Below are 144,179 nucleotides of genomic sequence, written 5' to 3' on the forward strand. Positions count from 1 at the left end.
CATTCAGCAATAAGCACATTTATTCTAAAACCATTTGTTGGTATGATACGGGTTATGTATTTCAATATATTTTATGATGGTATGATTCTAAATCATTTGCACTTGATTGACATAATCTTTCAATCAGTTTAATTTAGGTCTGCAGCTGGCATGCAAGTAATTACTAGTAGTCCCAACTAGTATATATATTTGTTTAGGGGGTGGCTTGAGGACGCCTCCGGGTGCAAGAATTTCTTGCTGCATTGACCTGTTGGTGACCTTCTGTTGTTGTCTGTTCTATGGCCGGCTTGTGGTCTCTTTGACACATTCCCCTTTTCCATTCTCAATTTTATCTTTGTTAATTTGTATTTCATTGTCATTTTGCTAGCTTCGTCTGTAACCTTTTCGGATTTGGACTTCTTTCAAACAGAGTTTGAGTGCGCGCATTTTGGTATGCTTGTTTATTCTACATCGGCTAGAGGTAAAGGGGATAAAGATTTGAAAGCCAGGAATGTGTAATAACCTGAACAGTTTTTTCCGATTTATACTATTTTCCGGATTTTTAATATGATAAGGAACACGACGGATGCCACATTTGAATTAGGATCTGCTACCCCTTCCGGAGCACCTGAGATCACCCCAAGGTTTTAGTGGGGTTTGTGTTGCTTAATCTTTTGTTGTGTCTTCTGTTTGTCTGTTTGTCTTTTTATTTTTAGCCATGGCGTTGTCAGTTTATTTTCAATCTATGAGTTTGACTCTCCCTCTGGTATCTGTTAGCCCTCTTTTCTGACTAATTGTACAAATAGTATCCGTAATTGATACAGATCTCTATCTTTCTGGGTTTTATATAATAAAGAAGTCTCATGCATTTTAGACGAAAGCTGTTGCCCGATTATTTTTTACTATTTTCCAAGTCTATTATAAGAGTCTCAATAGCTATTACCCGATTTTTTTGTTATTTAACTGTCAATCTCATTTAAAACTAAACATGCATTTATTATCCGATTTTCTGCATGAAGCAAAAGCAAATGTCACCCTCCTACCTTTAAGTTATAATATTCTGATTAACTGCTGACGTAATTAAAAACAAGAGCTTTCTCACATTTGGACGATAGATGTAAACGAACTTAAAAGGCAACTGTATGATATTACATTCCCACGATAACACTGAGAGACTGTTTTGTCTGGTGAAATGCTCTCTTTTCTTAAATAAAGCTATATTTAAAACTTTTTAAGCATATATAAAAAGACGCATTTAATGTCTGATAATAAAGATAAAATAGTTACACTAACGTCCAATACTATGATTACATGTACAGTAATCAAGGTTATGCACTTTTGAACGGGAATTTGAAAGTAAGCATTTTTAAATGTAAAAGCATTAATATTTGAATGATTTTCTTGAAATACGAGACTGAATTTCACGAAAAAATTCACAGCCTTTTTTTCATGGATACCTATGCCAAAATAAAAAAAATGATAACAAGACACAGTTGTTTCAATGTTAATATCTTTAAACAGACCAATGTTTTCAATTAAATTTGGGAATAAAAAAAGGGATGAAGCGACTTTTGAAATCGCGAAAATCAAATGAGAAACGAAATAAAAATATACACCCTAACGGGAATTAAATGGTGTGTGCCGTAGTTATTCCTATATTAGTGGAGCAGCGGAGAGGACAATTTCAGAAATTTAAATTACCTAAATACCTCATGGGATTTTAATAGCTCATTGGAAAGCTGAAATCCTGTACTTTTCGAAAATATGTGTCGTAAATATAAAATCTGGTACAATAATCATGATAATATCGAAAATCAAGGTCAAAGATCATCACTTAAAAAAAACCTACGTTCATTTAAAGAAACGATACCCATGATATTTTTCAAAATTAATAATCTATTCAATAAATCATGAGTAGTATTATGTAGAAACGCGTTAGTTCATATACAATCTGTTTCATATTTGCACATGACGTCAGAACAACGTTTAATTAACTTTTTTGAAGGTAGTCCGTGGTATCAAATTGTAATGCCTAATGGAAAACAGGAACATTAACCTTGATAATTGACATCGACAAATAGCATTTCTTGAATACTTTAAGAGTTAAAAAGTTTTTTCAATTAAAGAGTATCTGAAATGCATAGTTGATAAATCGAACAAAATATGCAGTCATGAAAAATTTCGTTTCAGTTTTCAAGGATTCGACGTTTCACTGAGTTTTCTTAAAATGAATTCAAACTATCTCAATACAAGATACCTTTTTATATAATATAGTAATTGGAGTGTGATATATTACTCAATAAGTGCAACACGCACGCGTGTTGTAGAACAAATTACTAAAATAGAGACATGACCGTTATGGTATCTATGCATTGATGAGTTTATTTTCATACCAAATGAAACGTCGAAAACAGTATAGCAAATTAAAATAAAGTTACCAAATATTACAACAAGAACTATTTTCATGATATTTCATCTGTGTCATAAGCTATGTTGGCTGATACTGCCTGGACATTGTTACAACTACCTTCATTTTGACAAAAACTTAAATCAGTGCACGGAAGACCCTGTTCCTTGCAAACACATGCTGCCTGGCATGTTTCCCCCTTTCATGAACAAATGAGATCTAGTAGAAAATCTGATGTCATTTGTCCATCAAAGAAAACTGGCTCTAACTTGTCATTTGCGCAGTTTCCCAACAAAAGCACATGGGGAGCCATTATTTCGGTTGGCTAGATTTGCCGACAACCAAACTTTGCTTTGCCACATTGTACGTAGTACGTGTTGCTTAAATACGAATTCACATGCCGAAAGCTTTATAAGACTTTTATCTTCATTGATAGCCAACTGAGGTCTCCACAAATTTAAATCGTTGTGATAATTCTTAAATTTTTATTCCGAGTCGTATAAAGTAGCTTCAAGCACTTTAGCAGCAACTACAGCACTATCAAATTTATCTCGCGTTAAGGCTACAAGATAACCGAAACGGGTTGGTTTTGTCCTAAAGAGGTTGATTACTGAATTTTAACCGATTCCAAAAAAAAACTTGAAGTGGAGTCACACCCATCCAGAGCATGAACGACCGGAAAAACATATAAATGGAGTAATTATGTTATTAAAATTTGACACCAGACACTCTGCGAGAGCAGCACATTTTCTCCGAATGTCATGCGAAATATTCATTGTTACTGACAAAAATGTTTCAAAAGACTTTGTCAAGAAGCCAAGTAACAAAACTTATCAAACAGGTTGGCAACATTGCTTCTGATATTTCCCACGATACACTTGGTTATTTGCAGGATACTAATCCCTAGATATTGTAAACATTTTCCATTTTTTGTCATAATATTGAGGCTGCTTCATAAAGTAAATGCATACCGGTTTGCTCGTTGGTTTTGGTGGAGCTACATGTACTTAAGTCGGCTTTTATCTCAACCATTTCTAATTCTGCTTAGATGTTATTCGCTGTCTTAACAGCCTCTCCAATGGAAATATCGCTAGCAAATACAATGCTAGATTTATATTGTCCTTGTTGAGCAAAAAGGCAATGGCATCCCTGGAGGAATTACAGTTACTTATCTTATCAGGTAAAGACTGATACCTTGTCAAAAGTGATGACAAAACAAGAGACTTTTTGTCGCGAATTAGGTCTCTAGTCTTTAATTTAAACTACAGTACTGCTAAATGCCAAATCATACGCAGTTAGATCAGTGGATTCTGGTCTGTATGCCAAGTATGCGGTCAGACATGCTGCGTGATATACTGCATTATTGAGCAAACTATCGTGCTCTATTCGAATAATAATTTCATCGTCGCATGCTCTTTAAGCAGCATCTTTAAGATTGACTAACCTTTCAGCAGATGAAATTGTATGTAATGTTTTCACCCATTTATGAGATTTGTTTTTGCAAAAAATACACTTTGATGTATTGTGATCCTTTTTTTTCAGGCAGCAAACAATTACTAGTAGATAAATCGGAATCTATATCTGGTGGTTCCTTTCAAGCTGGTATTGTTTTTAAATTTCTGCTTACTTGTGTAGCTTTTATAACATAATCTACGATACTTAAAAACGGGTAATGAACTTGCTGTTTCATTGCAGCATTCGTTCAAATAACTGAACAAATTATCACGTCTCTATGCTGCAGCAGTAATCAGACTTTTTCTTTCAGATTCTGTTCATGTTATTAATATTTCATCAACAACAGAATCGCAGATAATGCATTTGTCAACACAAACTTCCACTTTCCTTTTTTTTTGCATCTAGCGGGACCAGTTTTAACGAGACTGTTAAATTGTCCATTTGATTAAACAAAAAACCCTAAATCAAACACACCTGAAAACCAAACAAACCCTACAATGAAATTCACTTTCTTAGTTGAATTCAACAAAAACGAATATACAACAATACCAAACAACATAAATTAATCACAAGACTTTAGAAATTATAAAATGAACAAGAAATATGCTTGAAAATTACTACAAATGACCTTCGCTAAATCGCAGACTTTGGGACTATAACTAGAAACCACAACAATGTCGGTAAATCTGTGAAAATTATTCGGACTTGAAATCTGGATAAAAAGCAGACATTTAGCCAAATAGTTATCTTATTAGTAATAAACATCAAAAAGTAAATCGGGTCGATTGAAGTATTATACTGGGGCTTCACTGTTGTGCCTTAAAAATACACCTATACTGCACGTTCAAATAATGCTAGACGAAAAACAATGAGTTTTAGAGTGTTACTTTCAACCATATTCAGATGCATTAAGCATAATATTTAGGACTATTTGGAAATGCACTTACATTGTATGAAGTTCATGAATTACTGTATTTACCAATTTCATTCACAAATTTTATTTGTTTTGACTACTGAATCAGCAGTGGAGTATTCGATGCATGTTGGGTAAAGTCAGTAAAGGCTATTTTTAACGTCATTTGTACCACATTTGATATTTACGACAAATATTGTTCTAAAGCTGAATAATCTATAAACAATTTAAGACCTTAAAGTTTCATGAGGTATTTAGGTAATTTAAAATCGTTAACTAAGCGACTTTTTCAACATTCGCCGCTTCACTATATGATGTTCATGGTATATTATGACCTAAAAATATCCTCAGTGAATGATATTTACAAATTTGTTTTTTTGGTCCATTCTTTACAACAAATAAATAGGTTTCAAATCATCTGATAAAAGTCATTGGAATCATGCAGAAACATTTTTGATATATGGACTACGTACCTGATTGTGTTTTTTCGGACAATGGACCGCGGTTCAACAGTCTCAACGTATGTTTTGAAGAAAATGAAGAAAGCTAATACAATCAGTGTCAAGATTAAAGTCGGAAATTCAAACAGATGTCATAGGAAACAAGAGAATTCAACATGATAAGCAGTGTATCATTTACAACCCTATTGCTAAGGGATAAGAGTTAACTATTGGAAGGAGATGTAGTCCTAATAAAACTGTTCAAAATGGAAAAGAATGGACGAAAGAGTATGCTGATGTAAATGTTATATTAGATCGTACAATGTGACAACAAAAGATCAGAGATATCGTAGACATTTGATATTCACAAAAGATCCAATGATTAAACAGTCAGAATTAAATCTATCAATTCAAACAGTCGACGCACTGGCAATGATGCACAGCCGATCTATATCGTTAATCATTGAGAGGACAATGTGCTTGAACACCAAGAAACGAAACCAACTGACCGTATCAATAGTAGACCGAAACATCTGCAGGACTCTGTGTTTGTAGTACGTTAAATGGACTTTGTAAATATGTGCCTGTTTATGTTTTTTTTTTTTTTTAGTTTGAAATAGTGACGGGTTTTGATATTGTCACAATTGCGACTACTTATGATAAGTTATAAGCAAACCTTGAGAACAAGTTTTGGTTTTAAAGATTTTCTTAAGAGAGCGGTTTGGTTTAAAAGAGTTTCTTAAAAGAGCGGTTTTGTAACGATATATATATTTATTTGTTTATATGTTTATGATGCACCCCAAGATTAGCACTGATGACGTGCACACTTTTGTTACGTTATACATATGTATATATAGTGGATTGGAAAACAATTTTCTGCAACTTATATTACTCTTCACCACTTTGCACTTTTGTTGATGTCACAGTTATACGTATGTGCATGAACTAGTCTTAACGCCCTCATATCGTTGAAATAATGATACATATTGATTTGTAATGGAGAACAATGTTGTACTATTAGTTATCTAAATAAATAAACTGAATCAGACGAAAGAACATGTGAGATTCAATGCCAATTTGAAGGAAACAATAAAAACACATCTACAATTAACCTAACACAGCCTTTATTTAGATGTTTGGAGCTAAATATAAAATACATGTCTCTGTCAATGGTTTAATAATGAAATAGTAGGTCAAGGTTTTAATTCAGAATTTGAGCCTATGACTGTATCTGCTAAATAAAAACAAAAGATAGGCTCCACTCCTTAATTCACACTACAACTTTTTTAAATGTTGGATCAACTAATCAAAGAACTTATTTTGTTCATTTCCATACACAATGTTTTCAACAAAACACATTTACAATCGTAAGTAAAGACAATAGTAGCATACTCGTATACAAAAGTCATTAATTGATTGAGAGCAAATAAATCGGACCACTAATCATAACTGAAACCGGAATAAAACGTCAACTATCAGATAAAAACAAAGGAACAACAGATACTCTGAAATGAAATAAAGGCAACTATACATGGAAACGACCTTTTTGATAACAACTTTCATATCCCTTTAATACAGGACATTTTGAAAAGAAAACAATGACGGGCTTAATCTGGTTAAATTGCTAGCCAAACCTCCTATTTTATGACAATTAAAAAAAAACATCGCTGCAATGACAACGCTGCGTGACATAAATACAAAACAAAAACACAAAAGACAATTTGTCACAGAGTAAAACCAAAAACAATCCAATTATCGGCCATATTCCATTCAGACGTTGCTGTGTATTTTTAAAACACCATTACTTTTGAATAAACAGGTATATTGTTTTTGTTTATAGATCTTAAAATTAACAGGTAAAGGGATAGTTTATTTTGATACATAGACAAAATGAATTAAATTCCAACGCTCCAGCTTAGTTACATTTAGTAAAAACCAAAATAAACTGTTATAAAAATAGGGGAAAAATCAACTAATTTAAATGTAGAAATTTAATAAGATTTTATACTCTTCGTAGCTTGAAGACTTATGGAAAGGTTATGAATGATCAAATATAAATAACAAAATTAACGGTACCAATTTTCTTGCACCAGATGCGCATTTCGACAACACATGTCTCTTCAGTGATGCTCGTGGCCAAAATATTTGAAATCCAAAGCTCATATAAAAGATGAAGAGCTTTAATCCAAAAGGTCCAAAAAGTATAGCCAAATCCGTGGAAGGAATCAGAGCTTTGCATGAGGGAGATACATTCCTTAATTTATAATAATTTCCCCTATTTTGTAACAGCAAATTTTAATAACACAACAAATCCGTATTTTCATGCCAGTACCGAAGTACTAGCTACTGGGCTGGTGATACCCTCGGGGACTTATAGTCCACCAGCAGAGACATCGACCCAGTGGTAGAAATAAAATTAACGTTACCAATTTTCCTGCACCAGATGCGCATTTCGACAACACATGTCTCTTCAGTGATGCTCGTGGCCAAAATATTTGAAATCCAAGCTCATATAAAAGATGAAGAGCTTTAATCCAAAAGGTCCAAAAAGTATAGCCAAATCCGTGGAAGGAATCAGAGCTTTGCATGAGGGAGATACATTCCTTAATTTATAATAATTTCCCCTATTTTGTAACAGCAAATTTTAATAACACAACAAATCCGTATTTTCATGCCAGTACCGAAGTACTAGCTACTGGGCTGGTGATACCCTCGGGGACTAATAGTCCACCAGCAGAGACATCGACCCAGTGGTAGGGACAAAATTAATGGTACCAATTTTCTTGCACCAGATGTGCATTTCGACAACACATGTCTCTTCAGTGATGCTCGTGGCCAAAATATTTGAAATCCAAGCTCATATAAAAGATGAAGAGCTTTAATCCAAAAGGTCCAAAAAGTATAGCCAAATCCGTGGAAGGAATCAGAGCTTTGCATGAGGGAGATACATTCCTTAATTTATAATAATTTCCCCTATTTTGTAACAGCAAATTTTAATAACACAACAAATCCGTATTTTCATGCCAGTACCGAAGTACTAGCTACTGGGCTGGTGATACCCTCGGGGACTAATAGTCCACCAGCAGAGACATCGACCCAGTGGTAGAAATAAAATTAACGGTACCAATTTTCCTGCACCAGATGCGCATTTCGACAACACATGTCTCTTCAGTGATGCTCGTGGCCAAAATATTTGAAATCCAAGCTCATATAAAAGATGAAGAGCTTTAATCCAAAAGGTCCAAAAAGTATAGCCAAATCCGTGGAAGGAATCAGAGCTTTGCATGAGGGAGATACATTCCTTAATTTATAATAATTTCCCCTATTTTGTAACAGCAAATTTTAATAACACAACAAATCCGTATTTTCATGCCAGTACCGAAGTACTAGCTACTGGGCTGGTGATACCCTCGGGGACTTATAGTCCACCAGCAGAGACATCGACCCAGTGGTAGAAATAAAATTAACGTTACCAATTTTCCTGCACCAGATGCGCATTTCGACAACACATGTCTCTTCAGTGATGCTCGTGGCCAAAATATTTGAAATCCAAGCTCATATAAAAGATGAAGAGCTTTAATCCAAAAGGTCCAAAAAGTATAGCCAAATCCGTGGAAGGAATCAGAGCTTTGCATGAGGGAGATACATTCCTTAATTTATAATAATTTCCCCTATTTTGTAACAGCAAATTTTAATAACACAACAAATCCGTATTTTCATGCCAGTACCGAAGTACTAGCTACTGGGCTGGTGATACCCTCGGGGACTAATAGTCCACCAGCAGAGACATCGACCCAGTGGTAGGGACAAAATTAATGGTACCAATTTTCTTGCACCAGATGTGCATTTCGACAACACATGTCTCTTCAGTGATGCTCGTGGCCAAAATATTTGAAATCCAAGCTCATATAAAAGATGAAGAGCTTTAATCCAAAAGGTCCAAAAAGTATAGCCAAATCCGTGGAAGGAATCAGAGCTTTGCATGAGGGAGATACATTCCTTAATTTATAATAATTTCCCCTATTTTGTAACAGCAAATTTTAATAACACAACAAATCCGTATTTTCATGCCAGTACCGAAGTACTAGCTACTGGGCTGGTGATACCCTCGGGGACTAATAGTCCACCAGCAGAGACATCGACCCAGTGGTAGAAATAAAATTAACGGTACCAATTTTCCTGCACCAGATGCGCATTTCGACAACACATGTCTCTTCAGTGATGCTCGTGGCCAAAATATTTGAAATCCAAGCTCATATAAAAGATGAAGAGCTTTAATCCAAAAGGTCCAAAAAGTATAGCCAAATCCGTGGAAGGAATCAGAGCTTTGCATGAGGGAGATACATTCCTTAATTTATAATAATTTCCCCTATTTTGTAACAGCAAATTTTAATAACACAACAAATCCGTATTTTCATGCCAGTACCGAAGTACTAGCTACTGGGCTGGTGATACCCTCGGGGACTAATAGTCCACCAGCAGAGACATCGACCCAGTGGTAGAGACAAAATTAATGGTACCAATTTTCTTGCACCAGATGTGCATTTCGACAACACATGTCTCTTCAGTGATGCTCGTGGCCAAAATATTTGAAATCCAAAGCTTATATAAAAGATAAACTTGTCCGTTATCAAATTACAAAATTCTTTAAGGTTCCTTGTTTTGCGATTTGTAAACTCGTCATTTTTTATATTGTTATTGACCTCAGTATGTATTATCTTATAAAATTACTTCATGTCCATTTATCACTTAATCAGATTTATTTCGTTCAATGTTATGCTTCAACAAAATATTGCCAATGGTTGAATGGAACTTATGATTAGCCAATGGGAACATTATCAAGTGATTTATTGCAAACACAGGTGGAGAAGGCTAGTTAGTTTTTTGAAAAACAACTTTCACTATTTGGAAAATAGTGTCATCAAATTTGTAAACACGTCATTTATGATATTATTCGACCTCGGTTTTTATCTTCTCATAAAAAATTATGAACGAATAAAGTTACAAATATAACGAAATTGTCTGGCAAACTCTAATTACTAGATATGAGCTGCTTACTAGAAACAAACATTTTCCTGTAAAAAAACTATTAACCGGTAAATCGTTTAAAAAGCAATAACCGGTCATTAGCCTTTTTACGGGAAATACTCTCCACAACTTCCGGTATCGTTTGAATTAACTCATCTTTCCGGACTTCCAAATGCTCAGATTGTTTATTATATTGCAATTGTTCTTTTTGCGCAGTCAACTTGCATCGTCCGTCTATGTGTTTGTTATATACAAGTGTGACTTAAAATTGAATTGGTTTTTTAGTTAACAAAGCGTTTCCCTATTTTGGAAGTCAATGAAAATTATAACTTTATATAAAGACGAATTTGGAAAGTTAACAAACCCACTACATTTATGATTCGTATTACCACTATTTCCGACATTGAAGGTTTCAGATGGGATGCAGCTCAATGAAATCAGTCTCTTCCTTTAGTAGTATAGATATATCCAAAAATACCAATTGTCAAAATATCAACAACAAAAAAAACTGTTTGAGCTTAAAGTACAATATTGTACTCTCCATTCTAATCAAACTGGTGGAAAACAACGTTAAAACATTCATTTAAAATCTTTTGTAGACGAAACACGCGTCATGGTATATACGATGAGTTTATTTACATCCACAAGATCGATGCCACTGTTGTTGCAGTTTTAATTACCCGAAGGTATGACTGCTTAGGAAGGGCGAGCTTACTATGAATTCATTTATTTTCGTGGATTGCTGAAAACTTGCAGTTTCGTAGATATTTGAGTTCGTGATTTTATCCATCACTGTATACAAAGCCTATTCAAAATATGGTATTCGTTGGACATTTGAATTTGTGGTTCACCAGTACCCACGAAACACACGAAAATTAGTATCCAACGAGTACTAATGAATCCTCAGTATCAAAGATAAGTGGAAAGGTGTATACCCTTTAACTTTCACGGATGATTATTTACAAGATATAATGCTATTTATACTTTTAAAATTTCAAAACCTGAGAGACAAATATTACAGAAAATTTAGCATACGATACGAAATAACATATAACCTATAGCCTAAAAGGTGTTATGCCGATTGTTCTCCCGACAAAAGAAAAATTGTTTGTCAACTTTGATTCAACTTGAAGTGTTGAGGGCCATATTGGTCAGGAGCATTCGACTCAGGTGCAACCACTGGTCGATTTGTACAGTATAAAAAGGTCTAATCATTTGGTTTCTTTTTTTCTTTTATATATTAGAGGAGTCTCGTGTATTATAGAATAGACTTAGAAAATCATTCAAATATGAGGTACACTGCTTACAGAAAGAAAAAGAAATTAGTGTGTACAAGAAATCGATTTTAATTTGTGTGATCTTAGATTTATCAATTCTCACTAACATCTCATCTCATTGTACATCGTCTTTTTTCTCAGCTATCAACATAATGAAATCAACAGATAGCAATGTTGCTAATTACAAATGTAGCCTTCGTCCATGATTTAATATCATCAACCATATTATTCATATATAATTATGTAGCACTCAGAATAATGTTTATTCATTACAAGTATAGGACACGTTCGAGCTTGCGAAAAAGTCAGACACATTTGACTACATATAGAAATGCCTGTACCAAGTCTATGTTTTTTTGATTTTTTAATAAGGGACTTTCCAATATTGATTTTCCTTTGATTATTTTCACTTTTATGAGAAACAAGCATAACGCTTGAGCTAAAATAAATCGGACATGTTTGGCCGAGACATGTGTTTTTGAACATGTTTGGACGAATTGATACATTTTTTGGAATGAAGATCTTTAAGTGTGTTACATTGTACATGTATATACGATATTATAGCTGATGAATCATAATTTTCTTTTGATGCAGAATCTTTATATAACCTTTCAATCATATACGTATTTTCAATTAAGAGTACAAAGCTTTGAGAAAATGCCTGATTAAACAGAACATACTTATGATAATATAGTCATTTGCCTTGATTTCTTTGAAAGCTACAAATGTCGACAGTTTACACCCTTTCATAGTTTCTGTTATAAATGGTATATGATCAATTGCACTTTGTTTTTTATTAAACCATTTTGTCCACTATTGATTATCTCTCTTTCACCTAACCTTTTGACTATTCTTTAATTTAAAATACAACAAAACATGTCGTAAGCAAATGGAGCTAGAGTGATACGCTCACAAAATTAATAATGTCTGGGATATAATGTCGAACAGTTTGGAATTAAGGTTTTTCATTTTTTTACATTAATAAGGCCGTTAGTTTTCTCGTTTGAATTGTTTTACATTGTCTCATTGAGTCCTTTTATAGCTGACTGTGCGGTATGGGCTTTGCTCATTGTTGAAGCCCTTACGTTTACCTATAGTTGTAAATGTCTGTGTCATATTGGTCTTTTGTGGATAGTTGTCTCATTTGCAATCATACCACATCTTCTTTTTATATGATATTTGTTACACAACCATAAATGATACATACATTTTTGTAAGTATGATAATGTTATAAAGGAATAGATTACCTTATTTGGCACAACTTTTTGGAATTTTGGGTCCTCAATGCTATTCAACCTTTTACTTATTTGGCCTCATAACTATTTTGATCTGAGCGCCACGGATGAGTCTTATGTAGACGAAACTCGCGTATGGTGTATTTAATTACAATCCTGGTACTTCATATAACTATTGTGTAAGATAGAAATAATAGAGAAATTCAAGCGTAGATCAGCTTGCGTAAAATTAATACTTTGCATTCACTTTAACTTTATGAACCTTATTAAAGCACTTTTCGAATCTAAATCAATACAAATTATGTAACAATCTGTGTTATCACCATATCACTTATGCGTTGTTTACATAATGTTTCATTAAGTTTAGTAAGGTATTACAAAATTAAATGCATATCGGTATCTACAAAGTGTGGATCCTTACATTTCATAAGGAAACACTAACACCTACATGTAAAATAAGTCTCACGTTTAACTCTTTAAATCGCACGTTTAATGATATGAAGTATTTAAATCAGGACCAAATACGATATTAAAAGTGAAATTTCTAAGATTCGTGAACAACTAAATAATTAAGTTTACCCTCTTTACACTATACATGTTTTATTCGTTAGAGCTATGCATTTGTATTACATAATCTATATCATTATCTGCCATTATCAATAAATGAGAGAAATATTCGGATTGCAATACTCCTAATAAAGGAGTAGGTTCAGTAAGGCCCCATTTTGATCCCTAAAATATAGCAGTTTGGCAACATTGTGAAAATGTATTCCTTTAGCTATTTATTGGAATGTAGAATGCTTCTGCTTCACAAATATGGTCTGTTTTGGACAATACAATGCAAATAAATCGGGTACTAACATTATTAAGTCATGCTAAATTACTGAAATTTTCACAATTTTAGCATTTTAGTTAAATTTTAGACTGTTTCCGTCTCAAATGAAAGTGGTCGCATTCGTGTTCATTCATACAATTGAAATGTAAGTTGCATTTAATGATACTATATGACATAAATAAAGGTTGAGGATGAACACGGATGCGGCCACTTTCATTTTTGACAAAAAAAAACATCTGAAAAGTGACGAATTTTTGCATATTTGGTAGATTTTTCATATTTTGGCTTGAATCGGAGGGTTTTTAATGACTTATTCAGCCACAATCTTTCAAATATTCTAATTGAATCAATTGAAATAGACACTAAGGTGTTGAAAAGATGTTCAAAATATTTCGTTAGATGAACCTGAAATTTGAGGCCAAAATTGGCCCTACAGGACCGGACCTACTCCTTTCAATTATGTTACAATCGCGTAAATATGTTTATATTAGCAGTTTGTACGTTATTCAGTTATTTTTATTTTCTTGATAAGATGGTCGTTGCTTAAATTTAAGCTATTAAAATAGTGTTTAGTATAAAAGTTAAAGTAATCATGTTAGGGGAAATGTTTGGAAACCGTGTTAAAATTTAAAAGATTGAAATGTCTTTTATTTGTAGGTCGACAACTTTTAAAATTAAGTGAATGTTCGCAATTTCGTTTAAACGTTCCCAAAAGGTGTGAAAATCTTTTTTAATAAGGTCAAAGTTCCGTGGAAACTGCCCTATTCAAATAAGAATTAAACAGTCAAGCGAAGAGGTACTTAGTTGATGTTGATACATATTTAGACGCGTATAAAACTTGTTAAGTTGCAAATGACGATGTTTATATAAATAACTTAAGATATATTTGTTTATTTTGTAGCTTGTTTCTGCCAATATAATCATTAAACTTTAATAAGCTCCACATGTCTAATTCCTGTCAAAGTACAAAACAATCCGTCCTAACGCAATTCATTTTTTTTTAGTAAATATGAAATAGTGATACAAAAACACGTACATACTATTTTATCACTTTGATAAATGTGGATTTAAATCTTATATCACACATTTGTATGTTTTTATATTTTAAACACTTCATTCCATACCTTTGTTGCGAGATGGATCTTCGCGCATTAACTGATAAGATAAGCATCTACATCGATTTTTCTGGGAATCCTAAATTTATATTTTCCTCGTAACAATTAATTATTTGTTATGCATTTAATATTGAGAAAAAAAGCATTGAGATAACAGATTTGAAGTATAGTATTTGTAGATCATACCCAGAGAACTATACCAAGTGAACGAAGTGTATGTAAGTAAGATCAGATTGCAGTTCGATACTTTTTTTTAATACATTTTTTTAAATAGTTTAATGATTCTTTATATAGATTTGTAAATTAACTACCTAATAGTAATAGAAATTATGTACGAATCTTTTATATATAAAAAAGAAGATGATGTATGATTGCCAATGAGACAACTCTCCACAAGAGACCACGTGACCCAGAGATTAACAACTAAAGTTCACCGTACGGCCCCGAAATGACAAATGTAAAACAATTGACAACTTTCTAGTTCGAATACGATGAATTTCCGTCAAAAACTCTGGTTTTAATGAACATCATTCGTGCGTTTTGGGGGATCGTTACTTCCGTTCCCAAGTTGCGCGAGTGGTTGGCAAAACTACGATGCTATATTGCACAAATAATTTTGCAAATTGAATTCTTATAATTGATAGTAAGCACTGGTGTCATTAGCGAATTATGATAGAGTACCTACAGAACAAACATTATTTCTAATTCATCCTGCACAATAACGACCACTAAGACGCTTGATGAACGTTAAGAGTGCAGGGATACTACAGGCGATCACGTCTTTCTGGCAAATGACGTCCTAAAGGCGCCCCTTTTTGACGGGTTTCCCCTTCCGGTGAAGGACAAACTCGAAAATGGTCTATTCAAACAAGTAAACTAACTAAATATAATTAGCACTGGTGTCATTAGCGAATTATGATAAAGTACCAACAGAACAAACATAATTTCTAATTTATCCTGCACAATGACGACCACTAAGACGCTTGATGAACGTTATTAGTACAGGGATACTACAGGCGATTACGTCTTTCTGGCAAATGACGTCTTAAAGGTGCCCCTAGTTGACGAGTTTCTTTTCCGGTGAAGGACAAACAGGAAAATGATATATTCAAAGGAGTAAACTAACTAACTATATATTTATAATCTCAAACACATACTTGTCACATCAAAGGTAAAGAAACAAGAGACGTCTGAACCAGTGACAACTCTACAACAAAGTTGTTACTGATTCAGACGTACTTAATTTAATTATGTATGTGACGGTATCTTGGATTAAATTGTAGGATTCTTTACAATACATAATGCAGCTGATTATTATTATGAGTATTAATACCATCTGCATGCCTTATATATCATGTACTGTATTACGACGCTATATTAAAATTGACGAGGAAAGGTAACACGCGGTCTCTAGAAGCCTTATTATTGTGAAACCAATGTGGTCGAGAAGGCTAGCGCATCTCAGTAGCATAAGTTCGAATCCCGGTGAGGGAATAATAAAATTGAGAATGGAAATGGGGAATGTGTCAAAGAGACAACAACCCGACCAAATAAAAAAACAACAGCAGACGGTCACCAACAGGTCTTCAATGTAGCGAGAAATTCCCGCACCCGGAGGCGTCCTTCAGCTGGCCCAAAAACAAATATATACTAGTTCAGTGATAATGAACGCCATACTTATTTCCAAATTGTACACAAGAAACTAAAATAAAAATAATACAAGACTAACAAAGGCCAGAGGCTCCTGACTTGGGACAGGCGCAAAAATGCGGCGGGGTTAAACATGTTTGTGAGATCTCAACCCTCCCCTATACCTCTAACCGATGTAGAAAAGTAAACGCATAACAATACGCACATTAAAATTCAGTTCAAGAGAAGTCCGAGTCTGATGTCAGAAGATGTAACCAAAGAAAATAAACAAAATGACAATAATACCCAAATAACAACAGACTACTAGCAGTTAACTGACATGCCAGCTCCAGACTTCAATTAAACTGACTGAAAGATTATGATTTCATCATATGAACATCATTCACAATCCTTCCCATTAGGGGTTTAGTATCATACCATCATAACATATATGAGAAGAACATAACCCGTGTCATGCCAACAACTGTTTTTAGAATAAATGTGTTTAGTTCCGACGCAAAGACCTTATCATTGACTCAATATTAACGCCAAAATATGCAATCTTTAATGACTTAACAACAGTATCGTAATTATACCCCTTCTTAATAAGTCTATTCAAAGGTTTTGTAAGTTTCTGAGGTGAATACTGACACCTTTGTGCTTTATAAAGAATATTTCCATAAAAAATTGGATGTGAAATACCTGAACGTATAAGAAGTCTGCATGTTGAGCTATATTTACGAATGATGTCTTTATACCGATGATAACATTTAGTAAATGTTTTGACTAGTTTGTGATATCGAAAACCCTGGTGTTACAATTTTTCAGTAATACATAAATTTCTCTCGTTAAAATCTAAAACATTGTTACATACACGAGCGAATCGTACAAGTTGAGATATATAAACACCGTAAGATGGTGACAAGGGAACGTCACCATCTAAAAACGGGTAATTAACGATAGGAAATGAAAAATCATCCCTTTTATCATACGTTTTAGTATTCAGCTGTCCGTTAATGATATAGATATCAAGATCGAGGAAAGGGCAGTGGTCATTGCTAGTATTAGCTTTATTTAAAGTAGGTTCAGCAGGATAAATTTCATTAATATACATACTGAAGTCGTCATTATTGAGAGCCAAAATATCATCCAAATATCTAAAAGTATTATTAAATTTGTTTATCAGATGTTGTTTTGATGGGTCAAACACAATTTTTCGAAAGTAAATTTACAGATCTTACATTGTTGGGTTGATGTTTAGACGAGTTGTATATACAGAATGTACACATCTATTATCACTATCACTGATGGTGATCCGATGGATACATTTGTTGTACAGTTGTTACTGGTTCAGATGTCCTTATAAATATAAATATTTATGTAACTGTATATTGCATTTATTTGTAGGATCCTTTACAATAGATAATGCAGCTGATCTGTATCAATACCATCTTCATGCCTTATATATCATGTACTGTAGTACTTTTATTATATAAATATTTTGTTTTCCTGGGTTTCACCTCTTCATGTATGATTGGTATTCATAGATTGATATTTAACATATGGAATGCTTTCTTTAAGTATATAGAAATGTTCTGCTATTGTTACTTGTGTATTTTTTGGGTTGATCAAATTGTGTGTAAATTTCTTAAAATAGATACTGTTATATGTTTGCATATAATTCGGGTACTGAATTATTAGATAACAAAAACTGGATTAAACGCTGGCACTAGTATTTCTGATCAGGAAAATGTATATTTCAGTTGAATGTTATCTAATTGACCAAATTATAGTGTAGTTAAGACATGTGAATGCTATTTCTGATACATGTCCAAATATATAGTTATTTATTCTATTGCAGTTAATTTTATCAACTTAATATTGAATACATAGTGATACAAAAACTTCTACAAATTCATTGAATAATGTTTTCATTTCGAATGAAAAAGCATATTTAAATTTTCTTTCAAACTGTTGTGCATGTGTGTAAATCATATTTTTAAAAACTTCGTTCGATACCTTTGTTTCGGAACGAATGTTCGCGTTTTTTTTTTGTTAAGACAAGCATTGGTATTGATTTTTCTAGGAATGCTTAATTTACATTTTCCTCGAAACAATGAGTTACCTGATAAGGAATTTGACACCTTCAAAAAACTTTGAGATTAAAGATAATAAGCTGCAGTATTTTTCGATCAATCTCAATATCGAATGTGAGTAAGATTATATTGAAGTTCGATTTTGTTGTAATAAGAACAGTGTCAATACCTTTATCAATACTAATATTGATACACAAAATAAGAGACAACAGTAGTATACCGCTGATCGAAAGTCATCAATCAATTGAGAGAAAACAAACCGCGTTATAAACTAAAACTTAGGGAAACACATTAAATATAAGGGGCAAACAACGAAACAACAGAAACACTGAAGTGAAACATTATACTGACACTGACAAAGGCTATGTGTTTAGTGGAAATGATAAACATCGTGTATGAGCATGACTTATATAGTGTTTTTTCTTATAACGCAATATCGTTTATACTACACGATCAGGTACCTATTTAATTTGCTGGTTGCTCCTTTATATAATTATGTGTGTGTATAAACATACCCACATATCAGTACACCAATCTTAAATCTGCAAATTGCCGTTTAAAACATGGACACGAATATGGGTTTTAATTAATCAGATTTAAAATAATAAAAAAGGGCCTGGCAATTTATTTGTTATATTTTTAGTGCAGAAATTTATACAAAATGAAAGTGAAAATTGTCATGGCATTTTTCTATTCACATTTGAAAAAAGATGAAGGTTTAACCTTAAACACCCCAAACATATAGCTTGATGATGAGAGTATGGTCTTGAGGAAACGATTATAGTCCGTCGGAAGGGGACGACAAATTGCTAACCCGTGTTAAGAGAGAGCCATATCTCTTGCACGTTTAAAACACCCTTGTAGATTTCGAAAAAGAGTAGGATAATGCCGCTATAAGGCAGCACTTGCACCCGCAAAGTGGAAAGGGATTAATATAAGTTGCAAAACTTGTTTCCCAATCCACTATAAATAAATATGTTTAAACTACCGTATAGCGGGTTATTTTCGCGGGGTGTAAATTTTCGCTTATTTTCGCGGATAGAACAAAACCGCCAAAATAAATTCCGCCAATTTAAAAGTGTGTATGCAAAGGTAATGTAAAAAATGTTAAATCCGCCAAAATAATAACAGCCAAAATATTTCGTATACCTTGAAAATCGCGAAATTTTACACCCGCGAAAATAACCCGCTATACGGTATGAGCATGAACCATACCAATGATTATCGTAATGCATCTTTTTATCATGCATTGTATGTACTGAAACATGAATTGACAAGAACAGACACTGATAAGCTTTTCGGTTAACAGTCTAACAAGATATCATTTTGATATCAAGGGTGTGAATCTATGTAATTTTTTATGTAATTCAATTTCAATGAACCTAAAAGGTACTTTTTATTTAATATCACTTATTTTGATGTCGTATTATATATTCATACATACAGTCTATATAACATTAGTAAAATATGTCCTTGATTGAAGTTGCATAATTAACATGTAAATTTGATAAATTTTGAAGGTTATGTCTCTCTTTCTGAAGTTAAGTATATAGTCAAAAAACTTTTTTTTAGCTCCTATTCCATTTTTGTAATCTGATTTGTTTAAAAAAATATCTCCTAAACAAATATACGAATATCTAGCTATTAAGTGTAAACACATGACCTACATAGGAACAAGTAAGTTGCTTTCGAAAAGGAAACAAAAAACATCACCAATTAGGCAATTGATTCTTAGAAATAAATTTAATCAATACTAAAACCATATTTGTTAGATTAAACCCAGCGATCAATGAAATTATTCAACCCTAATAATTCTATGAAAATAGATACATCGTTATGACATATGGCGAAGAATTTTTCATTGAGTAATATATAGCATTTATAGCATTAAAATCCGAATCAAATGGAACATTTGGCAACTATATATGTCAAAGTAAGTAGAAAAGACTTTTTAACAATAAAGACTTTAAATAATAAAATACCTGATAATATTAGTAGAAGTAGAAGACCGATATCTTTGATATTACCTCCTTTGTAAATGTTTTATATTGACTTGTTACTTTTCAGCTTGCCTGTAATGCATCAGACAGACACAGAAATGACAAACACAATTTGTCATGCTAAGAAAAACGGGATACTAAATATAGCTATATCTTGTCAATTTAATTATTACAAGTAGCTTATTTGCATAAATCAATTTTAGCGAGTACAACGTACCAAAGTGATAGTATCGTTCATGTTAATATAAGAAAAGAAGACGTGGTATGATTGCCATTGAGAGAACTGTTTACAAAAGTGACCAAAATGACACAGACATTAACGACTATCGGTCTTCAACAATGATCCATGCCCATACCGCGTAGTCAGCTATAAAAGGCCCTGATATGACAATGTAAAACATAATATTGTTTTCGCGAATTCATGCAGTCACCATCAGTTTGGTGGAATAAGTGTTACTCATTTTTCCTTTATTGATATTGATATTTTCGTTATTTTAGTACTCATGTTTGTCTTTTCGTCGTTAATTTAGATATTGTACATGTCGGTGTTTTGGGGAGCAATGGTATTTGATTGCTCCCTTGGAAACAATTCCTTTCTCTTTAAATGTTTTTTTTTCTTGGTATGGAAACATTAAATTCTTATTTAGTTTAACAGCTTTTTGGGTTTCCTCCTCAACCTTTTTGAATCTCATCACTTCCTTTTTGTTCGTATTTTCAATGGGAATTACAAATAATATAAGATAAACATCATTTTACTTTGTAGTTCAACTGATATATTCAATGGAATTCTGCAGATTGGTTGTGATTTGTTTTTTTAGCTTTAACGTGTTGTTGATTGGTTTGGCTATCGGCACCACTAGTACTGGAGAGATTCATGCTTCCCATGAAAACATAAGTCATACAAATACATTACAAAGTAAGTAATACAGAACATAAATGGCATTAGTAATGTATTCTTAAAAGTATGCTTTTAAGATAAAAGAAATAAAGAGAAGCATACCAAATTTGTGTTTTTTTTAATCAAACGCTCCTGTTCCACTGTTATCTTTCACCCCTCTTTTCTACACATTATACATATAGAGATTTCGTATGCATAAACATATGTTTTCGATCTTATATCTAACACATCATTCTATTCGTAGAACATCTGTACCAAGCCAAGAATACGACAGAAGGATTTTAGTTGATTTGATGGCTAATATAGCATGGAGTTTGAATTTTAAATGTAGTATGAACTTCATCTTTGTATTTACCTATAGTTTAGTACTTTTGATAAGAAAAGTGGCGGTAAGATTGCAAATGAAACATCTCTCCAACAGAAACTATATGACGTAGTAGTTTCCAACTATGGGTTACCGTACGGGTTTTTCAAAAACAACAAGTAAAACAATTACTACATAGTAGATATAATAGCCATAGATGATAAGTGAAAAACAATTCTAACTAGATGTTGATTGATGTACAATACAATAAATGACAAACAAATATAATAAACAGCAAGGAACGACAACTGAAGCTGCATATATGCTATCCCGCTTGGGGTAATTTCTACTGGTTACGATAAGCCATATATTTGTACCTGGATGAATAGGAAAAAGGTCTTATGTATTTTGTGAAAACCAAATATTTTACTTTATTTATTTTCACAAAAAGAAAATGGAATCGGGATTTTGCACGTGGAACATTTCAGTGGCTGTCTGTGGAAATATTCAAACCGCAGTCAATCTAGTAATGATTACGTCCATATGAATTTCTTCAACTTCACCTTCTTAATTTACCTTCAACTAAGGCGCTCAGACGAAACATGTGAAAAGTTCTGTGATTTTTAACAGTAACTTATGAATGAAGATAACAAAACGCCATTTTAATCAGAAAATAAAATAATACAAATAATTTAATGTACTTTATTTTACTTTACAGTTTCTGTCGGAAGATTTAAAATTACCAGCATTTGTAAAAAATATGCACTTGTACAAGAATCAACATTCAACATTATATCCGATGGACATCATATTAACCCTCCCTGCTCACTTAATCTCATTGGTGTGAATTATATACACAACAATTACAGTTTTTCTGGCATGTGCTATAAAATGTCTGATATAACATTACCTTGTGGCAGAAATGATACACTTATTATTAAAGGATGGGCTTTAGAAATTCTCAACACAGACCAGTCAATATTACTGTATGCCAATCAAAGTATGGTGAGTTAATGCTACAATGTATATGTTTCAATTTGTTATTTTAATCTTGGTTATATTTATGAATGTGGAACAAATGTGTAATTATGCGATAAGTAAGTTTTTATTTTCATCAAAAAATAATTTCTTATACTTAAATATAACAAAAATCGGTTATTAAATGATTTTTTTAAAGCCTTAATTTGTTATTCATGTTATTCATTTAGATTTTGCCTCTAATTTATATTCATTTTGTTGTAAAATGAGACATGATATACCCATTGCACAGTATATTATGTATTAATATTTTATATACAATAAGTAATTACCTTTAAGAAAATGTATTTTTTTATTTGAAAAATGATCAAAATTAATTAAAAGTCTTATGGAATATATTTTGCTTTGTCTGTATATGAATAAAATGATATGAATAAATGAGACCTTCAAATATAAAATTTATATGAAATGAAAATACAGATGTTGCAACCGAAGCACATATATAGATTGTCCGAACTTAAATAACATAAAAATTGCGGAGATGTATTTGAAAAGACGAGGCACTTATGAAAAGCCATAAACAATCTGATCACGTGGTTGAGGGAACGACGATATTTTCGTATATCTGATCATCTCTACTAGGGCAATTCAAAATGGTCTTCAACAACTGATGGTGTTCGTTTTGAAGGAACAACTACATCTTTTCTGCTTGCAACTGTTGGTGTAGTAGCTACCTTGCAAATATATGCTTTATTCTTAAAAGTGATACTGAGTGTTTTCTTCAAATAAATAAACATTCAAAATTTGGAAACCTAAATCATTATTCCTTTGACGTACACAATAGTTATTAACCGACCTTCCTGAAAAAAAATCTTTTAGGACGGAATGAGAACCAGACTTAACTGTATTTGGTGTCTTCTTGTATCTTAATAATTTTACTTTAAGAAAATGTTAAAAGCTGAAAATGAACTACATGTAATTAGGAATAATAAGTTCTTGCTTATGTTTTTTTATTCTGAAGTTCTGTGATGTGAATATTTGTATTCGGTTTTATCAACGCTCATGCTTTTTATATTTTCAGTTGGTTACCGAGAAAACTTTAAGGTGCGACAAGAAACAAGATGTCTCAATGAACTATGAATTTTGTTGGGAGAAAGTATCGATGTTAGAGATTTTATTCTACAGTCCAAACAATCCATCTTCAGTTTTACCAAAGATTACTGTTCAGTCGCGTAGTAAGATTTTAAACTTACATACAATAACTTGTTCAATTTCAACGATAATATGAAATTACACTAAATATTAAAAACATAAATCTTTAATGAACAGGGGTCTGTTGTTCAACTTGTGGGTAAACTAACACTATGATTAATTATTAACGAGTCGTTGTCCTGCCCAATGTTTAAAGTAGGTATTCAACCTACGGGAAAAACTGAATGATATTAAATAACTAATAGTGCAGACAGTGAGATAGTTGCAATTAAAAAAAAATGGAATTAGTCATCAACAAAACTTTAAATATCTTAGATATTAATGCTTTTCTACCTCAGGAATGGATTACTTTAATTATATTTAGCAAAATTTTTAGGAATGTTTGGTCCTTAAACATGTTATTTACAATAAGAAATCTGAAGCCACGAAGTTGAAATCTGCTTTTTATGCATCTCTACTCTTACTTGAATGTGTGTTAACTACTGTTGTGTATAATTATGTTATGAAGACTTAAGTACATACGATGTACCATGATTCAAAATTCGTCGAAGTTTATAACAGCAACTTATAATTCGACATGTCAGAAATATTAACTATAAGGAAAATTCAAATTTTTTAAGGAATAAAATCAAAAGTTCAAACAATATCAAACGAATGGAGAACAAATGGCACATTCCTTGCATACTAGTCCTTAAAGCATGCATGGCTAGGAAATCCAGATTTTGCTCGTCAACAAAATACTCTCAATTACAAAGTTCTCCCAGTTTGCAATAAAATCAATTAATATATCCAAAGACCAACATAAAGCATCATAAGAATATTAAGTCCGTGTAAGGAAGTTACCACTTTCCAAATGAATAATCCTTTCTAAGAATCAAAAGGTTAGAACAATTACAGTTATAAATATCAAATATAGTGCTTTCAAAAATTTCTGTCCAAGTATGAAATGTAAGAAAAGATTTTTTTGTAAGAAGTGCCCGGAGAAAACCACCGACCTTCGATTCGAAAACTGACAATCCTAGTGTATTAGATTGGATTCGAGTGCACTCATATTTGTTAAAGGTTATATGTTGAAATGAATAAGCATTGTGTTGGTCTTACCATATTTCAAAAACTATCATTTGAATAAAACTTTACCAGAAATATGTTTTATTTCACATTGTGTACATCAGCAAAAATACATATATATTCTACTTTTAACAGTATTAATTGGGCAAACATATCCTGCACTAAGTTTACATGCCATGGAAAAAATGACGATACAGATGGATGTACACACTAATAAGACATGTAAAGCAAAGGCAAAGCAAGTACATCTTGATTTCCGTGATAGAGATGTTTTAAGTGGCAATAACAACAACACAAATAACAACAAACTCAATAAGGACGAGTACAACATCAAGGAAGAAACAAGTATTGGTGAGTAGATATCATATTGTCCTTTACACAAGAACAAACAAATCCTGTACACAACAATAAACAAATCCAGACTGATTTTTGTCATCTTACTGATAGTAGTGGGGGAAATCCCTGAATAATTTCCATCTTGACGGTATTGATATTTTAAAAGCTTAGCTTCTCAAATGGTATGACACAACTTTTGTTTATGTGATTAACGGAAAATATCAACTGTTTTCTTGATGGAGTCATCGAAAAATCCCTATGTTAATTTGACCTAATGGATACGAGTATATAATCTTGCTAGGAAACCATTGAATATCAGCAAATGCCGATGGTATCTATTTCCAATTTAGACAGATTCGATTCATTTTATTTTCAAAAATTATAAACTGAACTTATCTTAACATTTGAATTATCAGACTTCATATGATGAAAGGTTTGTTTTATTCTCTTATAGTTTTCATGTACAAATAGTTCCATATTTCAAGTGCGTTTTTATTTTATAAGAATTAATCATCCAATTCAAATGACATTTGTCGGGTTTTTCTAGTATGACTGTTTCAATTTCTTAAGCAGATGAATATTGCCAGATTTATACCTTTGTGTTTCGAAAAAAATGTTGATCAACCGGCCTCTGGGTAATTGATTTCACCCTACTGCTAATTTGCGCGCTATATACTTATAATGTTTGCCTTGCATTTCCTTCGATTCACACAATTTGGTATCATAAACGAATCCGCTAATTTTCGAAATCTATTCTTTTACCAATTTAATGTATGTTGTCCGTGATTGGAATAACTCAAAAACGTGAGGTTTAAATAAATCCTCATGAGGTTTATGCCGGATATGTATTTTGCATCACAGTTTAAATCTTATTTTGACTCCTGGAATTGTGGCATGATTATCATTTGAACATAGCAACTTTAAAACTTTTTTTTATGTTTGTAAAACAAACTAGGGTTATCAAAAGAGTGTACCGTAAAGGATTACAGAAAATTGATTATTACTTCATTATATCTATGACCAATAGATTGACAGGAAAAGGATATGCAGTCTGTGTTATTGTCAATAGATTAAATACTTGTAAGCATAAGTTTCCATCTTTTCCCTTTCAGATGTGAATGTTATACTAGCTGCTCTGTTTGGTGCTATCTCAACTGTTGCAGTGGCACTGATAGGAGTCAGATACAACCAAGCACGATATGGTAAGATCGGGGTTTTTTTACTTTAAAAACACATGGTGTTTTTATGACATTAATATAAAAACCGTCTTTATTATAATTCTTTTAGATAATCGTTTGTGTGAAAAGTGAATATAAAGACATAACTTGTTTAGATTCTTTTTAAATATCATTTATATATAGATAGTCTCATCAAAGATTCCAGAATTGGAATTTTGAAAGCCAGATGCGCGTTTCGTCTTTAAGAGACTCCTCAGTGAAATTCGATTCAATAATGTCAATGTAAAATACTGTTAAACAAAAAAAGATGATAGCTTTAGTATGTATTCCACCTGATTTGAGTCCATTACAAATACTCATTAGGATGAAAATATATCATATATGTTGTCGTAACTTGTAATTAAATCCATGATATAGCCTTTTCTCACATGGAAGTGATAATTTTCTTTTCACGATTAAAATTGTTACAAGAATTCAATAACCCTTTTGAGGTTACTCATTGTAGTAATGCATTTCCTAACTGATCCATATGTCCAAAACGAAATCAAATTCATCGTTCAAAAAATAAATAATTGGTATTAATGAAGTTTGATAATGACTCATCAGCAGTTATACATTGTGCTGAAAAGGCAACTGATCATTTTTGAAATCACTTCTTTAATAGTTTTCAAGAAAATAGACAAAAATGGAAGAGAAGTAAAATAGGTATTTTAAAGGATGATAACTTCAGGAAATCGTCTGACAGCTTTGATTAATATAGATAGTTGATTATTGATGGCAATTAATTATATTGTCTCAAAAGTAGCAATTCAGGGGCAGCAACCAAACAACAGGTTGTCTTATTTGTATGAAAATTTCAAAGCAGATAGATCTTGACATTATGATCATTTTACCTTGTCATATTTTATCTAAATGCGTTAATTAAGAAATAATTCATGGGGGCTTGAATATATCGTGATTTTACCACGGGTTGGCCCTTTATGACAAATATTTTACCCTGAGCGATAGCGAGGGGTAAAATATCGGCATAAAGGGACAACCCGTGGTAAAATCTAGATATATTCAAGCCCCCATGAATTATTTCGATTCTAATAGGACAAATATGGCAATTATTTTGGATCGAAGCGCTCTAGGTGATGGCATTATTTGCCGTTCCAATATATAAACGCACTTTTAAATTGACGTAAAATAACGGAGCAAACTGAATAAATGATGATGCTTAAAATATTTATAATAACATATTTAGATAACTTTAGATGAATCTAATTATTATTGTACTTATATGTCTCATATGTATACAAAAACGGCTAATATAACTCATTTTAGCATCATTTGTTAACGTTTCCTTGTTGTGATGATTTTCCGTTTCACAAGCGTGTATTTTCCCGTAAATTGCTTATATTCTGACGTCATTGTTCTATGACGTTGAGTCGCTCATTCATTAAAAAAACATATGATGTGGGGGTACAATGGGAACAGCCCATGAAATATATTCATATTTTACCACGGGTGTGTACTCAAAGCGTTTGAAGGACGTCATGTTAGAATTTCATATAGATATGAGCCAATATCTGCATGTTGTTCGTAGATTCATTTAACACATGACAAAAATCTTTGTTGGCTGGCCTGCCCGTTGGCCTCATTTTTAAAACTCGATTCCCCAATGATGATTTAGACTAAGTTTGGTTAACTTTGGCGCGGTAGTTTCAGAGGAGAAGATTTTTGTAAAAGTTAAAGGAAGACGAACGACGACGAACGAAAACGTACTATGGACGACGACGAACACTGATGCAAAGAGATAAAAAGGGTCACTTGGACCTTTGGATCAGATGAGTAAAATAGAGGGGTCCATATCCGGATTATCTAGCTAATAATTGTAAACACTCGAAAAAGGAAATCTCGAAAAACCGCAGTGTAACGTCGCAAAACATAGCCGTCAACGTAAGCAATGTCATGACCACCCTTGTATCTTTATTGTATGCCATTAATCGTAAAACTTCTTTCAATTGATTGTAGGCTTCCGTTTTCTTACTTATAAGTTTATTCCATTGGCTACTGTGTGGTTTACTTGTCTGAAACATGAAATTCAATCTTGCTACACGATTATGGTATTTGCTACTCTAGATATATATATGCCGTTAAAAGATAGAGGCAAACTGCAATGAATACTACAACTAACGATTTGTTTCCAGGAAATGCAGATAACGTTTTAGAAAAAAACAGCGAACAAAAGAATACAACTGAAGCAAAAGGTATACTTCTTTAAACTAATTACAAAATAAGTTTAAATTAAAACTCCATCAACAGTTGACCCAGTTGAATATCGCTATATCGTTCTCACTCCATATTGAATTTATTGACCCCCATAAATACCGTTTTACGTTGCAATGTACTAGCACACTTTATAGCGAATTTATCTTACCAACTATCTTAAGGTTTATGACCCCTTCTGTAGCCATTTGTGTACGCATGTTTCAAACTTTAATTGTATCGAACCTACAGATGTAATGAATAATAGAAAAGGGCCATTTTGTACATACACCAAGGGGAAACTTGATGCAAAGCACTCTTATTTATTGTTTCATTGCATTTAATAGGAAAAGTGAACTTGGTGACAAATAAACCTAGATTCTTATAGAAAATCCATAGCCTTTAATACAGAACTTTTTGTTATAAAATTTGAAACATAGATTACTCACCTGCTTTTCTATGATGTGCTAGTGGGTTTTTTTTACAAAAAAGTTCTAAGCAACCTGTAAATTCCAAAATACCTCGTGCTGAGTCACTAAAGCCGAGCGCACCCTAAAAGGTGTACTTGATTTGGTCCATATTTTTATTTGTTTAACAAATAACTAAATTAATTCACTCGTTTTATGGAAATCAATGCTAGCACTGCATTCAATAATCTTATAGCTATCAGTCATGAAATTGCCAAGTATGACAGTACAAGGATTAAGGCTGTGGATTTTCTGTAAAATTTCCATATTCTAAGCATTGAATCAAGACAAGGGTACAAAATTCTTAACATGAACTTTCATAGTGACAAAACCGTCAATATCATTAGCACTAAGAAACTAATTCAATTCAGTGGTCATACAAAAACGAATGCCAACAATAACAATTTTATTATATTTAAATGTGTTTTATACATTTATTTCATTCGCTCACCAACAACTCCTTTGTCTGTTGAAACATTTAAGCTTTTTTTTCTTAATACCGTTTTGTTTATACAAAGAGACAATACACCACTTCCAATCATGTATTGAAGTGATCCCCATATTCCTAGAAATGTATAGGAGGTGAGATAAATGTGTATCCATGGATATGAAATGTTTGTGTTTAAAGTTCGTGGTAAAGGTAATTCAAGAAAATCATTTACTGGCTGTGGGGATACCTAAAATATTCAAGTATAACCTATACTAGTCAACAAAAGAAATAATGCAGGGCAAGGAAATTAGTCACATTCTACTGAGGTGAATACTTGCCTCATTGGTCTCAGCTTTATAGAGTGTTTTTTTTTGTCACCAAAACCATTGATTTAAAGGAAAAAGCGATTAAAGAAGGTGGGGGGAGGTGTTATTTAACAAATCGATTTTTGACCTAAAAATTAAAATAAATCGATATATGTACTTAAAACTTTAACAGGGTCTTTATTTCAACTACGAAATAGAGTCCCGAAATTTTTCATCATTTTACCGAAAAAATAAATGTGACCTCTGTGTTCAATGACTCGTATTTTCTTTTTTTCCAACAAAGTTAGAATCTTTTGATCATTTGGATTTGATTTGTAAATGAATGTTTTTTTTCATAGGACTATTCAACAGTTTTTTATGTTTATAACATTTCATGACAAATTTGAGTTCAAACATTTGAAACGTTTCTTTTGTTGACTAGTATAGAATTCAAACCATTTTAAAAACGAGGGTTGAAATAGGATGCTGCAGAAGGAGTATCTCTTGTATTGCTGTGTTCCGTTTTTACATAACTAGACTGCATATCGATAATATGGGAAAACACTTTTGTTAAACCCTACGGTATAAACAAAATTGATTATTTTATAAAGTTAAACTTTTCTATCCCTAAAAAAATAAATATCATTTAGATTAGAAGTGAAAATAAGATACGTTTTAGAACAGAAAAGAACACAACTTTTACTGATAAACATTAAAAAATTAGTTAACAGTAGGATATCAGGACGCATACCACAGTATACTAGAGATAATTAGATTCCTCTTAAAGGAATTAAAAATGATTAATTAAAGGTGATTTGAAAGTTTAACGAGCTTTCAACCGAGTTTACTACATAAGGTATAACCTGCTCAAGGTTAGGAATGTGATTTGATGTGTTCGAGCTTTCGATTTTGCCATTATATAAAGAACTATCCGTTTTGAAAATTCCTTGGAATTTTTGTCTTTTTTGAAAACTTTGTATCGATTTTCAAATATCGTACAGCAATTAGGTAGATGTAATTCAAAGTTTCAAAACAAAAAACATCATATAACCTCAAATGCGTAGAAAACATAAACAGCAGTATCTTCGAGAAAATAGTTATATTGTTGCCTGATAAATGCACACATAATGAAACTGCTAGTAACATTTTTAATCAACCTTGAAGTGAAATTGCGACTATATACATGAATACAAAAACTAAATGTTTTCTTCAACACCGATCGCACGCGTGTTACATATGTCAAGTAAAAATACAATGAGAAGTAATTACAGATGGGTGCGGTCCTAACCTTGACAAAAGTTAACTTAGAGTTAACTTGTTGACTGCTTTCTAAGTTAACTTGAGAATTTTTAAGCAGTCAAGCAAGTTAACTTCGTCGTCGGTGGACCAGACCTACGGTCTGCTTTTTTAGGACTGCTGCAGACCTATCGGCAAGTCTGCTCCAGACCAGACCTGTGGACAAGTCTGCTTTTGACCAGTCCTGAGGACAGGTCTGCCCCAGACCAGACCTGTGGACAAGTCTGCTTTTGACCAGTCCTGAGGACAGGTCTGCCTCAGACCAGACCTGTGGACAGGTCTGCTCCTGACCAGACCTGAGGACAGGTCTGCTTTTGACCAGACCTGTGGACAAGTCTGCTATTGACCAGACCTGAGGACAGGTCTGCTTATGGCAGATTATCGTTATAAGAATTTTCTTATCAGACTTGAGCTTTCATTAAAATATGTAAACAACATTCGCATGGTTTATCCACAGATATCATTTATTATTTACGCGCTAGACTCTACTAGATATTATACAAATGCTCTCTTTTATTTGATATACATGTATTCTTATATAAATAAAAAATGGCTATACGATCACACAGAGTTTTTTTTTATTAGAAGGCGGATAGAAAGGTTATCCGACGCATCGGAACAATATTCTTATATCACGGGATATCGGCAACATTGTCTACGTTACTTCGTTCCCCGTTGTTTACCTGTCCCTTCCTGAATTTTACTTTATGCATAAATTTATACTTGCATGGATATTTCATTGATATTCAACTTGTTTGCATTGGATTTACTATTCTATTTCCCGCAGAATATTCTAACAGAAATTGTACAGTGTCCGTAAGCATGCGGTGTGGTAAACCTATCAACAATCTCGTCAAATTCGTCAGATTTGTCATTGCCGATATTTGTATATGGGACGTCCTAAAATTATACTCAATGCGCATTTTAATGAAATAGTTTCCACTTGTCGTTTAACTATAAACAAAATCAATCAACCGACATAATAGATTCCAAGAAGAGAACCTCGTATACTTTTTACTACGTTGATGGAGTACCCAGGTCGACAACGACCCGTTCAGCGTAAATAGTACAAATGAATTCAGACATGTCAGTGTTGGTACGGATTCGTTGGTACTTTGATGATGTGGCATAATAGTTTTGTTTTACACGTACACCATCATGAACTCCTATATATGATGTGACTGTTATTATGAATAAAGAGATGAAATTCTGACATTCTCAATTTATTCAGAATATTTTTTGCATTAATAGTTTTCCAATATTATTGATTACGTGTACATTTACGGTCCTACTAAAATGTGAACAGGAGCACCAGGAGAAGACATTAAGGCGCTCGGTACAATACTATGCGGGTATATAGATTTGCAAATAAAAGTGCACATATGATCAGTTTTGGTCAAATAGTTTTGTTTTCCAAGTCAGCATGAGGTATTAAAACTACTGAAATTTTGTTACGTATCAATATTTTGAATAAAAGGAGGACACGCTGGTATCCTAAATGTATGCAAACAAAAATTTGTTGTTATCAAATTGCAATATTGCTGTCCATTGTCATGATTATATTATACATTGATTCCTGACATAAACAATATGGCTGATTAATACTATGCAGGTACGTCATGGTGTATATAGATTTACAAATTAATTGCACAAATAGTCAGTTTTGGTAATGCGGTCAAATAATTTTGTTGTAAAAGTCAACTGGAGGTATCAAAACTACTGAAATTTTGTAACGTATCAATATTTTGAATAAAATGAGGACATGATGGTATCCTAAATTTATGCGAACAAAAAATTGTTGTTATTATATTGCAATATTGCTGTCCATTGTCATGATTGTATTATACATTGAATCCTGACATAAAAAATATGGCTGATTTACTATGCTGGTATATAGATTTACAAATTAAAGTGCATATATGGTCAGTTTTGGTGGATGCGGTCAAATAATTTTGTTGTACAAGTCAACTGGAGGCATCAAAACTACTGAAATTTTGTTACATATCAGTATTTTAAGTAAAAAGAGGACATGCTGGCACCCTTAATTTAGGCGAACAAAACTTTGTTGTTATTATATTGCAATATTGCTGTCCATTGTCATGATTGTATTATACATTAAATCCTGACATAAAAAAATGACTGATTTACTGTCTTGGTATATAGATTTTCAAATTGAAGTGCACATATGGTCAGTTTTGGTAATGCGGTCAAATAATGTTGTTGTACAAGTCAACTGGAGGTATCAAAATACTGAAATTTTGTTACGTATCAATATTTTGAATAAAATGAGGACATGCTGGTATCCTAAATTGATGTGAACAAAAATTTGTTGTTATTATATTGCAATATTGCTGTTCATTGTCATGATTGTATTATACATTGATTCTGGCATAAAAAAATATGGCTGATTAACTATGCGGGTATATAGATTTACAAATTAAAGTGCACATATGGTCAGTTTTGGTGGATGCGGTCAAATAATTTTGTTGTACAAGTCAACTGGAGGTATCAAAACTACTGAAATTGTGTTACGTATCAATATTTTGAATAAAATGAGGACATGCTGGTATCCTAAATTTATATGAACAAAAATTTGTTGTTATTATATTGCAATATTGCTGTCCATTGTCATGATTGTATTATACATTGAATCCTGACATAAAAATATGGCTGATTTATGATTGTATTTTACATTGATTCTGGCATAAAAAAAATATGGCTGATTAACTATGCGGGTATATAGATTTACAAATTAAAGTGCACATATGGTCAGTTTTGGTGGATGCGATCAAATAATTTTGTTGTACAAGTCAACTGGAGGTATCAAAACTACTGAAATTGTGTTACGTATCAATATTTTGAATAAAATGAGGACATGCTGGTATCCTAAATTTATACGAACAAAAATTTGTTGTTATTATATTGCAATATTGCTGTCCATTGTCATGATTGTATTATACATTGAATCCTGACATAAAAAATATGGCTGATTTACTATGCGGGTATATAGATTTACAAATTAAAGTGCATATATGGTCAGTTTTGTTGGATACGGTCAAATAATTTTGCTGTACAAGTCAACTGGAGGCACCAAAACTACTGAAATTTTGTTACGTATTAATATTTTGAATAAAATGAGGACATGTTGGTATCCTAAATTTATGCGAACAAAAATTTGTTGTTATTATATTGCAATATTGCTGTCCATTGTCATGATTGTATTATACATTGAATCCTGACATAAAAAATATGGCTGATTTACTATGCGGGTATATAGATTTACAAATTAAAGTGCACATATATGGTCAGTTTTGGTGGATGCGGTCAAATAATTTTGTTGTACAAGTCAACTGGAGGTATCAAAACTACTGTAATTTTGTTACGTATCAATGTTTTGATTAAAAGAGGACATGCTGGTATCCTAAATTTATGCGAACAAAAATTTGTTGTTATTATATTGCAATATTGCTGTCCATTGTCATGATTGTATTATGCATTGAATCCTGACATAAAAAATATGGCTGATTTACTATGCAGGTACAAAATGTATATAGATTTACAAATTAAAGTGCACATATGGTCAGTTTTGGTGGATGCGGTCAAATAATGTTGTTGTACAAGTCAACTGGAGGTATCAAACTACTGAAATTTTGTTACGTATCAATATTTTGAATAAAATGAGGACATGCTGGTATCCTAAATTGATGTGAACAAAAATTTGTTGTTATTATATTGCAATATTGCTGTTCATTGTCATGATTGTATTATACATTGATTCTGGCATAAAAAAATATGGCTGATTAACTATGCGGGTATATAGATTTACAAATTAAAGTGCACATATGGTCAGTTTTGGTAATGCGGTCAAATAATGTTGTTGTACAAGTCAACTGGAGGTATCAAAACTACTGAAATTTTGTTACGTATCAATATTTTGAATAAAATGAGGACATGCTGGTATCCTAAATTGATGTGAACAAAAATTTGTTGTTATTATATTGGAAATTGCTGTCCATTGTCATGATTGTATTATACATTGAATCCTGACATAAAAATAAGGCTGATTTACTATGCGGGTATATATATTTACAAATTAAAGTGCATATATGGTCAGTTTTGGTGGATGCGGTCAAATAATTTTGTTGTACAAGTCAACTGGAGGCATCAAAACTACTGAAATTTTGTTACGTATCAGTATTTTAAGTAAAAAAAAGGACGTGCTGGCACCCTTAATTTAGGCGAACAAAAATTTGTTGTTATTATATTGCAATATTGCTGTCCATTGTCATGATTGTATTATACATTGAATCCTGACATTAAAAATAAGCCTGATTTACTATGCTGGTATATAGATTTACAATTTAAAGTTCACATATGGTCAGTTTTGGTAATGCGGTCAAATAATTTTGTTGTACACGTCAGCTGGAGGTATTAAAACTACTGAAATTTTGTTAGGTATCAGTATTTTATGTAAAAAGAGCATGCTGGTATCCTAAATTTATGCGAACAAAACTTTTTTGTTATTTTATTGCAATATTGCTGTTCATTGTCATGATTGTATTATACATTGAATCCTGACATGAAAAATAAGGCTGATTTACTATGCTGGTATATAGATTTACAATTTAAAGTTCACATATGGTCAGTTTTTGTAATGCGGTCAAATAATTTTGTTGTACACGTCAGCTGGAGGTATCAAAACTACTGAAATTTTGTTATGTATCAATATTTTGAATAAAATGAGGACATGCTGGTATCCTAAATTTATGCGAACAAAAATTTATTGTTATTATATTGCAATTTTGCTGTCCATTGTCATGATTGCATTATACATTGAACCCTGACATAAAAAATATGGCTGATTTACTATGCGGGTATATAGATTTACAAATTAAAGTGCATATATGGTCAGTTTTGGTGGATGCGGTCAAATAATTTGTTGTACAGGTCAACTGGAGGCATCAAAACTACTGAAATTTTGTTAGTATCAATATTTTGAATAAAAAGAGGACATTCTGGCACCCTTAATTTAGGCGAGCAAAAATTTGTAGTCATTATTTAAATGAATTAAACTATTGCTTGTTGTGGCTGCATAGTTCAAGGATGTATAACTAACAAGGACGTATACACCTAACATCACATATACTTCTTTTAAAAAATATACATAATGTGATTGATTTTGATCTCGGAATATATATATATATATTCAGTGCCTGTTATTATTTTAACCGATATCGTTTTTATAATGGATAGATTGTCAGATCACAGATAAATTTGTGTTACGTTCTGTGCGTACTTATTTTCAAATATTTGTATTTAATCCTGTTCATAAAACGGAAGTATTAATTTTCAAATTACTTTATTTTCGATGTTTATACTACGAAAAAAAGATATTATTTTTTTTTTAAATCAACGAAGAGCGGTCCTGGTTACAAGTTAACTTAGTGTAGAGCAGACCAGTCAAAAGTTAACTTGGGAACAGGTCTGGTTTTGATCGGACTTGTCCAAGCAGAAGTTAGCTTTGTGGCAGGACCGGTTTCCAAGTTAACTTATGTTAACTTTATGACAGGACTGGTTCCGAAGTTAACTTATGTTAACTTATGACAGGACTGGTTCGAAGTTAACTTATATCAATAGCGGACCTGTTTCAAAGTTAACTTTTTGGCAGACATAAAAACAGTCCTAGGACCAAGTCCGCTTTTCAAGTTAACTAGATTTTGGTCCTAGGACTGGTCAGAGCAGTCCTATATTTGGTCACAGGTTAACTTTGACCAGTCCAAATGACTGGTTATCAAGTTAACTTGCTGTACAGGTTAGGAGTGCACCCATCTGTACTTTATGTCCATCAAACAAATACATTTAAAAAAAAACCGGTATTGATATTGAGGTTGTAACGTAATGAACAAAAAGGCAAACTGAATTTGTCGTTATTTTGTTTCAGTTAAACAGGGGATATACTTGCAAGAAAACAGTGTTTGGAAGATAACTCTTGCAATGACATAAATGTTTTCGACTTGACAGGGTGAATTGTAAAGGTGCAATAACTGTTCGATATAATGTCCAAAATATTTAACCGACATCTTGCCAAACAATTTTATACCGCGAAAAACAGGTTCGGCATAACGAGAAAATATCAATCAGAAGAAATACAACAGGTCTATGACGTTATGATTTCTTTTTAATGCAATCTTGTTTTGTGAAATTGAAGGAAGAACTTTAAATACAAATTGTATATTCAATATTGATATAATTATTTATCAAAAGAAAAAAGTTCATAGAAATATTCGTGAAAATCGATAAATGATCTGATTATTGAAAGGTATAGGGTAAAATATTAAAAATACTGAACTCCGTCGAAATTTCAAAAAGGAAAGTTCCTACTCCCTTTTACTATGTCAAAATCAAAAGCTCAAACACACCAAACAAATGGAAAACAACTGACATATTTCTGACTATGTACAGGTATTTTTCTAATGCAATAAATATCGGATTTAAACTGGTTTTAAAGCTAGCTTAACCTCTCATTTGTTTGACAGTCCCATCAAATGTCATTAAATTGACAACAACGTGTGAACAAACCAAAGAGAGATGATATGTTAAAATGTCAAAAATAGGGGTACAGCAGTCTACATTGTTTTATAATCTTCATCACTATACAAACAGAAGAATATGTAACAAAATAGACACAAAATGTCATAAAGACAAAGCATATTACATCGGCAAATACACAAAAGGTAATATTGCGTATGGAGGCTGTATATTGTGTCTAACTATTTTATTCTTTTTTTTCCAGACAAGTCGGAAGAACAGAAACAAACACCACATAATCAGAGTGTACAGGTACAGTTTTGTAGACATGAGCAAATTATTCAGACATTGTTAGGTTTGCTAATATCTTAAATATTTATAGCAAAGAATATCAATGATGTTTGCTTGTCATGTTTTGGAATTGTTGTTAGATTTTCGAAATTCTCTGGTTTTATCCATTTGAATGCCTATGGACCCCCATTGTTCTTTCTATAAAAATTATTCATGTGTAATTGTAAGCCATTTGTAAAATTCTTATAAAATTTAATTATTTTTGATAGTTTTTGAGAACTTTAACTTATAAATGATATAACAATGAAAAATAAAGAAAGAACATTTTCCCGCCAAAGTTCCAATGGCTGATATCTAGAAAACAAGCACATTGACCCCTATATTTTTTGGGCTTTTTTATTTCTCAGTTTATACCCTATCAAAAGAGGGACGAAAGATACCAAAGGGACAGTCAAACTCGTAAATCTAAACAATATATACTAGTTTTATGAAAAGTTATGTATTTTGAAACTGAGCAGCAAACTTCCTTAAATGTTCGTTGAATAAACGTGATTTAAAAAAATCAGACCACCACCAAAGTAAGTTTTAGCATACGACTTAATTCCATACGTTTTCTTATTTTTGAAATATATTTATAATTTTTTCAGATTTGTTTTAATTAAAGGTCTTGATTAATTATATCTAGACATAACAGTACACTTAAGCTTCCTATGTCAACAAAATTATTCAGTTGCAGGTATACATACACAAATATTGGTCTGAAAAAAAATTAAACAGGATTGTTAGTGTTTTCATATATCAACCACGTGATCCAAACAATTCAAGCGCATCTGCAATTAACTTCTTCTGTTCATATATTCTACGGTACAATCGAAATAAAACTATACACTGTATTCAAGAGTTAGAGTGATAACATTTAACTTCTACAGGAAATTGACAACCCCGTCTTAGAAAATTATAATTATCACGTTACATTCGATAAGGATTATATCTTGGGAAACCATAAGTTCTGAATGGTCTCATTGAATATTTTAATAAGCATCAAATCTGATTACTTACCTAGTTTTTAGTGGGTAACTTAACATCAATAGTCCCGTACAAACAAAAGTATAATGAAGGCTCATGTGCATCTCTTCCCAGGAAATGTCAATTAAATCAACCAAAATATTGTTCAAAGTGAAAAAGGGAATACATAAATACAGTGATACTTTTATTTTTTTTTATCGATTTAACAATATATGGATTCTTCATTTCTAAGAACTCAAAAGAATGTTCGGACATTTTTCAATCCATGTCGTTCTCTGTGTTATCTCTTTATCAAAACCTTCAATATTTCTAGCCTTTATAACTCCCTGCCAGATGATAAACTGAAACCCCGCCTTAAGGAGATTATCCCAATGTCTGTTTCCATTATAATGGTACAACACGTTCCATTTTTTTGTTGTTTAAGAATATATGATCAGTATGTTTCTCATTGGCAGCATATTTGATGAATTTGGATAAAAGAATTGTTCAGCAGGTTATCGGTATTTATATGGGAACACACCTTGTGCCTCTAAGGACCGAACTTTACGTTCTTCAGACCAGTGTGATTACACAAGAAGATCAAAAACTGTAGATTACTTAGGTATACTGATGATGATCTTTCAATGAAAATTCCATCAATAATCCTCCTTAACTAGATATGAAGGAAACTACAGATACGGCTTCCTCTGTCTCATGTTCAGAAATACACCTCGAATTCTACTACAGCGGCAAATGTCCTATTAACAAAACGTCGAATATTTTGAAAAACTGAGGATTTTCTTATCCCTAGAATAGATTACCTCAGCCGTATTTGGCACCACTTTTTGGAATGTTGGGTCCTCAATGCTCTTCCACTTAAGACTTGTTTAGCTGTATAACTATTTTGATCTGAGCGTCATTGGTGTGTCTTATGTAGACGAAACGCGCGTCTGACAAACTAAACAATTATAAAAATATTCATAAATTATGCGACAAATGTCTTTTTTACATGCACCGTATAGCAGTGTACGATATTTAAATAATAACATGCACACACCTTTTCGTGATACAAATCCAAGGATACAAGCTTACAAATTAAGCTATATTTTTTTTATATAATTTGAATTAATATTTTCTTTATTTCAGTTACCTTTGATACAAAATGGACCGCAGGATTGAGTACATATGTAAAAGGGTGGAAGCTAGGTTACCGTTACAGAAGCATGCTAGGAATTTATTCATCTTCACAGCTTTCATTTTTCGAGTCTGTAGATACAACTATTATTCCGAGAGTGTTTATTATAATTTCATTGTTACAATAATAGCATATAAAAAAGAAGATGTGGTATGATTGCCAATGAGACAACTATCTACAAAAGACCAAAATGACACAAACATAAACAATTATAGGTCACCGTACGGCCTTCAACAATGAGCAAAGCCCATACCGCATAAAGTCAGCTATAAAAGGCCCCGATACGACAATGTAAAACAATTATAACGAGAAAACTAACGGCCTTTTTTTATGTAAAAACATGAACGAAAAACAAATGTGTACCACATAAACAAACGACAACCACTGACTTACAGGCTCCTGACTTGGGACAGGCACATACATAAATAATAGGTTTATCCCGAATAGAAATACTTAATTCATTGTTTGAGTGGTATTTGAAAAAAAAAACAATTCAATAACATTTGCAATAGGCATTTAGATAAGAACTATTTTCTTTTATTATTCAATGTTAAATTTCATCTAGTCCTTACATAGTTACATAGTGTGTAAGTTTTGTACCGGAACAAGTTGTTTTAAGGTGTGATTATGATAGGTCAATCTCTCGATCCACTCGATGCTGCATGGTGAAAACACGATGTATCATTATAATTTTGAAGCTTTTAATGGGCATTTTGGATACATCACCGACATTATTTTAGTTATAATACCAGAAAGCTCTTGTTATGTATGTTTAATTGAATGGAAAACCATCTCATTTGATTTAATGGTGTTTTCATAAGATCTCCCTCAGAAATCAAATTATTGTTTTTTTGTTTTTGAATGTTCACATGTATGAGTATATGCTTAATGATCTTCCGAATGGATTTACACTGATGAAAGTGTTATAAAGTAAGTTTGCATTCACTGCAAGAGTAACGTTCCCATGTGTTAATCTTTTCTCTGTTTCAAACGATTTTTAATGGAGGATTGTCTTGAATACATGTAACTTAGAAATATATTACTCTAGTTATTATAATTTGTTGATTGTTGATAATATAACCTTTTCATGATATTTGATAAGTGTATATTTGTATGAATGTAAGTGTTTGAGTTTCTTGTTGTGTGTTCGTCACATGAATCTAGTTAAGGTGTAGTGGTATAACTTGTAATCGAACATATAACTCATCAAAGATTTCAAGCTTATAATTCTATCAGAGCATGTTGACCAAACAGCTTATTTATAAATACAATGTATAACAATATAAATGATATATTTTGTCAACACCAAAGTGATGACTTTTGGTCTTGTTATTCCAATTGGAGAGGCTTTTTTAATTAGAAGTTGCATTGACTAAGTGATTGTAAATAAAGGCAAATGGAATAATATTCATTCCCTATTTTGTTAATATTTTTCAATTTGTGTAAAGTTGTTCCTCTGGCAGCATCTACGGTGTTTATATATATCAACTTTATCGTAATATCCGGCTTCCTATACCAATAAAAACTGGACGCCATGAAAAAGCGGTACTTAAATGCGGCGTTAAAACACCAAAAATCAAATCAAAATTAAATCGTATGTAGTGATAGTTTGGATTTCACTTCATGCAATTTATGTATTACAGGTAAATAATTAACTCTGTTGAATTAAATACTAATTCATTGCGGTAAAAGTCTCAAAATTTGCTAAAAGGTAAGAAAAGGGAAGTTGCTTAATGCTTGTTTACATTTAAATTATAACCGTATCTACGACCCACAATCTTATTCATAGCAGTGGATCCTCGGATATAAATTTTGTTGCGTTTCAAGTTCATATTTGATATGAGGTGAATAAAAATCGTACCTTTAATTGAATCATCGTTTATGTGGGCTCGCGATGGTTTCTGGTATTCTGTACGCATATTCGTAAGCTGGTTCTGACTATTAGCCTGATAATTTTAAGGTTCCGGTGCAAAAATTAGTTAGCATGCATTTGGTAGATGGATACGCGAGCATAATAACAAATTCTGATTACATGTATTAGTATACTTATTAATAAATAATTCAGTTAAAAGGTTTATTTTTGTATTATTTTTTTTGGTGTTATTTTACCATTGATCGATTTTTTAATTAAAAACGCAATCATTTATACATTTTAGTTCATAATGATCCACCTTCCTAAAGCACAAATTATACTGACATTTACATTGTTTAGGAACTACCTAACATCCATCTAGGACACCAATATTTATTATACTAAACACAAAAGACCTGTGTGACCCTTCTCATCGAACATTTTTACATACGATTGTAGAGCTAATAACCACTTAATAATATCTTTTTCTTGACCCTTCATTACGTCATATCTTCAAATAGAACAGATAAGATATGAACTAGTTTACGATAAGACTTTCGAAAATCCGTGTGTTATAGTAAATAAACTCACCATAGATACCAGGGTTGAAATTTTATATTAACGCCAGACGCGCGTTTCTTCTTGAAAAGACTCATCATTGACGCTCAAATAAAGAAAATAATTTTACTTTGTTGTCAGTTAGGATTTCAATCGTTAAGGTTTATGTACTAACTAATTTTAGCAATGGTCATCTCAAATGATTTATTCTCTGTGATAAGTTTTTCAATCCAACAAGTTACTTGTATAGCTGAGTAGTCATAAACACAGTCACTTATCATATTGTTCAATATATATACTTGTAAGACAAGATATAATATTCATGTTTTTAATATAAAGTATCACAATAGTTAAAACAACAGGTTGATTGAGTAAATTTGAACTCGTATCCTCTGAGTTAGAGTATCACAAATTTTGAATTACTTTATTCATAAATATTTTATAAATAAAAAAAAGTAACAGTACTATACCGCTGTTCAAAAGTCATAAACCGATTAAAGGGCTCCTAACAAAAACTGAGAGAAACACATCAACTATAAGAGCAAATCAACGAAATAAGCGAACACAGAATTGCAAAAAAAAACGAACAACAATGCAACATTGATAGGAACGAAATATTAGATAACAACTGCCATATTTCTGACTTGGTACGAACATTTTAAGAAAGAAAAAAATGATGGGCTAAACATAGTTTTGTGGCTAGCATTCTTCCTTTGTGGCAATGTTAAATATACCGCTTAAATGATAACATTCCATGACGGGAACCAAGTTCAAATAAATGCAGAAACATCAAAAACAAAACAAATACATAAATACATAATATAATAGTACATTTCAAATTGTTACTCACATAATAACTACAGATAACTTAAATAATTAAGGACAGTTCACAAAAACAGCTTAATAGGATTACAAAGTGTGTGTCTGTGACACGAATGGAACAACGTCACAAAACATAACATTAATTTCAAAACAATTGTTATAAATCAAGGTTATTTTTCTAATTAAGTTATTTAATGTATATATCTTATAACAATTACAAGAATGTTGATATAGTATTTTGTTAGTAATAGTGCAATTAACTATGTCAGCCTTTCTAAAAAAATCAAACTGTGTAAACCAAGTACATCATGTGCACATAGTTGCTTTAAACTAAAATCATACAAATGGACTAGGTGATTAATTATCTTCAGTTTTACATACGAACAGAAAATAAAAGGTAAAAACACAACTGCAAACGATAAGACACAATTGAATATCCGATCAGAACAACAAATAAAACTACGTAACTTAATACATAACGCTTGATAAACAATGTGAATTAACCCTCTATAAAACAGACATATTCAGGAATAGGTTACGCTCGGTACCTAAAAGGGCAATACGACGTAACTTACGGTATTTAAAAGACAAGACGACGTAATCCGTACTCTTAAACGTGAAAACATGTCCTTGATTAGTTTAGACACAGACACATCGCATCGTATGAATTAACAAATGCGTATTGTGTCCCTAAAATTTACGGAGTGTCATTTTTAATCCTTCTTCCACACAAAAGAGGGACGAAAGATGCCAGTGGGAGAGTGAATTAAATTTGTTGGAGCAGTTTCTGCGTAAGGAGCACAATAAAAAAAAGTCGTTACAATGTGAACATGTACCAGCATGACGTATCAACAGAGATATGTAGACATAATACCAAGGGGTAAACATCATAAATATCTTATAGTTTATACTGTATACTCGTATATCTTAATCACTATACTTTAGTTAAATCTTATTATTGTCAGTATAAATATAAAACTAGCAGTTCATAAAAAGATGCAGAGTTAAGCACATGTTATTCATTTGACCTCTGATAAAAAGAGAGGAAATATTACAGATTTATTAATGTGTGCAACTTACTTAATTTTAGCAGTTATTAAAAAGCTATTTCACTGATGTAGTTATCTCCCTTTCTCCAGAAAGCGATATTCATAACCCAGAAAAAATAATTATATTGTACTAAATTTGATGGTTTTATTTTGTATCTTATTATGTCTACAATTTAATTATGAATCTGTTTATCTAGTTATGGATGATTGCACTGCTCTATCAAAGGCATGCATTATGAATGAAATAATAAAACAAATATGTCTACAAAGACACTGAATATTGCAGGTGACAAGGTTCGAAATAACTTAACTGTATAGAATTGAATGTGTACTGATTGATCTATCAGTCATAGATATATTGATTTGTTTGAAATTGAAATTGACAATATTTTGGAGACCAACAATTAATCATAATCGTTAACCCTTCTTAATTAATTTGTCTTTAAGCGAATATTAGTATGTCACTTCTTCATGCCAAAAGTTTAAAAAAAAAAATAGAGGCAAAAGATACAGACGGTACCCAGCAGGCACTCAACGTTGAACCAACGTTGAAATTATGTTGAAATTTAGTTGTAACGTTGATCAACGTAAATACAACGTTGTATCAACGTCGACCAAATAAACGATGAAATTAAATCGTTGAATCAACGTTGAATGTAAGTTAATGATTTCAACGTTGTATTGTCAATGAACATTGAATGTAGGTTGGTGTTTCAACGTTTAAATTAAGTTTTCATCCGTGTCATTCACTTTCGGGTATTAATCGAAAGTGGAATTCGAAAATATAAACTGATGCACAGATTGCATATTAAACAGAAAAAATGATCCCAAAAGAGAAACTACAGTACATTCCACATGCAATAACACTAGCAACTTTTATGGCCCATTATAAATTGTTGTTTCGGTGTGAGCCAAGGTTCGTGTTGAAGGCCGTACCTTGGCCTATATATAATGGTTTACTTTTTTAATTTGTTTTTTGGATGGAGAGTAACTGAGTTGTCTCAGACCACATCTTTCTACATGCATTTGTTAGATTTTCTTGCTTCAGCATTAATCTTTTTGAAAATGCATTGTTTCAATAAGCAGTGGAGGCATAGCTCTTTGGTTCTTATGCTATTTTTTTTTACTATATACAGACCATAGAGTATTAAGCGTATTTAAATGTATAAGAAAAACAACAAAAAAAACCTTTTAAAGTCAATTGGTCCGCAAACAGTAAAAAAAGATCTTGAAATACAATGTGTGTGAGTTTTATTGTAGTTTGTCGATGTATAGTGATCATAGTGATACGTGTTCAGTGTTCTAGCTGCAACATTTCAGCAGGGCTCAGCGCCCGCCCTTTTTATTTTTTTACATATTTACTTCCATTTAAGTGCATTAAAGTAATAATTTAAAACATATAGTAATTTCTGTCTTAAACACTCTTAATTGTGATACATTTGTATACAACTAAATATTCACTTTAAGCTTAAATTTAGTTGTAGTTGTGATAGAGGGAGTTAAAACTTTGAAAGTTAAGAAGAAGATAGTGCAAAAAGTTTTGACATATAAAATGATTTTATCTAAAACTTTACTTTAGTGGCTGAGTACTCAGTAGTGGAAAAAAATACTGACAACGGCATGGCAAAAAACAACAAACTTTCAGAAGACAAACAACGATATACAATACACAGGCTGGTCAAAGTGATATTGAATGTGTCTGGTGTTGATAAATCATTCTAGTATTTCAAGAACGTCTTACATACTATTCAAGGTAAATGGATATCAATACAGGTGAATGAGCTGTTTCGTATTTGGTAGAAAGGGAGATAAACGTAGTTTCTAATTTGAAATAGACTTTAACGATCATAAATTAAATATCATTACGGATTGCAATGCGTGTGTGTGTAGGTCATTGTAATATGTTTCGTTATCTTACTTGCTAGCTGAACTGTGGAGTAATTATAATGTAAGGTATTATACAACATATAACAGATAACCTTTATCTACACACTCAATGCAATCGACTGTACTATTTTTGTTTAAATTGTTTCACATTTCAGACATTTGAGTAGTCCAAATAATTATGACGTCTTGAAAGGCTACTGGCGTCAAAGAAAAAAATTATAATAGCCTTTCAAGACGTCATAATTATTTGGACTAAGATTTGAGGTAATTACACAAATGTATGTGTGTCCCCAGCTGTATGTATTTATATAAAAAGGAATATATGGTATGATTGTCAATAAGACAACTCTCCACAAGAGACCAAATGACACAGAAATTAAAAACTTACGGTCATCGGACGGCCTTCAACAATGAGCATAATAAATACCACAGATCAGCTCTAAAAGTTCCCGAAATAACAAATGAAAACAATTCAAATGAGAAAACTAACAGACCAACAAAACATGAACGGTCAACAAATTTCTTACACACCAACCAAAGAACACCACTGAATCAAAGGATCATGACTTTAGACAGGCGCTTGCATGCATTGCTAAATAAAGTAAATAAAAAAGCATTAGTTTTTCTAAAAATCGGCAATCTGATTTTTTTAAGAAGCTAACAAATACCAAATGAAGATAGACACAACACAACATAATATCGATATAAAATAAGGATATATGCTTTTTTTGGCAGATGAGACAACTATTCTTCTGCAACTGAAGGATACATATAGTATATAAACAGGTCATCGTATGGACTTCAATAACAGCAACATTCAATCTACATAGTATGCGATGAAAGGCACGACGTGACACAAAGTAACACAATCAAAAAGAGAAAACTTATAACCTGTTTTTAATTTCATGCTGAATATATAACATTGAATTGTGTGATAGTACTCAATATAAACTTACACGGAGATCTTTACACAACTTGATACCCTAGTTTTTGTGTGATTTTGTAAGATTTAGCGTTTAAACCAGGAAAGGGTCATCCCTGGATATTTAAGGGTGCCCATTTATTGGACAACGATATGGTTATATAAGTGTTTATCTCACTAATCCTTGAGGGATAATCTTCTAGGATAATTTCAAATTATAAATCGGGAACATAAATGTTAAACACAAAAAAGCTTGACAATATGATACATATGTTTGCATGTAGAATTGTCCTTTAAAATAAATGTTAGAGCACTGCAAGTTAAAGGATAAAATGCAATAGTCCTGAATACCCCAAAACATGATATGATGAATTGTTTGTATATATATACGTGCATAATATAAACATCGCGTAATGATTATTTACATTTTTGTTCAGATTTTAATGGTGTTGGTCAAGATCAGATTGTTAACATTATCATATAGTTATAAAAAGGAGAATAACTTGACATGAAATTAGGATTTTGACTGATGACGAATATTCTGAGGTTGAAATAAGAAGATGTGGTATGAGTACCAATTATTGAGACAACTCTTCATTTAAGTCATTTTGTGAAAAAAAAGTATACATATATATTTCAAAGTATGGCCTTCAACACTTATATTAGAAAGCTATAAAAGTCGTCAAAATGACATGTGTTATATAATTTAAACAGGTAAACTAACGGTCGAATCAATTTTAAAACGAGAAACGACATCACATATAAACCACATCAAGAAATGACAATCACTGAACAACTTGTTGCTGAAGTAGGACCGGTGTAAATAAATGCAGGTGGATTAAAAGTTTTAATCGATATCAACTTTCATCCAAACTGAAACAATAGTGTAACATTACAACATAAATGACATAGAAAGACAAACTATAAAATATCAATTAAAATTGCTTTTTAATAAAAAAAAAAAATCATCGAAACAAAATAGAATTAAACTTTTACTGAAATAAATTTGATTTTGACACCATAAACATCAATTCCAATTAAGGGGCTCGTATCGAGATCATAGAAAGTCTAGACATTTTTTTAATTGTTATTTTCAATACTCCAGGATTCAGAAGATACGAATGAGCAGAGCATTGAGATTTGAAGGCTCCCAATGTTAAATTGAAAATTAACTGTGGATCTTTGCTTATAGATCTGTCATTTTCATTCTACTTTTATAAGTTAAATTCCGAACATTTGAATCTTTCTGAACGAATTTTAATAGTCAAAATATGCATAAAATGAGAAATCAAAAGATATATTTTTTATCATTTAAACGCATTCTTTTTTATTCAAATGATATAATTTGCCATTCAAATGCAATATTTTTATTTAATATGTATATTTGTCGTTTTAACTTGACTTTGCATTGTTAAGTAATATTCATATGTATGCAACAATGGTTTTATAAATATTTTGATATGAGCGTCACTGATGAGTCTTATGTAGACGAAACGCTTGTTTGGCGTACTAAATTATAATCCTGATACCTTTGATAACTATTTACACCACTGGGTCGATGCTGCTGGTGGACGTTTCGTCCCTGAGGGTATCACCAGCCCAGTAGTAAACACTTCGGTGTTGACATGAATATCAATAATGAAGTCATTTTTATAGATTTCCTGTTTACAAAACTTTTTGAATTTTCAAAAAACTAAGGATATTCTTATCCCAGGCATAGATTACCTTAGCCATATTTGGCACATCATTTTGGAATTTGGGATCCTCAATGCTCTTCAACTTTGCACTTGTTTGGCTTTATAAATATTTTGATATGAGCGTCACTGATGAGTCTTATGTAGATGAAACGCGCGTCTGGCGTTCTTAATTATATTATGGTACTACAACATATAAAAATTCATGACTCAATATTTGGAGAATGAAGATAAACAGTTCGTTATTCTAATCGAAACAAATTTATGATAGTCAAGAAAAAGACAAAAAAAAAGCAGACAAAAAATGACATGATTATCAGAATCGTACATATTAGAAGCGGAAGTGTCTCGGAACATTTTTTAATGTTAAGAAATTTAACCAAAATTAAAACTCTTTATATGGAAATATTCAGCATTATTAGTATGAATGCTATTTTAAATTCTACATTTGATTCATGTCAAGTATTAAATTTTCTACCCTAATGCAATCCATTTAATGTATTAAATGCACAATACATAGTAAGAATATCTACCAATGCATCTGACCTAACTATTGAACACCTATGTTACGCGGTTTACCAGGTAAGACAAACATCTACATGGATTTTATTGGGAATACTTAATTTAAATTTTCCTCGAAACAACTAACTTATTTTTTGTAAATTTGACTTTGCAATATCATTGAGATTAAAGATATGAAGCTATAGCATTTGTCGATTACACTTCGAGAATTATACAAGCTTAGTGAAGATATAAAATGTAAGTAAGGTTAGTTTCGTATTTGATGAATCTTTTTAAGTCCATTTTTTAAATACTCGTATTTATTGTCAAAATTGTCAATTACGAATGAAAAATATTTGCGATATTTTTCTTATACCTTTGTTCATCGATTATTGAGCTACATGTATAGTCGCCGTCATCTGAAATTCGTAGCGGTTATCGATAAAAATAATCTAAACTATCAGTCGCGTTCACTCGAGATATAGCTTTTTACATTCAATTCATTAATCGTCAAAAGATAAACCCTTACTGACCTACCTTTTAAGTGATTGCACTGTTATATTCCTGACCTTCACTATTCCAGAATGTTTTCCATTGTAAATACGCCATCTTAGTTTCTATAAGGATCCTTTGTTTACATATGACATTCGTCAAGTGCGGAATTTCTTGTAATTGTCTTTTCATTGACGTGATAAATTTTCCAGCGCTTTATGAAAATTTAAAGAACTATAAGAAAACACTTCCGATAAAAACAATGGCAACTTCCATCTTTCAAAATTGTTTTGGAAAATTTATAACGGTCAGGATTATCAGTGCAATTACTTGAAAGGTAGGTCGGTAGTGGTTTACCTTTTTGCGATTTATGAATTGAATGTGAAAAACTATATCACGAGTGAATGTGGTTGATAGTTGATAGTATATATTTTTACCAATAGCCTTTACGAATTCCAGCTGACGGCGACTATATTTCTGGTGTGGCATTGTCATTTACAAAAATATATAAAATAAATAAAATATGAGAAGATAGTTTTGATATTATATTTTAAGAAAATAAAGAGAAAAAATGGTCTCGTTGAACTTGTTTTCTTGCTAGAAGTGAACATTAAATTTTATTACATGTCCAGTATGAATTTTGTACTACAAGAGTTATCTCCCCTTTAATGGCTTATTTGAAAAATAAAGTCATAAAAATTTTATTTGGTGAGGTGTTTGAAAAAACAAACTGTGTAACCAATACATTGCAAATCGATCTACAAATTTGCAGATTTTGGCAAAGAATTAGACCGACTATTAACTGTGATTGTACAATTCATGATGGCGGTAAAACCCTGAACTAACTTTTAATGTTCTTTCAGAATTGAAACTATTCCATCGTGTTTTACAACAGAGGGGAAAATAAAAACCATTTTTGAAAAAATTGTATATCTAATTATTGTTCACGGGAAAGGATTACCGTCTATTGTTGTCTGCATTGAGCACACAGAACTTATAATAACCCGAAGAATGCGTTCAAGTTTCCTTTTATCTGATAAAGTGCATAAATTAAAACAAAAAAACATTTAAAACAAAATTGAAGTAACCTTATTCTATTCACATTTAAAATAGATATATAGCAAGGCGAATGTATACTAGTTTATTGAAGTATTTGGGCAAAATCTTTAAAAGTTTAGCATAAAAGGGATTGGTTTGAACTGAAGAATGGTGATTGAACTTATATAAAAGGTTTTAAACATAATCAAAGACGTCATTAAAATTATATTGGTTAGTTAAAGCATACCGAAGACCTAGACCGATGAAGGTCTTTCTGCACAGTGAAATTAAGTAGACCGATATCTAAATATTTCTTCCCTGCATGTAGTATAATAGATATATTCCGTTTCAGTTTTATAAGTATTCACATTCAAACATTCAAGTTATCATATTGTTTTATCTTAAAAGTAAAATCACAAAAATAGGAGGAAAATTTAAAAATGAAAGTCAATATTCAAATATATATAGTAAGATGTGGTATGAGTGCCAATGAGACGACTCTCAATCCAAGTCACAAATTAGAAAAAGTTAACATTTATAGGTCAAGGTACGGTCTTCAACTCGAAGCATCGATTCACACCAAATGCAAGCAGCAAGCCACAAAGGGCCACGAAAAATACTAGTATAAACCGTTCAAACTGGAAACCAAAGGTCTAATCTATATATATAAAAAAAAACGAGAAACGAGAACACTTATGAACCACACCAACAAACGACAACTAATAAACATCAGATTCCTGATTTCGGACGGGTACAAATAGTTGAAGCGGGTTTACACGTTTAAATGGTACAAAACCTTCACCCTTATCTGAAACCAAAAGTGTAACATCACACCATAGAAAGTCATACTATAGAATATCAATTGGAATGGCTTAACTCAACCAAAAGACGTATAAACACAAATGTACATACACTGAATGAATGAACGTGATTTTTGATACAATATAAATACAAGGTTAATAATTATAAAGGATGATAAATTAAATTGTGTAAATAAACTCATCATAGATATCAGGACTACATTTAGTATATACTCCAGAGGCGCGTTTCGTCTACAATAGACTCATCAGTGAAAGTATTGTACCGCTGTGAAATGCTAAACAATTTCAGAAAAACATCAACTATGAAAACGAATTACGCTTTTTAAAAAAGGTAAATGAAAATAATTTTATTGTGAGGTATGTTACTTTTTTCACAGTATGTGTGTTAAATACATTAAATCCAAACTTTTCCCAATAAACACAATGAGTTATTGATTTCGCACTTTCGGAGGTTTTTGTCTTTTTTACTATCTTCAAAATCGCTGCAACCAAAACATGTGTGAGTCACGAATGCGTAAATATACTGAAACGTTAGAAGTTATATATGAAACAAAATACCTAAACATAATAACCGAATAAATCAACCGTCAACATAAGGGAGCGGCAACAGTAGTTCCGTAATAATTTATGAATTTATGAAAAAAATAGTACGTTATAAATAATATCATAACTGTAGTACTATTGTAATAATTATGAATTCATGAAACAGGAATTTCAATTAGTATACGTTATGAATCATGTCATAACCGTAGTTCTATTGTTGATGAATTGATTTATACCTATCACATAAGGTCAAATAGTACAAAATCACTGCAAATCGTACCACATCTCTTGTTCATACATATTGTGAATTGATGTGTAAAGAAAACGATCACCTGCTCTGTTAACAATCCACTAAAGATAACATTTAAATATCAACAATGATCAAGGGTGTTATTAGGGTCAATTGTCTATTATTCATATTTCAATGAATCGTGCAGGTATAAAATATACATTGTTTCTCTATCGTATTATATTTATTCATCCATATAATTCATATAACATTAGTAAAACTATCCTGCTATATGGTTGCATAACAACTTAACATGTTAGATTGAAATATATATTGACGACTGTATCCCTCCTCATGGTAAATTCGAAATGTTCTATTTGTCGTTTTGTGGGTTATTTCGATCCACAAATTTCTTTTTCAATTAAATATCCTTATCGTGTTGTCTCTAGGTGATGTAGGCACGTCTGTAGATTTTCTTTGTAGTGATAAAGATATTCATTTTATATTGTTTGTTGTCTATTGTCAAATTTACGAAATACTCCTTGACATTGAAGTTAAGTAGTTAAATATTCTTTGTCTATCTTTGACTACCTGCCTTTTTTGTGTTCAGCTACAATACAACGTTTGTGGATGGTTTTTAGTTTTGAAATATTTTCTGTAGCATCATCGAAGAGACACCTATTTCCGAAGTTTGTATCTGGAGCGGTAATAATCATTACAATAAATGTTATTTCATTTTTACAACATAAAATTAAAAGACTACTTTTAAAATGAGACTGAATCAGTCACATAAAATGTATGTATTTAAAAAACGCATATCTCTTTAACAGAAAGAAATTACAAACTAATAAGTTGCTTAGAAAAAGAGAAAAAACATTAGCATTCAGGCGAAAAGTTCTATGAAATTAATTTCATCAACATTTAGTATTAACATCAAATGTGGTATGTTAAACCCTGTTATCTATTATATTTTTCACCCTTTACAATTCCAAGAAGATATCTTCTATTTGATGACATAAGAAAGATAATAATATATGAAGAACGTAGTAGCATTTGAAACGATAACATTCGAAATTAATGAGTATTATTGAACACCAAAGAGAGGAAATCAATATTATAACCTAGTACTGTAAGAATTTGACAATTGATGTAACGGTTGATTCATGTAAGGAAGTACACACTTAAATAATTTTGAACAGAAATAGTTTGACAAGAATCTGCTGACATTTTGAAATAAATAAAGAAGATCATGTTACCGTCACGCTATTTTATATTTCATCTTAATGTTTGTCTGTTTAATTATTTTAATCAGATTTATTTAACGAATACAATATCAACGTTTGTAATTTTATTACTTTAAAGTATATAATAATTTCTACATTTGATTGATAATTATCTATGCAGTCCATTTTAAAAGACTGTTTGACAATTATGTTTCTAAATATTGCATAACTATATACCTGAATCTTATTATCAGAAGTTGATTACCGAAAGTTTTGTAAATGTTTTAAGTTGGTATCTTAATTTTACAACCGCATGAAATACGTGTCACGATAGACTAGAAAAATATCCAATAGGTAAAATGATTATAAAAAATGGAAAACAACACGTTTAATAATTTATTGCGTCCGACGCGCTTTTCTGGATTTACCTTCATCAGGAACGCTCAAAGACAAACATTTGAAATATGAAGATGTATAAGTACCGAAAATCGTTGAAGAGCTATATGTCAAAAATACCTAAAATAAATCTAAAGCCAACTTTGCCTGAGGGAGTTGAAACACTAGATTTATAATAATTTCAAAATTTATAAACGGACAATTTTAGTAAAGTTTGTTAAATCATGTCAGTACCGAAGCACTGACTACTGAGTGTAGTTTTGTTGTATGGTTGGAACAAACAAAAAACATTATAGAATGGATTGGTCAAATTTTATATTTGTTTGTTATGTTTTATAATTATTTGTTTACACCTATGTGGCTTTTCGTCTTTTTCATCTCAGCTTCTGGGTTTGTTTTTTTTTATTACCAAGGATTTTGTATTGGTCCCTCGTAAACGTTTTTCTTTCTTCTGTGTTAAGTCTTCTGAAAAAAAAACCTATTATATTTGGGCTAACAACTACAAATCTCGACGACTTAAGATTTACCTCTTCCGCCATATTTAATTATATTACTTCCTCTTTTATTATTACTTCATCAAAATATGATGTCTTATATTACAGGAAAATAATAATTTGATGGAATACTCAACAATGGTTGTCACAGGCTTTTGTTTAAACGTGTTATTGATTAGTATGGCTATTAGCATCACTGAAGCTATATATTCTACACATAAAAATGGTAAGAAAATTTGTAGAACCCAGTAGAAAATGAAATCACAAAGATACTGAACTCCGTGGAAAATTCTAAACGGAAAGTCCTTAATCAAATGGCAAAATCAATGGAATGGATAACAACTGATATATTCCTGACTTGTACAAAAGTAAAATTGTGCAGGCATTTTCAACATAAAAATATACCTGTACAATGTTACTAAGAACATAGAATGCATTTGTAAATTATTCGTAATAAAAGTATGCTGTTCAGCAAACTTACAAAAGTTACAAAAGTAACATTGTGCAGGCATTTTCAACATAAAATTATACCTGCACAATGTTACTTAGAACATAGAATGCATTTGTAAATTATTCGTAATAAAAGTATGCTGTTCAGCATGAATGAACAAAATACTAGTACATACACGCCAAGTTTGTGTTTTTATATCGAACTATCTAATTAAAAATTAAAAAGACTGTCAAATCGTGATTTAGTTTCATTTACGGTATATCTTACTCTTTTCGAAAAAATGTTTTTGCCATATCAGGATTTGTTCTGTCATTTTTTAGTTTTTTATGAACTTCACATTTTGTTTCTTAAAACTCAGTATTTTTCCGATCCATCTTTTTATGGTTGTTGTCTCTTTGACACATTCCCCATTTCCATTCTCAATTTTATGTAACGAAGCAATGGTTTGATATTATTTGATGATGAAACAAATTTCCGTCAGATAGTCAATGACGTAAAAATTATAAACTATATGTCACCGTACCACCTCCAAAATAAACATTGATCCAATACCGCATATAGTACTCGAAAGATACCAGAGGGAATGTCATTCTCTTAAGATTTAAAATACACTGACAACGTCATGGCTAAGAATATAAAGACAAACAGACGAATAATAGTACAGAAGACACAACATAGAAAACTAAAGACTTAGCGAAACGAACGGCCATACCATGGTTTACATTAAACTATTTAAATGAGCAATGGATTTATGTATAAATATAGATTCTTACATTGATATCAGTGGATTATCGGATTTATCCAATCGAGATAGTTAAATTATCAATTTTAGAGTCCAAGCCGCCTCGGCGAGGACTTTAAAATTTATAATTTAACTATCGAGATTGGATAAATCCGATAATCCACGAGTAACTATGTTTTGTTTCTCTAATGATTAAAAGATACATTTTCTTGTTTTGTTAACCGAAAATCCCCTTGGAGTGCCTTTCACATTGCACGAAGTTGTCAATTTCATCAACACCTGTTAGCATATTTTGATTCAAACAGTTGGCTAAAAAGGTCATGACCCTTAAAATCATCCAATGATCTTTTGAGATCACAAGCAACCACACGTTGATTAAATTTTTTTATACAATGGGTTCGGAAAGGGATAAATTTCCGTAGAATTAGAGAATACAATTTATCAAAAACTAATGTGATAAACAGCAACACGCGAGAACCACTGAACTACAGGCTTTTGACTTGGGAAATGCAACAAGAGACGGAATTATACATAATTGCATGCTCAAAACTGTCTCGCATACCTAGTCCAATGTGGTAACACTACAACATGAGAACAGACTCTAAGAATCAAGAGTAAATAGGTCGTTAGATCGATAAAAAAAGTTAAAAAGATAATAATAAGCAAATTACACAAAAATAAGGTAAATTTATTCCTGAATACGTCCATGAAGATTTCTAAAGGATAACCTTGACCTTACTTTTCGTTGCCTTTAGTTTACATTCAGTCATAAAACTTAATCTCAAACATGATGGAAGTTCTATGATTTGTTACAGTATCATAGAAATGAAGACATTTGGTACAACACGGTTTTACGTAGCTTTTTGTTTTAAATTCTAAAAATATATTTATACATTGATACAAATGTTACGTCATTGCATGAAATATTGTACTTTATCACATTTTACTTCCAGTTTCTATTGGGAGATCAAAAAATACTAGTATGTGTGGAGTTTTTGCACTTACACAAGATGAAAACACATTCCACATTTCATCAGATGCGCACCTCATTGACCCTCCCTGTTCACTTTATCTCATTGGTGTTGATTTTATAAACAACAATTACAGTTTATCCGGCATGTGCTTTAAAATGTCTGATATAGCATTACCTTGTGGCAGAAATGATACACTTATTGTGAGAGGATGGAATTTGGATATTCGCCACAAAGATCAGTCTATATTACTGTATGCAAATCAAAGTATGGTAAGTCAATAATAGTGAAATCTGAAAAAAGATATATCATTACAAAATATTTCAAGTATCATTTCAAAACTTATTATATGAGATAAAACTATTTTAAAATCTCTAAAATGTTGATTTGGTCTTTATTCATTTTCAATTTAGTTTGGTTTTACCTTGAGTTTCCAATAGTTGTTTTTCGATAAAAGAAAATCTGAGAAAAAATACTCATTAAAACTATAACACAATATCTTTCACAAGCATCCTCAAGGTGTCTTCGGAATGTGCCATATCTTTTTTAAAAGTTATTCAAGGTGAAGTTACTTTGAAATACGGTACTGTCTGTAAAAGGAATACAATGGTATCTAAACATGTTAATTAAAATACAAAGTTATCGCAACCACACGGCTGGCATAGATTTACATTTAACAGTAACGCCCGTACAAAAACAAATGAAGCAAATGATTAAGAACTACCAAACCGCTTTATAATCAAAAGGGGCACAAAATAATTGCCAAATACATCTAATATTAATTAATCTTGTACATTGAGGTTTTAGGCTGCAACATAGTCTTGATTGAGATTCATAGTCTTTATTTGTTCATGTTTTACGATTCTTTAGATAAATTATTAATTCATAGATATAGAAAGATGTGGTGTGAGTGAAAATGAGACAACTCTCCATCCAAAAAACAATTTAAGAAAGTAAACAAGTATAGGGCAATGTACGGCCTTCAACACAGAGCCTCTGCTCACACCGAACAGCAAGCTATAAAGGGCCCCAAAATTACTAGTGTAAAACTATTCAAACGGGAAAACAAACGGTCTAATCTATATATAAAAACGGAGAAACGAGAAACACGTATAAATTACATAAACAAACGACAACTACTGTACTCGTTCATTCCATGACACATCATGTCACAAACAATTTGCCTTATAGGATAAAGTCTCCTTTTTTACAGCTGGTTACAGAGAAAACCTTAAGGTGTGACAATAATCAAAATTTCACAATGAACTATGAATTTTGTCGGAAGAAATTATCTATGATAGAGATTTTATTCTACAGCCCAAATAACCCATCTTCAGTGTTACCAAAGATTACTGTACAGTCACGTGGTAAGAATTTACATATTCCAAGCTTAGTTGAACAATTTTGAACGTAGGTAGTTTACACTTAAGTTTCCATTTTAATTGACTTAGATAACTTGTTTCAGCCAAATCTAGAGGTACTTTGTTTTCACACAGCTATCAAAGTGGATGATATGAAATATTCAAAAGTGCTTTTAATTGTGTAAAACTCAAACAATAATTCATTCAAATAAAAGGTGTCGCACAAAACACTGAAAGCACAAGAAAGCTTAAAACAAATTCCAAAATCTAAGTAAATTAAAAACAAATTGGAAGCACAGGAAAACTGATAAAATAAAAAAAACGTTTTCCTTTATCAATCTACGCTGCATAGCAACTGGAAAACACCACAGTTCCCTACAAATTACTATACAGATTCAACTTACTGTAATTCAATGAAAACTAGACGTTTCGTACCGTGTTGCCCTATAATGGTTTTTATTTTATAAATTGTGACCAATTAACGAAAGCGTAAACCCCAGATTCAATAGTTACTTTTGTCAGCGCAAATACAAAAAAATTCCCGAGTAAGACCTACAACATGTACTATGCTGTGTAAACTGGACTGTCAAAAATGACATCGTTTTTTAACCTTACTGTTTATTTCATGGTTGAACATTTGTTAACTACAGTTGCCTACAAGTTACACAGACCTGAATACATTTGTGCATTTATCAGTATTCTTAAGATTTTTAAATATTGATGTATTCATAACCCTTTAAACTATGTACCTAAATAAATTCATTTATAAGACGAAACATAGTGCTAATTGCAAACTATAGCTTCTCCCTATTCGTCATTAAAAAAACTTACACATGTTGCTCTTATCAAGCTGTTATTTCATATTTAGATTTCAGTCAAGTAAATGGCATCTTAAGTTCTGTATGTCCGTTAATTTTCTTTATATTTACTTATTTTCTTAATTAAACTGTTATCCAATGCGAGGCAAGTTTAGTTTGCATGTGATTTAGACCTACCATTGAACCGCTTGAAAAGACAGAACCTGAAACTCTCTTTTTCTTAGTGAATATTGCATCGAAAACATTACCACCCGTGGTTGAAGGACGGTAAATATTGAAATCATTTTCAAATGACAATTAAAGGTTTAGTAAATGATGCCGTCAGATTGATTGATTGATTGATTGTTGGTTGCTTCACGTCCAGTGGCAAATATTCCATGCATATTCAGGACGAGAACAAGTTCACAATAAAAACAATAGGTAGGTTGATACAATATAGGCCATCTGGGATGATGGTCGGAGAAATTTGGACTGCCACCGGAAAAGGAGGGTATATTGGATAGGGACAGAAATTTTGCCTTGCAACAGGCCACCTACGGACCCCTCAAAAGAGTTGTTGCAAGGGTTCTTAACGTGCAAAGAGCGTGGCACTCTCTTTACACGAGGCATCGGATTTAACGTCCCCTTCTGATCGGACGTGACTGCGAACTTGATACATCCCGCACAGCCAAACGGACGCCCCACTTCGGCAAGCGTTTTACTGCCGGTCGGGAGAAGACCAAGTGACCATATTTCTATACCCCAGTCACCCTTGGGGATTGATGCCGTCAGACAGGAACTTGCTAAAGGGAATATTTAAGAAATTATCCAAGTATTTGCATGCATCTGATCATTTATTTCCTCGGTAAAGACATGTTTTAAGTAAAAGATGTTGGAGTTAACGTGATTTCATAGCTAGCTAAACCCCTCACTTGTATGAGATTTGCATAAAATTCCATTATATTGACAATGATGTGAAAAAAAACAGACTTTTCTCTACCAATATTTGTCTGTGTTATGTTTCATGCAATTTTATTTTTTGTATTTTCTTTATGTTTTGTTTTCTTGAAAGGTTGATCTACTTTCTTAAAACAAATTATTTGCCTCTTTCAACTTTTATTAGTTATTGCCTATATATCGTTTTTCCACAGCCATCCCTTAGCTCTGAATAATATCTTCGACCTGGAAAATGAAAAAGATTTACCACATTTTCTAATTGACTTATTTATTCATATGCAATCATTATGGTTATAATGTCAGTAGTTTTTTTTCTCTAAAAGATAACTATCCGTATGTGTTTTGTTTAATAATCCATAATGCACGTTAACCTTACCTTCATTTCATCAATGTCTTTTGGTCTCTGTTGGAATATTGTTCCATGGGTAAGCATGTCGTATTACTTTATTTTAATTGAAAAAAGAACAAAAAATATTTGCCAATAGGGTACAAAATGTAAATATAAATTTAAGGTAGTATAATTTAACAATGTTCAAACTCATAATTCGATGAAGACAAAACAAGGCAAATATTTATAAAAAAAATAATTGGATAAAAGCATATTCTTCCAAAAGGCACAACATCTGCATGTTTTTATGATAAACGACTTATATTTCACTATGAATGCATAGCCTGTCATACAATTCAGCTACAATTTAAATATAAAAGTCCAGGATAGGAAACAATTGGTAATATTTCAGGTAACACGACATGTCTTAAACATGTAAGATTGCTTAAACATGTACTGTTGCAGTTGTTTTCGTTTAAGAAGTATACACCACAAATGAAGTCAGCATACTCTCGCCAACAATGCCGAGATCGACTACAATCTATGACAAACGGGTCAGTTTCAACTTCTAATTTACCAATTACCCATTACTGAGCAGTAATATACTTTCTGCTCTGTCGTTTTGTGTTTACATATCTCAAGTAATACGTTATGCTAGTGCATGCATGTTCACACTCTACGGACCTCATATCCAGGAGTGGACTCCTTAGCCGGACATAATTAAAAACAATGATTCCCGAATATTACTGGTATTCCGAATGTTGATATACATTGTTATACGACGTGTCTCGGGATTTATACATCCAACATTCATGTTTCTATTTTTTTTGTTTCTGTTGTGGTTTCGTTTCGATATTGAGTTATATATAATCATTTGTGATTTGAGTTCTGTATTTGTGGCGCATATCATGTGTGTCTAATTTTTCAGTATAGTTGAATAAATGATTTTTCATGGATAAAGTATTGTGTTGGTCCAAAAATTATGACATCGTCTCAGCATTTATTGAAAAAAAGACTTTCAATACTGTCCTAATCATAATAACTGTTTGGACTTGTATTGTGAACAGTATTATATGCATTTCAAAATTATATATTCATCCTATAAATACGTCACTTTTTGTGATGCCATGTGCTGTCGTAAGTGGAACATGTTTGTTGTAATTCAGCAGTTTCCATTTTGTACTATAATATTATTAAAGTGTACGTTTCTTTGTGCTGAAGTTTCTTCCGTTTGTTTGTTATGTGTTTTTAGCACTGAGTGTTGCATGTTATTGATATTTTTCAACATGGCCATATAAGTAGGAGGTTTAGCTAGCCATCACAACCAATTTGATACCCACGTTTTTTTCTTAAATGTCCTGTCATGAGTTAGATACATTGCAGTTGTTGTAAAATATTTTGTTTCTACCTAAGTTGGTTTTTGTTCACTCTTTAGCAGTGTATACTTCTGTTGTCATTACTTTTCGTATTTTCTGAGTTGAAAGGAAAAGCATTGCATGACGCCTCATATATTTGAAACAGTAATATTTATAATTATCATTGTTTGTACTTCGGATTGTACTTTGCAAATGAATACTTTTTTTTTCTATTTTATTCTATTTAAATATGGAAATAAATCAAACTACACAACCGATTTGCTTTATTTGATATTACATTGTTTCTTCCAGTATGCATACATCTATTTGATTTTATTTTCAGTGTTGATTGGCCCAAAATATCCGCCCCTAAGTTTATTCGACATGGAATCAATGAAAATACAGATGTATGAATGTAAGACATGTAAAGTAACAGCACACCAAATGTATCTGGATTTCCTTGATAGAGTTATTCTGATTGGTAATAATAATAATAATAATAATAATAATAATAACAACGATAAGAACGAGGATAAAAACGAAGAAGAAACCAGCGTTGGTAAGTATTTATTGTATTGCCTTGTAACCAACAACAAATAAATCAAGCGGAAATAACTCTGCAAAAATTTCTATCTATAACATTATTTTTTTTATTTTGTTCTAATATTTCTAACCTTTGAACCAGTGACCATTTCAATTAGAAAAGATTCCACATAAAATTCCAAATTTAAACGAAAGAAATAAGTATAGCAAGAAGAGGAATAGAAAAAAATACATTCAAATGAAACCTTGCAAATCGAATAAAGATCATCAAGTAAATTATATTAATAACATGTAGTTTTTGTTGAAGTCTTTCTGCGGATTTATTACATTAACGGTATAATTATTATTGCAACATATGCGTATTTTGACAATCAAGTTGTAATCAAAGAGGGACGAAAAATACCAAAGGAACAGTCAAACTTATAAATCTAAAACAAACTGACAACGCCATGGCTAAAAATGAAAAAAGACAAACAGAAAAACAATAGAAAACATAACACAACATAGAAAACTAAAGAATTAACAACACGAACCCCACCAAAAATAAGGGGTGATCTCAGGTGCTCCGGACGGGTAAGCAGATCCTGCTCCATATGTGGCACATTTAGGCAAGAATATTTGAAATACCAAAACTTTACGCGTACGTCCAATCGTTAATTATGCTATCGTAAATTTTCGTGTCTTTCATTTTCGTTTTTGGTAATGTGCTTTGTCTATATGTCTTTGTGACTTTCTTTGTTGACACATGAACATTTGTTTCTTTGTTTAGTAATTAAGAATAAGGGGTCTACTAATTTAAAATCGAGTTGATAGTACATCAATCTAGTAAGCTTTTGTACAAGGCGTTTGTTACATTTACTATTTCGATGAATTTGAATGAAAATCGGCGTTTACTTTTTCGGATAATTATTTGTGTGAAATAGACATAAAGTGCCATTTTTTGTTGAAGTAACAAGTGTTTTTTTTTAATCCACTGAAATTTAAATTTTACTTCAAGCATTGAGTGTTCTGGCTGTCTTTTCTTTAAAGGCATATACCCAATTGCAAAAATAAACACATATTATGAATATACTTATATTCCTTGAAGGGGAGATCAAATTCTCACATTTACTTGGTTACATGCTAAAACGTACATAAGAATTACAATAAGTCTGTAATAAACAGTTAACAATACATGAACGCGATTGAACAAATGATATGAAATAGATAAAAAAAGGTTTGATGCAAACAACTTTTTTTAAAGGCAGAAACAAATATGCAGTTAGGTTTGTAATTTATGTCCACCTCCAAACTGTTTGTTGGATGATTTTCCTCATTTATCTTTTATTTCTTTTTCAGATCTGAATATTTTGTTACCTGCACTGTTTGGTTCTCTTGCAACTGTTGCAGTAGCTGTTGTAGGAGTTTATTTCAAAGACAGATTTTAATGTTAATCATTTGATAATATGGTCGTCTAAGAGTGATGCTGTCATTTGTACGCTTATTTTTGCTTCTGAAAGCAAACATATCTTGATTATCTATGTTAAAGAGTAATACTACCATTGATGTTTTCCTATTAGTCTCAGTTAAATATTAACATTTCATCAAATAATGCAGAATTTAACTACATGTATGTTTCAAAACAAGACATTCTTGTCATGAGCTATGTTTCATCCTGTCTAGTATTACAATAAAAAAAATACAATTTCATTCAATATATGGTAGTAACAATCCCCCTAGTTAAAATAATAAAACTCTCAAATCAAGGCAAGATTTATTGTCGTCTCTTTTGCGTATGAAATGAGATGTAACGTACTATGATTTAGTGGCATTAAAGGTTGGACATAACACATTTTATTCACATTTTAAAATACTAGTGTCCATTACATCAGCTTTCTCTAAATTGACTTTTTGTAAATAGAACTGGTCGATCGGTATGTGGTATAGGTGTAACTGTAGAACAATGGTTCCGATATACATCTGGCATACTTATGAAGCCTTTGATGACGAACAATCTACCAGTTTCCTTAACAAAGACAATGCTGAGAGTGGTCTCACATTCGATTTGGAACATTCCGGAAGCCCAGTACTTAGCACTTCGGTGTTGTCGTGTATCAAATATACAGGATTTTTTTTTTAATTTACGGTTTGCAAAAGTATGAATATTCGAAAAAGTAAGGCTTTTCGTATCGTATATTTAAGCTAAGCCGTACTTGGCACAACCTTTTGGAATTTTTGGACCTCAATGCTCTTTAACTTTACTATTTTTTGGCTTTCTAACTATTGTAATCGTAGGGTCATTGATCAGTCTTATGAAGTTGAAATATGCGTCTGGTTTATCAAATTATAAGCCTAGCACCTTTCATAACTAATCTGTTCCTGTTTGTGCATAGTGTAGTTCTTGAAATTGATGGTTGTTTGCATTTCCCAAATCCCAAATGTGGAGAGCTATATGACCAAGGTGGACACAAAAACTAGAGCAAAATCTAAGGTCAGGTTTAGTGAAGAGAGTTTTTTTAAATGTATCACCAGGAAATTTGCGTATGATAAATTAAAAATAAGTTCAGTAACAAAGTAGAATTTGTGTTTAGGAAATAGTTATCTTTCGTTTTCCGTTTCTTGCAATGACAATGTGTCGACTAACGGTTTACCAAAAATTCTTGATGGACTCTATGGAAAATAAGAAATTCAATAAAATATTCAAAGAAACGCATAAAGAACGACATCAAAAGATCAATGTAGAATATACAAAAAATCAAATAGTTTTGGAGTGGATATATCCATATTGGTCAATCAATGTTTCTCAAATTCTTCTTACATTAAAGGGGGTGGGGAAAGGTGGTTGGCGATTTTGTGTTAGTGAAAACACTGTGTGAATTGAGTTTGTTATCTTACATTGAACTTTTGATGTCATCTCTAAAGCACTTCAAAATTCTAACAATATCTGGAAACATAACTTAAAAATTATGTATCGAAAATTTGTTTCATCAATTGAACGGCATTTACATCATAGATAAGACAAAATTAAATTCGGTGAAAATTAAAGTTTAGGCAATGAATAATATATAAATTTGAGACATAGTTAATCTTTTATGGTTTATTGTATACACGATATATTTTATGAATTTAAACATATGTGTATTACATGACAAATTATCATGTGTGTTGTAACAAATGTACATCATCTATATGGGTATTTCATCAATAACTTACTTTGTTGAAATTATTATTATAGAACTATTAAATGACTCTAACATTATGTAGATATATTTTAGAAATTTATAACCAAAGTATAAAGTTGTTATATAATCTCTGGATATATGGTTTATTTTCTCAACAATGCTTCTTAGCGTCAGGTTACTTCGCACAGGACATATTTAGGAATAGAACGTTTACATGTGATACAAATAAAACACAAACAATCTTGTTATTTTTTCTCTCTTGCATTTGAAATTAAGCCGTGATCCATTTTTTTTTCACAAAGCATGAAATAAACTACATTTTGGCAAATTATTAAAAAATTCTATGTATTATAATTTAGATACCCCATCTAACTTGAGAGTTATATGATAAAATGGACACGGAAAACAATATAGAAATATTACATCAGGTTGGCTAAAAGGAGTTGCTATATAAAAATGTTTTAATGTATCAACATCTAATCTAAGTAAGGTATGATATAAATCAAATTAGTATCGATGCAGCGATTACTAAGCTTATGGTATCCTTTAAAAAATATCGATTTCAATGGACATATAATTTTGGACGATTCGTTTGTGTTTTCTTTTTTATTTGTACATTCCCATAAATATTAATGTTCATTGCTTTTAATTTCTACATACAGTGTACGTTTGTTGCTTGTGGTCTCGAGTATAGCTTGTTCAATTAAGTTGTGTGTATACTAAACTTTAAGCAAAATGACCCAGGCATGTTTTGAATAGAAGTACGAACTATATATTTTTCTACAAAACATTATCACAATGTATCAATGGTTAATGTTTTTGTATGTAACCCTTTTGGTACTTTTAGACAGATAATACATTAAATTTAATATTCGAACAGAGACCAAAAAAGGTATCAATACTCCGTATCGGTTCCTTTTTTATAACAGAGATCCACAACAAGCGGCTGCTTAATTGGCAGGCGTCAGAAATAATGATTATTGTGAGTAGCATTTGCTCACCCTAAAAGAAAACCTTTGATAACCATCGGTTTTTGTTGGGATTCGTGTTGCTCGCTCTTTGAATTTTAATATTATGTTTTGTAAACTGTCGTATTTCGTTTTTTGTCATGTTGTCAATTTGTCCTCAATTTATGAGTTTGAATATTCCTTTGGTGTCTCTTGCTTCTGTTGTACATGTAGATCGTAATTTGAAAGAAACGTTAGTATACGTCAATGTAATTTTGATACGTAAAGATTTTGTTGGTTTTTTTTGGGTTTTTTTTATAATTCAGTGGTAAGTCTATAGCATTGTACCCAAACAAAAACAAAAAATTATGAATTCATTCGTTTAAATAAATTTCTGTGAAACATATATTTTTTTGAAACATCACATCAATAGAAACAGTTTACAGTACTGCCTATTCTCTTTAAGACAATTCGGACACATCTGGCGATGATAAAAACCGTGCATTAACCAACGGATCAATAAGTAAGTACTGAAAGATGATTTTCTATAATCCTTCTTTCGTTTTGTTTCATTTTACCGCACTGAATAAGTTATACCTTTGAGGTTGTCTGCTTTCCTTGTAAGATTTATTTTTGTTAATGAAAAATATTTGTTATTATTTGTTTAAATTTAATTACAAACATGATATATATCATTTATCATAATATTGAAACAGTTGTCAAAGTAAAATACATTCAAATATTCGTAAAAATGTTTACATAAACTGTTAATTTCGGAAAATTCTATATCAGACATTAAGTCATATCTCGTCACGTAGTTGTATTTTATATCACACTGCTTCATCTTTTTTTCGACGGAAAGTGGAGCAAACTCAAATGATGAACAGGTACGTTATAACAGTACTTTTTTTTATCTTTACGAAAATAAGCGTTGGAATTAAATTGCTTATAGTTTCAGAAATGCAATTTGTTAAACCAGTTTTAATAGGATTATAGTACTGTTTGTATGTTTTTTTACATATCTAAGGATTTGCAAAATATATCTGACAAACGATATCAATAAATGTTAAAGTTACGAAAAGTGGACATTTTATTTCACTTTTTAAGGAGTATTGTATTTTTACATGTTGAAATTGATATGTTTATATGTGAGTTCTGAGAGTAAACAAAGTACCCCTTTAGGCTCCATTTTTGTGAACATCTGTGACGCTCCGATCAAAATAGTTGTATATCCAAACAAGTAAAAATTAAAGGTCATTGATAACCTAAAATTCCAAATAGTTGAATCAAATACGGCTAACGTAATCTATGACTGGGATGAGAAAATCCTTTTATAACGAAACATTCATACTTTTAAAAAGTAAATTTATAAGAGAAAAAAAGGGGACTTTATATTTATGTTCATGTCTATACTCTCTATTGCTTCTCAAATCAAAACACTTGAATCTCTAATTAAAAGCTTTACTTTAATTAATTACAGATAGTGTTGTTAAGTTACTAGTATTGAGCTTACAGGAGCGTCAATATCTGTTTGATATATTTCGCTTTTCTTTTCACACATAAAACAGTTATTGGATCTGGATATCTGGTCAAAATATTAATTAAAATCTTTCATGTTATCTATTTGTGACACTCAATCGTAAACAAAATGTATCCTGAAACGCATAAGGTACATGTATTATACGGATGCTGATATGAGTCAACTGTATTTTTGTCTAATTTAAACGACTTAGCTCACATATAATAACGGCTTACATGTTGTAACTTAATTGTTATAAAGAGTTAGCTTTTTTGCAGTAACAAGTTTAAATACCTTTACACTAACCGCCTTACGTAGTTTTGTATTTGATTTATCATTTGAAACATTTTTTTGATATGTTAAGCTCAGTAGTGTCATGCTGTCAGCTTCTAAATTTATCTAAGTAGCTGTAAACCTAAAATTAGCTTTATAATATTGTAGACTAAAATGGTACCCGAAATCAACAAAAAGAAATGAGAGAGGAAATGTATACCTGCAGAAACGATGAACCTTTTACGTTTTGGAAGCCTTCTCTGGTTCATGGTTCCAAAAAACTGTTTTTTGACATGTTTGATGTTTGTTTTTTTACTCTTTGTTGTAAATTGACTATAATAGAGTACCATGTTGTTATTTAAATGGTTTAAGAACAAAAACTATTAAACTATTGCATTGTTCAAATAAGACATTTGTGAATAATGGAGTTAAGTACTATTGCATTGTTAAAAAGTTGTTGAAAGTACTTGATAAATTGAATGCTACTATTGTTGATTTCGTATTTGTTAAATTTTTTGATTTCCTACCCTATATGCCACTTGGCCTCACAATCTCATTCAGAAAAAATCAAACACCTAATTCAATGGACATTTAAAAAAACACAATAAGAATATATTTGTTCAAATTCTTGGCAACCGTTTTTGACACTGGTTCGATGCCACTGCTGGTGGACGTTTCGTCTCCGAAGGTATCACCAGCCCAGAAGTCAACACTTTGGTTTTGACATGAATTTCAATTATGTGGTTCATTTTTATAAATTTCCTGTGACAAAACTTTTTTTTAGAAAAACTAAGGATTTTCTCATCCCAGGAATAAATTACTTTAGCCGTACTTGGCACAACGTTTTGGAATTTTGGGTCCTCAATGCTATTCAACTTTGTATTTCTTTGGTTTTACAACTATTTTGATATGAGCGTCACTGATGAGTCTTATGAAGACGAAACGCGCGTCTGGCGTATTAAATTATAATTCTGGTACCTTTGATAACTATTTGAATTCGTTATTTAATTACTGCCGTACTCTGTATGTACTTGCATATGTTTATCCCATGTCAGGAGCCTGTAAATCAGTTATCGTTGTTTGTTGATGTGTTATATGCTTGGTTTTTGTTTGTTTATTGTAGATCAATTATGTAGTTTGTTGCCATATCGAGGCCTTTTGTATGTGCCTTAGTGGTATGTTTTTTTTCGTTCATTGTTGAAGGCCGTACGGTGACCTATAGTTGTTAATTTGTTTAATATTTGGTCTTTAATGGAAAGTTGTCTCCTTGATATGAACATTTATGAAATCATGTCGTAAAGCAGATGAACTAATTAATCTATAAAACAAAAATTTTCAAAAAGAATGCAATCTTATTCGTTTAAAACATGTGAAATAGCAAACAATTATCAGGAAAGTTAACGGTCAAACTTGCTTGTATGACACAAAATATCGTCAATAACATACAAAACAAGAACAGAATGCAAGCTAGAGAAAAGGGACAACAAACAGAATACATAGATTTGAACCTCAACCGACAGGTCCCTACCTTTAACTCATTGGTCTTTCTATAACGATGTTAACCTCGCGGTTACCAACTTACAATATACGTGTGTTAATATGTATATATAAAGGTTCAATCCCTGATTGCTGTTTTACCGATGTATATCATGTTCATTTATATACATAAAATCGACAATTAAAATCGTAACCAATTGCATAGTATCTGAGAGGTTTCGTATACAGGTTGATGCTGGTGTAAAAAAACAAACAACCGGCAGTCAAAGAAATGCTCAGAAATTACAACTCCTAGATAAATTCAAAAAGGTGTATGTCCAGAAAACATGATAAACGAAAACGTTATACTATATCAATCTACCAGGCAACCGGTAACCAAACGTCATAAAAGACAGACACCGACGTTGCCAGTATGAATTGGGCAAAAGGCAAACAACAAATTTCTCTTTAAATGATTGCAAAGATTTAACCAACTACAGATTCATTAAACTCAGTAAAGAAGTTACTGATGAAAAATGCACAGTACTCTCTCGATAAACGACCGTTCTTTCTTTCGTGTATATTTCCGGAGAAATAATTTATAAGACGACACATTGGCCATATCGTAAGTCCTATTTGATAAACGTACTTCAAAACAATCAACTAGATGTTATCCCAAGGTTCAATGGCTTAATTTGTTGGTGCAAGAATAAGGCTCTACAATGATAAAGCCATGCATCTTCTTAATATAGTAAATGTTTTACACGTCTAAGAGACAGTCAGAAAGCTAAGCTATGCCAATGTAATGTAATTGTATATATACTGTGACTACTATAACTGTTCCAAATGACATAATCTTGATATAATGCATCATTTTCTAATTATATGCAGCATACGACGTAAATGTCCGCGAATCTGTATGATTTACTGACGTTATTTATAGATCTCTACGGAAACGCATTGTAAACGTCATAAACAAGGCGAAATACCGGCAGTGACTGTATATCACATATGAATATACAATCATAATCAGTGCAATTCACCTGCACAATAATCACATATACAGTATATAATATATAACACACAGAGTGACTTTAGATATTAAGATACCCTTGCTGCGTGATTTATGTTACCGGTTCACCTGGCAAGAAATGCATCTACATTTATAATAGTAATTTATACTTGCCTCGTGACAAGTATTTTTCCTATTAAATTAAACTTTTAAAGTATTGAGATTAAAGCAATGAAGCAAAAGTATTTGTTGTAAATAATCTGAGAGCTATAAAAAGTCAAAATAACGAACGTAAGTTATGTTAATTTAGAGTTTTTAATTTTCAGTACATTTTTAAAGGGACCATAGCTACGAGCTATATACTAAATGTTTTGTCAATCATGTAAGTGAAATTGTGTAATACAAAAATGCTTTTAGAAGCCAGTTTGTTTCAATTTTGTTAAAATAAGCTAAGACACATCTCTGATAAATTAGTCACTTTCAAGTGAATAATTTTTACATTATTAAGTCCGAGTCAATGTGACAGTCAATTTAACTCCGTATAAAGAGACAGGTTATGCATTCATTACGCATGTTCAACTATTAAAGGAAAAGAATGTTAACAGTAAAAGTGAAACAAGGGTAAACAATTTGATCGACTGATTCGATCTTTTAAAACTCATTCTCAAACAGTTAAATACGATAACTAACATATATAGTTTTACCTGTGATATAAAATCAAGCACACATAGACAATGCAATTGCACGAGTTAGCTATATATTTATATCTATAAGTAGGCTAATATCGCGTTAAATGACCGTCGGCAGCCTTCATATGTTTATCTGGCAACTACGCTTAAATACACTCAAAAATCTGGTACATATTATACATATCTAGCCCATGTATTGTAATTTGTTTATTTTGGATTACTGTTATAATTTGGATATATGTTTTGTATGTTGTATATAAAATTTGAGAATTTGAAACACATTAATGACATGAATTTGGCCGCTTATGCCCCTTGATATAATATATGATTGATTCTATTAATTGATAGTATACAGTGTTAATATTCGATTGAAAGTAAGTATGTATGACGTTTTTATGTATTTATATCGCTTATAAACATTATCATGATGCGCAGTGACATATGGAGCAGAACGACCAATCTAAAATATCCTATAGGATTAAACATTTCATGAAAAACATAACTAAATTCTTGCATCGTCGTAAATCATCAACAAAACAATGGAACGTTTTGCTTACTTTGTTCTTACCTAATCGTTGAATGATAAAAAAAAAAAAAAAAAAAAAAAAAAAGTCTATCTAAGTGTGTGTGCATTCAAATAGCACGAAACCGAATGTTTAACTTATCAGATACTTGAATCAGTTTTAATATAAAAACCAAGACGTGAACATTTCTTTTCATGTGCAAATATTCAAATCTATTCTCATATCAAAATAGATATACAGCATGGTGAAGACACGAATCAATGTCTTCTACCAAATGCAAGATATATGGAGAATGAAACTTTCACAGAGCTGGTCGAACCATATAAATATCATTGTCGTTTAATTATGTTATGACAGATCAAGTTTTATCTTTATAAGTAATTATTTTCATGCATTAAATTGAACTTTTATTTTCAGTATTAATCCCTTTTTTTTTCACAATCAGGTTTTATAGCATAAACATATTGGCTTTTAAATCCCATCTTCTATATGACACACACATTTTGTAATTTAACTTCAATGGACAGTGGCTGGAACTGATCAGCTATTTAGTTAACAATTGAACAATATATCATTTAAATATAAAGGGTGATGATATGGGTCAATCTTTAGTTATTCATATTACAATGAATCGTGAAGGTATACAATTTATCTTTCTCCTATGTCGTTTTGTATTTATTCATATAGGCTATTAAATTACACACTTACAATTTGTCCTTGTATTTAGTAAGCATAAACAATAAAATAGATATATGTATAGTTTTCTTTCCTTACGTTTACTTTAGAGGTCGTTTGTTTTGTATCTCAAATGCGTTGTTCCATCAATCCACATGTTTCGTTTTTTATAACAAAATATTGGCTTAAAACAAATTTGGGTATTTTTTAGTACTTTGTGGTTATTTATATCTTTAGGTTCCGAGTTTAAATTCTAATAAGATATTGTATTTGAATTTTATATTTCGGATCAAGAGATTTAAATCGAGCTTTCGAAATGAGGGAAACGCGTCGTGATACACAAATAAAACATATAAAACACTAAAAAATATACCTGAATAACGTTTGTAGATGTAGTGATTGCAAATGAGACAAATATCCGCGATAGTTACAATGCAGTGATATCAAACATTGGCTACCGTACGGCCTTCCACACGTACGGGAAAATGTGAATAGAGAAAAGTAACGGCCTATTTATAACAACAAAAAAATACGAAAAAAATATGACACACATGAATCAACGCTCAACATTGAACTACAAGCTCTGTCAGCGCTCAAATTTAGCAATGACAAGGGAAATAAAAATCTTTTTAATTTAGTTTGCACTGATAAAGAGATTTTCTATAGTCAATTTTACAGTTACAATGTAAACACTGACAGAAGCAGTAATGTGGCATTACCTAAACAAAAAATATGAAACTAGTAACCACACCAACGAATGACAGAACCATATCAAATACTAGAAAAAAAACACATAATTTAAATTAAAATCGTTGTTTTAGTGTGAAACGTCATTTTGTTATGCTTATGTCATATAAAAAATTAACAAATTACCATAAACAAATTACAAAACCTTATGTTGTATAGAAACAACTATACAATAAAAAGTAAAATCACAAAAATACTGAACTCTGAAGAAAATACAAAACGGGAACGTAAAACCCTAAGTCACTTATTATATTCATCCACTTATAATAAAGTAATAATAAAACCACATCACATAATGACACAACCACATTCTATAGCTTATCATTTTGATTCTAGAAGATGTTGACATGTTCATCGATTCTTTCTAAAGTGATGAAAACGTTCGAAAATTACTTGACTCTTTAGCTGAGTAGTAAAACACTAATTCTATGACCACTTTGTTCATCTTTATCCACCTGTCTTTTTAAACTTTTTAGCTGATCTGAATCTTTTGTAAAATAATAAGAATTATCAAATAGTTTGATTTGTAGCATCAGTGGAGACACATCAATTGCCGATGCGTGCATTTTTGCAACAAAACTGGTACTGTTAATATTATTTAATGTGTACATAAACAGTTAGGTAAGCTACTTTTTTAAAATAATATTTCTCTATCGGGGAGTCAAACATATATCATTTAACAAATATACTCAGAACTAAGTTAATATAGGAAAGATGAAACATGCGCATTGAATTGAAAGGTTCTCTGAAAAACAAATTTAGATATTGACGCGTTATGTGTGACGTTTAACATTGTGATCAATTAAATAATTCACCCTTTAAAATTTCAAAGATATCGATACATCTTGATGACATAAGAGGGGAAATAATTTATTAAGTAGTTTTGATCATTTAACATTGAACGACAAAAACATGTGACGTTTAAAATGTTTTGACGTCAGACTCGCGAGGAAATGCATGTGTTTGTAGGTTGATGTTTTTGTGTTCTGTTGAATTGTTCCTTTTAAAATTGTTACACGGAGATGACTGCTGTATCCATATGTTGACTGTGTAATGTATAATGTCTGTTTAGAGTTTGATGAGACTGTCTGAGAGAGTTAGTGCTATAAAACCAGGTTTAATCCACCATTTTTTACATTTAAAAATGCCTGTACCAAGTTAGGAATATGACAGTTCTTGTCATTTGTTTTTAATGTGTTTTGTTATTTGATTTTGCCATATGATAAGAGATTTTCTGATTTGATTTTCCTCTGATTTCAGTATTTTTGTGATTTTACTTTTCATAAAAAATAACATCCGAAACTGAAGAGTACACTTGTAAGTTGAAAAGTATATATCATTATAATGCATAGTGCGTTCATAATTTGACAATAGAAATGGAGATAGATTTTTAAAGTGTGTATTTTAATAATTTTCAATAGAAGTATTGTGACAATAATATATTGACCTTGACGTATAGAATTAAAGTAGATAAAATTACTATCATCGGATTTTTATAACGAATATGATATCAACGTACTAGTATGCTTTTGTATAACTTAATAGTATATCATTACTCACTTGTTTCTTAAGGTTAAACATTTTATTTAAATGTCGCCGAGTCTGGGGTTTTCTTCTTCAACTTCTTTAAATTTGTTCACGTCCTTTTATATAGTTTATCAAAATATACTGACGGACATTAGAAACACATAAAGTTGATTCATAAGTTTAAAAGTTCAAAGATGAATTGATTACGTCACGCTTAACGTTGCAATCATGTTATATTCACCAAAGGTCAGATTTTTAAAATTTTCTCCTTTGATTATCGGTCATGTCAATCGTAAGAGGCGGCAAAGACAGTTGTTACAAATCCCTAGCTGATAGACAAAAAGGTTGGCCAACACGGTTAGGAATGTTTAAAATCGAGTGTTCACCCTTCTGATCTTGTCCATTCCCACCAATTTCAGCCTGTTTTTGCAGTAGTGTGGTGTACACTAAAACCTTAATGACAACACCCATGTGAATTATGTGGTATATACGCAAACAAGAAACAAGGCTAATGTAAATCTGAATGGCAGGAAATTTAACGACTTGTTAAAACTGACGTTGAAGTCAGTTGCTCTGTTGCAAATGACGTTGCATAATTTGATTAAAATAAGGCATTCTGCAACTACAGGTTGTGCGGGTCTATAGGGGGTCAATTGGAAGTTCTGACTTCCTGCTCTGAAGTTTCAGGGACTTAAAAGTTATTTTTTAAACGTGAAATTATTCTCAAAAGAAAGTGCAATAAATAAAAGAAAGTGCAATAAATTTTGTCTGTAAATTTCATATGACTTAATTTAAAATTTTCATTTTATAGTTGTCACGAAAAGGAAATTCAAGAACTTTTATTGATTGAAACTTGGCAAAGAAATCAAAGAAAATGTTTCACATAGAAAATTTTAAAAAATTCACATATTCGTTTCTAAATACGCGTCATAAAATTCGTGCGACGTAGAAGTTTTGAGATATTTGATTGTCTGAGGAAATTCAGGTATCGAATTGTTAAAATTTAAAGAGACGTAAGGGAAGCATACAAAGAAAGGAAATGAAAAGTAGTCATGATCTGATGAACAAAATAGACAAAATATGTGTTTCGTTTTTAAAGTTAGTCAGTATAGTATGTTTAATATTACAGGTAGTCACTACATAACTAAGGAAAAACTTTCCTTTGTAAAACAGTGGTTTATTTTATTGAAGACTCCAAAATGGCTTTGATTTGTTTTTGCTTTTGCGTGCTGTTGATTGGTTTTACTATCGGCACCACTGAAGATATATATTCTACACATGAAAACGGTAAGTCAACAAATTACATGACACAATTATTTTCTGAGATCATAGAATGCATTGGTAAATTATTTTTATAATAATATGCATTTTAACATGAAAAACTAAAGACATGCTCCAATTAAAAATTAAAAACATTGTATAAACCTAATTCATTATCCATTTATATTTAGCTTTCTTCAGAAAAAAATCTGCAATATGTCAAGAATATGTAAGATGGTTTCAAACCTGTGATTGGTTGATGTAGTCAGTCGTTGGCATTTTATTTTTTGATGAACTTCACCTTTTTTTTTTTTCTTGAAATTAATTATTTTACAGATCTTATGTTTTTTAATGCATACTATGTAACAAACAAAAAAAAGTGCTATTAATTGTCAATAAGACATATACCTAAATGGTGTAGAAGTTAACAACTTAAGGTCATCTTACGACCTTCAATATCAACGTTGAACCATTATCGCATAGTACGCTATAAAACGGCCACAACATGATTTTTTGTAAAACAATGACAACGAGAAATGTCTTTATGTACCATACAATAAAAAAGAAACAATTATAAAACAACAACGAGCGACTACTACTGACCTTCATGATCCTGTCTTAGTATACTCGCATTTATAATTTGGATCGGTTTGCATTCTTACTAGGGCAAACATCCTCCCTTACCTGGCACAGAATAGTAACATTACACCAGGGAAAAATACTTTAGAAATCATTTATAAGGGAATTATTAGATCAATACAAAGCTATAAAAAAAAAAGCATTAACATCAAATTCATGACAACGTCTATAAGGATTGGTAAGGGATCACTTTTGACTGTTCAACCCCTGTATAAAAAAGAAGATGTGGTGTAATTGCCAATGAGACAACTATCCACAAAATACCAAAATGACACAGACATTAACAACTATAGGTCACCGTACGGCCTTCGACAATGAGCAAAGCCCATATCGCATAGTCAGCTATAAAAGGCCCGATAAGACAATGTAAAACAATTAGTTTGCCTTCAGGGGACAAGATTAAACCTGAACATGATGAAAGTTCTATGATTTGGAACAGTAATTATAAATGAAGACAGTCGATACAACCAGGTTTTACATAGCTTGCTCTTTCGACATTGTGATCTAAAATATATTATGTTTCAAATGTTGCGCAACTTTACAAAACAACAATAAAATATTTTACTTTTTTATATTTTAGTTTCTGTAGGAAGATTTAAAAATACCAGCATGTGTGGCGTATTTGCACTTACACAAGATAAGAAAACATTCCAAATCAAGTCTGATGGACATCATATCAACCCTCCCTGTTCACTTTATCTCATTGGTGTAAATTATATAAACAACAATTACAGTTTTTCCGGCATGTGTTACAAAGTGTCAGATATAACATTACCTTGTGGCAGAAATGATACACTTGTTGTAAGAGAATGGGCTTTGAATATCCGCCACAACGATCAGTCAATATTACTGTATGCAAATCAAAGTATGGTAAGTCAATGATTTCATCAATAATTTAGTCTTTCAAATGTTTTTTTTTATGAATGTGGAAGACATTCTGTAATTATGTTGTTACATTTAATTGTACAAAAAAATTGTAAATATGAGTTCTAAGTACAATTGTTATCCTTGTGGATGCTTTGAAATAGATCTATGTGTTTGAAAGTAAATTAAGATATATAAAAAAACATATGGTATTGAAAGTAGAAGGAATACAATGAGATGTTTTTTTATTAACTGAAAATACGAATGTCTTACAACCGCACGACAAATAAGGATTTACGTTTATCATTTACCCTGTGCTAGAAAAAAAAAACACACTTTGTTGCGTTTAAAGAATATTTATGAATTTACCCCCGTTCTATGATAAAATAAAGTGACAAAAGACGTGTTTGGTTTGTAATCATCAAATTTCGACAGTGCCAATATATACAGGAGAAGAGGACATATATTATATGTCTTTGCTGTTCTTATATTCATGTTCTATAAAAAAAAAAAAAAAAGTCTCATATATTTGGTTAATATAGCGAATAACAAACGAATTTTCCACTTTCCGAAATGCATTTGTTGGTTTATTTATAATGAGTTGCCCTGTTTCATCTTTGAAACACATCATTATTATATAACAGTTGTCGGTTATCTTCCTTTGTACTGCCCAGTTTTAAACAAACTATCAACATCCGGTATACATACTGAGTATTGTATTGATTGATCGATTTATTAGTCTTAAACGCTTCTTTCAGAATTGGAGGGCTATTTACAATGATACTTGTATGGTCAGCAATATCGTTCCTTTTGGAAATATAAACTGCGACTACAAGCGTTGCTGTGAGGTTTCATAGAATATAGAAGCTGAAATCATTCATTTTGACGAATTACTAAAACTCTACAGGATAACCTTGTTAACTTTAAATAAAGTTCAAGTCATGATCGCTACTTTACTTTATTTGTAATATTATGGTATTTTTATATAAGAAAACATCAAAACCATGAAATTAAACCAGTGCAAGTGCTATTTGCTTGTAAATAAGCATATTAAATTAAGTATAATATAATGCAATATATTCAGATGCAATAAAATAAGCTAACACATAAAATTACAAAAAGGAACATGGTATCGTTTTAATAATACGGTTTGAGGCTATTATGTAGTCTTTGTTGAGAAACAATAGTAAATCCTTGTTTAATAGTCCATCAGCTGGTAGGGCAAAATTTCAATTCTGTGTTACACCCCAGGGTACCGCAATTTTTTGGTATACATTTAAAGAGTAATATATGAAGAATATTTTAAGAGGTGTTAGACTTTTGAAAAAGTGTCCAAAAGGGGTTAAAAGGGGACTTATCTAAGGGTATATCAAAAATTTTGTTTTGCACATATTTACAGAAAAATGTAAAAATAACCAATAATTCAGTACTATTCTTTTTATTAAATGGAACAAATCATATCTTATAAAAACGCAGGCTTATTTTTAATTAATTTGTAAACCGTAGAGAACCAAGAAAAAAGGGGGAGGTTAATTTCCAAAATTCATGATTTTGAATGAAAAGAAGCAAAAGTACTAGTTTTCTTGATAAAATGGTACATTTTTTATATTGAAACATAGAGCATAATGTAACTACAATGTAAAGGCTGTTGAAAAAAACCTTTAAAGGTAAGAAACAAAAACATAGAATCAACGACAAACACAAATATAGACAACTAGAAATTCACGATTCTGTCACAAATTTTTACATCATATTCATGAAATAACTTACATATTAAAACACACAAAACTGTCAGGGTTTCTAGATCTCTATCTTTTTAATGTTTTTTAACAACCGAATCACTACATTTTAAGGTCACGCAGAAGGTCAATCCATAGAATCATCATCAGTTTGGTCACCTGCATCTACCGAACTTTCATTATCATCATTATCATCATATTCGTCGTCAGCGCTAGCAATATCAACGTTTTGATAATCCTTATATCTACAAGCGTTCGAGCATTTACATACAGGTATCTGTTCAGGATAAACCTTGTTGAACACATGAACATCTGTTGTTGGCACAACCAGCTTTAAATGATCAGCACTTCAGAATTATTAAAGAATCTAACGCTGGTGGTTTGTCTAGCCAATTGATACTAATCAAATCGTTCTAAACAATCCAACTATAGTTTTTTAGCTACAGACCAGTGTTGTGTTTAAGAGCAGATTTCGAAATCTTCGTCTGAAAGTTGGATGATTTAATGTGCTTTAACATTGCATTTTTTGTTGGGGGCAGTAGATGGCAATAAATCGTTTTTTGGTTGCATTTCAAAACGTTCTGATCTTTATTCATCGATATTTTTAATTTCGTTGCCATATATAGAACACGAAAACCTCTCGAGTGTTTTGCCAACTCTTCGTCAACCTCTTCAAAGGTTTCACCACGATGTCATAGACCTTCCGAAAACACATAACGTGTCAAAAAGCCGAATATTTTGCCTTTTTTCCTTTAACAGACAAAACACTTACTGAATCACAACCTGAATTCAACAAGAGCAACTTTGTTTTTCCTAACTAACAAACATTTCTTCCATTCCCAAGAACACGATTGTGATGGTCTAGAACTTATCGTAATGATTTGCCCTCCCAAGGACCTGCTGTTTTAATTTTTTTATGGATATTGTGGGATACTAATCAGTGACAAAATCAATCAAAGGATGGTTTTTAAAATAACAATAGCCAAATAAAAAAGTGCTTGGTATCCTAGTAATGGGTTGAATAACTGCCATGTCATCAAATATCCACATGCTTTCCTAAGGAATAACCATTTTCTAAAAGACCATACAGGACAGATTTTAATTTTCATTACATGTGTACAATCAAAGTTTGCAAGATACATTAGGAGAGGACCTAATTCAAACTGGAGAGCCTTTTGCGCAACCAACTATCTTGTCTGGGCTATGACAAGCAGGCGACATTTTTTTCATCTGCTCTCAATGCTTTGTTGTTTTTATCAGCCATTAACTGCTTGTCTTTTATTTCATTTTTTTTAAAATGTAAGCAATGATAATCTTTTAATTGTTTTGAAGATATCGGTTGACTTTTGTATAAGCCGTTCATTAATGAAAATTTTTGAATCAAACTTTCTCTTTTCATACGCGTTTAGAAGGTTGCACATTAATTTCGAAGAAGCAACAGAACCCGAGAACACGCCATATAAGTGCTCAGATGTTTCAAATGGATTTGGCCAGCTTTGCAGTTTCTGAAACAATTTCATAACATCGGTTTTGTCTCGCTTCATTCGAGTTTTTTAAAGTTCTTTTTTTGCGGATGTTTCAGGGTTACCCATTCCTACCAAATCTCGAATTTTAAGGATATTGAAGCTCTTTCCACTGCGGTTGGACTTTCTCGAGGGTATCACCAGCCCAGTAGTCAACAATCTGTGTTGACATGAATATCAATAATGTGGTCATTTATATAAATTTCCTGTTTATAAAACTTTGATTTGTTCGAAAAACTAAGGATGTTCTTATCCCAGAGATAGACTACCGTAGCCGTATTGGCACAACTTTTTGGAATTTTTGATTCTCAATGCTCTTCAACTTTGTACTTGTTTGGCTTTACAAATATTTTGATATGAGCGTCAATAATGAGTCTAATGTAGAAGAAACGCGCGTCTTGCATACTAAATTATAATTTTGGTACCTTTGACAACAATTTCATGTACATTTAACAACCAACGCTTAACAGAATCTTTATTGAAACTGAAAACAACAAAGCCAATTTTTTTGTGTATTTCTTAGAAACCTAAAAACGTAAAAAGTATGGCCAATTCTCATAACTGACTATTTGACGTTCATTCAAAGCGATGTTTGTCGATTGAATGACTTAATAATCTTAAGTCAATCACTACATAGATAAAACACAAAATGTAATCAAGCACACTTTTATTGAGTTCGATAGAGTGCACCTTTTCTGAACGCAAAAAAAAACACATTTATTTGTACCTTTTCAGTAATATTTTGTTACACATTCACTTCATAAAATAATTTGTCTCACCAAAACATCATAAATCGACATTTAAATGTGTGTTTTCAGTTGCAAATTGATAATGCTTATGTGTGAATGCATTGTACATGTTGTATACTGAATCAAAAACGGTAATTTGATGATTTCCGTAATTTAACGAGTATTTGCACGTACATTTATTTTATCAAATATTTCATATTTGAGACGATATATAAATACTGCAAATGATTGAAACATTGTATAATGATTAATTATAAAGTTTAATTAACTAAAACGGGTAAATATATAACGAATTTCTTTATGAAAGGAAAAAATATGCCTTAATTTTAACCCAAAAAATCGGATTGTTTGTAATGTAAAAAAAAAAATTTTTTTCAACAAAAAATCTTCAGAGTAACATTAAATATGATAGTTTTGTATCAGTTTTAGTTGTTTACACCTATACTTTTTTTTTTTAGTCGCTTTATATAAAAAAAATTAATTAACAATTACTTAGTCGTGATTGCTAAATGAGGGGACCATTGAAAGGGACGTTTTTAAACCTCTTTTGGACACTTTTTTTTTAGTCTAACACCTTGTATTTTATCAATTAGATAATGAAGTTGAATTCTATCAAAAAAAATCGCGGTACCCTGGGGTGTAACACAAACTCCTTAACTAGAGCGCTTTTGAGAACTAGCTGATGGACTATAAGTATTTGATTCTGTAGAATTGTGATGTTGATATTATTTAATGGTTCGCTGTGAGTCAAGGCTCTGTTTTGAATTCGTTACTTTGACTTATAATGTTTTACTCTTATAAATAGTGAATTGGCTCATTGGCACTCATACCACATCGTGTAATATCTATATACATCATATGACTAATGCACTTGTCTATTAAAATGACCTTTTACTTCTTTTTAGCTTGTTACAGAGAAAATCTTACGATGTGACAATAATAAAGATTTTACAATTAACTATGAATTTTGTCGGGAGAAATTATTTATGTTAGAGATTCTATTCTACAGTCCAAACAAACCATCTGCAATGTTACCAAAGATTACTGTACAGTCGCGCGGTAAGACTTTAAACTTACAAATCACAAAACCTTAAAAATTAGGTGGGCACTCAAGGTTACAAATTAAGATCCTTATTGACAAGGCTAAAAGTTTCCCTCCCGAATGTCGATGGTTTCCCCTCCCCAATGTCAAAATACAAAAACTTGCTAATCGTGCTGGAAGTATTTTTTAACACGAACGATCAGTCATTCAATTAAAAGGTGTGTCACAAAAACCTGAAGTCAAAGAAATGTTTCTTTAATTCCTGAACACCAATGTAAATTCAGAAAGAGGGGAATTCCATAAATCTGATAAAAAGACAACTATAACATTCTACTGAGCAAATGAAAATCAGAGCAGACGTTGTCAGTATGAATAGGACTAAACCACATAAAACAGTTTCCTAAAACTGACTTCTACTAACCATAATATAGGTATAGGAAGATGAGGTGTGAGTGCCAATGAGACAACTCTCCATCCAAACAACAATTCAAAAATTAAACCATTATAGGTTAAAGTACGGCCTTCAACACGGAGCCTTGGCCCACTTAAAACTTGTTTACCCGAATAGGCAGAATATGTTGTAATTGTATAAACAATTATAAGGGGCAATTGTATCAATAAAAAATGCTATTTGTCCGTACAATCTCATTAATAAGAGTTTATGTAATTCCTATGCAACAAGCAGAATATTTTTGTTGCTGCATAAATCATACGGTATATGTTTTTTCGTTTAGCATTTTTCATTCGTAGACATTTTATAGCTTTCTATACAATAAAGATATTGCTCATTGTTCGAGGCCGTACAGTCACCTAAAATACTTGACGTCAACGTCTGTTTGTCTCTTGTTGATTGTTGTCCCATGTAAAAACCACCTCAATAACTTTCCACTGAGGAGATCAACAAATATTTTCTTAAGGGTGGATACATAGACAATAGTAGTTAAACTATATCAAGAACTCATAACTCAATTGAAACTAATTAAGGTAGTACCTAACACTACAGGGATGTAACTTTTATTAACGAACAAAATTAATTGATTCAGGCAAAAGTCAAAATATGAGGGTAACTCATATATTACTAAAAGTATCTCTAGATACACTATACATGCATAACCCACAATACAAATCAACACTAAGTCAACATGTAACAATCTGAGATAGGACACAATCGGTAAAACTACAGATTATATGATCAGTCTTAACATGTAAGACGGCAGCATTCTGTCGCAAGTGAGTTGAGATACATACATGTTGTACCGTAAAAAAGTTGTGCTATTTATCATAAAGCTTATGAATGTTCAATTTCATTCATTTTCCCCGATAACTCTTTCCGTTTGAAATTGAAAGTAAATCAATTGAGATGTGAAAGCACATCTACTATGACGTGGAATGGCTAGTTGACAATTAGAAAAGTTGAAATATCATGGGTTTTTTTATGGTCGGATTGTTCTCTTTGACACATCCACATTTCCATTCTCAATTCTATTTTATTGTCATAGATTTTAAGTTGAAATGAAATAGCATTAAATGACGCATAATATATTTGGAAGTGTAAGAATATCATTCACTATACTTCAGTTTAGAGTTTTCAAAAAGTATACTATATTATATCATAATATCTTGTACATCCGCATAAATACATATCCTCTACTTTTCAGTGATAATTGGCCCACGATATCCGGCACTCAGTTTACATGACATGGAATCAATGAAAATACAGATGGTGGGATGTAAGACATGTAAAGTAACAGCACATCAAATGTACCTGGATTTTCTGGATAGAGTCATTTTGATTGCAAATAATAATAATAACAAAAACAAGGACGAGAATGGCAAAGAGGAACAGTCTAGTTCTCCTGGTGTTCATAATGTTGGTAAGTTAATCATATTGTATCATGGATTGGGTTTGTTTCGCAACACTACAGGAATTACATTTTTAATCTCTTCATATTTTAAAATGCTGTTAATATTCTTATATTTCTTACCTGCAGTGAACCAGTGCCTCTTTCCATTCAAAAGGCAAATGAAATCATTGAAAAGTTGGAGAAAGATACCAAAGGGCCACTAAAATCTAATTTAGATTTTTCATAGGAGTACTTTTTTGTTTGTTATTTTACCTTTTTTCCTAACGAGTCCAACAGAGACCAATGCAAGAACATACATAACTATTAAAAGCAAAAGACGTCGGACTTCAGACGAAGTTCAAACTTTATAATGCAAATGATAAACTAAATCATTATCGCTTAACACAAACATATATATATATTGAAAACAAAAATACTGCTAAACTGTATGTTAATATGTTTTTTCATTTTGCTTACCCTTCTTAAAATGATTAAATCACAGTATTGTCATAAAATATAATCGGCACAATGTGTCCAGGCCACACCATTACTTAAAAAAGACTGTAATTTTCAAAAAACATGAAATATTGATGTCGTTTGTTAATGTGGTTCAAAAGTGTTTCCAGTGTCTCAATTTTTGTATTTTACATACATTATACCTTTGGTTTTCCACTAACAAATTACACTAGTCATGTCGATGCCCTGTTTAGTTTGCTGTTCGATGGGAGTCAAAGCTTCACTAATATAATATAATATTATCGTTGTAGATTTAAATTGTTATCACAGAAATATCATGTGCATTTAGCTAAATACTCGATACGCAAAAATTTTAAAGAATGACTTATCTGCAATAAAATGTTGACGAATTATGTGATGAAATGGTTGCATTACTTCGCTTCTTGACAGCTTGCGGAATTATTAGAAGTGGTTTAAGCTTTACGTGATCAAGGCCGGAACTTTACTTGTTTACTTTTTACACATTGTGAATTCAACGAAGAGTTGTCTCATATCACATCTTCTTATTGCTATTGCTACTTAATTGATTTGAATAGGTAACCACGAACCTTGTGGATGAAGTCTATCGTTTTGCTAATAATGCTGATAATTGCCAGTCTAATCATGACTTTTAATTCTTGCCTTTTAGATCTAAATATATTGCTGCCCACTCTGTTTGGTTCTCTAACAACGGTTACAGTAGCAGTCATAGGATTGGACCAATACCGTAGAAAAAGAGGTAAGATTGTTATATAACAAGAATTGGACTTTATAATTTTTATATAACAGTCGAAATAATAAGACAAAAAATCCTTTTAATAATATTCTGAGTGAAAGATTATAATTAAGACATTATTTGTTTATGGTGTTATCATGTCATATAAATAAACTGATCTTAAATACCAGGACTGAAAACTTTAACTCCTACCGCGCTTTAGATCTTAAAAACATTCATCTGTAAAACCAAAATAAAAAGTTGAATGTAAGGTGCTAAAATCAAGTCAAATGCGAGGTTAAGGTTAAGTTATTTGATTCCAGTACAAGTACCACATACTTTAAAATCACGAAACCTATGTTTTCCTTATCCTTGTAAATAATCAATGATATCGCTTTTCGTCATATTTGAAATATAATATTATCGTTGTAGATGTAAATTGTTATCACAGAAATATCATGTGCATTTAGCTAAATACTCGATACGCAAAAATTTTAAAGAATGACTTATCTGCAATAAAATGTTGACGAATTAGGTGATGAAATGGTTGCATTACTTCGCTTCTTGACAGCTTGCGGAATTATTAGAAGTGGTTTAAGCTTTACGTGATCAACTTATATAATATGAAAATATCATAGAGCAATGTCGTCTTGGTTGGAGATGCAACACAAAATATTCGATAACTGTGTATTCATTATTATTCGTTTTATACCAATCGTGTGATTCGATGGTACAGATAAAGATCGAACTCAAATGTTCAACGAATAATATATTTTCAATATAATTGTATACAGAGAATGGCAAAACCTAGAATCAAAATATACAAGAATATGCAAATTAACAGCAATTCACGAAAATTGATAACCCCGAAAACAAATGAATCCACAGAAAAGGATATGGTGGCCCATAATCAATATTTGTCACTGACCTGGAAATGATGAATGTGGACTACTTCATAAAGGGATACTTGAAAACTCAGAAATCAGTGCCTTGTACTGACATCATTCATTTCTCTTTAGATCAATTTTAAATTATGGGACACTTCGGTTACATATCCCTCAGACCAAGTTAAGCGAATATGATAGTTTTTAAGCTATTCGATCTTCATTCAAATATTTTTCAATGACTTATAATCTTTGACTCACATAATAGTTTTCCTGATGAAGGATACATTTGACCCTTCAGTATATCCCCTGGGTCAATTTTCTTTTCTTTTTATACCACCTCTTTTGCCAAAAACAATAAATATATCGCCACTTTCAATTTATTTATTTTTTTGCCAACTTGACATGAACAAAGATTTATCCTGTCTATTGATACAGTTAACATCAAATGTTCCACCTTTTTTCAGTTTATAAGCTTTAGAATCCATGTAAACTGGTGTTTCCAAAACTGTTTTCTTTTCCATTTAAAAACCCTGGATCAAATGTATATGTATATGGCTATAACAACATTTTTGTAATAAAATGCAGGGTAAATTTCTTAAAACTGTCAGAATCAAGGCAGTAAAAGATTCCGTCAGTATGATATTTGTCTATAATATGCCATTATGATATATTTCTATTATGAATTACTATATTCGTTGAACCACAAACGTCATAATCATTCAATGGCGTAGTGGAATTAACAATTTTTGGATTCTCATAAATTCTATGTATAACTTTTGGACTAGTTTGAATCTCGGTCTATTTCTGTAATTTATTCTTACATACTTTTGATTTTTTTACCCTGTATGCGTACATTGCCTATGTAAATTTTAAAATTGTTTGTATGCACATTGAACGACAAATTTATGTGACGTATATAATTTTTCTGACGTCAGACAATAAAATCAATCCATGTGTTCGTAGATAGTAGATGTTTTTGTGTCTTGTTAAATTGTCCCTTTTTAAAGTTTTGGATTCTCATAAATTCTATGTATAACTTTTGGACTAGTTTGAATCTTGGTCTATTTCTGTAATTTATTCTTACATACTTTTGATTTTTTAACCCTGTATACGTACATTGCCTATGTGAATTTTAAAATTGTTTGTATGCACATTGAACGACAAATTTATGTGACGTATATAATTTTTCTGACGTCAGACACTCAAATCAATCCATGTGTTCGTAGATAGTAGATGTTTTTGTGTCCTGGTAAATTGTTCCTTTTAAAATTGTTATACGATGATGACTGTTGTACCGATATTTTGACTATTTTATTAATTGTGACTGTTTATTTAACGCATCATGTAAATGTAGCGGAATTTGATGAGACTGTTATTAAAGTAAGAGGGTTAGCGCTATAGAATTAGGTTTAATCCACCATTTTCTACATTTGAAAATGCCTGTACCAAGTCAGGAATATGACAGTTCTTATCCTTTCGTTTTTGATGCGTTTTGGTTTTTTTTTATTTTGCCATGTGATTATGGACTTTCCAAATTGATTTTCCTCTGAGTTCAGTATTTTTGTGATTTTACTTTTTATTGTCGACCCTTTTACGTATATAACAGGATGTGACGTACTATGATTTGGTTGTATGTACCTTTTTATTGACAGAACAGACTTGGTTTACTTTTTAAACACCTGCGGCCTGTGACTATTAAAGCATCTTTCTCATAATTTTATTTCTGTAATCATTACTGTTATAATAATGCTTGATAAGGATTAAATATATCCCAGATTGATTTATTGGTATCTGGTATTCATACTCCAATTGACTGTAGGAAATATTCTGATATGTTAAGGATATGTCACTTTGCGCATGGTATAATTCTTTATATTGATTTTTTTGCATTTTCCAAATCATTTCATTTATAAATAAATGTTAAAAAAAAAAAGTAATAACACCCTACAAAATTAAATAGGACTGTAACACGGAAGAGCTATATGACAAAAATAGACACAAAAACTCTAGCTAAATCTTAGTTCAGCTTAAGAGAGTTGGTATCTTAATATTCTTTTAAGTATCCCAAAGCAATCTACATAAAATATTGTTTATTATTGTTGTGTTTGGTCTGTTACATAGCTTTTTCAATAATGCTGGTTCAAAACTTCATAAGACTATAATTCAATATGTACTCAGAATGAAACCAAGAATTATGTATCCCTGAGGCAAAGTTCACTTTAGATGAAATTGGCTATTTATTTCAGATGATTTGTCCAAAAGTTCTTCAACGGTTTCGATACTTATACATCTTCTTATTTCAAATGTTTGGCTTTGACAAGTTTGGGCGTTCCTGATGAAGGTAAATCCAGAAAGCGCTTGGGACGCATTGAATTATGAAACGTGTTGTTTTTGATTATTTTGTTAGATTGATGATTCGTGTCTGGTAATCTGCTAATAATTTTAAACTGATAGAACCTATATTTAAATAGCCGTAAAGAATAGATAAAGCATGTGTTAAAATTATTAAAACAATACTGTGTATCGGCTCTTTTTTTAGGAAAACAACTCAAAGCAGCACATGAAAAACGGACAGAAAACGGTGTTGCAAATTCAGGTAAACAAGATTATCTTACCCTTACAGACTACCTGAGATGTACCCGGTTTTTGCTGGGAATCGTGTTGCCCTTTATGTCGTTTTCGATGTTGTGTAATGTTAACTGTTATATGTCTATGGATCGTTTTCCGTTATAGCTGTGTCGATGTCAGTTTGTTCTTGACTAATGGTTAACCAAAAATATATTTCAAGTCATTTTTCGTTTGGTTGACATTTTCTTTTAAAAGAAACGAATCCATTCCAAATATAATTCCTAATACCTAAAGTTTCATGTTAGCCATTTTATATTGCCTGAGAATGTTTCGGTTGGTCAACATACATTTTAAAAAATAATTTTCTTCATTTACCAAATGCTCAGAGATAGCACTTTTCTTCTTGCAGTTTGTATCCAAAAATCACATTTCCCCAGATCATTTCCGATTGAAAGGAATACAGTCATAATCAAAACACATAAACACATAACTCCTCATTCTAAAATCGATAGACACCATCACCTTTTTACCTTTTTTTTTTAAGAAATATTAAATTATTTTCACGTCATATCTAGAGCCAAACTTATAATCACAATATACTGAACATAGAGGAAAATCAAATCGGAAAAACCATAATCACATGCAAAATCAAACAACAAAACACATCAAAAACGAATGGACAAGAACTGTCATATTCCTGACTTGGTACAGGCTAAAGATACAATAACGTTTGATGATTAATTTTTTAGCACATCTTGCCCGAAGGTCCAAGTAAGTTGTTCTCGTCACTTGGCGTCCGTCGACCGTCGTCGTTAAATTTTACAAAGATCTTCTCCTCTGAAACTATTGGACCAAATTAAACCAAACTTGGCCACAATCATCATTGGGGTATCTAGTAAAATAATATTTCCGGTGACTCGGCCAACTAACCAAAAAGGCCGCTAAAAATAGAACATTCGGGTGAAATGTAGATTTTGGCTTATTTCTCTGAAACCAAAGCATTTAGAGCAAATCTGAAAAGGGTTAATCAGTTCAGGATCTGTCTTACCTAAAATTTTAAGATGAATCGGAGAACCCGTTGTTGGATTGCTGCCCCTAAATTGGTATATTTATGGAAATTTGTCCGTGTTTTGTTAGTATCTTGAATATTATTATAAAAAGTAAAATCACAAAAAAACCGAACCCAGAGGAAAATCAATTAGGAAAGTCCATAATCACATGGCAAAATCAAATAACAAAACACATAAAAAACGAATGGACAAGAACTGTCATAATTCTGACTTGGTACAGGCATTTTCAATTGTAGAGAATGGTTGATAAAACCTGGTTCTATAGCGCTAACCCTCTCGCTTTAATAACAGTCTCATCAAATTCCGTTTTATTTACATGATGCGTTAAATAAACAGTCACAATTAATAAAATAGTCAAAATATTGGTACATCAGTCATCATCGTATAACAATTTTAAAAGGGGACAATTTAACCGAACACAAAAACATCTTCTATCTACGAACACATTAATTGATTTGAGTGTCTGACGTCAGAAAATTTTATACGTCACATAAATTTGTCGTTCAATGTGCATACAAACAGTTTTAAACAGGGTTAAAAAATCAAAAGTATGCAAGAATAAATTACAGGAACGCTTGTAAACTGTAAACAGCAATTACTTTCAGCAAAGTAAGATCTACAAATAATTCAACATGACCAAAACGATCATTTGACCCATTAGAGAATTATTGCACTTAAAAGTAAATTTTTAGCCATTTTTTGTAAATTTTAGTAATATTTACAAAAATCTTCTCCTTTGAAACTACTAAGATAAATTCAACTACATTTGTCTACCATCATTATTAGGGTATCTAGTTAAAAAATGTGTCCGATGACCCCATCGTGAACTAAAATAACCGATATGACTAAACATAGTACATATGGTAAAATGCAGTTTTTGGCTCATATATCTGAAACCAAGGAATTCAGAGAAAATCTGCTGCAATATTAAATTGTTCATTAGGTCAAGATCTATATGTCTTGAAATATTCATACCGGTTGGGCAACTGATAGAGATAAACTGTAACAACAATAATGGAAAGCAGAGTAATAGCTACAAAGTCAATTAGATCAAAGTAGTCAAAGGAGTTATTGCCCTTTAAAGTCAATTTTTAAAATTCATAAATTTGTACATTTTTGTAATTTTTTACTAAATATATTTTACTGGCACTTCTGGGCCAATTTCATTATAGCAAGAGATGAAAGTAAGCAGCAAAAGTGTTCAGTAATGAAGGATCTTCTAACACATCACCACCACTAAAACTCAATTTTGTCATGAATTCATCTGTGTCCTTTATTTAATATGCACATAGACCAAGGTGATCGACACAGGCTCTTTAGAGCCTCTAGTTAAAAGTTTTAAGATCTCAATTATGAAATAGAATGACATTTTAGGGGGAAAATCGCTGGTATAAGATACCAGAGGGAATTTGAAAATCGTTAGTTGATGACAAACTGACAATGCCTTTGCATGAAACCTAATTAAAAAAAGGTGTCTGGAACTGAATGAACTGTTTGGGTTTATATTCAAGAAGACTATCTATTATCGGCTATAGTTCATAGCTTAAGTTGGGTTACAATATTTCAAAACAGTATTCAACAGAACCTCTTTTTTATATCAGCATACATCTGTTTGTGTTTAAGTTCTTTTCAAATTTTGCCAAGTCGATGTAAGTTTTTCTCTACTAATGAGTACGGATATTCCTTTCAACAGAATGTACTCGTTATCAAATTGATTGGTTTCTGTAATTTGAAAAGAAATAACAACAACATTCAAAGTAAATATTGTTTAATGTAAAATTGAGTTTTAATTTTTGAGTTTGCTTATCTTTCATTCGTGTTACTGTTTTTTTTTTTGATAGCATTAAAGAGGGCTTTGCTCAATGGAAAAGTATAAGCAGTCAGTCGGATTATATTTGTATTTTGAACTAGCACATGTGCAATTAGGAGGTTAAGACTTGAAGTCGTCAATAGTAAAATCCTGAAAAACTTGTTTGAAATATGTTTAAATGAAAAATGATTGGGTACAGATTGATCTTTTAATTAAGGAGGTATTTTCGATTGAACTAGTTTATAATGAAGGATATTGCCCAAGTTGATACCATCGGCACCTTAATTGGCAAAGGGAGGTTGGAGAAATGTTTTCCAATGCTAACTGATTTGAAAAGTATGTGAATTGCAATGTCCGAATTAATAGCTGTAGGATATTGAAAAAAGAGGGACGAAAGATACCAAAGGGACAGTCAAACTCGTAAATCTAAAATAAACTGACAACGCCATGGCTAAAAATGAAAAAGACAAACAGAAAAATAATAGAATACATGACACAACAAAGAAAACTAAAAGATAAACAACACGAACCCCACCAAAAACTAGGGGTGATATCAGGTGCTCCGGAACGGTAAGCAGATCCTGCTCCACATGCGGCACCCGTCGTGTTGCTTATGTGATTACAAATCCGGTAAATAGTCTAATTCGGTAGGTCAAATTCATGAAAGGGACGGGGATTGTAGTTACGACGTAAGGAACATATCCGATATCATTTGTGAAACGGTTATTCCATAACGGTTAACCGACTCGTGATGGTGTCCGTAAAATTTACGAAGGGATGATTTTAACTTCACTATTTGGAACTCTTGGCTTTATAGAAACCTATATTGAAATAATAATTGAACTGAAATACGCAGATATTCGTTAAAATCATTGAATCGATATCTCTTAATTTTTGAGGGTTTTACATCAGACATATACAAATCTATCTCTTAAAGTGGTTTTTATTAAGACTCACACTGCTTTAGTAATGTTTTTACAGAAAATGGTGCAACTGTAACAGATGAGCAGGTATGGTTAAAACGCACTGTATTTCAATAAAAAAAAAAAAAAAAACTGCATAAAGTTTCAGAAATACCGATCATTTTCGTAATTTTGTGGGTATCATATTACATTTTTATCAAGTATGTTGTTTCGCATATTAAAGGCATGGTAACATATATCTAACAAACGAAATAAAAAAATACGACTTTTTAAATAGTGAATGTTAAATTTTACTGTTTAAATATTATACTGATTCTTTAAATGTTCAAGTCAATATATAAGTGTGATTTTATATAGACAAAAAGCTCCGTTATAGTACAAATGCTATTTATAATAATCAGTAAATAAGATTAAAGTTTTTACATTTAGTTAAGTAGTGTTCAGACCTTATATGCTGAATAATGTTCATGATTTTATTGATGTACAACGAGTCAATATTTTAATTCAATGGAATCATAGTTTGAAGATAGACGACCGATCTCGTTGTTGCTGAATCTATAGTAATATCCGCCCAATGCAGTTCTTGTATTTATTTCATCATGTGTAACAGTTTTTATAATGAGAGCTAGGAAATTTCATGTAGTCAGCTCCTATATTTATCTATGTATAAAAAAGTAGATGTGGTATGCTTGCCAATAAGACAACTCTCAACAAAACATCGACAATGACATAGAAATTAACAACTATAGGTCATTGTACGGCCTTTGACAATGAGCAAAGCCCATACCGCATAGTCAACTATAAAAGGTCCCGAAATGACAATGTAAAACAATTCAAACGAGAAAAATACAACATTTTTAATGTAAAAAATGTTTATATACTTCAAATCACTTAATATAATTTTAGATTCCAATGGTACATGTACCTTCAACAAGCAAGACTAATTGACAGGGGAAATGTATACCTTCAGAAAAAGATAGACCTTTAACGGTTTGAAAACCTCCTGTGGATTTATCATTTTCATTGTTAAAAAATACAAATGTTTTTTCGAGGAATTCTTTTATATACTATGCTGCAACATTGACTCAAATTGAATTACATATGGTAATCTAACAAGTTTGAGATGACTGATTTCCTCTTCACGTGATATTAACAAACAAACTGGTACATAATGAATGCAAATGAATTCCCAGACAACGATACTGTATATAGAGAGTGTGTGTGAACGACAGAACGGAACAAATTATACACCTACCATTTGCAATTAGTAAATAATTTAGTCGTTATGCAACCAACAATTAATCAATTGCTTATTATCTAATAATTTTTTCTTATTAAAATAAGATATTTATTGATGAACTTTGTTCTTTTCTATGAAATTTTAAAAGTCTGTTCAAATTTCAGTTTCCACGAGCATAGTGTTAGCGTATTACACAGAAAATAAGTTGTTTTACAGGTGTCATATCAATATGGCAATCCCTCGACCTCAGTTTGATAAAGGGATTAAAATCAACTGAAATCTACCATTAACGCGCACTGCTACACATAACGCCAATCTGAAAGATGCCACTTACCAAAGTGTCTTCTTCTGAAAGGAACAGTCCTGTGTAGATGCAGTGGGAATAAACAATTTTCTTAATATTTTAATTATTCTCATGTTTGTACTCATGATCAAATTAGAAAACGTTCAAAAGATATAAACAAAATAAAAACACAACAGGAAATGCAACACAAAACTAAAAGTATAATATATAAAATGAATTGTAAATTAAAAACAGCAACGTCAAAAATGATACACGCGTCGATGATATGTTCAATTCATTACACCTAATTATACATTAATGTAATATGTGTAACGAAATTAATACCCTATTTCCAATATTTGATATTTTATTTTTTGTTAATATATATATATAATTATATATAACAATTCATCCAACTACCGTGCGCTCTAAGAAGTGTGATAGTGATCAAGTTCGGATAGGGTTTTATCTGTCCAACACAGCATATGATTAATAAAAACACAAAACAACAACAACAACGAATAATTTATTAGAGTCTAACCTCTTTAACACATTTGATATAAAACACAATATAATAATAACAGATCAATTTATAAAAGAGCCACTCTTAAGTGAGTTATAAGAAACTGTAAAACACACATTAGAATACACTTATATTATCTATACAATACTTAAAAATATACACGATATGTCATATATATATTTTAAAAAGAAATTAAGCAGACTATGAAATTCGAAAAAAAAAAAATATTACCCATAATGCAATATTTTTTAATATATACTTTCTACCACATCTATATATAAAATATTGCATATATTTATTTTTTTATTTTTTAAATAAATATATTTAAAATTATTGCATGTATATATTTTTTTTCTTTCGAATATATGTGTAAAAATCAAATCTCTGGTGGGTTCTAAATTTATGACAGATTCCTAATCTATGGGAAATGTGACGTCATGTTATCCCAAATTTCTGTGGGAGATATTAAACAAACCTAATCTATGGCAGGTTTTGTAATGTCCTAATCTATTGCGAAATTTTGTTGTTTCCAAATCTATGGCAGGTTTTGTGCAAATGTAGAAGAAGGCAATACATAAACAATTACTGACAAGTAAGTTGAAATGTGCGACAATGGGAGCATTTTTTTTAAACATTTGTGAAATGAAAAATATCCATAAGGTCAACCAAATCGTAATGTCAATCATAAAAAAAGTGTAGAAGTGATATACAATAATACAGAAACCAGGATTAAAATATTATTTCCAAGAAAAACAAGCATTTCTTATTTATAATTGGTACCTGTTTAATCAATTAATCCTTTAACATCTCAGAAATCAGTTTTATATTATATAAAAAAAACAAGTAAACAGTTTTACTTTTCACATACTAGTAATATCTATTTCAGCTTTATATTCGACATTTTTAAACTGGCCAAATATCTACAATAAAAACAGCTGTACTTTTTGTGATCAAGGGATTCTGAAGGTACATCACAAAATCATTGTCCTTCATGTGGAATAAAGAGCATATTTTTTTTAAACCATCGGGAAGTTGTTCTAGAGAGAAAGGGGAAAGTGATTTCCTGAGTATTTGCAACACAGGACTTTAGGACAGTTGGCGAGCAAACGTTGCTTATGTCGGCAACTTATATGGCGTTTTTTTATTCACGATGACGATATATTTTACTCTTTTTCCTGGAAATCAACGTAAATCTGAAATAGATTAGAAGAAAACAAAAATCTGCTATAAATTTGGCGTTTGTATCGTTATATTTGCAACAGATTATGAATCTGCATTAGATTTTGGACCCGTTATAGATTTGAGGCCTACATACATAGAAAAATATTACATAAATATTTGAAAGTTTTGAATACTAGTATAATTATTGAAATGTTTGACGTGCCATATCATGCTCAACAACAAAACATATAACTGAACTAAATTTAATAAACTTTCAAGTAGATATAGGAAGATGTGGTGTGAGTGCCAATGAGACAACTCTCCATCCAAACTTACAAGACTTACAAATGATCCCGACTTGGGTCAGGCTGAAAAATGAGGCGGGGTTGAAATTGTTTTGTGAGATCTCAATCCTCGTCTTTAATTCTAGCCCATGTATAATAAGGAAACCCACAGTAATACGCACTGACAAACTCAGTTTAAAAAAAAAACGAGTCCGATGTCAGAATATGTGAAAAAAGAAAGTAGGCCACATGACAACGATACATACATTAACAAAAGACTACTAGCATTTACGTTCATGCCAACTCCAGACCTCAATTAAAATGTTTGAAACATTATGTCTTCCTCATATAAAAATCAAGGACAATTCCTCTCGTTAGAAGTTTATTATCATACCATCATAAAATATAAGAACATAGCACGTATCAAAGGTATACTATATTTAAGCTTGTACAATTCTTACTTCAAAATAAACTACTTTGTATACAGATCCATTTATGTAAATAAAGCACAAAAACTGTACGGCGAATAGCGGCGAATTGTTGTTTATTAAACGTGGATTAGAAACGATGCTTCATGTTATCATTGTTTCTATGCTTAATGCTATATCCGGTGATGATGGTACACAGAGATGGTGCCCTGAGAGAAAATGCATCAAATCGAAATCATAGGCTCATTCAGAAAAAAAAACACTGATAAGGGGGATTTTTAATAACAGTTTTCTAAGCTTACGGTTTTTAGTTATGTTTTCATGACTAAGAGTCAACTTTTTTGTGATGACAGAATTTATTCTTTGGACAATTGAATTACGTATGCAGAGACTACACATGCTCAATTTAAAGACTTTTTTGTGGGGTATTTATTGAAACTTTAAAGTTTTTATAACTTTTATATTTATGTCATATTTAGTTGAATTTAATACCATCTTTTCGTTCTGTTAGCTATTTCTTTACAAGGAGCGCTGATTAGCATGTACTGGTTTTCGAAGCTGCACAGAACTTCTTTTAAGTGTAGATTTATTTCGTCTTCAAGCCATTGTTTCACTACTTAACTATATATTCTATGTACTACAACACTTTGTTACACTTATAACCTGATAATAACTTGTCCAAAGAAACTTTTGCAAATAATGGAATTTAAGTTCTTTTGCAGTGTAAAACATGTGTAATTTAGTTAATAAATATCCTTCTTATATTCATGACAGCAGTCACAATTCTAATTTAATCATAAGCACTATAAAAACAAATTGTTATTTCTACATAAAACAAACAAGCGTAATATAGAAACTCTATAGACAAATGGCATTAGAAAAATGAATTACAAAAATGCAAACTTGACCATAGCACAACTACACAATGGTGGGAGATACAAGTACTGAGACACCCGAAAGGTATATTATCAAATATGGACTAATCCTTAAAGGTTACAAATATACGATGACAAACACAAATAATGATAACACAAGTAATTAGGATAATACACAATATAATTGCCTATATTCTATACTTCAAGACCATCACATTTAATTCGGGACGTTGACAAGGACTATCTACAAAAAGGATCTTTTGATCTTTCAAAAAAACTTTTTATGACAAGGACAGGGGGTTTATATACATCTATTGACGTTTTATAAATCCTGAGTAGAATCTGAGGGTTGAAAACCGAATGAATGGGAAATATTTTTATAAGTAAGATACATATTTGTTTATAAGCCAGCTGAAGGTGTTGTCTGCTCTAAGATCGGGTTGTTGTCTGCTTGACACATTCCCCATTTCCATTCTCAATTTCATTATTGCTGCAAATTAAGTTTGGGGAAGTTTATAATTAAAAACATTAGATCGTCTCATGCGTCATATATTCTAGTTCCGAAATTACCGTTTATTTCATATTCCAGATAAATTTCTTAATCAATTCATTTATATCGTATGCTAGCATTTTTATATTGACTATTTTTTGTAAACGATTTTTTTTATTTCACACATCAAAAACTTTTGATCTTCAGTGCTGTACAACTTTGTACTTTTTTCACTTTCGATCTTTTATATCTGGGCGTCACTGGTGAGTCTCGTGTGGACAAGGCGCGTTTTTGGCGTATTGAATTTTAAACCTGATGCTTTTTGTTATCTATTAATCATGTTTTTCTTTGTCTTATATGTTCTCCTATTTATTTGTATTGTAGTCCTGTAATATTATGTTGACATTTCAATGTTATATTTAACTTTGCCATTAAAGTGCGAGGTTTGGCATGCCATAAAACCAGGTTCAACCCACCACTTTTATTCCCCTTTAAAAGTGTCCTGTACCAAGTCAGGAAGATGGTCATTGTTATATTATTGTTCGTTTCTCTGTGTGTTGCATTTTAACGTTGAGTCGTTTGTGTTTCCTCTTATTTTTGAGATATTGAGATAAGACGTGGCACGGTACTTGTCTATCCCAAATTCATGTATTTGGTTTTCATGTTATATTGGTTAGTATCGTGGTGTTTTGCCTGATGCTTGGTCCGTTTCTGTGTGTGTTGCGTTTCGGTGTTGTGTCGTTGTTCTCCTCTTATATTTAATGCGTTTCGCTCGGTTTTGGTTTGTTACCCCGATTTTGTTTTTTGTCCATGGATTTATTAGTTTTGAATAGCGGTATACTACTGTTGCCTTTATTTACAGGGTTTTCACCACTCCGCAATTAAACACTTTCACAGTATTTCTGAAAACCCCCTTTCACTGTCGCGACATTTTTTGTCAATTTAGGGATAATTCATTTGTAGAACATGTTCAATTTCTCGTTTTGCCCATGCTCTGGCGTACTCCTCATTGCAATACATAATTATTTAAAAGTTAAGAATTAAGAAACAAGAGATGTCACCTTTCGGAGTTGTTCGTGTTGAATTTGTTAGGATAAGTGTTGTCGAATCGTACAGTTTTGTCTAACAAGTTACTCGGAAAATCGTTCGACCAATTTTTTGGTTAACCAGTAGTTTAAGTTTAGGTTTGAAGGACTGATCTATTAAAATACATGTACCCTACAAATGTACATGTAAATAATGCGATAAATTGAAGTTTGTCTGTCGGCATTATAAGGCTTGTCACTGAGGATTCCTTGCGAAGTTTTATTTCCAATAATCAAAAACATCGTATCTAATATGGCGTTTGTAATAACTTAGATTGAAAAATTAAAACAAATCCATTATATCGATGAATTTAATTTGTCTGCAATCAATGATTAATCTAATTTCTCTTCACGTCTACGAAAAAAATTGTGTTTCATTTTGAAATGATTAAACCGGTCACGTTGATCTACATATAACATTTTTTTAGTTGGTATTTCGTTTTAATTATGACAGAGCCTTGCACGATGATGGAGGTTGCATATTTAGATGTAGGTCTACGCAATATTAGATAAAACATAAAATAACGAAGAAAATCGTAAAATTTAAAACATGTATATTAATTATATTTACTGAATATCTTACCCCGAGCTGATATACACTTTGTCTAAGTTCTTGTTAAGTTAATGCTTTTTGGATTAACAATAGCGATCAATATGTAAGACAATATAAATTATTTCGACGACAATTTGTCAATCAAACCAAGTTCTTATTAGTTTTATATTTTTGGATTAACAATAGCAATCAATATGCAGGACATTTAATCTGTCTAATAAATTTTCACGTCGATAATTTGTAAATAAACCAAATTCGAAAATATTCTATATTTTTTGGATTAACAATAGCCATCATTATGCAGGACAATTAATCTGTCTAAAAATTATCACGACGATAATTTGTAAATAAAACCAAGTTCCAAATATATATTTTTTTTTTATTAACAACAGCGATTAATAAATATGCTGGACAATTGATTTTTCTAATAAATTACAGAGAGAATAATTTGTAAATTGAACAAAGTTCGTTAATGAATATGAAATATGCAGTGTGTTATAACCTGTCAACTAATGTTCATGCTTTAACAGAATGTGTCAAAGGTCGGAATGTAATATATTATTGTTATATATATTTTGAAAGACCGTCTTGAATACATCAAGGATTAGGATTATCTATCAGACAAGACATACTTTGCAGAATAAAAAAAAACTAGCATTTTGTGCCAGAGCATATGTTTTTGAAAGGTAGAAACATAAATGGTTTATATCAATGTCATATATGTAAATGGAAAACAAAATCTGAAGGTTCACCATACATATAAGAAGTGCAAAACGTATTATTTTAATATGATTTCGACTTTATTTTCACAAAAATGGGATAACACTTTGTTATTATGACCAACCCTACTATTTTTGTGAACATTCTCCTTTATTCATCAATGTACAGTATAGATGTGTGTAATTTCCAATTAATTAACGTTCAAAACATGTAACTCTTAAAGAAATTTTAGTATGAATGACATTTCTGCTTCTTGTCCAGATACTCAGTTATCTTTTGGAAAACAAATTCATTTTATTTAGTACATATACAAAGCATAGTAAAAAAAATCATACCCGTTCATTTTATTGAACCTTGTTTTTACTCTGAAAAAGTGAAAACTATAAGATAGATTTATGTTTATAAAGAATAAATAAAAAAAATTCTCAAAATATTTTTGTATTTGAACAAGACTTGGAAACTGGTAGTAAGAGAATCTCTGTCTATCATTTCTACCTCTTTTGAGCCCAGTACAAATAAAATGCATTTTATCGAAGCTATATATGGTTATTCTGCATATACTGCAACTGCTAAAACTTTTCCAATGGCATATATAGAGTACAACACATAATTTGTTTTTTTTTAACTTGAAGTGGACAACGTAAAATTGCCGCAAACCTATATGTTTTAGTGGCGTCATAATTAAATTTCTTCGGAAACTCATTGTCCCGTCAAAAGGCGATATCCAGTTAGTAAACATTTCTCGCATATAAATACAAGGTCAATGCAATTTCACTGCGCAAATAGCTCAGCTGCAGTATATGATACACAGGTTGTCTTTCAACATTTAAAATACCTTTTTTATGTGATTAATGTATTGATTTACCTGGTAAAAATACATTTACATTGTTTTTTTTCCTGAGAATGCTATATTTATATCTTCCTCGTAACAATTTTTTTTTCTATTAAATTATTCTTTTCAAAAGCATTGAGACTTAAGTAGTTTTAAATCATTAGTATTTGTTATTATTAATCTAAGAGCTATCACAAGTGAACGTATCAAACGTAAGTACTGTTAATTTAGAGTTTTTATTTTTATTACATTTTAAAAGGGGCATTAGTTAAAACTATATAAAAAATAATCTATGTGTTTTTGTTCAATCGTGAAAGTGAAATTTGTGAAATAAAATTAAAATTCCAAATGGGGAATATGCCAAAGACACAACATCCCGACCAAAGAGCAGATAACAAAACAAAGGCCACTAATGGGTCTGCATCGCAGCGAGACATTTCCCCACCAGAAGGTAGGTCTAGGCTGGAGCCTTAATAAAAATGTGTATTCGTTCAGTAAAAATGAACGTCATACTTAATTCCAAAACATATAAACGAACTTTATTTAAAAAAAACATACATATATAGGTCATATGCTTCTGACTTCTGACATATGCACACATGCAGCAGGGATGTGTGTGTGATCTCACTTCTCCCCTATACAACAAGCCAATGCAGAATAAAGAAACACAGAGCAAAAACGCACGGTAAAAATCAGTTTTAAAGTGTCCGTGCACGATTTCAAAAAAGGTAACATAAAAAAAAGGAAAATTATTCATAAATCAACAAAGGACTACTAGCAGTTACTGACCTGCCAGCTCGAGACATCAATTTAACTGATTGAAAGATTGTGTCTCTATCATACGATAATCAAAGACAATCCCATCCATGCAGGGTTTATTATCATCATAACTTATATAAGAAAAGTATAAACTCATAAAACTAAATGTCGTCATTGCAACATTTAGTTTTATAATAAATGTGTCTATTTCCGATGCAAAGACTCTATAATATACCACTTTCGAGTTCATCCGTCACCGGAAAAAACTCGTCAATTATACGCGCCTTTATCACCGTCATTTGTGCGTTTAGGGGCGTCGTCACTTCCATTCCAATGTTGAGCGAGTGGTTAGAAAACTATAATTCTATATTGTACGAATTATTCGGCAAATGGAATTCTCAAAATTGACAACCAGCACTGCTGTCATTAGGGAATTGTCATTAAGTACCTACAGAACAACCATTATTTCTAGTTTATCCTACACAGTGACGATCACTAAGACGCTTGATGAACGTAAATAGTGCAGGAATGCAGGCGAGCCCCTCGATCTGGTAAATGACGTCATAAAGGCGTGTATAATTGACGATTTTTTTCCGGTGACGGATGAACTCGAAAGTGGTCTATTGAATCAATATTTATATACCAAAATATGCAATCCTTAATGACCCAACAACTATGTTCCTTCTGAATAAGTATGTTTAAATGTTTGGTTAGCTTTTTGGATGAGTAACGACATTTTTGTGCTTTGTAAAGAAGGTTACAATAAAAGAAATACCTGAACGTATAAGATCTGCATGTTGATTTATATTTAGCAAAAATATCCTTGGAACGATGTTAAAATTAATTTCATGTTTTGACTAGTTTATGATTTCTTTCGTTAAAATCAAAAAACGTTGTAGCATATACGACCTAATCGAACAAGATATATCAACGCCATAAGATGGTGACAAGGAAACGTTTCCAACTAAAAATGGATAATTAACAAAAGGAAAAGAAAATTTATCTATTGAATCATACATTTTGGTATTGAGCTTCCAGTTGACGATATGAATATTAAGATCCAGGAAAGGACAGTGTTGTTTGATAGTATTAGCTTTCGTAGTATTTAAAGTCAGTTCGACAAGTTAAATCACGTTTAAGTTGTCATAATTGAAAGCCAATTTTAATCCAAATATCTTATTAACATGACAAGAAAAAGTATTAACATTGTGAAAATTTAAAAAGATCAGTTTACTATAACGCTTTTATATATATGTATAATTAATATCATTAGATTTTTCGGCCAACTGAGTAACTTAAAATTGCATAATTTTATACCTGAGTCATTGGATTAAAAGTTAACAAAGACCGATTATAGTGAATGTTACATATTTGTTGTGTGACTTGCAGGTTTTACATTTCCTCTCATTCACGACTAACGAAAATATGACAATAACCACAATAATCCTAGTAATAGGGTAGTTAGGATACAATTTTTAATCATCTTTGAAGTTATTTTAATACTCCTATTTGTCTTTTCGTCGCTTCTCTTTAGTTATTGTGTTGCGATTTGTTTTGAGTAAGGGCATTTGATTGATAACTTGATCATTTTCCTTGTTTTTTTTGGTTTTTTTCTGTTTGAAAAACTAGATTTTTCTTTTGTTGAAACATTATTTTTAATATCGTCTTTCCTCTTCCCCAATATGCAAGTGTATCACTGTCTTTTCCGTATTCTATAAATATGTAATGTCATGGTTTGATGAAAAAATAAAAAAGGATAATATTACATGAAGTTACAAAAATAACTAACAAAAGCACCTTTATTTTGTAGAACTTAGGTTTATTTTTATTAAAGATTCGAAAATGGTGTTCACAGGCTTTTGTTTTAATGTGTTGTGGATTAGTACAACCCTTGGCCTCACAGAAGCTATATATTCTACACATACAAATGGTAAGTCATACTGAAATTTTGCATGACACAGTAAGTCAATTAGAACATAGAATGAATCGGTAAATTTTCCTTAACAATAAAATGTTATTTAACAATAATTAATCTCTTCTTATGATTGGCTGACAGTGTTTTTTCTATCAGCTTATAGACATAATTTAGTCATTCGACCGTGATGTCATCATTTATGTTTTACTCCGGTTTAAAATAGAATTAGAATTAAATTATGAGGAATCATCAAAATAATAAAAAATGTGGTGCACACTTTGAAATAACTCGCTTCGCTTGTTATTCAGTGTGCACCACTTTTTGTATATTATTTCGTCATTTCCTTTCAAAACATGTAGGCTTTTTTTACTTGCTTAACTCAAATATTTAATAAAAATTATACCTTCATGTGCTACATGTGTTTAGTTAAATGAGGTCAAAATTTCAGATATTTGCTCAATACTCAAATTTTTGGACGAATTTTCCTTCCGAAAGAAATGCACAACTTTAAAGGATAACACAAGCTGTTTTATGTCAATTATTTATATGTTCACTTTTATATAAGTTTAATATTAATCAAAATGAATGTCATTTTAAAAAAAGAGGGGTCCATGAATTCGTTAAAAAGTTAACTAAGTTTGAATGATAAAAATCAGTCGTTAAATGCATCTTTTCCTGATTTATCACAGTTTGAGGTCGCGAGCAAAACATTTTACGTTAGCAACGTCATAACCTCCCCTGTAACTGTAACATATGCCCTTAATTAACAAACTTTAGACACGCACACTAAATTTGTGTTATTGGTATCACATGCTCCGATAAATAAAAAAAAATGTATACACATAATTCACTGAAAACTAATATTTAACTCTTTTCGAAACATATCTGTGCCATGTCAGAAATAGTTCAGTTGGTTTCAAACCGTCTGTATGGTTGTTATAGTCAGGCGTTTGTATATGTCTCTTATATGTCTCTTATAAAAATCACCAATTTTATTTTTATTTAAATTAGTATTTTTGTTTGATGTTTTTCATGTATACTATGAAACGAAAAGAACATTTGATACGACAGACAAATGAGACAGCCTTCCACAAGATACTGAATGACGTATAAGTTAAAAACTTTTGATCATAATACGACTTTTAACATCAACATTGCATCATTACAGTATAGAACGCTATATAACGGCCACAAACTGAATAATGTAAAAGAATTGATACAAAATTGGTTGATGTACTATACAGATAATGCAAAATATATGAGAACACAAAGCAAGCGACAAGCACCACACTACATGCTCCTGACTTAGAAAGAACACACTAAGAATTTTGCTGAATTACACATGATTCCTGGAGAAAAAATATCTCCCTCAACCGGTACAGTGTGATATCAGTACAACAAGGAAGCAAACTATCAATATCAAATGAAAGGGGATTAAAAGATCATTAAAAGCTATAAAACAAATAAAATCAAAAAAGTAGGTCAACCTTTTCAGGAGTATGTGCATTAAGATTTCATAGAAATCTTCCCGACTCTACCGTTCGACCCTTGTATTTCCTTCAGCCGGCAAGATCAAATCTGAAAATGTTGATAGTTTGATGATTTGTTAGAGTAACATATAAATGAGGATGGTCGGTAAAACCAGGTTCTTCATAGCGTCGAATTGCTTGTTTATCCGACATCGTAATTAGAAAAATATCATGTTTCAAATGTTTCACAATTGCACGAAGCATATTGCATTATTTAACATTTTACTCTAATTTCAGTTTCTGTAGGTAGATTTGACAATACGAGCATGTGTGGCATATTTGCACTCACACAAGATCAGAAAACATTCCAAATCAGATCCGATGGGCAGCATATCGACCCTCCCTGTTCACTTTATCTCATTGGTGTGAATTATATAAACAACAATTACAGTTTATCCGGCATGTGCTTTGAAATGTCTGATATAGCATTACCTTGTGGCAGAAATGATACACTTATTGTAAGAGGATGGAATTTGGATATTCGTCACAAAGACCAGTCAGTATTACTGTATGCAAATCAAAGTATGGTAGGTCAATGAGTATTCAATATCTCTATATATATTTATATATGTAGGACACACGGGTGATACACTATATCAACGAATGCTATTGAACTTTTCAAAAATACGAACAAAGAAAACAGAAGATCCAGTAGCCAACCATGTCATTCAGAACAATCATTCAATGACAAATTTAAAAGTTACCGCCATAGAAAGAGTATTTGGGACAGAAAATAAAGAAGCCTTTTGGATGAAAAATTAAAAACTTTAGAACCTGAACATGCTGAAGGACTCAACATAATGTATTAACGATAATAAATATATCTATATTCAAAAAGTGAAATACGCGGCAAATGAACGTCATAAAAGTTATTATAACGTAATGTATCCAGGCGATGTAATTGCTGTTTTAATGTTGTAATGTATTCCAATGAATTAGTCCGTAATGGCCGAAACGTATGGGAATTTGTGTTATAGTTTTTATTTTATATATATTTATTTATAAAGTAATGATATCATTACTAATTAATAATTTTAAAGGTTTTTTATGAATGTGATTAATACTGTTTTATTAAATGATAAGGATATAACCTAGCCTGGGGACGGTTGGGGTCAACTTTGTTTAAGGGACTTAGAATCTAAGTAATTTTTTTTATCAATTGATTAGGCGATAATAAAACAACATGATATAAATCTTAATTGTAACAAACCACTTACTTCTTACCTGGTGATGCTTTTCAGATTTTCAAAAATTAAAAACGAATTCAAAGTGTTTCGTCCAAGGAATATGGCTATACTTTACTTTTTTCTATAAAACTGTTTCCCCGACGGTAAAGAAGTGTATAAAGACATTGACAGTGTAAGAATGTATAGGCTACAAAGCCACTTATTATTTTTTCTCCATATTTATGATTTTCGTTAAAGTCTTAAAAATTTGATTCTATTCAAACCAAAGCAAAAAAGAATTCTAGACTTTCAAAAATGAAGTTGCTGGTTTATTGTTAATGTTTTCCACTATTTCCCATTTATCATTGTATTTCACTATTTTCCATTTATCATTGTATTTCACTATTTCCCATTTATCATAACTATTTAATTATAACAGTTGTCGTTCTTTGTGTTGTCCTGCAATAGACTGACCGTTTAACCGTTTAACATACCTCTATATAACAGGCATCGGATTAAGTGACTGCTTTGTTGGTGTTTAACACTACTTCAGTACCAGTGTGCCATCTTGGAGTGGCCAGCTGTTTAAGGTGGAGGGAGTCGGAGTTCGGAAAGAACATGTTATCTTATTTTTTTAATATGGTTTGGGCTACTATGGAGTCCTTATCAAGAAAAAAATAGTCTATCTTTGTATATTTTTTTATTTAATTTTGTAGATCTGTGATGTTCATATTATTTGATGTTAATTCAATACACTTTATGTCACTTGTGCATTTTCTTATAATGTTATGTTTACTTTTTCAGCTTGTTACAGAGAAAATCTTTAGATGTGACAAAAAACAAGATTTCACTATGAAGTATGAATTCTGTCAAGAGAAAGTATCTATGTTAGAAATCTTATTCTACAGTCCAAACAATCCATCTTCAGTGTTACCAACGATTACTGTACATTCGCGTGGTAAGATTTTAAACTTACATATCCCAAAACTACCTTAAAAAAACAGTTTATCTTCCCAATGTCAATGGTTCCCTGTCGATAATCTGTATATATATCCGATAGTGCTAAAAAGAGAGTTTAACACTCACACTCTGTCGTTCAAATAAAACGAGTGGCACAAACACCTGAATCAAAGAAATGTTTTGAAAATACCCGAACTCCAACTATAATTAAAAAGAGAAATAAAAATAAAAAAAGATATTGTTTATGATTTGTTTGCATCTAGGGATACCTGATTTCTTAAATTTAGACAAAATGCCTTCAAAAATTTGATTATTCATTCTGTAGTCAAAATGCTAACAGTTTTATTTGTACATGTTGTACATGTTGTATATGTAAATATCCGTTTTCAAAGATATTTTGATTTTAGATCAATGAAGGTGAAGTACTGGAATATCCGTAAATTTGATATGATAACTTTAGGGTAGAAATTTACTCAAAATGGTCTAGGTCAAGTGGTTCAAATCACATGCAAAGAGTACCTATGATTTAATCATATGCCCATGTTGCAAATTTGAAAATAACAAAAGACACTACACAGGTTTAACCGACTTCAGCCCAACCCAATGAAAAAGATGTAATGCTCGCTCTTTATATCTTGCTATTCGGTGTGAGACAAGGCTCCGTTGTGAAGACCTAGAATGGTTTATATTTACAAATTATGACTTGAATCGAGAGATGTCTCATTGACACTTTTATCTCATGTTCTCATATCTCATTATACAGATACCAACCAAGAAGTTGGATATATAAACAACAATTCGTTTTAGATTTATTAATGACCTCAAAACTCTGAATCAATTGAATGTGTACTGAAGGATATTATAGCCGAATAAGCATACTTTATTTATTACTTGTGTATTATTGGTAGGACCTAGAATCATTCATAAGATTGGAGAGGTTTGTCTTTTATTGTGCCAATTGTTTTAACTAAATGTGTTGCTGCTGCCTAAATCATGCCGTTTATTTTCTCGGTCAGCATATTTTTAAACCGGGACATCTTGTAGCTTACGAATATGGTGGTTTTTTTAATGCCCAATCGCTCAAGGTAACCTAAAGTTCTTTTCATCAACGTTGTCTGGTCTCTGGTGGATTGCTGTTACATCTCCGTTAATACTTATCAACAAACAATATGACAATATGCTGAATATACAAACAATCAAAGATTAAATCAAAAACATCAATCGATAAAGATAAACAAGTCAAAAGAAATGTTTCTGTGTGACGTTTGCATTCTGACGTCAAACACTCAATTCTACAGCAGTTGATTTAAAATACTGTATTAGTGAGCAATTGACGTGGTTGTTTTTTTGCGTCTTTGTTAAATATTTATTTGTTTTTGTTCTGATTGAGATTGTGTTACGGTTATGACTGCTGTAACCTTTTTTTGACAATTGTACCTACTATGTCAGTTTTTTTCGCGCATCGTTGAAAGTATAAAGGAATTTTATATGACTGTCATACAGTCGAGATGTTCCGTATCATCACTTAGTCAAAATGTAAAATATTGGGATTGAACACAATCGGTAAAATTTTAAATTTAATAGCTTGTCTAAATATATGAGACTGCGATAATATGTAGCAACTACCAAAAAATCATCAATTAATAAAGATAAATCAAGACAAAAGAAAATAAACTGGGTGAAACGCATATATCCTAACATGATTTCGTTACTTATACATGTATAACTTGCTATTCGAATCATCAATAAGTCAAAATGTAAACTTATGGGATTGAACACAATCGGTAAAATTATAGATGTTATATGTGAGACTGAAAATATTCAGCAACTAGCAAGTCAGTTGAGACATAGAAATGACGTATCGGTCAAACATTTGTAATAATTAATGTCATGAAGGGTCAATTACCCTTTTAGTTTTGATGTGTAAGACGTATACTCCTGAAACATTGAAAGTAAAGCCCGTATACTAGTTTTATGATCATTCGCGAGAAGAATGTATAAATCTAGAATACCCATAAATGGTCAATAAACAATTGGAAAGTTGAAATCATCTAAGTTAAGGTGAAAAGCATTACATGACGCATGATGTATTTGAATGTGGAGGAAGATAATTGTATGTACTTCGGGTTGTACTTTTTTTAAACGATTGATGTTTCGTAATAAACACAGCTCTTAATATAGAATGTGATTAAAACTTCTTAAAAATATGTGAAATTTTAAACATTATATCGTTTATATAAGCAATATATCATTTATTCTACTTTGTTTAGCGATAGTGGGCCCAACATATCCAGCACTAAGTTTACATGACATGGTAACAATGAAAATACAGATGGTTGGATGTAAGACATGTAAAGTAACAGCACACCAAATGGATTTAGATTTCCTTGATATAGTTATTGTGATTGTCAATAATGGTAACGAAAACAATAAGGACGTTGAAACCAGTTCTGATAGTGTTGGTAATTAGTTTTTTTTTTACTTTCAGTGTAATTCTTTTACTTTTTTTAAAGAGTCTGAACATGACTTAAAATGCATAACAAATTATCATTTTTTGAAATGTATTCTTACATACTTTTGATTTTTTAACCCTGTATGCTAACATTGTCTAAGTAAATTTTAAAATGGTTTGTATGCACATTGAACGACAAATTTTTGTGACGTATAAAAAAAATTCTGACGTCAGATACTCAAATCAATCAATGTGTTCGTATATAGTAGATGTTCTTTGTGTTCTGTTAAATTGTTCCTTTTAAAATTGGTATACGATGATGACTGATGTACCCATATTTTGACTACTTTATTTATTGTGGTTAATATTTAACGCATCAATGTAAATATAACGGAATTTGATGAGACTGTCATTAAAGTTAGAGGGTTAGCGCTATAGAACCAGGTTAAATCCACCATTTTCTACATTTAAACATGCCTGTACCAAGTCAGGAATATGACAGTTCTTGTCCATTCGTTTTTGATGCGTTTTGTTATTTGATTTTGCCATTTGATTATGGATTTTCCGAATTGATTTTCCCCTAGTTCAGTATTTCTGTGAATTTACTTTTTACTAGCTAGCTAGTGGTATAAATTGATGGTCGGATGAAAAAGGAATCAAAGAGGTTACATTATTCACTTGCATTTAAATATTGCATCAGACATGGGGGTTTTTTTTTGCTTATTTTAACAAAAGTGAACCAAAATGTATGCTAAAATCCTATTATTATTTTATTATCTCACTTTTTTTATGATTGAACAAAAATAAAATCTTATTCTATTTCATTTTCACATTTCGTAGCCAATGCATGAGTCAGGGCATAATACTGCAAAACTTTTGTATACCATGTTTTAAGTGCTATCAACCCTCATGCAATAACACAAATGACATAAAATATATCCGGAAAATATTTTCTGTCACATAAACATTTTAAGAAAATGGCAACAAAACAATATTTAATATTTATTTCTTCTCAAAACTGTTTTTTTGAATGATGTTCTTCATTTGTCTTATAATTCTTTTTAAGATCTCAATATTTTGTTACCTTCACTGTTTGGTTCTATTGCAACTGTTGTAGTAGCTGTGGTGGCAGCCTGCGCAGCGAAAAAAAGATGCTCTCCAAATGGAGGTAAATAATGAAGATAATTATAACAAGAACATTTTATGAATTTATCCCGTCAGAAAGCATTTTGTTTTGTATTTGCTTTCACCAGAAACGAGCAACCGAAACAGTTAAAGGGCTATATTACCACCAATGATCTTTTTTTAAATCGTCTCAAATTATAAGCTAGAAAAGAACATTATGATGTTCTTGTATTTTTCCAGTTGAATTTCGACGTATCGCTAGGTATGCGATACGGGTTTAGCTATGCGATACGGGGTATGCGATACAGGGTAGGTGATACAGACTGGAAAAAAACTTTATTAAATATATACAAAAAAGCTGTATTTTGTACTAAATATATGATGAATACTTATAATCATTTTTGTACATTAAATAACACTATAATTGGATAGTAAGTGCTCCTAAACCTCAGCTGTGTATGTCCAGTGTCTGCAATTATGAATGAGTGGTAACCAAAGACAAATGGGAACAGATAAAGGAAATATATTCAACTTTGTTTTTAGATAGAAAAACAAAATCTGTTAAAGTAGCCTAGTTTACATAAAATGTGTATGTAAAAAAATATTTGACGTTGCTCGACAGCTGTCAGTTAATCATACGAGCACCCTGACAAATAGTAGTCAAAGGTACAAGGCTTATACCAATTCAGGAGTCTGTTTATTTATTTGTAACATATTTGTTTTTCGTTATTTTTTGTATCGTAATTAGGCCATTAGTTTTCTCGTTTGAATTGTTTTTCATTGTCATTTCTGGGCCTTGTATAGCTGACTATATATGCGGTATTGGTTTCAGTTGTAATTTTGTGTCATTTTGGTCTTATGTGGAGAGTTGTCTCATTACAAATCATGTCTCATTTCATTTTTTCATATTATTATTTGATACGCCGGACTCGCGTTTCCTTCACATAAAACTCATAAGTGATGCTCAGATCAAAATAGTTACATAGTCAAACAAGTACAAAATTGAATAGCATTGATGACAAAACAAATTCCAAAAGTTGTGCCAAATACGTCTAAGGTAATATATGCCTGGGCAAATGAAAAACACAATTTAATATTTTCCAGCTTTTGTGTGTATTGTATCAACAATAGACACGAATATATAAGTGGGGAAAATCAATCTTATTTGTCGATTGTCCATGTATTCAAATTGACAGCACTATTTCGCATCACATATGTGATGTAAAAAGGAAAATCACCAAAATACTGATTTCAAGAAAAAAGAAAGAAAAGAAAGTTCCTATTCTAATGGCAAAAGTAAAGCTAAAACACATCAAACGAATGGATAACATCTGTCATATTCCAGACTTGGTACAGGCATTTTTATATGTAGAACATGATGGATTGAACCTGGTTATATAGCTAGCTTAACTTCTCATTTTTATGACAGTCGAATCAAATTATATTATATTGACGACGATGCGTGAACAAAACAAACAAACACAAAAGGTAAAAATGTCAAAATAGGGTAAACATTGTGTTATCCTCTTAATCTCTATCTTAATCTCTATAAAACAAATGTAACAAAGCACTAAAAGGTATATATCAAGCATTACAATCTCATGCATTTTTATTATACGAGTTAATTTATATATGTAAAATCCGCCCATATAGAATTGGAAATTTTTAGTACCGGCACCGAATCTTTACCATGACTGATACGTTGTTACATTAACATTTATTGTTGCTAATATTAAGAATTTCAATATTGTTTCAAATGCACAATCACCTTTTTTTGCGTGATACAAAAGGTTAATAGAAACACAAAACTGGGATTGCTATTGTAATTTGGGAAAAATTCAATGGTCGAAAAATATGGAATTTGTTCTTAATTTATTTTCAAAAGTGATGGAAACTTAAAATTTCCGAGACTTTTAATTCAGACATTTAACCTTTATCTCGTGACGTGGTTGTGTTAAATATCATACTGCTTCATCATTTTTTGCAGGCAATTTTGAAAATCCAAAAGGTGAAACGGTACGTTTAAAAGTATTATGTTTTGAATGAAAATAAGCGTTGAACTCACATTCCTTATAGTTTCAGAAATGCTAAAACTGTACCACGCATAAAATGAAGTTTTGAAAAAAGAAATTATAGAATGAAAAGTTCATATTCATTTTTGCTAAGGTCAAGATATCTCCTTAAAAGAGACATGGTTTGTGAAACAGCTGTATTTTTACCAAATGTAACCTTTCGTAATTAGAACCATTTTTCTTCGACGTATAGACCTTGTTTTAAGGTTTTAGTTTGTGAAGTTGAGAAGCATTGAAAAGCAAATACAAATATGCAGATATCTAGCTCATAACATCACTGAAAACTAACAGGCTTCAGTCATGAGATTGGTGCAATGATATAAATTAAAGAGAAGAATAAACGAACGAAATAAAATGAAATCGTATTGATGAACTGTACCAATGTCAATTCATTGCAAAACGGGTTAAATAATACAAGTAATCATAATGTGAGTATTAATAACACCCCTTATATTTTGTCAGTATTAATTAGTAACCAAATTGACAATCCTGTTTATGATGCGCATAATCATTGACAACCGAATTAATTGTGAAGTTGAAAAGCATTTAAAACAAAAAAATACACACTTATAGCTTATACTAGATGAATATACCTAATAAATGAAGAAAAAAATGTCGTTGAAAATCAACAAGCCGTGTCTCTTGAGCTGTTTGTAAACTCATAAAGGAAAATACTCTAAATGTTTGATTGATTGAAGACTCTTCATTGCCTCTTTTTTCAAAACAGCTTAAAAACCAATTTAAAATGGAATCTATACTTTATTTTAGAGCGTGTAGTTAATAGTATTGAGCTTATATGAGATTGAATAATTATTTGGTATATTTCACTTTCCTTTTCACATGGATTAACATACAGTGAAAAATCCAGGCAAAAAGTTGGAATCAAAGATTTGTTTTCTAATTAAATCAAAACATTTTCTCCGATGCAAAAAAAAACAGTTTCTTTTTTAGATGTGGATGTCTGATCTAACTGTAATTTATGATAGTTGTTGTAATCTATAAGGGTCACTAAATTATAAATACACAATTTGCAACCAAATTTATCTTGTTATGCATCAGATATATAAAAATGTATTAAACGAAATTCGATACGACAAATATGGATATTTTTATTCGTTATGAGGACTTACCTCACATGTTATAACCATTTAGTACTGAGAGGTAGTATTAAAAAATTGTTGAAAAGAGTTAGCTTAATCGCAATAATAGTTATCAAAATTACCAGGATTATAATTTTATACGCCAGACGCGCGTTTCGTCTACATAAGACTCATCAGTGACGCTCAGATCAAAATAGTTAAAAAGCCAAATAAATACAAAGTTGAAGAGCATTGAGGATCCAAAATTACAAGTTTCCACGTAACCTGTCAATATTCTCCTTTTTTATTTACTAGTAATAAATCATGGGTAACAGGTTTTTTTTAATGAAAGCTAAAAAGTGCCAAGATGTCAGCTTCTACAATAATCTATGTAAATGTATTTATGTATTTCTAACTAACTTTATATTATTGTAGTCTCCATTAGCATCCAAAGCCAACCAAAGCGTGGTACCCAATTTACAGGGGAAATGTATATCTGCAGAAACGATGGAAAATTAACGTTTTGGAAGCCTTCTGTGGATTTAAAAAAAACTTCCTGGTTGTAAAAACAAATGTTTTCTCCGATGTTTAGTAATTGACACTTTGTTGCAACATTTACTACAATTGAAAAGTTTTATATTACTGATTTCCTCTACATGCAAAATGAACATTACTCCGTGGTTCTTCATTTATAGATTGTGCGCATGATTGTAAACAAAAAAATAAACAAATTTAACATCTAACCTCTGTCATTAGTATATTATTTTGACTTTAAGCAATCAATAATTTCAATACCATATAATTTACAATTTTTTATTATTAAATATAAAAAAAAAGATATGCATTGTTGAATTTCGTTTTTTTCTTGTAATTAAGTCTGTTCAAATTTAGTTTCCACAGTTCGAGCATATTGCTCCGAAAACGTTTGATCTAACAGGTATTACTATCTAAATAACACATAGATGAGAGGGTGTTAGAGCAGATTGGTATCCCCCCCCCCCCCCCCGAGAAAACATTGTCAACCGCGGCGAGGGTAACCAATATCCTCTATCCCCTCTCAGCTATGTGTTATTCAATTTATTATACTGCATGTCCTAACATAATGTTCTTTACAGATGAATTTTATTTGAAATTATTAACCAACTTACTACAATATATATAGAAATGCCCATGCTTTATAAAAGGAAAATTTCAACTTCTGGTTATTTCGAACGGAAAAATTGCTACAGCCAGTCATTACGAAATCTCAGTCATGCATTACGAAATCACACCCGTGCATTACGAAATTACAGTCATGCATTATGAACAGATGAAACGGGACATCGATTAAATCAAAATGTCGTTATGTTCTTTAAAAAGTGTGACATTTTTTTATATTTTTTTTAAACTTAATATCATAAAAACAAGTTTAAATGATGTTCATTGTTTTGTAACGACTTGAAACGGAAATATTTCACAGCCTTTTTCGAGCACGAATTTCGATTATTATCAGTGTTTCATTTCCGTTGTTCAATCCCCAGAATGCAGACTTTAAGAATAGTTAAACTGTCTGATTTATTCTTCCCAGCTACTTTATATTTGATAGATGAAATGGTTTTTAATAGCATAAAATTAAGTACTTGGAGGATAAATCAGAAATTGCATCTGACAGTCACAATTTTGACCAAAATTCCATACGAAATTGAATGCGAAAAGACTGAAGTTCAGTTATGAAATTATTGTATCTTCTTCGCGGTGAGTTTCTTACTCTTTGTTAAATCGAAGAATTAAAAACATTTAATTAAAAGAAAAATAAACTGGCTTTTTCTGTATTGGTCCTGTTGTAGTTTGTGGATAGCTGTATAATTTTGGATCCGAGACTCGAAGACTGTTCTTGAATGAAGTTGCCTTAGCTTGTTAATAAAAGTATCAATATATGGACTTTTTTCATATTGGCCCTGTAACATGCCTTTGATATGAATAATGGCCTCGCACAGTTGTAATGGCCCTCGGCGTTGCCTTAGGGCCATTACAGCCATTCTTGGCCATTATTAATACCTCGGGCATGTTATAGGGCCAATATGAAAAAGTCCATACATTAATACTATAGTAATTTCTATGACATCACGTACATAAAGACGTTACGGGTATTAGAAAAATCGACAGAAGTGAAGCCAGATGTTTTATTTTTTTTCATATTTTGACAGTAAAATAATTGAATCTGATCCAAAACATAGAACTTAAGCTTTGTTTTGAATAACTTGATGTACATTCTATTCATTGTCTTTTATATTATCAATTTGGCATTGGTCTGGATGAGAGGTTGATATTCAACGATTAACACCCTCGTATTAGCCAATCAAAATATGGCATTTTAATGTGAAGTATAATCAAATAATATGTCAAACCCTTGTTCGACCTCATTTTGTTAAAGAGATTAAAATTAACAGAAATCTACCATTATCACGCAGTTGTACCAATAACGACATTCTTAGAGATATCATCTTCCAAGAAGTCTCACCAGTCCGGTGTATATGCATTTAGATCTTGTAAATTATTCTCTATTTTGTACTCGGTCATTTAGTTAAGACAACGGACACAAATACATACAATAAAAAGTATAAGAATGAGGCCGTGTTCACATTGACCTAAACTCGGTGTTGTGTTAGTGTAACTCACACGTAAACTAAACATAATTACGTTCCCATTGATAAACTCAATGTTTACATGTAGTGTTAATCATGTTTTGTCTACATGCAGTCGATAGTCAATGTAGGCCTTGTATAGGTTAAGTGTACATAAAACTAGGCATTTATTACATTAATTTTACGATGTATATTTAAAGAAGAAAAGATTTTTGAATAAAATTGATATTTATAATAATTATTAATAAAGTTCAGATATATATTTCTAAACTTGATAAACTATTTGTTATAAAAACAAATCGGAGCCTTATTTATCAAGAATCAAAGTATCATCAATGCGAAACACATAATTTATTTGAAAAGGTTTCCCGAAACGACTGGAGGTGCACAGAAATATTTGCCACTGGTTTTTACTCAAACAACGATTCACGCATAAACGCATTACTTAAAAAAGCGTGAGGTAAATTGTATTGTTTATCTAGTATCTCCGAACCGTACAAAAAAAATGTTACCCTCTCCCTTTGCCAAATCTCCTTGCGGAGAAATACCATTTGAAACAAACAAAAAAGACATAAATATAGCGTAATCAATACACCTTTAAATCACTGCAAACTCATCAAAATGGCTTTCATAAAAAAGCAACCACTTAACTTCAAAAACGGGGGGAGGGGGGTACTCATATTTTTGTTCACGTGAACGTTTTTATTCAATTAATTTCTATGCTAACAGTCATTTTTTTTTCAACATTTATTACTATCATAATGTTTATAATGTACATGTAAGGGTTAACTCTGGATTCAGAATATTTTTTTATCATCGGTATGACCAGATTTTTTTTTTATCAAATTGGACATCAGAATTTTTTTCAAGGAAAAATCCATTTCCCCATCTTTTATGGCCGTTCCTTAACTGATAGAAAAGTTGTCCGAAAAAATTGCGCTCAGTTCTAAGTAATGAACATTTAAATGACATATAGTTTACAAATGTGAACAAATCGTATCTACTGGTATTTAAACAAGGTGTATAGATGGGAACAAATGTAATGTGAAACCAGTGTACCTTACACAAAACTAATTGTAAACACGTTTACTGTACATGGCGTTTGGTGTGAACACGGCCTAAATCCAACAACAACACAGATTCAATGCATTCACTCTGTCGTGCTAAGTTAAATCGACAATCAAATTTTAAATTAATGTTTCATGTATAATATTAATGTAATGGATATCCAATTACAAATATTTGGCATTGTATTTTTGTTTACTCATTATTTATTATATAATTTGATTAGAATTCTTAATTGATTGTCTCTCTCTTCAAATCGTTAGAATCAGATTGAATGGTCCCTGTTCAATGAATCATGGGATTGATAAAAACACATTGAATCCTTCAACTATTCATTTTTATCGTCTTGTAGAACAAAGCTATATCGCATTTAGTTTGAACAATATTCACTTTGAAATAAACTATTTTATACACAGAATAATTTATGTAAAAAAAAAGAGAATAAACTGCACGGCGAATAGCGGCTAATTGTTGTTTATTGAATGGGGATTAGAAAATGTATTTTATGTTATCGTTGTTTCTTTTCTTCAGGGGTACCTATATCAAGTGCTGATGGTACACAGTAATGGTGCTCTGAGAGACTTCGTGTTAAATCAAAATCATAGGCTCATTTCAGACAAAAAAACTGATAAGGAGGATTTAAATTTGTATTTCCATTTTTGTAACCGTAAGAACATTGTTGTTTGATGTAATGTTTTAATATCTTATGTTGAGAGTACAAATTCCTTATGGCAAAATCATATTGTAGCAACTCGAAATAATATTACTTGTGCACAGGCTTAACATGCTTAACGTCAAAAACACGAAATATCATTATTCTTTTAAAGCAATTGTCACGGTGGGTATGGTTGTCCTGCGAGAGAACGTACTGTGCTGGTGATTTGGTCCTGGCGGGTGCTGGTGATCAATGAAAAAATGTAAACAAAGACGAAAATTATGATTTTTTACGTTTTCACTCATAAAAAATGGAAGTACAGTTGAGATTTTTCAATTTTGTTTCTTATGGGTTCATATGTAAACCATTGAAAAGTTGATCCTCTAAACTGTTTCAGTAAGTGTAACACAAAAATGCTCATTTTCAGAAAATCTCGAACTGAAAAAATTAAACAAAAATGCTCACAGAGTCCACTTTCTATACCGCAATCCACACGACAAAACTATTTTGTGGAAGAACATTGCAATTTATCAAAATTTAGCATTTTTTCAATTTACTCATGTCCTGATACTGTGCTGGTGGGTCCTGTCATTGTGCTGGTGGGTCCTGATACGGTGCTGGTGATTTTGGATAAGAAGTTGGTCATATTTGAAACAAATGTTACAAAATCAATTAAATTAGGCAGATAATTGTTGTCAATAGGATCTATTACTCCTATTTTAGCTCTTGTGCATCCATTTGGCTGTTTAATTTGTGTTTTCAAATGATCGTAACTTGTATAACATAATTACATAAAAGGGCAACATCTTTCGTCCAATATCAGAGAACAGTATATAGTATCTAAAATAAGAATAGTTTATTAAGATATTAAATGCCCCTTACAATGTACATTGATGCTTCAATAATGATCAAAGCCCATGCCGCATAGACATGTTTGTCAGCGCTCCGCATACCCCTCCCCACTTCCACCCAACCAACCCTCCTCATTTCCTCCTTCATTGTTACAGTGCTGTACCAACACAACAATTTATCACATTAAATAATAACACAAAGACACATTTTATTGAACAACGAATGCTCGCAGGTACTGCAAGCTATTTCAAAGCCGCATTTTCAACTAATAGATAAACCATGTTTTCATATACAAAAATCTCAATCGCGTCGCTTAAAAAAGTCTCAAAACTTAAGTTCACATATTAATGTTTGATGAAGCAGAATTTTAAAAGTGTGCAGTGAATCGTGTGCTCACAACAGTTATTGTCATAATTATGTTTACATAAGACTTATAAAGGAATTAAGAAGGTACCAAGAAATGTTTTACAGTTCAATTTAATGATCATGAATGAAAGGTGAATGGAAACTGTGAGGGTCTAAAATCTTAAATTGCTTATAAATGTTGCTGGACCCAGTTTCTTTATCTGATCTGAATGTTCTGAAATGTGCAAGGTAGATAGACATTTTGATTTTTTTACTCGGAAATTTTTGCCCTAATTGCTTGAACTTTTGCAATATTAAAGCCGGTTTCAATAAGTGTGAAGACAAAGGGGGTATCTTTGGTTATATTGCTTGATGAACAGGAAAGTCATTGTTAGGTTTTGTAAAATACACTACTTTAAGAGTATACTAGTCCGACAAATGACACATCTTTCTGTCTGTAGGGCCAGGCTACTTCGAAAGGAGGGTACGGTTTAGCTCACAAGCAAGCTAACCAAAGATATTATGTTTGCCTACATACTCAATGGAATCGGCTGTAACTAAAAACTCGAATACATTTTAACAGACAGTGGTCATGTTTGTTGATGAATATTGATTTTCCTAGATTCACTCTTGAAAAATCATGTGGTAACATGTGGTCAAGTTATTTCAGAAAAGATCGTTTTGTAATTGCGGACACCAAAACAATACATGAACCCCACACGACCCCTCGACACAGGTGAGCTTATATGATCTTATAGCGATTCAGGTTGATAACCATTTGAAATTAAGCCAGTTTGTGTGTGTGTGTAGATTTGTATTGTTTTAAACTGTTATGACCTTTTAAAGTTAAATGTAGGTGTTTAATCTAAGAATTCTTTTTTAAACTTATATACTTGTTTTAAACTCAATTGGTAGTATGAAGCTATTGATTGATTGATTGTTGGTTGCTTTACGTCCAGTGGCAAATATTTCATGCATATTCAGGACGAAAACAAGTTCACAATAAATACAATAGGTAGTTCATGTCATAAAAGAGGCCAATGGTCGTGGAATTTTGGACTTTCACTGGAAAATGAGGATGTATTGGATAGGAACAGAAATTTTGCCTTGCAGCAGCCCACCTTCAAACCCCTCAAAGAGTTGCTGCAAGGGTTCTTAACATACTGACCGGACGCGACTGTGAACTTGATACATCCCGCACAGCCAAACGGACGCCCCACTTCGGCAAGCGTTTTACTGCCGGTCGGGAGAAGACCAAGTGACTAGATTTCTATTTCCCAGAAACCCTTGGGGAATTTTGAAATGCATAATTAACAAAGCAAACGTTAGTTTCAAATACTTTTAAATAGATTTTTAAGGATAATGTACCCTTGTGTTGATCCCATGCTAAACATAACAAAAATCTCTGTACAAAGGTTTGTGAATTTTCTACAAAAATAGTGATTTTATTTTCACCAAATTCTCTTTTTCTACTAAATAAAATAATGAACTATAAATAATAATGCTTTGCAAGAAGTTTCCCCTTGATATTTGTACAAAATTATGTCTCTATTATTCATTGTCTGTGCTGTTTTGATACTTTTGCAGTTTGCACATTTCGTAATTGACAGGCCACAGGAGGGGTCATAAACCATCCACGAAAAGATAAAATATTGATCTAAGTACTTAATTTGCATCTCTGAACCCCCACCCCGGTTTGTTTTTTAGGAGGGTGTCTAAAAATGGTCGATTACAGAAGGAGAGTTAGCATTTTACTTTCCAGGCGTGTTTACGTTGATTGTTACTGTCCTGAAAACGGATAGATGGAAACAAAAATGTTTGATATATTTGGCTTTAGATTCAGTTTTTTTAAATATAAATTATGGCTACATTTTAATATGATAATACTAAGAATTCACAATATAACAAAATGCAGAAAAAAAATGGATGAAGTGAAATATCTTAGTAAGGAGTCATTACTACAGAGATGGTGTGTTTGACACACAAAACTTAAAAGCTTAGTGATATTACCAATATTAAAATAAAAGTGTATTTTAGTTAGGTATTTTTTTTTTATTTACTCATTTTCAATTATAATTAAGGCACATTTGATTTTTATTCATAAAAATATTTCAATATAGTAAATTAGGACACATTGTTCACTTCCTCCCCCGTAATTCTTTATTTATTTTGGAATTTTGAAATGAAAAAGCTAAGAAATCTTAGTTTTGTTAGTGTTCTCTATGTTATCTCTTCTTCATTCTCTGACATATTTTAGTCTGCCCTTTCATAAAATAGTTATAATTGTTTTAGTGTTCTATCGAACTTTTGAAAAAAAAACTGATAACCGTTCAGACAAAAAAGTGATGTTGAAAAAATCTTACAGATACAGCAAGTGATTCTTAATAGCTATAAAGTTCATTTTTCTTTTAAAATACAACTTTTTAATCTTATGGGAAACCATTCCAAGCTTAAAACATTCACTGTAACCTCGCTCTATCTTATCCCCACCCCCCCCCCCCCCCCTCCACCCCAAAAAAAACAAACAAACAAACCCGCAATACTATTGTCATTCTTATAGTCAGCACTCAATTATTCACAAAAAAATGTGTTTTAAGCTACTAAAGACATATGATTCAAACGCTCAGAAAGTCCTTTGTTCTATATTTTTGCTCTCCATTTTTATGCAAAACCTTTTACATTTTTATGTAATGAGTTATTGTTGAAGGTATTACGAAGACGTGTGGTTATTAACACATACTTCCTTTGGTTTCTTATGGAAATTTGTCCATTGACAACAAACATACCACATCATCTACTTTATATAAGTATTGTATAAATTACAACGTATTTTGGTGATCTTGCAAAATAATCGTAATCCCGAAAATCGTTAACATATTTTCTTTATCTTAAAATGAGCAAGAAGGGTTCCATTAACAGGCCGATGAATAAGATTCCAGTTAATTTAAAAAAAATAAATTAAAAAAATAGGGATATTTTTTTCTTGCATAATAACAGTAAACGGATCCACAACAATGTCAATTTCAAGAAAGCAGGCAACAGTTAATTAGTCATTACAGTACAGCATCAATGATCTTGAATATATGCCACTTTTAACTAAAATATAAAGGCACAGAACCAGGACATAGGAGCACAGAACCAGGACCGTTTTTCTTATCACCAGCACCGCGTCAGGACAATTCCGTTTAACGAACTTGCACGACTTTTGCAATATAATATTGTTGTAATATACTTTTCATGGTACTTATGACGCATCAGAGAAAAATTAAGCAACAAAACAGTCGTTTTATTGCCGTTCTGATACAATGTAAACAAACCCACCAGCACAGAATCAGGACCCACCAGCACCCGTCAGGACCGAATCACCAGCACAGTACATTCTCTCGCAGGACAACCATACCCACCGTGATTGTAAGACTATTTCAAGGTATTTTACCGAAACATTAAAGGTTTATTTAAATAAAACTATAAGTTTATGTCATATTCATACTTCGCAACCTTTAGCTACCTCTTTACAAGCGACTCCGAAAAATATGAAAGTTCAACTATATAAAGGCCTCCGAAGCTGCACAAAACATCTTATAAATATAGATTTATTTCGTCTACAATCAATTGCTCTACTACTAAAAACGATCAATTCTACTTACTAGTACACTCGGCAAGATAAAAAAAAACGGGTATAAAAAAAGAGGGACGAATGATACCAAAGGGACAGTCAAACTCATAAATCTAAAACAAACTGACAACGCCATGGCTTAAAATGAAGAAGACAAACAGAAAAACAATAGTACACATGGCACAACATAGAAAACAAAAGAATAAACAACCTGAACCTCTCCAAAAACTAGGGATGATATCAGGTGCTCCGGAAGGATAAGCAGATCCTTCTCCACATGCGTCACCCGTCATGTTGCTTATGTGATTATAAATCCGGTAAATAGTCTAATTCGGTAGGCCACATTCTTGAAAGGGAAAGAGAATGAAGTTACGACGTAAGGAACATATCCGATATCATTTGTGAAACGGTTATTCCATAACGGTCAACCAACTCGTGATGGCGTCCGTAAAAATTACGAAGGGATAATTTCAACTTCACCCTTTGGAACTCTTGTTTTAATAGCTTCCTTTTGAGCAGTTACCCTCTATCAAGAAAATCATGATAGAAAACACAAGCACGGGAATATCGTATCAATTGGGAGATATATACCCCGTATGCAGGTGCTGCTGGAATGTTGCTAATTAGAAATGGAAAGTTCACAATTCATCTCTTTTTGTCGTAAAGTTTTGTTTTCAACCGATCCTCATTGTCAATTTATAGATGTAAGTCAAGATATGAAGTATCCTTTATCTCCAGTTCGATGGGATAGATGCGTTCTACATAGTCATAAAATTTTGAATTGTTTAGTGAAAGAACATCATCTATATAGCGGAGAGTAAAGTAAAAGGATATTGCTAACTTCTTATCTTTCTTCAAAAGAAGTTCCTGCATGAAGTCAGCCTCATAATAATAAAGAAACAAGTCGGCAAGTAGAGGGGCACAGTTTGTTCCCATTGGAATGCCGATAGTCTGTTAAAAAACACGTCCTCCGAACGTAACAAATATGTTGTCAATCAAGAAATCAAGCATCTTGATAATATCAGTTTCTGAGAATTTTTTACAAAGTAGGATTTATCCCTCCCTTAAACAAGATACTTGAATCTACATTGACCATTCTTGTTTATGAAGCAAAGTAATACCAACTCTTTCAATTTGTCTTTTAGTTTGGAATGTGGAATACTTGTGTAAAGAGTAGAAAGGTCAAATATTTTAATACTGTTCAGGATGAAAGAGAGTTAGATTGTATGTACTCTAAAAGATCTTTGGAATTTTTAAGTATCCACATCTGATTCACGCCACCTCTAGAATATGCAGTTTCACAATAACTTTGAAGCCCGTCTTTGATTGCCGATATAATAAATGTTAATAATTTGTTATAACTTGTTCAGATAAGGCCTTTAAAAAAGTGGAATTATGTTATCTTGGAGTGTATTAAAATTTATTGAAAGTACTTTATAAAGTGCCTGCTCATATTGGTGATTTCAAATATATTCAAATTTTTAAGTTGTCTACCCTATATGTCTTTTTACTTTATAATCTCATTCAAAAAAAATCCTAGTTCAATATAAAGTAAAATCACAAAAATACTGAAATCCAAGGAAAAATTCAAGAAGGAAAGTCCCCAAACAAATGGCGAAATCAAAAGCTCAAACACATCGAACGAATGGATAACAACTGTTATATTCCTGACTTGGTACATGCATCTTCTTATGTAGAAAATGGTGGGTTGGACCTGGTTAAAGAGCAAGCTAAATATCTCACTTGTATGACAGTCGCATCTAATTCTATTATATTGTTACCGATGCGTGAACAAAACAAACAGACACAATAGGTAAATATGTCAAAAATAAGGGTACAGCAGTCAACATTGTGTTATCATCTTAATCACTATAAAACAAATGTAACGAAGAAGCACAAAATGGGCACAAAATGATTATTTATTTCCTTTTGTTAACTATATATTTGCAAATGGTGACGTTTCTTTGTCACCATCTCGTGGTGATTATAAATCTCAACTTATTCAACTCGCTGGTTTATTTTCTTACTAGTAGTGGATTTTTATAATCTAAAACGCTGTAATACTGTAAATTTATTTCCCCAGGGTTTTGATATCATAAACTTTTCAAGACATTTACTAAATTGTATCGTAAAATGCATCATTTTTAAATATAAATTAACTTGCAGATACATATACATTACGTTCAGGTATTTCACATCCAATCGTTAATCGTAATATTTTCAAACATACTTATTCAGATAGGATATTTTCACTATAAAGATCATTTTTTTTAAATAAAAATTGATTCACTCATATGGTTTTCCGCATCGAAAATGAAGACATGTTTAGTAAAACCAGTTTTTTGCAAGATACTGGTTATGTTCGTCTTGTATATTATATGAGTGTATGATACTCAACCAATAACGCGAGAGACTGTGCATGGTTTCCTTCTGAATGTTACGCATGATCAAGGTCATGACCTTTGCAATTGTTTATAGTCTTGTCAGTTGGTTTGGGTTTTTTTTGGTTTTTTTATGTATTTCATTATCAAAAAGGTTTAAACAAATATCAAAGAACGTCTAGCTTTTGTTAGTATTATTTTTCTAAAAAAAAAAGATTATTTAGAATCTAATTTGTTAATAAGCCATTTAAGGGTAGATTATACTAGAATGACAGGGAATTTTTATTGTGTTATAGTTGGTGTAAGAGCACAAGTTTATGTTTTCTTCTATTTTCCTAAAGCATAATATAAAACCTATCTTCTCATTTTTCATTTCAATATTCTATCTCATAGATTTCTTCAATCTTGCTACTCGCGATACACATTCAATATCCATCCTCGGCAGATTCAGACAGACAACATGTTAATATTACAAGACGAATTGTAATGGTCTTCGGTCTCATTTTGCATCTAACTTCTTATTTTCCTCAAAATCGATGTGGAGTGTAAGGTCAAACATGTATGCTTGAAACATAAATTATGGATACAAAATATAATTGAATAATTTTGTTTTATTCATCAGAATACAGTTGGAAATTACAAATATGTTTTATGTGTTAGGATATTATCAGGTAAATAGACACTTATATTACCAGTATATTATATATATTCAAAGTACATAACGTTATCGTTAGTTGCTTGTTTATATGAGAAACTCATCATAGATACCAGTACTGAAAATTGTATATACGCCAGATGCGTGTTTCGTCTATAAAAGATTTATCAGTGACGCTCGAATCCAAACAAAAAGTTTTTATGATAAGAGCACCACTTATACATGCACATGCCTCTCTGGATATCAAACAAAACTTTATTATTTTTGTCTCGTTTTTTGGATATACCACAAGGCAACTGTTTTTCACGTATAACTAATTTGAACGATGGTAAACAAAGGAATCAACTATACACTTAAACTTTATTTATATCAAATATTAAAATTTCAGTTATCCTTCCTTCTTTTACAAATTACAAGAAGATAAAGCTGTCTTATTTGGAAGGCAAATGCATCTGAAAGTTAATAAATCAAATGAGATGGTAAAAACATTTTTGATGTGCTTCTCTTCCCATTTTGTAAAGTCCCACCCTAAAAGAAATATAAACCTAACATCTATTTTCATGGAAATTTATTTAAACTTTGTATTTAAAAAGATTATATTTTCGACGGAATGTTTAATAGAAACTTGTAAAATGTCCAGATATGTATTATTTTCTAACGCAGTTTTGAATCTCCTTGGTAAGATACATTTATGTTTTGGTCCAAGCTTTTGTCCGTTTTTGATATATAGTTCTCAGATGTTTGAATCAGAGAACATATCTTTAGGAGTTTACTAGTACTAGTATTTCCTAACATGCCCAGCATACTGACAGTTTCCGTTTTGAATTTTCCTCAGATTTCAGTATTTTTGTGATTTTACTTTTTCATTATCCTTAATATGAATTTAAGAAAAATTGTGACACTGGAATTTAAACATGCAAAATATAGGATATTGTTGTCATTGATATCATACCTGAACATTCTATTCTGTGTCTCCAAATTAAAGGATTTATTAAACTGTCATTTAATTTCCAATATAACGTACGCACATGGCCAATGTCGGTAGGTGCAAACCATTTGGCAATATAATCAATGCTGGTTTTAAATGCAGCTCTATCGTTTTCAATAAAAAGAGAAATTATAAATTCACGCCAATATTAATTTTTTTGTAGTCATTGTTCTAATTTTGCCGTGATTTGTATTATACTCTTCTTTTTGTATCAACCTAATTTACTGATTAATGGTACTAACATATTCATGCAACTATTTTTGTTTAACAAACCATCCTAAGATTTTAAAAAGTCAAATAACAGAAGGACCGAACTAAAGGGAAATTCAAAACAGGATATATAACATTATCACTAAGGGTCAGGAAATACTGCCGTTCCACCTACAATATATTGAATTAAAATGTAAATTAAAGCCATATTTGCTTGCCACCATTATTTATCCGACATTTTCGTGTTCACCCATCGATAGATAGAAATAACGACTACACTGACTACATTATAATTGAGAATAACAGCGCGTCAAGTCATTAGTACAGATGTATAAAAAATAAAAATAAAAAAAAACATTTAGTCACTGTACACAAATATTGCTGTCTTTTAACATGTTTCTAATATACAATACATATTGAGATCAATCATTTAGATGTTTACATTTGAAGCAGCGATAATCAGAGTTTAAACTGCCTTATATTTCCTGTTTACAAAACATTGAATTTTGAAAAACAAAGGATTTTCTGATCCCAGGAATAGATAACCATAGCCGTATTTGGCACAACTTTTTTTAAATTTTGTTCCTCAATGCTCTCCAACTTCGTACTTGTTTGGTTTGATAAATACTTTTATCTGAGCGTCACTAGTGAGTCTAATGTAGACGAAACGCGCGTCGGGCGTACTAAATTATAATTCTGGTACATTGTGGCATAGTGCAATGGCACTTCTCTGTAAAATTTGATAATATCGCATAAGATTTGTTATAAATACCAAATTTGCTTTCTTTTGATTGCAACACATATTTCTGTTAATTATCGTACATTTTTCATTCCTTAACAAGTCAATTCCTATTTTTTCATACCAGTAAAATTTGTTCTTATAATTTAGAAAAATCATATCCAGTGCATGTATTTAAAAAAAAATGCTTTCAATTAAAGAATGCTTAACAAAATGTGAATAATCGGTTATATATTAAACGCATTATATATAACACATAAAATATTCGTTGTTTAAAATTTTAATATGTCACATGTAATTCTATTGATTATTCTTTCCCTATTTACCTTTTAAGATTTTCGATTGTCACTATTTTTCGTGGAATGCTAAAAATATAATTTCTTCGGAAGAAGATATTTAGATGTACATGGAAACACACCTTGAGAGATCGAAGTATTATTAAATATTTAAGAGAGATAAACTGTGTAAACGAACTGGATGTAAGTAAATCTTATTTAAAAAAAATTCTGGTATTTTAATAAATATCAATTATCAACATGAAAGTATCTTTTTTGTTTAAATGTTTTAATGTATTAAATTGAACTTGTATCAATATGACAATGTAATTTATACAATTCTGCCTTCTTAATGTCTTCTTGATTTCCTTATATTAAAAGGTGGATAAAAAAGTAGAACAAAAGAAGATTATACAAGAAATGATTTATTTCAATGATATGAAAACAAGGTGTCTGATTAATGCATAGATTATTATAAAAGTTAGGACGACATTGTATTACAGTAAACGGATCAAATGAAATTTGTATTCCACCTGACGTGTTTGAAGTATTTAAAAAATGGGTTTATTCACAACCAATATGTATACAAGTTATATAATAGGTAGATATAGAGCGGATCGACCTGTTTAAAGCCTTCATTGTTACACACAGGTATAACAAACAACTAGGTGAAACATATACTTTGTAGAAATTTAGTTTTCTTTATTTTCATTTAATATATTGATGTTTGAAGTTAACATCTTAGCCCGTTTGAAAGAAACATCTGTCTTAAAAATGAAAGAAAAAAATCATAATACATTCACAACCTAAAATAGTTAAATATTATACAATCGAGGTAAATATAAACTGGATCGACCTTTTTAAAACTTGCTTTGTTATACACAGGTATAACAACTAAGTAAAATACCTTGTAGAAATAAAATTTTCTTTCTTTTCGTTTAATATATAGATGTTTTGACATTAACATTTTTGTGCGTTTGACCGAAACATTTATCTACAAAATGGAACAAATTAAATCATACAACATCTAGAATGTAATCAAAATTCCAAACATTGACAATAAGACGGAGTCGATACAGGATATATTGACAGAAAGAAGTAAAATGTCCGAGGACGATTTTTAACCTTTTTCAGCTAGACCAAATCACTAGTTTACCTAAGTTTTGATGACTCAAATAGTTTTACAGTGTAATTTTACCCCCTTCTTGCTATTTGGGGCATACACTATGAAACATAAGAGAGGTGTGAAAAGTTTTTTTAGCAAGTAACACATACTAGGGACTATATGCGTAGTCAAAAAGACGATAACTGTGTTTCCAGTCTATCATATATATTTTGAAATATGTTTTACGGTTATCGATCATGAATTTACACTTTTAAAAAACTTTTAAAATATTGTGAACTTCACGAGATGACGTTACAAAAGGTATCGCTTTTTCAATATTCTATAAAAAAAAACCAAAAAAACATGCAATATCACTTTTCTTTCAACCGTTTTCAATCTACCTTTGAAAATCTAGTTTAACATATGACTATTCCTGAACGAAAACATTAGTAAAAATATTCAAACATATAATACAGTGATAATTGCACCATTTTTTGTAAGAAAAAACTCCTCTTCATAAATGAAAATTGTGGAAACCAGAAAACAGGAGTCCACAATTAAAAATTATATATGTATAAGATGTATACAGGAACATTTCATGTAATCGTATATCATGGTATTCCGGATTTTTTTTTATTATTTCTATATCATTTACTACTTTATTTTATAAGTCTCATTACATGAACACCCAGAGGACATGCGATGTAAATACTTTGTTTAACGATTTTATTAAGCACAAGGACACATATAAAATTTAGTTTTTATTCTCCTCAATATAATATATCGTATGATATATGTAGTCTGTTTGAGTAATATTACATTTTATCTTACCTCCTATACATTTCTAGGAATATGATTGGTTAAAGCGACCTCGTGGAGACCGTGTGTATTCAATATTAGGTTAGTAGGGAGGCGGGTGTTATTTCAATACACGGTTAGTTGTGGATTTACGACTTGGTCACTGTTTGATTATTTTAAACTATTTAAGTTCTGTTTAATATTGTTGATATCAAGGTTGTTGATAATAATCATTTATCGTTTACATTAGTTGTTTAGTGCAGACCTATATTGAAGAAGGTTCTTAGAATTGAACACTTGAACACTTTAATACAGAAATAAGAAGATATGTCATGAAAGCAAATAAGATAACTTTAGTATAAATTCAATAAATGAAGATAGTTGGTAAGATAAATTCGTTACATAGTGTGCAAGTGACCTAATATGATATATACAGGGTCAGTAAATTCCATATGGAATTTACTGACCCTGTATATATCATATTAGGTCACTAACACACTATGTAACTAATAGTATTTGTCATCACATTAAAAAATGCAATGAATATTTGTTAGGATTATGCTGGTGATTTTAAAAAATCATAATCTATTTGGCCTTCTTCCTTTTTAAATTATTCGAGATTCGTGGATGAATCAGATTTCTTGGCAACGCGGTTCTGACATACAAAATTGTAATCCTATTATCTAAGATAGGTATATTATGCAAATAGATTATATATTTTTAATATCGTGGTTCAATTTATAGATCGGTTCAAAATAAGATTAAATATAATTGATTAAATCCGATCTTCTATAAATAGCATGAATTGTTATCGACAGCAACCGTTTGGATGATCTAATTTCAATAACAAAAAGCATTTAAATATGAAGGTATCTAATTACTGCAAAGTGTTAATTGTTAACATGTCAATGAATTGTCAAGTAGTTTAATTATTTTTTCTATATGGCATGTTGAATTTTTATCTAGATATCAAATTGTCGATTGCATAGGTCAAATTTACCCATACAAAACACGAATACGTAAAATTGTCATTGTAAAAGAATTGCCATTCTGTCCCCAAAATTGGTGACTTCTTGGCGACATATTCTGAGAATCATCAACATAGCTGTCATCTATCCCCATACGTTGTGCTTTAATTTCTAATTAATGGCTTACAAGATATACATACGTGTTGCAGTCCTCGCATTTTTACTGTAATGATCTCAAAATTATTCTGTATCTTTGCACTTGTTCATTATACGGTTGTCTAATTTGCTGAAAGTTCTTTTGCTCTTTTGTAAATTAACTAGAAAAGGGTTCATCTTTAAAGCATACTGTAAGGTCTACTTTCGTTTGCACAATAGAATACTTGTGAAGTAGAAGTCATGAAATGCAACTCTCAATACAAATCGAACATTCGATAAGTTGAAATTACTCCAAAGATATGGAAACTGTCAGCGTCAACCGGTACAATCGGCTGAACCAAATAAATATTATTTCATCTTTTCCCGAGAAAAATGAAACCTTGTTCCTCAATAGATTCCTAATGTATCAAAGGAGGATTTATAAATTTATAAACATGATAAAGGAGGTTTGTGTTTTCAACGGAAACTTAGAAGTCACAGTATAGCTGACAACAGCATGGCAGAAAACGAATGTCGACGAATATACTAACAAGCCCACAAAATCCCTTATAGACAAATTAACTTAATTTTTATTTTATACATGTTGTCATATTTAGATAAAGGAAGATGTGGTATGAGTGTCAATGAGACAACTCTCCATCCAAATAACAATTTATAAAAGTAAGCCATTATAGTTCAATGTATGGCCTTCAACACGGAGCTTTGGCTTACACCGAACAACAAGCTATAAAGGGTCCCAAAATTACTAGTGTAAAATCATTCAAACGAGAAAGCTAACGGTCTATTCTAAATAAAAACGAAAAACGAGAAACGAGTATGAACTACATAGACAAACGACAACTGCTATACATCAGATTCCTGACTTAGGACAGGTGCACACATTTGCTGCGTGATTAAACGTTTTAATGGTAACAAACCTTCTGCCTTTTTCTGAAACAATAGTATAACCACACAACACAGCGAAACACACAATCAAATATTAATTGGAAGGCTTAACCTAATTAAAAGACGTAAATTAACACTATGAACGAATAAATTTGATCTGCGATACCTGAATGCAAATAAATAGCTAATAAAATATTAGGGACAAACATTCATATTTTGCTTATTATACCCCGACACTGTTTATCAAATAATCAACAGATAAACGATTTGATAGGTTTCATCAGTTGAACAATTTTCAATAGAAGTATCGTGACAATAATCTATCTGTCTTGTTTTAAATACGATAGACGATAAATTACTTGTAACACCATTTAATATTACTATCAAACACATGTATATCATTGATATAATCGGATGTATTCATGAAATTGAGATCAACACTGGTTATAATATTCCTTTATTTACTCATCATTACTCACTGCTTGGTTGTTTATTATGTATGCATTATTAGACTGTTATTGTAAAAGGAAATTGAACTTAAAGATTCTAACATTATATGCACTGTTGACTTTACACTTTTGACAAATTATTAGTTTAACGTTTATAACATAAAAGGTTTATTATTTAATTTAAAAAACCCAGTAGTCAGCACTTCGGTGTTGACATGAATATCAATTAATGTGGTCATTTTTATAAATTTCCTGATACAAAAGTTAGAATTTTTCGAAAAACTAAGTGTTTTCTTGTTATAACTATTTTGATATGAGCGTCACTGATGGGTCTCATGTAGACGAAACGCGCGTCGGGCGTACTAAATTATAGTCCTGGTACTTTTGATAACTATTATCATGGTTTGTACGAAAGGAAAAAAACAGTCCGATCTACAACTTGTACTAAAGATCATCTGATGAAGAACCTTAATTGTATAGCATTCCTTGCATGAAGTGCAATCATGTTTTTTCTCGGTCGTGAACCATAGAAAGATTTAACGACTTGGTTACTTCCTGGCTCATTGTGACGTCTACCGGACTAATTTTACTATTCTTAAAGTATATTTTGTTTGCAATTTTTACATATTTTCCTCTTCCTCTTTATTACCATTTTACTTCCTAGTCTGTTTGTTAATGTTCAGAATCAGATTTTGTTAAATAAGCGACAAAAATACAGATTAATCACAAATGCAATAATTGTTATACTTTTTATCTTTCAAGAACCGTGGCAATATTTCAATGGAATACCTTATTATAGTTATCACAAGTTTTTACTTAACTGGTTACATGATTGGTATGGTTGGCGGCACCAACGAATTTAGATATACAACACATAAAAACAGTAAGTCATGTAGAAAATTTGTTCAACATGGTAAGTATTTTTTATAAGTATGACATTTTATTACACATTAGGGACATATACATGTATACCGAGCTCGATTTAAAATGCGCATCTCAATGTATATTTGATATAACGCTCTGATTTAGATTATTATGTCTTATTCTATAGGAATATTACATTCTACGGTAAATTCATATCTCTCTTACTGATATAGTGACTTGAGAAAACATTTTAAAAATAGAATGATCGAAAAGATACTGAAAAGACTGTTTATAAAAACATACCAGCTCGTTAAAAGCAAAATATAAAATTAGACGGGCAAAACAAAACTGCTTAGAAACATTAATATTAAAGCAACGTGATCCATTAAAACAAAATTTTGATAAAACTCAAAGTGTAGGAGTGAACAGTATCTTTCCTGCCCCAAAAGTCACCTTACATCTGTCCCATCGTAAAGCGATAAGATACCATCAGTATTCAAAACTTGAATACAGTATACATGTAGGAAACAATCCTTTCATTATTCCGAACTTAGTAAGATAACTCGTTAGACATTTTTTTTTATTTCCGTTAAGTATTCGATTTTTAACATATCTTGTAACCCTGACATACGTGAATGCAAAATATAAAACGAATTAATCCTGATCATGAAGGAAATTGTTATAATCCGTTTACGTTTATGATTTCGATATTCAAATCATGAAAATGACTTTGCCGAGTGTCAATAGAAGTCATCATACCCTTGTACATTCGTTGTTTGATATAATTTGGAGAATACACGCTATTGTTTGTCCTGTTGTTACTCCCAAAAAATTGCAGACAACATTAAAACTAACAAAATGCCAAAAAAATACAGCACACTTATTTGGTACGGGAATTCCTTTCTGTAGAAAAACACTGAGCTATATAGTAACAACATAAAGAAAAAATAACAGAAATACCAACCTCTAATGAAAAAATTTACTTTGGCGAATATCAACAGAATTCATAATTACTTTAGAAATTCATTATTTGATACAGTAAAAGAGAAAACACGCTATAGTTTGCCATGCATGTTGAACATTAAAAAAATCAACTACAATGTAAACAAATAGGATATATTGCGTTTTTGACTTTTGAAAAAAAAAACATGAAGGTACAGATATTAGGATGTTCTTTTCTTGATATTGACTAGGACTCTTTTGAGCATTATGGGCATTAATTGTGTTGTTTAAAATAACTAATAAAAACGCAATCTATGTAACTGTTTATGTATATCAACATTGCACACAAATGGTATAATTATGAAGTATGCTCTCTTTGTAGATTTCTTTTTCGATTTGGTCTTATATACTAAATGGTTTTGGCAATCTATTTCAACAACTCTCATAACGAAAACTGCAATGGACTGTAGTCGTAAAACCGAATATTTCCAATAAAACACCATACCTTCAGCCTGTAAAACAGTCAATACAATTAAATAAATAAAAAACATGAGTTTATTATTATCATTTGTTTTTGCAGTTTCTGTAGGAAGAGCAATAAATACTAGCATGTGTGGCGTATATGCCCTTGCAGCAGACAAACAAAAATTCCATATCCATTCAGATGGGTATCATATTGACCCTCCGTGCTCCATTTATTTCGCCGGTGTGAATAGAATCGATAGCAGCTACAGATTTTCTGGCATGTGCTTCAAAATGTCAGATATTGCATTACCATGTGGCAAAAACGATACATTTATTATAAGAGGATGGTCGTTGGATATCCGCTACAACAACCAGTCAGTATCGCTGTATACAAATCATAGCATGGTAGGTGTATGATAGTTATATGATAAAAATCATACGTCAAGTCGTCCTCGTCCAACAGACTTAGATTTGTTTGACAGTCTCCTGGTATCGTTCGCCCCTCTTTTAACGGAACAGACTCACATTAAAGTATACATCGAACAAACATACTGTGAAATAAATATAATACATCAAAATTGGCAAAATGAACAACACGTACTTATAATTGACATAAATGTGTACATTTCATAACACCACAAAGGTAACATTTTAGTTGTTTGCAATAACATTTCCTGTCACAAATAAAGGGATTTTAGAATACCCTTATTAAAATAATTTAATTTAAAAAAATATATTTTCCATGAAATATCAATTCAATAATTGCTCGCATTTATCAGAATTTTGTATCTGATTTTTGTCATGTTTAGAGAATAGTGGAGGGTATGTTTTTGAAAGCTGATAACTTTTCTTCATTGATACCTCAATCTTATTTTTTCAGTTGATCACAGAAAAAAACATAAGATGTGAAAGTAGACAAGACTTAACAATGAACTATGAACTGTGTTGGGAGAAAGTATCGATGTTAGAAATCTTATTTTACAGTCCATACAAGCCTTCTTCAGTGCTACCAACACTTACTATACATACGCGTGGTAAGACTTTAAAATTGTTTAATAAACAATTGTCCATTTTTAAATTTGAAATCGGAGCATGTTCTACTTAAATTTTATCATAATGGTGAAATTATCAAAAAAAATCTTGAATAAAAACAAAAACACAGACTTTTGCTAAACATTGCTTAACGCATGTAGCTCTGTTAAAAAGATTGAAAGCATGCTATATTGGACAGCTTAATGTGGCCATGTCTCGGATTGTATTCATTCAGTTCATTTTCTTTATTACATTTAAAATTTGATTGGAATTGCGATAAAAAAAATCATTGCAATATGTACTGTAAATATCATGATTGGAATTGCGAAAAACATATTTGTTTTTTCTTTACATTATGTACTGTTAATATCATTCATGCTTATGTAAATTGTGTATGCACACATGTATTTTACTCTTTTTAGCAATAATGGTGACTAAGTATCCGGCATTAAGTTTACATGCTATGGACACAATGAGTATACAGATGAGTCAATGCAACTGTAATAATCCGACCTGTAGGACATGCATACCAACTTCACACGATATGTATATCGAATTCCTTGATAGAGTAATTACGATAGGCAGAAATAATGATAATAATAATGATGCTGTAAAGCAAGATATCGAGGAAAAAAGCAGTTCTGCTAGTGTTGGTAAGTTGGTATTATTTTATGCATTTGCACATTCATATCATGTCTGCAAGATATGTTTGAAATTAAACCATTGTCACAAATAGCTTTTTAAAAACCTAAACAAAACATCAATATCTTTACATAACTCATCTATGGATGGCAATCAAAAAACCGAAAACGACTAAAACATGTGTCACGTACAGCTGATGCTTTCCGGTTATATAATTTGATAAAATTTATGTAAAAGTGAAAAATCTTTTCAGTTTTTTCTAAACGTGTAATTGGACGCCAATGTTTTAAGAACTGTTTAAAAATGTTTAACTCGCCTTGACTTGGAATACATGTGATAACTCCCTGCCTCTGTGTGACAGACATTTCCCCTGTCTGAAATGAATAATTTATTGACTTGAAGACAAACTTTCCAATGTCTATCCAAAATACTTTTTTGAAGTAAATCCATCTGACCCAGGACTTTTATTATATGTCATCATTTTCAAAGATTGTGTTAATTCAGTTAAAGAAATATTACCTTCTAATGATTCTTTTTCGATATCATTTAATTAAGTGGTCAAAGATGGTTATTCTCTTGATAATTTTTGTTTTGTTTAAGACATTCTTGTCTTTTTTAAAGTTTCTACTAAAATATTTTCGGTCGTTTTTAAGTTTTCATTTTGATTTTCTACTACAGTATTTTCATCAGTAACTTATTTTTCAATAGTATTATCGACAAAGTTTTGTGCTTCTAAATTGCAAAAGAAATTAGTAGATCTGTCTCCTTCCTCAATCTATTGGGTTCCTGACCTAACATATTGATCTTTAACCTTGATCTGTCTCAATTTTTTAAGTTGACATTATTTGGCTTCTATTTTATCAAGAGTGTCCGTTGAACTTACCATAATTTTCTAAATTTTGTATCTCCTTAGTCAGTTGGGTTTCCTGTTTTGTCCTTTCTGTTTTTTGAATGTTGAATAAGAAACAGTATTATTTCTCATCTCAAGGACGAGGTTCTTCAAAAATAATTGGTCATTAATTGCAAATTCAATATATAAATTATCAATACTATGTAAAGCATCCCCTCTGTTCACTTGCATACATAATGCTCAACTGTGTTAGTAATTTGCTGTTTTATTTTGTTTTAATGTGAGAGTCACTGAGGAGTTTTATGTAAACGAAACGCGCGTCTAGCGTATAACAATTATAGGCCTGGTACCTTTGATAACTATTATTAGTTTTACATATTCTGGGTCTTGAAGAAAATAATTATTACGTTTCTGCCTTTGTTTAAATTCATTTATTTTTAAAGTCAACATTACTGGTGAATGATCTGACCTGTACCTATTACCAATGTTTACTTCACAAAGTCCTGTACCAAGTCAGAAAAATGGTCGTTGTTATAATATAGTTTTTTTCTGTGTTTTTTAATGTTGTGTTTCTGTTGTGTCGTAGTTCTCCTCTTATATTTGATGTGTCTCCCTACGTTTTAGTTTTTAACCGGATTTTGGTTATTTTCTCAATCGATTTATTTCGAACAGCGGTATACTACTGTTGCCTTTATTTTTTCATCTATAAGGCTTTCAGAAATCAAATAAGAATCAAACCTAAAATGATTAAAATAGGTTTTCCTCCCCCATGTAAATCGTTTAAGATCAGGATATATTTCTCTGAACAGGTCGACGAGATTCTTATATTCTTTACATTTTAAAATTTTCTCTCTAGATTTTGGATTTCTTATCTTTATATAGTGATGGGTATCAAGGATGAAATTTTTAACAAGATTAAAGTCACCACAAATAATACAAAGCCGATTTGTCGTAGCAATATTTGGTCCATAAACATTTATCAGAGTACCTTGTCTTCAAAATGAAGCGAATATATAATTTCCTTGTATCGATTAGATGTTCTATAATGAAGAAGAGTTAACTTTATTTCTTACTTTATATAAGTAACATAACATATTTATATGCATCATACTATTTTAAAAAAAAGTGTTATGCAGATTTGAACAACGTCAATAGTGTAATACATGTGTAGTATATCAACTTTATTACCGGATATAGAAATTTAAATTCTTATTTCAGAAAGTGATATTTATATTTGTTAAGGTTTCCTTCGGAATTGCAATCGTTTTCATCTTTTTTTTAAAGATCTGAATATTTTGCTACCTTCTCTGCTTGGTGCTATTGCAACTGTTGCAACAGCAATTGTTGGAGCTTGGAAATGTAATGAAATTAGAAAAGGTAAAATAACAATTATTTTGATAACAATTATAATAATATTAAAATCAATAAGAGTATTTAATAATTTCAATCAGATTATCTGATTATTCTGTTAAGAATATTTAATTATTCAATACTTATGATAGTTAATAATCTATTACCATAATCAGAAGAAAATTTAAGCGACTACTCACAAATATACAAATCACTGTATGAGTGAAAGTAAAATTTGATTTTAATACATCACTATCTAGTTTAACTCAGGAGGTAAAAACAACATGAAAATAGCATCACAACTGTAAAAAGAGAGTTTACCACAATGTTTCAAGAAGATTAATATAGATATCTTTTATAATTACTACACAGAAGACGGGATATTGATATCAGCTACAGTTCAGATTATACCAATGCTTATTAGATTCTTCAATGTGGTACTAACAGTTTCAATTTGATAGTGAGATGACGTACAAACATATTTACACTGTACCTTTAGCTTTTCTTTTAGCAGCATGTAATAAAACATCAACTCCGGGGTTTTTTTTCTCGGAATTCTAGAAACATTTAAAAACAAACAAAAAGTCAAACAAAACTCCACAAGATGGAGAAAATGAACAAAATCAAAGACATGCGCTAACCCATTCTCATGAAAAAAGGAAAACGTACAATTGGTTGTCATCAACGCGAAATCAGATTTATGTTGTGGTTGGGAGAAATTAATATTAACCATAGTCATGTATTTGTCAAACTTTCTGTGTTGACATGATTTATCATTTACATGGCAAATTAATTTTGAATTTTTTAAACTACTAAGGATTTTTCTACAACAGGATAAGACAACCGTAGCTGCATTTTACAAAACCTTTCCGAAATGCTGAATCCTCAATGCTCCTCGCTTCGTTTTAAATTTAGCCTTATACCTTTTGTTATTCAAGCGTCACTGTTTATTCTTAAATGCATAAAAAGCCCTTCTGGCGTACACATTTTAAAGCCTGATATGTTTGATGAGTTTTTTCTATTATATGCATTTCCCTTAGCGGGTAAAATGGTTCTTTACTCATGCAGTTTATGATAGTTCAACTTATATCAAAATAATGCCGGCATTTTTAGATTCCTTCAAAATTTCAATGAATTTATTTCCTTTTCTAATGAACCTATAGTTGTTAATTTCTGTTTCATGTGGTCTCTTGTGGACAGTTGTCTCATTGGCATTCATACAATATCTGCTTTTATATATATATATACTGAATATCGAGTGTAGATCAACGTATGCAGCATGTTGATGATATCCTCTTTCAAGGGTTATAAATGTAATCGCATACAAATCTTTCAATATGTTCAGTCATTCAGTGAAAATTAAAATCACACATTACTGTACTTGGAGGAAAATTCAAAACGAAAAGTGGCTAAATCAAAAGCTCAAACCAATCAAACGAATGAACAACAGCTGTCATAGTCCTGACATAATATATAATTCTTATGTAGAAAACGGTGAATTGAACCTGATTTTAGCTTAACCTCTCAATTAATAGAGATCAAATTGAAAGGGGTTCATATAACATAGAGGAGTGTGAATAAATATGAAGAGAACAGCCCTTAATTAGAAATAGAAATATGTACAAAAGGGTCTTTCAAAGTTTCTACCTCGAATGAGCATCAACAACACATAAACAAAGACAAAAGACGACAAGATAAACAAAAATCAACAAATTAAACAATAACTGCAGAGGAAAAAGATTAATCGGAACACTTCGGGTTAATTGGTTCGGGTCGGACAAAAAAATCTTCTGCAAACTTATCAACAATACTTTTAATTAGTTTTCAAATTAATCCGCATCAGACTCAGATTTCGTCATGTACGAAATAAAATGCATTGAATAACGATGAAAATAAATCAAGAACACTGGTACTTCAAATGTTTGTTTTTCCTTCGACGAATTCAAATATAATTGTCTTTTCTTGTTTTGGAATGTGTGTAAAAAGTTATCACAGGTACCAGGATTATAATTTAGTACGCCAGACGCGCGTTTCGTCTACATAAGACTCACCAGTGACGCTCAAATCAAAATATTTATAAAACCAAATAAGTACAAAGTTGAAGAGCATTGCGGATCCAAAATTCCAAAAAGTTGTGCCAAATACGGCTATGGTAATCTATGCCTGGGATAAGAAAATCCTTAGTTTTTCGAATAATTCAAAGTTTTGTAAACAGGAAATTTATAAAAAAAGACCACATTAATGATATTCATGTCAACACCATGTAACACAGTTTAAACGTTTTTTTTCTTCTTCACTAATTCAACTACTGTGACTTGACTGTCAGAGTTGCTCTCCGACTATTGCAATTTATTTAAAAGTCTAATCAAATTGCAATTTGTTTCATAAAACCAGCCTTTGAACTCAAACCTTATTATAATTGTCTTGCTGAAGGTGCTAGGTATTAATTTTGAATTGTTATAAAACTGTGTAATCTAAGCTTTCATACAAGGTTCTTTCGAAAGGTACTAGTATACTCATAAGAATCCGACATCACTTGAATTAAAACATCTTGTATTCAATAAGATATATGTGAAATTACAACACGTTTAAACGTTTAAACAGTAAGTTTCCATTTGAAGTAACCTTAAATTACTATTTTTTTTAATAAAGAAGACTTTTCTTAAGAAAAAGATATTTGTTTATTCATTTCAGAAAAAAAGGCAGAGGGTAGTTCCGCAAATGAAGGTAATCGTAAACATCACTTGCAAATGCGTATGTTCGATAAGGCCGCATACTTCAAGTTCAAATTTAAAATTAGAACTTATTGATTGTTAACATCACAAATCATAGCTAAAACAACTGAGAAAGTAACAAATTTGTTTGTTGAACATTTATGAATAATCGTTTTGCTAAGACGTCAAAAATTGGACAGCTTTTAGTTTTACTCGAAAATGTATAAAAAAATGTGTCCATTGTCATTGGTTTCAGGACGGTAACATACAGCGTATACGACAAAAATATTTGTTGACATTAGTTTTATTTGATCAAATTACAATTTGACTGAAATATTTAGTGTGTGCAAATCAAATCACGTTTTTTAGTTAAATATCTTGTACGTGAAAATAAAATTCTATGTTGATTTGAATATTTAATTTGTGCAAATCAAATTCCATTTTTGTCTTGAATATTTATAGAGTGAAATTCAAATTACATTTTTCGCTTGAATATTTAGTGTGTTGAAATCAGAAATCATTTTTGAATTGAAAATTTTAGTTAGTAGGAAGCCTTCATTCTGCTTCCGTGGCCGAAGTGTTTTTGAAATTTAAACAATTTTGTGTATTTTCAATAAATCTTATATTCTTGACCTATTTAGGGTATGACGATCAACGGTTTATGAAAAACAAAAGCTCAACAAAAATATCTCTATTTCACATTCAAACATGTCTATCATCAACTTAATGAATAAAACAATTGGGTCAAATAAGTCCCTCACCGAACATACGCCTTTACTTTTTTTTTATGTTTTTCAATAAAATATTTACACACAAAGAGTTATTGCAACATTTTAATTAATTTAGAATTTTGATGACCAAGACTTATTAACAATGTCCTGACATTTTTTAATGCTTTTATTGGTATCACAATATTTCTTTTTACAGGTGAAAATGCACCTGGTGTTGCCGCAAATGGCGCTGAAGGTATCTGTTCATTTCATTTTATTTAAACAGTATACATTGATTTGGAGGAAAATAATTAATCAGACTGAAATCTTTATATTTCCTGCTCTCAATGATCACAATTTAATACATTGGTGAAAAAAATATTTTCGACAGACATACAATGTCTGCGTAACACAACGCATTCTGAAAATAGTTGCGCGAACATGTCAAAGTCGGATCGCTTTTCAATTGCCAGTGTTCAAAACACTAAATTATGTCATAGTGAGTAATTACTGTTAAAAAAACCTACTCGATCTAGGCTATATTTTGCATAACTCAAACACTTAGTGAATTTTTTACAAGATCATCGAGTAGTAACGTGTGGTTCATGACTGTTCGTATAGTTATTTCCCATTATTTTACTATGATCACTCTTGGTTTTGCATGTAAAGCGCAGTTTTTGGCAGGGGAACCTTTTCAATGTGAGGAGTTGACTTTTTTAAAAGGAATATGCAGTAACTATATCTGTAGCTCCATTAGAAGACTGGCCCCCGCCCTTTGATTCACCTCTTGTTCTTATTCCCCAATTTTTTTTGGCTTTGATGTCTTCTTGTGATACGGATATCAGTGCTCGTATCATGTGTTTGTTGAATAATGATCATCAAGTAATGCCAGCAGATTAGTATACCATTGTTATTGTTTGCACACGTCGTGGATGCTTTTGAGCTATATCATTTGTATTGGTCTACGAATTTCAGTGTTCTAACTGTCATCTCTTCACTAAATTGGTTCGAACTATTCTATCAGTTGCCCTCTAAATTTGGATGGTTTTATTGAACACACTTATAAGAATGAAACAAATGCGCGTTTTGTATACTTAATTATCAGTCTGGAATCCTTAAATGATTATGATTTTCATGCGTTACTTTGACCATTCAAAGGAATTCGAAACTGAAGTACGTAATTGTCGACATATTACATTATTGTGATCATTGAAGACAATTGAACAAATTACTTGTTTGATCTTCTGTTCATTCAAACATAGTAACAGAAAACAGAATAATTAAAAATACAGAATGTGCTAGCGGTGATGTAAACTATAAAGTTATGTTGTTTTTCAGACAATCAGAAAGTAACGAAAACGAAACAACGACAATTGAGGTATAGTTTGATAAATTGTTTTCTTAATCTAGTTTATTAACTGAAAAGAAAAACATTTATTTATAACAGAATAGTATATAT

At 31.3% G+C, this 144,179-nt stretch overlaps 4 protein-coding genes across 4 annotated transcripts in view; all 4 read left to right on the forward strand.

The window, feature by feature from the left end:
- The first annotated feature begins 3,526 nt into the window (after nucleotides 1-3,526).
- Nucleotides 3,527-40,277, forward strand: LOC134727395 (uncharacterized). Its single transcript, XM_063591774.1, has 10 exons — nucleotides 3,527-3,566; nucleotides 3,929-3,988; nucleotides 21,173-21,325; nucleotides 22,330-22,616; nucleotides 23,671-23,824; nucleotides 25,005-25,220; nucleotides 26,318-26,407; nucleotides 37,925-38,014; nucleotides 39,470-39,577; nucleotides 40,102-40,277. The coding sequence occupies exons 1-10, from the start codon at nucleotides 3,527-3,529 to the stop codon at nucleotides 40,275-40,277; spliced, it is 1,374 nt and encodes a 457-aa protein (XP_063447844.1).
- Nucleotides 40,278-56,993: 16,716 nt separating this feature from the next.
- Nucleotides 56,994-63,603, forward strand: LOC134727396 (integrator complex subunit 7 homolog). The gene is made up of 4 exons (XM_063591775.1): nucleotides 56,994-57,107; nucleotides 58,049-58,202; nucleotides 61,977-62,192; nucleotides 63,515-63,603. Exons 1-4 carry the CDS (start codon nucleotides 56,994-56,996, stop codon nucleotides 63,601-63,603), a joined length of 573 nt encoding a protein of 190 aa, XP_063447845.1.
- Nucleotides 63,604-75,861: 12,258 nt separating this feature from the next.
- Nucleotides 75,862-111,285, forward strand: LOC134727397 (uncharacterized). The gene is made up of 10 exons (XM_063591776.1): nucleotides 75,862-76,013; nucleotides 77,206-77,495; nucleotides 82,406-82,559; nucleotides 84,201-84,416; nucleotides 85,531-85,620; nucleotides 103,898-104,017; nucleotides 105,769-106,058; nucleotides 107,502-107,655; nucleotides 109,928-110,119; nucleotides 111,176-111,285. The coding sequence occupies exons 1-10, from the start codon at nucleotides 75,926-75,928 to the stop codon at nucleotides 111,283-111,285; spliced, it is 1,704 nt and encodes a 567-aa protein (XP_063447846.1). The 5' UTR covers nucleotides 75,862-75,925.
- A 22,642-nt stretch (nucleotides 111,286-133,927) lies between these two features.
- LOC134681688 (uncharacterized) overlaps nucleotides 133,928-144,179 on the forward strand; it is a 12,978-nt gene continuing 2,726 nt past the window's right edge. Inside the window, exons 1-8 of the mRNA XM_063541333.1 lie at nucleotides 133,928-134,034; nucleotides 135,538-135,827; nucleotides 136,303-136,456; nucleotides 136,877-137,107; nucleotides 139,231-139,323; nucleotides 141,991-142,023; nucleotides 142,938-142,976; nucleotides 144,059-144,098. Of these exons, the coding sequence (XP_063397403.1) occupies nucleotides 133,932-134,034; nucleotides 135,538-135,827; nucleotides 136,303-136,456; nucleotides 136,877-137,107; nucleotides 139,231-139,323; nucleotides 141,991-142,023; nucleotides 142,938-142,976; nucleotides 144,059-144,098 (983 nt within the window). The 5' untranslated portion in view covers nucleotides 133,928-133,931. The remainder of the gene's footprint in view (nucleotides 134,035-135,537; nucleotides 135,828-136,302; nucleotides 136,457-136,876; nucleotides 137,108-139,230; nucleotides 139,324-141,990; nucleotides 142,024-142,937; nucleotides 142,977-144,058; nucleotides 144,099-144,179) is intronic.

The sequence above is a fragment of the Mytilus trossulus genome, chromosome 8 (assembly GCF_036588685.1).
Source record: "Mytilus trossulus isolate FHL-02 chromosome 8, PNRI_Mtr1.1.1.hap1, whole genome shotgun sequence".
In the NCBI taxonomy this organism is placed as follows: domain Eukaryota; kingdom Metazoa; phylum Mollusca; class Bivalvia; order Mytilida; family Mytilidae; genus Mytilus; species Mytilus trossulus.

Excerpts from the sequence above, each read along its gene's own strand:
- LOC134727395 (XM_063591774.1), top strand. The coding sequence starts at position 3,527 with ATGGCATCCCTGGAGGAATTACAGTTACTTATCTTATCAG. Across the intron at positions 21,326-22,329 it reads TCATACAAATACATTACAAA|TTTCTGTCGGAAGATTTAAA; the intron begins GTAAGTAATACA and ends TTTACTTTACAG. Across the intron at positions 26,408-37,924 it reads ATACAACCAAGCACGATATG|ACAAGTCGGAAGAACAGAAA; the intron begins GTAAGATCGGGG and ends TTTTTTTTCCAG.
- LOC134727396 (XM_063591775.1), top strand. The coding sequence starts at position 56,994 with ATGTCTGATATAGCATTACCTTGTGGCAGAAATGATACACTTATTGTG. Across the intron at positions 57,108-58,048 it reads TGTATGCAAATCAAAGTATG|CTGGTTACAGAGAAAACCTT; the intron begins GTAAGTCAATAA and ends CCTTTTTTACAG. Across the intron at positions 62,193-63,514 it reads CGAAGAAGAAACCAGCGTTG|ATCTGAATATTTTGTTACCT; the intron begins GTAAGTATTTAT and ends TTTCTTTTTCAG.
- LOC134727397 (XM_063591776.1), top strand. The coding sequence starts at position 75,926 with ATGGCTTTGATTTGTTTTTGCTTTTGCGTGCTGTTGATTGGTTTTACT. Across the intron at positions 76,014-77,205 it reads ATATTCTACACATGAAAACG|TTTCTGTAGGAAGATTTAAA; the intron begins GTAAGTCAACAA and ends TTTATATTTTAG. Across the intron at positions 85,621-103,897 it reads CCAATACCGTAGAAAAAGAG|AACTTAGGTTTATTTTTATT; the intron begins GTAAGATTGTTA and ends TTTATTTTGTAG.